Here is a 139,372-nt window from a genome sequence, read left to right on the forward strand (position 1 = left end):
TCTATATGAAAGATACAGGTTTTCTGCAGATGGCATCAGGTATCTATGCAGACTACTGGGTCCCAGGATTAAGCACCGCACTGCACGGAGCCATGCACTGAGTGTGGAGCAAATGGTTTGTGTGGCCTTGCGCTTTTTTGCTAGTGGAGCCTTCCTGTACTCAGTGGGGGATGCAGAACAGCTGAACAAGGCCACAATTTGCCGCACAATAAGGAGTGTGTGTCTGGCTATCAAAGCATTAGCAGATGTCTTCATCTCCTTCCCTGGCCACAGAAGACTCTGTGACATCAAAGAGGAGTTCTATAGGATTGCAGGTAAGAGGATCTACAAATTACAGGACAACTGTTAACACATAGTAGGATACTCATTACTTTGTGTGACAGGTTTCCCCAATGTCATTGGTGCAGTGGACTGCACACACATAAGGATAAAAGCCCCCTCAGGTGCCCATGAGGCCGATTTTGTGAATAGGAAATCCTTTCACAGCATTAATGTTCAGGTGAACATAACTTTTTGATATTGTCCATTGACGAACACTCTGCATTGCCAGTGATGTGCATTGATTGGTGTAATATTCCTCATCTTATGATTTCAGATGGTCTGCAATGCTGACTGTGTGATCAGCAATGTTGTGGCAAAATGGCCTGGCTCAGTCCATGACTCCAGAATCTTTCGGGCCTCTGAAATCTATCAGTGCCTATCACAAGGTAAGCCACACAACCCCTATTTATAACCATCATGGCTGTGTCAAGAATATCACTGTGTTTATGAGGTAGTAATGATGAGATTTTGTGTTGACAGGTGAATTCTCTGGTGTGTTGCTGGGAGACAGGGGGTATGGCTGCCAGCCTTTTCTCCTGACACTTTTCACAGACCCCCAGGAAGCACAGCAGGCCTACAACCATGCCCATGCCAGGACCAGGGCCAGAGTTGAAATGACCTTTGGCCTCCTGAAGGCACGCTTTCACTGCCTTCACAAATTAAGGGTCAGCCCTGTTAGGGCATGTGATATTACTGTGGCTTGTGCTGTCCTCCACAATGTGGCCTGCCTGAGGAAGGAGAGGGCCCCCAGAGTGCCACCAGCCATGGACTGGGACAATCCGGCAATCTTCCCTGATGACGACAGTGGTCGGCTGCTGAGGGACCAATATGTGTTGAATTATTTTAGTTAGTATGTGTGCTTTCAATTTTGGTTAAATATGTCCTGCGGTGGCAGAGGAATTGGGGTTTTTTTGGGTTAGTTTTTTGACGAATTTGGCCTCTTATGATGTTTGTGCGGTATACTGTGTGTAATACAAGGCTGCAGGGAGGCTACTGCATCCATTCATTTGTCTGTTCAGTTGATGTGTATGGATTTGTCCTGCATTTATTTTAGTGTGCAGACATGCAGGGTGTGTTATACACATTCAAAGGTCTGTATATGTATCATTTTGTATAATATGCTTAGATTCTGTGCTTTCCATCTTGTAGAGTCACTGTGACTTCAGTTTTGAAAGGAGCTGATGGTTTACCTGCTTTGTTTTGTCCTTATTCAATAAAGGAACATAATGTTACACATTGTGTTTTTATATTCATATGGAATGTGTATTTGTTTATATGACAGAGTACTAGGGCCACACTGAAGAAAAAGGATAAAGTCATAAATTTATGAGGCTGGTTCTTTCTGCAGAAAAGCTACATATTGTTTTTACAGTTTTGATACTTATGACAATGTGATACTTAATATTCTGGCACATCAGCATGTCTTTGTTTATGAAACCATACTGAAGTACAATTTCACGAAATGCCCCACATCTGTCATTTTAACAACTGTCCTCCTTTAAAACAACTGGTTACAATATTATGACTTGTGTTTTTTTCCCCTCTGTGGCCCTAATATTCTAGCATTTTATATATAGCCTTATAGTCTATGGGAAACTGTAAATTATCTAATGATAGCAACATCATCTAAAAATCATTTTTTATCCAAAATCATTGAAATTAATGATCACAAACGTTTAAATAACAGTGGGTCTAGTTATATGTGATAACAATGTATAGTGAGCAGTGAAATAACTATTGGTTTCCATTTGTGGTGACTGCTGACTGACATTAGGGATGAGATTAAATAGATCCTGGAATTTAGCCTGGTCTGGAGCAGGCTAGCTCCACAGAATAAATCTCCATGGTAATTTATACCATAACATATCCTCCTGCCCCCTATCCATCTTTAGTGCAACCGGATTACGGATCAATTGAGCCAGGATCACCAAGATATCCTGGCTTAATCCCTTATCCTAGTTTTGTGCAACAGGCCCCTGGAGTCACTTTTATTGTAAATAAGAATAGAATGTGTTTCTAAACACGTCCACATTAATATGGATGCTACCATGATTGCAGATAATCATGAATGAAATCGTGAATAATGATGAGTGAGTGTTTTCGGCATAAAAATCAGAAATATGACCAAAGTGCTGGAGTACAGAGCCAAAACAACAACAAAATGTGTCACTGTCCAAATACTTTTGGACCCAAATGTATATCAAATGACAGCGTTTTCACGAATTTGATTATTTACTCTTGAATCCCATAAAAAAAAGCAAGGTACATGATCCAGGAAGTAGGCAGGACTTTCACAGCGTGTTGCTATAAAACGAACTGACATAATGCTAATCCATAGCTTTTTTTTTATTTTTTACATAGAATCTCTTGATTCTGTGTCGCTTCTCAATGATGAAGCTTCTGATGTCTATTCAGATTGCTGGAGTGGGAGAACCTGCGCCCGCACTGTGCACAACTGAAGGGCTTCTCCCCAGTGTGGACGTTCTGGTGCACTTGGAGCTTGCTGGGGGACACAAAGCTCTTCTCACACAACATGCAGGCGAACGCCCGCTTCCTGGTGTGGATGGTCATGTGATGCTGTAAGTCGCTCTCGTGGATAAACTTTTTATGGCAGCTCGGGCAACCGTACGGTCGTTCTATGGTGCCAGGTCTAAAGTGTGAGGCGAAATTACTGGAGTGAGAGAAAGTTGTGGCGCTTGGTCTAAAATAGCCGTCAGGAAGTGAGGCAGGAACTGGTTGTTGAACTCCTCTTCCTGGTATTTCAGAGTGTCTATGGAAGCTTGCCAATGAAGACCAACTATCTTTGTTGGCCTCACTTGCATTTCCTGTGTCAAGATGAATGCCTGTATTTTTCTCTGTAGGATGGAAACCAGGTGCTACCAAAAGCGTTGTGTTGTCTCTCATCGATTTGGGGTGAATCATTGGTGCATTTCTGTTAAACCCTCCCACTCCCTGTTTATTTCCAGTCCCATTGTCCTGTGGTGTAGTAGTTGTAGCCACCTGACCCCACTCGAAACCTCTATCTACCTGCTGGCCAGTGGACACAGAGTCAATCACTATCACATGTTCTGATGAAGAATGGAATGACTTGGGGGAAAACCTGTGGTTTTCTAACCCTACACTTCTCATTTCTATGTCTGAGCTAGTCTGTGTTTCTGGGCCCACTGGGCCACTCCCTAGGTCCATTACTTTAGTGTGAGCAGCTGAGGCGCCATCATCATTCACTACTACCTCTCTCCACACCTGGTTTAAAGAATCTCTTAGGAGATTGAGGTCCCCGTTCATGTCACACTTTGTGTCCAGACTCTGTCTCTCTGCTTTGGGTTCAAATCCTGTGTGCTGTTGGGGTCCCTGGTTCACAGTCCCTGTTTCTGATTGGAGGAGGATGGCGTCAGATCCACTGACCTCCATAGCGGTGTTGTTGTAGTTGTTGTTGTAGATGTTGCCTCTGGGCTGGAAGGCGCAGTCCTCTGTGGTGGCTGCAGCCGGTTGGGTGGTTAGTTCTCTGCTGCCCTCCACTGTTCTAGCTGGGTGGCTGATCCTAGAGTCCTGGTCATCTGCTTCCCCCTCATCCTTGATGATCAGCAGGTCTGGTTCCCCTTCCTCTGTCTCTGCTGACTGCTGATGGGGTTAAGTGGGAGAGATGAGTGAGTGAGACAGAGCATACACTATCTACTGAATGGAGATATGGGCATGACATGGGATTTAGTGAAATTCATAGTAGTTGTCTTGTTGTTATTGTGTTATAATCTGTGGAGTAGTGGAGGGTAAACTCCACCTTCTGTATTTTGCTTAAACCATCATAAAATACATTGGCTAGAAGTAAATTAATCGACTAATACCAATATAATTAAGCAATAAGCCCTGAGGGGGTGTGGTATGTGGCCAATATACCACGGCTAATGGCTGTTCTTACCAAGACGCAATGCAGAGTGCCTGGACACAGCCCTTAGCCATACATCACAAACCCCTGAGGTGCGTTATTGCTATTATAAGTTACCAACTAGAGCAGTAAAAATAAATATGTTTTGTCATACCCGTGGTATACAAATTCATATACCAAGGCTGTCAGCCAATCAGCATTCAGGGCTCGAACCATCCAGTTTATAACTTAAGATATATCTTAAATGAACGCGTTTTCATGAATTTGATTATATAACTCTTGAATCCCATTCAAAAGCAGCGAGGGACATGATCCAGGAAGTAGGCAGTACTTTCAAAGCAGTCTTATTTGTCACATGCGTCGAATACAACGGGTGAAGACGTCACCTTGAAATGCTTACTTACGAGCCCTTCCCAATGATGAAGAATTTAAAATAATAATAATAATAATGTAAATACAAAACAAATAATAAAAATAGTGTATTGCTATAACCTAACTGACAAACCTAATCCATACTTTTTTCCCCATAGGAATCTCTTGCTACTGTGTCTAGGGCTGGCACAATTACCGTAGAACCCTGTAACCGATGGCTATGGATGAAGACCGTCATAACCGTTTTTATACAGTACCAGTCAAAAGTTTGGACAAACCCACTCATTCAAGGGCTTTTCTTTATTTTTTACTATTTTCTACATTGTAGAATAATAGTGAAGACATCAAAAGTATGAACTAACACCTATGGAATCATGTGGTATTTTTTTTTTTTTTACCAAATCAAAATATATTTGAGATCTGATATTTATCAAAAGTAGCCAACCTTTGCCTTGATGACAGCTTTGCACACTCTTGGCACTCTCTCTCTCTCTCATGAGGTAGTCACCTGGAATGCATTTCAATTGACAGGTGTGCCTTGTTAAAGGTTCATTTGTGGAATTTCTTTCCTTCTTAATGCGTTTGAGCCAATCATTGTGGTGGTATACAGAAGATAGCCCTATTTGGTAAAAGACCAAGTCCGTATTATGGCAAGAACAGCTCCAATAAGCAAAGAGAAACGACAGTCCATCATTACTTTAAGACATGAAGGTCAGTCAATCAGGAAAATGTCAAGAACTTTGAAAGTGCAGTCGCAAAAATGGAACGCCACAGCAAAGGAAGACCCAGAGGTACCTCTGCTGCAGAGGAGAAGTTCGTTAGAGTTACTAGCCTCAGAAATGCTTCAGAGTTCAAGTAACAGACATCTCAACATCAACTGTTCAGAGGAGACTGCGTGAATCAGACCTTCATGGTCGAATTTCTGCAAAGAAACCACTACTAAAGGACACCAATAATAAGACGACTCTTGCTTGGACGAGAAACATGAGCAATGGAAATTAGACGGATGGAAATCTGTCCTTTGGTCCGATGAGTCCAAATTTTATGATCTCCGCATGTGTGGTTCCCACAGTGAAGCATGGAGGAGGTGGTGTGATGGTGCTTTGCTGGTGACACAGTCTGTGATTTATTTAGAATTCAAAGCACACTTAACCAGCATGGCTACCACAGCATTTTGCAGCTATACGCCATCCCATCTGGCTTGCGCTTAGTGGGACTATCATTTGTTTTTCAACAGGACAATGACCTAACAAACCTCCAGGCTGTGTAAGGGACATTTGACCAAGAAGGAGAGTGATGGAGTGCTGAATCAGATGACCTGGCCCCCACAATCACCTGACCTCAACCCAATAAAGATGGTTTGGGGTGAGTTGGACTGCAGAGTGAAGGGAAAGCAGCCAACAAGTGTTCAGCATATGTGGGAACTCCTTCAAGACTGTTGAAAAAGCATTCCATGTGAAGCTGTTTGAGAGAATGACAAGTGTGCACAGCTGTCATCAAGGTGGCTACTTTGAAGAATCTCAAATAACATATTTTGATTTGTTGAACACGTTGATTACTACATGATTCCATGTGTATTATTTCATAGTTTTGATGTCTACACTATTATTCTACAATGTAGAAAATAGTAAAATAAAGAAAAACCCTTGAATGAGAAGATCTGTCCAAACTTTTGACTGGTACTGTATACAATAATGATATTTTTGGGGGGAAGCAACAGCTGACTGAAAATGGGAAGGCCGGGTATTTGTGTAGTTGAGTCCGTTTCTGCCATATAATTAGGAATTAGAACACAAGAATGGACATGAAAGGTCTTATAACAGTATAAAAGGTCAGCCATTTTGTTCAGGGAGTTTGTCAACCACGGTCAGCCAGTGTGCTGCGATATTTATTAGCTAGCCAGCCAGTTTAAGTTGAATGATATCCAATAATTGTTCAAATGAACTGCCAATATGCCAACATTCCATACAAACAGTGCAGTCAATCCACAGCCATACACTGGCTGAAAACAGCTGATGATAGATAGGTCTTATACAAGTTGTAAATGCAATAAGTACTGATATTGTATCATATTACAACACTCACAGCTTTCCAAGAAAACAAACCGTGAGACATTTATGGTCTGTTTATATATATTTTAGAGACTATTTATACAGAAAATGTGTATAAAACCTGTATAAACTGTATTTATAATTTCATGACAATATTTTAGGTTAACAATCATTATATTTCTGATATATCACGTCTTACTTTTATAATTCATAAAAGCAGAAAATGCATCACCTCTGCCTCTACTGCCATCCGTTCCAATTAGACCGGATTGGATTTCTCCCTGACCACAATGGCTGCCATTCTCACTCCATTCTAGAACTGAGTGTTTATGACATAGCCCCTCTAGTAATTTAATAGGATCTCTATGGTTTCTGCTGTAACATGGTCTCTCTGAAGTGATGAAACTTTGTTGCTCCTTGCTGAAACAAGTCAGGAGCTGAGGAGAAAATGTGAGTATTTTACAATTCAAACAGTTATAACCAATTACCGTCATCCAAAATTCCTTGACAGTCACAGCCCTATCTGTGTCAGTTCTCAATGATGAAGCTTCTGATGTCTTTTCAGATTGCTGGAGTGGGAGAACCTGCGCCCAAAATGTGCACAACTGAAGGGCTTCTCCACAACTGTGGACATTCTGGTGCATTTTGGAGATGGCTGGCGCACACAAAGCTCTTCTCACACAACGTGCAGGAGAATGATCGCTTTCTGGTGTGGATGGCCACATGCCGCCGCAAGTCACTCTTGGACAAACTTCCTATGGCAGTTCGGGCAACCTTAAGGTCGTTCTACATTGCCAGGTCTAATATCTGTGGCAAGATTACTTGAGTAAGAGGAAGTTGTGGAGCTTGGTCTAAAATGGCTGACAGGAAGTGAGGTATGAGCTAGTTGTTGAGCTCCTCTTCCTGGTATTTCAGAGTGTCAATGGAGGCTTAATAACTAGCTTTGTTGGCCTCGCCTACATTTCTTGTGTCAAGATGGGTGGCTGTATTTAAAGAGTCTCCTAAGGCGTCTGCATGCTTCCCAGTCGAAAACAGTTCGGTTGAGATCATGCATATATTAGGACAACATTATGTGACAATTTTGTCCGTTTTGGACTTCGGTGAGGTTTTTTTTCAGCCGTTTGAGCGGAAGTCTACGCCCCTACGTTGGTGATTGGTCAACAATAGGGATTCTTCAATAAAGTAATTGTTGTCATTCAAGAGAGACGACACGTTTTCATGCACATTTTTTCATTTAAAACTACTGCACCAAACATTTTAGTTAGATGTAAAATTGCAAATTGAAATGAAGATTTCTTGAGTTATCTTAGTTTCATTCAGACCATTTTGAGGAGGTATAGGCTGGCTACGGTGTTTATAAATGGACAAACAGTACAATTGCCGCATTTTTCTTGTTTTTTAAGCGAAGGTCTTTTAAGGGAGTATGCAAGCACACTCGTTCGGTTCGGCTAGGCACCAGCTGAACTGAAGCATGCTGATGAGGAGATTGAGGTCCCTGTTCATGTCACACTTTGTGTCCAGACTATGTCTCTCTGCTATGGAGTTCAAATTCCGTGTGTTGCTGGGGTCCCTGGTTCACAGTCCCTGTTTCTGATTGGAGGAGGACGGCATCAGATCCACTGACCTCCATAGCGGTGTTGTAGTTGTTGTTGCCTCTGGCGAAGGCGAAGTCCTCTGTGGTGGCTGCAGCCGGTTGGGTGGTTAGTTCTCTGCTGCCCTCCACTGTTCTAGCTGGGTGGCTGATCCTAGAGTCCTGGTCATCAGCTTCTCCCTCCACCTTGATGATCAGCAGGTCTGGTTGCCCTTCCTCTGTCTCTGCTGACTGCTGATGGGGTTAAGTGGGAGAGATGAGTGAGTGAGACAGAGCATACACTATCTACTGAATGGAGATATGGGCATGACATGGGATTTAGTGAAATTCATAGTAGTTGTCTTGTTGTTATTGTGTTATAATCAGTGGTGTAGTGGAGGGTAAACTCCAACTTCTGTATTTTACACATGCGTTTACAAACCTTTGGTGCAAAAATGCATTGAAAGTATAGGTGATAAGAGTTTACCCACCTATTTTTACCACTACATCACTAGTTATAATGTGCTGGTATATACACGTCTATTCAGACATAACCTCATCCCCAGGCGGAAGTGTCTGGTGTGCGAGACTAAAACAGACAAGTCTGTGACCGTTTGAAATCGTCTGTTAAAATTGGGACTTCACATACATCGGAAGTTCACATACACCTTAGCCAAATACATTTAACCTCAGTTTCACAATTCCTGACATTTAATCCAAGTAAAAATTCAGATCACCACTTAATTTTAAGAATGTTAAGGTTTACTTTGGGCACATCAGTCATCCAAAATTACAAACATTAACCAGTCTCCAAAACAGGTTAAATTCCCGACTGATGTCTTGAGTTGTTCAATATATCCACATAATTTCCCCTCCTCATGAAGCCATCTATTTTGTGAAGTGCACCAGTCCCTCCTGCAGCAAAGCACCCCCACAACATGCTGCTGCCACCCTGTGCTTCACGGTTGGGATGGTGTTCTTTGGTTGGCAAGCCTCCCCCTTTTTTCTCCTCCAAACATAACGATGGTCATTATGGCCAAACAGTTCTATTTTTGTTACATCAGACCAGAGATTATTTCTCCAAAAAGTATGATCTTTGTCCAATGTGCAGTTGCACTTTTCACACCAAAGTACGTTCATCTCTAGGAGACAGAACGCGTCTCCTTCCTGAGTGGTATGACGGCTGCATGGTCCCATGGTGTTTATACTTGCATACTATTGTTTGTACAGATGAACGTGGTACCTTCAGGCATTTAGAAATTGCTCCCAAGGATGAACCAGACTTGTGGAGGTCTACAAAAATGTTCTGAGGTCTTGGCTGATTTCTTTCGATTTTCCCATGATGTCAAGCAAAGAGGCACTGAGTTTGAAGGTAGGCCAGGTACACCTCCAATTGACTCAAATGATGTCAATTAGCCTATCAGAAGCTTCTAAAGCCATGACCTCAATTTTTTTAATTTTCCAAGCTGTTTAAAGGCACAGTCAACTTAGTGTATGTAAACTTCTGCCCCACTGGAATTGTGATACAGTGAATTATAAGTGAAATAATCTGTAAACAATTGTTGGAAAAATGACTTGTGTCATGCACAAAATAGATGTCCTAACCGACTTGCCAAAACTATAGTTTGTTAACAAGAAATTTGTGGAGTCGTTGAAAAACAAGTTTTAATGACTCCAACATAAGTGTATGTAAACTTCCGACTTCAACTGTACCTCATCACTTGTAGCATCCATATGCTTTGATGGAGAGACATCGTCTTGGTCCACGTCTATGGGCTGTCTGTCTCTTTGAATGCTGCTGTTCCCAAAACTCCTGTTGGAAAGTCTGGCTCTGCTTTGCCAAGTAGGTCCTGGAAATAAAGGAGAGGTTCATTTGACCCCATCCATCAATGGTGTTTTATAAAGAACAAAACAAGCATAATACGTTCATGACGTGTGTAATGTGTATATAGAGCTAGAGGGATCCTAGCTGTGTTGACAGTACAAAGTAAGCATGCTGGGCCCTAAATGTTTTGACATGACATAAATCATGGATGTTCACTGCTCAAAAAAATAAAGGGAACACTAAAATAACACATCCTAGATCTGAATTAATGAAATATTCTTATTAAATACTTTTTTCTTTACATAGTTGAATGTGCTGACAACAAAATCACACAAAAATTATCAATGGAAATCCAATTTATCAAACCGTGGAGGTCTGGATTTGGAGTCACACTCAAAATTAAAGTGGAAAACCACACTACAGGCTAATCCAACTTTGATGTAATGTCCTTAAAACAAGTCAAAATGAGGCTCAGTAGTGTGTGTGGCCTCCACGTGCCTGTATGACCTCCCTACAACGCCTGGGCATGCTCCTGATGAGGTGGCGGATGGTCTCCTGAGGGATCTCCTCCCAGACCTGGACTAAAGCATCCGCCAACTCCTGGACAGTCTGTGGTGCATCGTGGCGTTGGTGGATGGAGCGAGACATGATGTCCCAGATGTGCTAAATTTGATTCAGGTCTGGGGAACGGGCGGGCCAGACCATAGCATCAATGCCTTCCTCTTGCAGGAACTGCTGACACACTCCAGCCACATGAGGTCTAGCATTGTCTTGCATTAGGAGGAACCCAGGGCCAACCGCACCAGCATATGGTCTCACAAGGGGTCTGAGGATCTCATCTCGGTACCTAATGGCAGTCAGGCTACCTCTGACGAGCACATGGAGGGCTGTGCGGCCCCCCAAAGAAATGCCACCCCACACCATGACTGACCCACTGCCAAACCGGTCATGCTGGAGGATGTTGCAGGCAGCAGAACGTTCTCCACGGCGTCTCCAGACTGTCACGTCTGTCACATGTGCTCAGTGTGAACCTGCTTTCATCTGTGAAGAACACAGGGCGCCAGTGGCGAATTTGCCAATCTTGGTGTTCTCTGGCAAACGAAAAACGTCCTGCACGGGGTTGGGCTGTAAGCACAACCCCCACCTGTGGACATCGGGCCCTCATACCACCCTGGAGTCTGTTTCTGACCGTTTGAGCAGACACATGCACATTTGTGGCCTGCTGGAGGTCATTTTGCAGGGCTCTGGCAGTGCTCATCCTTGCACAAAGGCGGAGGTAGCGGTCCTGCTGCTGGGTTGTTGCCCTCCTACGGCCTCCTCCACATCTCCTGATGTACTCGCCTGTCTCCTGGTAGCGCCTCCATGCTCTGGACACTACGCTGACAGACACAGCAAACCTTCTTGCCATAGCTCGCATTGATGTTCCGTCCTGGATGAGCTGCACTACCTGAGCCACTTGTGTGGGTTGTAGACTCCGTCTCATGCTACCACTAGAGTGAAAGCACCGCCAGCATTCAAAAGTGACCAAAACATCAGCCAGGAAGCATAGGAACTGAGAAGTGGTCCCCACCTGCAGAACCACTCCTTTATTGGGGGTGTGTTGCTAATTGCCTATAATTTCCACCTGCTGTCTATTCCATTTGCACAACAGCATGTGAAATTTATTGTCAATCAATGTTGCTTCCTAAGTGGACAGTTTGATTTCACAGAAGTGTGATTGACTTGGAGTTACATTGTGTTGTTAAAGTGTTCCCTTTATTTTTTTGAGCAGTGTATTATGCTTGCTTTGAACTTTGTAAAACACAATTGATGGATGGGATCAATTGAAGATTCATGTAATTTAGTCTATGTGCACACTGTCAAATTCATCATCATCACCAACCTGTCGTTGCAGTCTCTCGATGGTTGTGTCTGTTTAGGAGGCGTATTCCATGAAAGCGATTTTGGACGGACCCCTCTGACAACTTTGTTCTCTCAGCTCGAAACCTCGCGATCTGAAGTTCCATCAATTTCATTTTCCTCCGGAGAAATTCGTTCTCCTTGTGGCTTTGGGACATCTCCATGTGTACAACCGCATAGCCATCGTCAACAACTTTGCAGATTTCGGTTACAGCCGCGTTGGCTAGCACCTCCATGATTGAGGCTATCTGCGCCTGGAACTCGACCACGGAACCCGACATTGTCCCCCGACGCTTTTGGCCCCTTTTCAATATAAAAACAGTCTTTATGTTTTCTATATTATGACGATATATAGTTGTCTAGCAAGCTATTCAAACAAATACAATAATATCAGAGACTGAACATCGATAGCTAGCTAGCTTTGTTTGTAACGTTAGCTTGCTGTTGAGATGATTTTTTTCCTGTTCCTCATCACTTTCATGTGATCATATGCGCCACCTACTGTACAGGAGTGCTCCACCACAACAATGTTGTAGCTATTATAAACATGATATTTGCTTTAAACAATATTTAAAAATTGTAAAAAGCATTACACTATTTGTGGTATTTCTATTATAAATAGTAAACAGTAAATATATCTTGTTGAGAGGCAAAGGGACATTTCAATTCTTAATTACTGTACTTTGGTTCACCACTGCATCAATATAAATTCATAAGGATGTTTAGACTGTTCACCTGTAATAACTCACACATTATTAAAACACTCTGGACCAAGCATCAAGCTAGTTGACCTAAATACACAACCACTACACACAGAGAGTAGTGTTAAATGTGGAATCCAATCAAACTCAAAAACACACAGACCCAGTTTTCATATGAAAACCCCAGAAGTGTGGAGTCATTCCACTTACAACTATGGTCAGGAGTTTTTCACTGGTCTGACCACAGGGAAAAAATCCTGGCCTTGTCAATCATTGCGCCAGGTGGAGTAGTGTGAAGTTGCCCCTAGAAGCTGATCTCGGGTCCGTTTTAGATTTTTTTTCCAACTAAATTAAAGTTAGGATTGGGGTTAGGATTCCTTTCCTTCGATCTGCCTGATTTCATTTGGATGTAATGTGAGAATATATATAGGTAGGGTCAATATATATTTAGGGTTAATCTACAGTCTATATGATCAATATACACTACCAGTCAAACTACATGATTCCATGTGTATTATTTCATAGTTTTGATGTCTTCACTATTATTCTACAATGTAGAAAATAGTAAAAATAAAGAAGAATCCTTGAATGAGTTGGTGTTCTAAAACTTTTGTCCGGTAGTGTATATATTTAGGGTCAATATTCAGGTAACTGCCAAAATAAAGGAAACACCAACATAAAGTGTCTTAATAGGGTTTTGGGCCGCCACGATCCAGAACAGCTTCAATGCACCTTGGCATAGATTCTACAAGTGTCTGGAACTCTATTGGAGCACTATTCTTCCACGATAAATTCCATTATTTTGGCGTTTTGTTGATGGTGGTGAAAAATGTTCTCTCAGGCGCCACCCCAGAATCTTCCATAAGTGCTCAATTGGGTTGAGATCTGGTGACTGAGACGGCCAAGGCATATGGTTTATATCGTTTTCATGGTCATCAAACCATTCAGTGACCACTTCTGCCCTGTGGATGGGGGCATTATCATCCTATGGTAGCATAGCCATGGTAGCCAAAATAATAGCCTGCCCAGCATTTTTATACAGGACCCTAAGCATGATGGCATGTTAATAGCTTAATTAAATCAGGAACCACACCGTTGTAGTAGCACCTGCTTTCAATATGCTTTGTATCACTCATTTACTCAAGTGTTTTTTTGGGAGTTACCTGTATATTTAAGATCAATCTCTATAGGGAAAATAAGCACCATGGAATTATTTGGAAAATATTATTTATTGATGGAATTATAGGAATGAATGAATAAACAGCAACAGCCATTGGTCAAATTGGTACAGAAGAACATAACTTTTTCAGTCTCACAGAGGAATTTCAGTATCTGCTATAACTTTAGTGTGACGCACACAGTATTATTAGAAGAACACAACCATGATCAACCTTAACAGTCAATGTGAGTGATGCTGTTGGCCTTAAAGAAGCCAAGAAAACGTAACAGTCTTTGTAGATAATGTAAATATGAACCACATTGTATTGTAGACGTATGAGACCAGGGCAAACATCCTGCAGACATACGACTATGTTAGAACCAATGACGTTTGAACTCATGATATTGCTATAACAGCTTTTTTTCAATAGGAATCTCTTGTTCCATGTCAGTTCTCAATGATGAAGCTTCTGATGTCTTTTCAGATTGCCAGAGTGGGAGAACCTGCGCCCGCACTGTGCACAACTGAAGGGCTTCTCCCCAGTGTGGACGTTCTGGTGCACTTGGAGCTTGCTAGGGGACACAAAGCTCTTCTCGCACAAGGTGCAGGCGTATCCCCGCTTTCTGGTGTGGATGACCACGTGCTGCTGCAAGTCGCTCTTGTGGACAAACGTCTTATGGCAGCTTGGGCAACCGTACGGTCGTTCTACGGTGCCAGGTGTAACGTCTGTGGCGAGATTACTGGAGTGAGAGGAAGTTGTTGCGCTCGGTCTAAAATGGCCAACAGGAAATGAGGAATGAGCTGGTTCTTGAGTTCCTCTTCCTGGTATTTCAGAGTGTCTATGGAGGCTTGCCAACGAGTGCCAACTAAATTTGTTGGCCTCACCTGCATTTCCTATGCCAAAATGCATGCCTGTATTTTTCTCTGTGTGCCGGAAGCTGGGTGAAACCAATTGCATAGTGTCTCTCATCGAATCGGGGTGTACGGGGCGAATCGTTGGTGCATTCCCCTCAAACACTCCCACTCCCTGCCTATTTCCAGTCCCATTGATATGTGGTTTAGTAGCTGTACCCACCTGACCCCACTCAAAATCTCTATCTACCTGCTGCCCACTGGATACAGAGTCAATCACTATCACATGTTCTGATGATGAATGGAACGACTTGGGGGAAAACCTGTGGTTTTCTAACCCTACACTTCTCATTTCTATGTCTGAGCTATTCTGTGTTTCTAGGCCCACTGGGCCACTCCCTAGGTCCATTACTTTAGTGTGAGCAGCAGAGGTGCCATCGTTAGTCGCTACTGCCTCTCTCCACACCTGGTTTAAAGAATCTCTTAGGAGATTGAAGTCCCCGTTCATGTCACACTTTGTGTCCAGACTCGGTCTCTCTGCTCTGGGTTCAAATCCTGTGTGCTGCTGAGGTCCCTGGTTCACATTCCCTGTTTCTGATTGGAGGAGGACGACATCAGATCCACTGACCTCCATAGCTGTGTGGATGTAGTTGTTGTTGCCTCTGGGGCCACTGGACTGGATGGTGATGTCCTCTGTTGTGGCTGCAGCAAGTTGGGTGGTTAGTTCTCTGCTGCCCTCCACTGTTCTGTCTGGGTGGCTGTTCCTAGAGTCCTGGTCATCTGCTTCTCCCTCCACCTTGATGATCAGCAGGTCTGGTTGCCCTTCCTCTGTCTCTCCTGACTGCTGATGGGGTTAAGTGGGAGAGATGAGTGAGTGAGACGGAGCATACACTATCTACTGATATGGACATGACAATCGATTTTGTGAAATGTATTGTGTTCTTATCAGTGGAGAACTGGAGGGTATACTTGTATTTTGCGGAAAAATCTTTAAAAGACTTTGGGTAACAGTAAATTTAATCCACTTATACAAATATAATTGTGCATATACACTATATATACAAAAGTATGTGGACACCCCTTCAAATTAGTGGATTTGGCTATTTCTGCCACACCCGTTGCTGACAGGTGTATAAAATCAAGGACACCGCCATGTAATCTCCAGAGACAAACATTCGCAGTAGAATGGCTTTACTGAAGAGCTCAGTGACTTTCAACGTGGCACCGTAATAGGATGCCACCTTTCCAACAAATCGGTTCATCAGTGGCCTCCTGAGTGGCGCAGTGTTCTAAGGCACTGCATCGCAGTGCTAGCTGTGCCACTAGAGATTCTGGGTTAGAGTCCAGGCTCTGTCACAGACGGCTGCAACCGGGAGACCCATGGGGCAGCGCACAATTGGCCCAGCACCGTCTGGATTACGGGAGGGTTTGGTGTACGGTGTTTCCTCCAACACATTGGTGCGGCTGGGTTGGTTGGGTTGTGTTTCAGAGGACGGCGGCTCACGACCTTTGCCTCTCCCGAGTCTGTAACTACCAATTGGGTAAAAAATGTTTACATGTTTTATTTCATTTTTCTATTTTAAATCAGTTTGTTTTAATTTATGCCCTGCTAGAGCTGCCCCGGTCAACTGCAAGTGCTGTTATGATTCTAGATGATTCTGTGTTTCCAAATTTGTGGCAACAGTTTGGGGAAGGACCTTTCCTGTTTCAGCATGACAATGTCCCCATGCACAAAGCGACGTCCATACAGAAATAGTTTGTCGAGATCGGCATGGATGAACTTGACTGGCCTGCAAAGAGCCCTGACCTCAACCCCATCGAACACCTTTGGGATGAATTGGAACGCCGACTTCGAGCCAAGCCTAATCACCCAACATCAGTGCCCGACTTCACTAATGCTCTTGTGGCTAAATGAAAGCAAGTCCCCGCAGCAATGTTCCAACATCTTATGGAAAGCCTTTCCAGAAGAGTGGAGGCTGTTATAGCAGCAAAGGGGGGACCAACTAAATATTAATGCCCATGATTTTGGAATGAGATGCTCGACGAGCAGGTGTCCACATACTTTTGGTAATGAGTGTATATTAAAAGACAGCGTTTATATGAATTTGATTTCATACCCTTGAATCCCATTTAAAAACAGCAAGGGACATGATCCAGGAAGTAGGCAGGACTTTCAAGTCACATGTGCCAAATACAATGGGTGTAGATTTGGGATATATTAAATCAGATCCACTTTAGCCGACATCCACATAGTGGTTATTTTGGCGTGTCGGAGGAAGAACTGCGTTAAGAGCTGTCAAATCCACAAGAAGCTCCTGGCATTATACCTAAAGCGTATATCGCCATTGGATGCACAGAGTTAGATTAAGAGAAATCCCATGCAGCCTAGTTTACAAGTTGGAACACTGGAATGTGAGATGTAATCCACACCTTGATTAGGCTGATAGAAATCCTCATTATTTTGTTTAACAGCCTACACTTTCACGTTCCGAACTTCTAACGCAAGTGGGGCGGATGTGGCTTTGTGACAATGATAGCAAGACCAGCTGCTCACCGATTTGACGGCTACAACTCCAACATCGTTCCACCTTGAACACGGCCAGGTTAACCAGCCAGGTTAACGCTTGATCTGATTGAATCCTGTCCTTTACTATGAAACATTTGCTTACGAGCCCTTCCCAACGACGCAGAGTAAAAATATATATTTAAAAAATACAAATATATATAAATACAAAAAAATAATACAAATAAATAAATGACAATAAAAATAATGTATTGCTATAACCTAACTGACATGAAGGTTATCCATAGATTGTTTTACATAGGAATCTCTTGCTACTGTGTCCTGGGATGGCACAATTACCGTACAACCCTGTAACAGATGGCTATGGATGAAGACCGTCATGAAAATGTAATAAACCATAAAAATAGTGTATTGCTATAACCTAACTGACAAACCTAATCCATACTTTTTTCCCCATAGGAATCTCTTGCTACTGTGTCCTGGGCTGGCACAATTACCGTAGAACCCTGTAACCGATGGCTATGGATGAAGACCGTCATGAAAAGTAAATGAACCGTCATAACCGCAAAAACATGTCAATTAACGTTTTTTTTGCGGATCGAACAGCTGACAGAAAACGGGACGGTCGGGCATTCGTGTGGCCGAGTCCGTTTCTGCCATAGAATTAGGAATTAGAACACAAGAATGGACATGAAAGGTCTTATAACAGTATTAAAGTCAGCCATTTTGTTCAGTGAGTTGGTCAGCCATGGTCAGCCAGTGTGCTGCGATAAGATATTGTGTAAAATAATACATTGAAGATTATCTGCACAGTATATTTATTAGCTAGCCAGCCAGTTTAGGTTGAATGATTTCCAGTAATTGTTCAAATGAACTGCCAATATGGCAACATTCCATACAAACAGTGCAGTCAATCCACAGCCATACACTGGCTGACATCAGTTGATGATAGATAGGTCTTATACAAGTTGTAAATGCAAAAGTACTGATATTGTATCATATTACAACACTCACAGCTTTCAAAGAAAACAAACAGTGAGACATTTATGGTCCGTTTAGATATAATATAGAGACTATTTATACAGAAAATGTGTATAAAACCTGTATAAACTGTATTTATAATTTTATGCCAATATTTTAGGTTAACAATCATTCTATTACACAATCTCTGATATCACATGCCTTACTTGAATTGTTCTGCATAAGTAAAACAGAGAAATACAGTACATGCAGTAGAGGTCAATGGAATTCGACCAAAACAATGGGAATGCCATTGAAACGTGTGGGTGAAAGATGCCGTAGAGGAAAGATCCTGAATCTCCTTGTTGCCGCCCAGCTAAATTAGCCTACATTTAGGCTATTGTTTATGTGTGTATTTCACACTATGTTGAGGTAAAAAATCAGAGTATAATGGTTGTATGGATGTCAACCCCAATATATGTTCATGTTATCTTCATCATTCAACTGCATTACAGTTAAAAACTACCACCAACGATTGCTCTGTGCTAGCGATGCTAACAGTTTATTCGAACGGGAGTTAGCATTTAGCAGTCACTTCTTCTAAATCTGAAAAGGGACTACTTCGAAATGTTATGCAGCGAAAACAGCCAAATATATCCAAATGGGACTTTAGTAACCACATTGTGGACCTGTTACAATACATCAATCATGACGGATTTGTATTTCATTTTTTTACCCCTTATTCTCCCCAGTTGGTAGTTACAGTCTTGTCCCATCGCTGCAACTCCTGTATGGACTAGGGAGAGGCGAAGGTCGAGAGCCGTGTGTGCTCCGAAACACGACACCGCCAAACCACACTGCTTCTTGTCACACTGCTCGCTTAACCTGGAAGCCAGACGCACTAATGTGGAGGTGCATTGCGCATGGCCCGCCACAGGAGTCGCTAGAGTGCGATGGGAAAAGGACAACCCGGCTGTCCCCTAACCCGGAAGACCCTGGGCCAAATGTCCCCTGCCTCATGGGTCTGGGATCGAACCAGAATCTGATGTGACACAGCTAGCACTGCGAAGCAGTGCCTTAGACTGCTGCTCCACTCTAGAAGCACAATCATGACGGATTTGTGAATATCCACTTTGTTAGTTAAGATTTGTTGAACTTGCGCCAATCTGGCATCCTTCTTCTATTCCCCGCGGTCTGCATTCCACTGACCTCTTTACCGCATCTATGAATCACCTCTGCCTCTACTGCCATTCATTCCAATTAGACTGGTTTGGATTTTTCCCTGTCTAAAATGGCTGACATTTTCACCCCACTCTAGAACTTTTGAGTGTTTATGACATAGCCCCTCTAGTAATTTAATAGGATCTCCATGGTTTCTGCTGTAACATGGACTCTCCAACATGATGAAACTTTGTTGCTCCTTGCTGAAATAATTCAGGAGCGGAGGAAAGAAGAAAATGTTTGTCTTTTGCAATTCAAACGGTTATAATGGTGACCAAGGTTATTAGGCTGATCAATTACCACCATCCAAAACTCCATGACGGTCACAGCCTTTGTCTCAATGATGAAGCTTCTGATGTCTTTTCAGATTGCTGGAGTGGGAGAACCTGCGCCCGCACTGTGCACAACTGAAGGGCTTCTCCCCAGTGTGGACGTTCAGGTGCATTTGGAGATGGCTGGCGCACACAAAGCTCTTCTCACACAAGGTGCAGGAGAATGATCGCTTTCTGGTGTGGATGGCCACATGCCGCCGCAAGTCACTCTCGTGGACAAACTTCTTATGGCATGTTGGGCAACCATACGGTCGTTCTATGGTGCCAGGTGTAATGTCTGTGGCAAGATTATTCGAGTGACAGGAAGTTGTGGTGCTTGGTCTAAAATGGCAGAAAGGAAGTGAGGCATGAGCTGGTTGTTGAGCTCCTCTTCCTGGTATTTCAGAGTGTCTATGGAAGCTTGCCAACGAACACCAACTATCTTTGTTGGCCTCACCTGCATTTCCTGTGTCAAGATGCATGCCTGTATTTATCTCTGAGGGCCGGAATCCGGGTGAAACCAATTGCATAGTGTTGTCTCTCATCGATTCGGGGTGAACGGGGCGAATCATTGGTGCGTTCCTCTCAAACACTCCCACTCCCTGCCTATTTCCAGTCCCATTGACCTGTTGTGTAGTAGCTGTACCCACCTGACGCCACTCTAAATCTCTATCTACCTGCTCGCCACTGGATACAGAGTCAATCACTATCACATTTTCTGATGAAGAATGGAACGACTTGGGGGAAAACCTGTGGTTTTCTAGCCCTACACTTCTCATTTCTATGTCTGAGCTAGTCTGTGTTTCTGGGCCCACTGGGCCACTCCCTAGGTCCATTACTTTAGTGTGAGCAGCAGAGGCGCCACCATCAGTCGCTACTACCTCTCTCCACACCTGGTTTAAAGAATCTCTTAGGAGATTGAGGTCCCTGTTCATGTCACACTTAGTGTCCAAACTCTGTCTCTCTGCTCTGGATTCAAATCCTGTGTGTTGCTGGGGTCCCTGGTTCACATTCCCTGTTTCTGATTGGAGGAGGACGGCGTCAGATCCACTGACCTCCATAGCGGTGTTGTAGTTGTTGTTGCCTCTAGGGCCACTGAGCTGGAAGGCGGGGTCCTCTGTGGTGGCTGCAGCCGGTTGGGTGGTTAGTTCTCTGCTGCCCTCCACTGTTCTAGCTGGGTGGCTGATCCTAGAGTCCTGGTCATCTGCTTCCCCCTCATCTTTGATGATTAGCAGGTCTGGTTCCCCTTCCTCTGTCTCTGCTGACTGCTGATGGGGTTAAGTGGGAGAGATGAGTGAGTGAGACGGAGCATACACTATCTACTGAATGGAGATATGGGCATGACATGGGATTTAGTGAAATTCATAGTAGTTGTCTTGTTGTTATTGTGTTATAATCAGTGGTGTAGTGGAGGGTAAACTCCACCGTCTGTATGTTACACATGCCTTAGGGATAGGGACTGTTACTTTACTCACCGCAAACGGCAATCACTTTTTACTTGCCTATTTTTTACCACTACATCACTAGTTATAATGTGCTGGTATATACACGTCTATTCAGGCATAACCTCATCCCCAGGCGGAAGGAAGTGTCTGGTGTCTGAGACTAAAACAGACATAAGTCTGTGACAGTCTAAAATCGTCTGTTAAAATTGGAACTTACCTCATCACTTGTAGCATCCATATGCTTTGATGGAGAGACATCCTCTTGGTCCACGTCTATGGGCTGTCTGTCTCTTTGAATGCTGCTGTTCCCAAAACTCCTGTTGGAAAGTCTGTTTCTGCTTTGCCAAGTAGGTCCTGGAAATAAAGGGGGAGGTTCATTTGACCCCATCCATCAATGGTGTTTTACAAAGTACCAAACAACGATTTAGCGATTTAGACTATCTGCACACTGTCACATTCATCATCACCACCAACCTGTCATTGCCTTCTCTCGATGGTTGTGTCTGTTTAGGAGGCGTATTCCATGGAAGCGATTGTGGACGGACCCCTCTGAAAGCTTTATTCTCTCAGCCCGAAACCTCGCGATCTGAAATTCCATCAATTTCAATTTCCTCCGGAGAAAGTCGTTGTCCTTGTGGCTTTGGGAAATCTCCAGATGTACAACAGCATAGCCATCGTCAACAATTTTGCAGATTTCGGCTACAGCCGCGTTGGCTAACACCTCCATGATTGAGGCTATCTGCGCCTGGAACTCGACCACGGAACCCGACATTGTCCCCCGACGCTTTTGGCCCCTTTTCAACGAAACAGTTTTTATGTTTTCTATGTTATGATAATTTACAGTTATCTAGCTAGCTATTAAAATAAAGAGAATCATATCAGAAACTACACATCGCTGGCTAGCTTTGTTTTTAGCTGGTGAGATTATGTTTCCTTTTGCTGGATGGTAGAGTTGAAAGTTGGACACCGCCACCTACTGTACAGGAGTGTTCCACAATAACAACAATGTTGTAGCTATGTAATAAACTACAGGTTCTCTGGCGTAAACCATGTTTCATGATAAAAACAGCAATAACAACAGTATGACTGACATTAAATAGATATTAATTCCATCCATCACATCTCTATAATTTTCTTGTAGCCGATCAGTCTAATAGTACATATATATTGTTGAGATGCAAATTTAAATTGTAATGATTAAATACCGTTCTTTGGTTTGCCACTGCACCAAAACATATTGAATCACATTTTTATTTCTCACATGCGCCCAATACAATCTTTCCGTGAAATGTTTACATGGAAGCAAATTCATAGGGATGTTTAAAATCTTCAGCCGTCATAATTTATACATTATCAATCCACTCAGTCCCATTAGCTATTTATGCTATTTATGCTATATTCAAATATTTTTCTCTTTAAACTGTTAGCAAGCGTTTACTTAAGAGTACATTCTCAGTGTGTTTTTTCAGTTAGTTTGGAGACAAGTATTAACCCTGAGTCTACTCTTCGATTTACTTTTATTGAAGGCATTGATTAATTCCTTTGAACGTCATATTGTATGATGATTGTGTATTTTTGTACTTGAACTAAATAGTAAATAATCATTGTTGAAGGAAAATGTGTGTGTTTGATTTAATTCACTGCTTTGTTATAAGTCAAAGAAGGCTGATTTGTAAAACATTTGATTCCTTTAAGTAGCAGCTACGATACAGTAGGTGGCAATGTTGAAACTAACATAAATATTGTGTGTTGCAACCTTTATTTTGGAAAAATATCGAGGAAGTAGCCGACAACCTTTTGTTTCCGGAACAAAAACAAACGAAATAGAGATGTGTTCGAAACATACCGCTTATCTATGGTGTGACGTCTCAGGACATTAACTGAACACTGCATTGCAAATGAGCTAGTAGGACTATAATACAAGTGTTTAACATATAAATAGTACCAATCCAAGGAAGGGCATGTCCAATACCGTTGTCTTTCATGCTCAGCTAGCCTCCATCATTGAGGTTTTGGCGAATGCAGCCGTTGCCGAAATCTGCAAACTTGTAGATGATGGCCATGCTGCTTTACGTTTGGAAATTTCCCATAGCCAGAAAGAAATTGATAACCTGCGGAGGAAGCTGGTTTTGACAAAATTCCAGAATTCTCGACGGAGCGCAGAGAGATTTGGAGCCCTGCGACGCACAGTTCACAGGCGAGTGGACCCGGATCATGTTGCCCGGGAGAGAGAGAGCTTCGTAGAAAAGGCAAAAAGCAGACTTGGATATTGTAGGTCTTTTTTAAACTAATTTTTAACATATTAAAAATGACGTGTAATGTAACGTTTATGAAGGGTTCTCTTTTCTGGTGCAGTGGAAAATCGTTTTGCCTACAGTGAAGGGGGCAAATGTATGCAGGATGTCACCAACCGGAGAGACGCAGGACGCACAGCGACAGACCAGGATGGGGCCATGCAGGTCAATTGTCATAGACAGGGTCAAATTGATTATTTGTGTTTTCATATTTCAAATGTTGGTGAGGATATATTCATAATAAAACATTTTCTGGTGAATACAAAAACACAGATGGCAGATATGCAAGAGGCACCTCATATCAAAATGGAAAATCTTGACACCAGCATAACCGAAGGTATTACACACTAGATTTCTGAAAACTTTTGGTATTGTTCAAGTCTATGCAATTTACACTTTATGTTGAGTAAAGCCTTCAATGTTTATTGCAGTATTTGATTAACTTCTTAGTCATTACCAATAACTAATAAATAAGGCAAAGAAGAATCCGTCTCCACTACAGGAAGCTGATGCTGTGCTTTACGTTGACTCATTTCAGAGATTGTCCAACCAGTCAGTGAGAGCAGTGAGAAGATCATTGTAGCAGAACCAGGTTCTTCATCATCTACTGAACCCACAGACCTTCTGGACCAGCAGGACAACAGACACAGAGCTCCAGACACCTCACTCAATATAGAACCTGAAAACCAGACGTTCCAGCATCCAGCGTCACAATACAGCAGAGCAAGACAGGACCATCAGGTTGCTGAGGGTGTGACCTGGGAAACTGACCATCAACCTATAGAATACAGCCTGTCCCATTGGACAGAGAACCAAGAGACTGACAACCCAACTGTGAATGCTCCTCACAATGCAGGGCCAGACTCCAAGAGGCTGTCTGAACATCCAGAGAGGAGAGGGGTGCCTGGTAACTCTGGGGTCTGCATGTCTGCTTCAGGCTCTCTGGACTGGGTGCCTGATGTGGTGATGGTGGACTCAGTTCCCATTAAAGTGGAGGCAGATATGAGTTCAGAATGGAGCATAACTGGCCAAGAGGTGGCATCTGGAGACATCTGTTCAGAAAGCAGGCAGCTTGTGGACAACAGAGGAAGAGGGGGAATGGAGTCTGGACAGACAAAGTGTCCCCCTGACACTCAACATGCAGAGCAAGGGACAACTGTAGGATCAAGGTCCAAGTTGCCAGATTTCAGTGGACTGTCCAACCGAAACAGATTTTCATCCCCAAGGGTTACCCTCCACCAGGTTCCCCAAAGAGGGAAGCCAGCCCCCTTCCCAAATTTCAACAGAGGCTCCACTTCTTCATCGAAAGGCATAGAAAAGCAGCCGCAACAGCTGATGTCTCACTCCACCCAGAGGCAGCTCCGGTGCAGCCTCTGTGGAAAGCCCTTCCCTCAGCCGGCATACCTAAGGAGGCACATGCGGGTCCATACGGGGGAGAAACCGTACGGCTGCAGCCACTGCACCAAGCGCTTCTCCCACAGCCACCAGCTGAAGATGCATGAGAGAGTCCACACAGGAGAGAAACCATTTCACTGTGTCTACTGTGGGAAGTGCTTCACCCAGTCCGGCCACATGAAGAGGCACCTCCTCGTCCACACTGGCGGCAGGCCACAGGACATTGTGCTGCCCTGAGTGTACCAAGGTGAAGTTTCCCCTAGGTACAGATCTAGAATCAGCTTCCTCTTCCCCAATCCTAACCTTAAGCATTAGTGGAAAAAAATATACTAAACTGACCGAAGATCAGCTTCTAGGGGTAACTTCACACTACTCCACCTGGCATAATGATAAGTAGGGCCAGTAGTTTTTCCTCACCATGTGATCAGACCAGGAAAAACTCCTCTCTAGTTGTAAGGGGACTGGCTCCACACTACTGGAGTTTTCATATGAACACTGGGTCCATGTGTTTTTAACAGTTTGGATTAGAGGTCGACCAATAATGATTTTTCAATACTGATACCGATTATTGGAGGCCAAAAAAAGCTGATACCGATGAATCGGACGATTTATATATATATATATATATATATATATATATATATGAAATAATGACAATTACAACAATACTGAATGAACAATGAACACTTTTATTTTAACTTAATATAATATTTCAATAAAATAAATGTAGTCTCTTATAAATAATGGACATGTTCAATTTGGATTAAATAATGCAAAAACAAGGTGTTGGAGAAGAAAGTAAAAGTGCAATATGTGCCATGTAAAAAAGCTAACGTTTAAGTTCCTTGCTCAGAACATGAGAACATATGAAAGCTGGTGGTTCCTTTTAACATGAGTCTTCAATATTCCCAGGTAAAAAGTATTAGGTTGTAGTTATTATAGGACTATTTCTCTCTATACCATTTGTATTTCATATACCTTTGACTATTGGATGTTGTAATAGGTACTTTAGTATTGCCAGCCTAATCTCGGGAGTTGATAGGCTTGAAGTCATAAACAGCGCAATGCTTAAAGCAAAGGGCTGTTTGAAAGAATGCTTACAAGCCTGCTGCTGCCTACCACCGCTCAGTCAGACTGCTCTATCAAATCATAGACTTAATTATAATATAATAACACACAGAAATATGACCCATAGGTCATTAATATGGTACAATCCAGAAACTATAATTTCTAAAACAAAACGTTTATTCTTTCAGTGAAATACGGGACCGTTCTGTATTTTATCTAACGGGTGGCATCCATAAGTCTAAATATTGCTGTTACATTGCACAACCTTCAATGTTATGTCATAATTACGTAAAATTCTGGCAAATTAGTTCGCAACGAGCCAGGTGGCCCAAACTGCTGCATATACCCTGACTCTGTTGCACAGAACGCAAGAGAAGTGACACAATGTCCCTAGTTAAAATAAATTCATGTTAGCAGGCAATATTAACTAAATATGCAGGTTTAAAAATATATACTTGTGTATTGATTTTAAGAAAGGCGTTGATGTTTATGTTTAGGTACACATTGGTGCAATCAATGACAGTGCTTTTTTCGCAAATGCGCTTGTTAAATCACCTGTTTAGCGAAGTAGGCTATGATTCAATGATAAATTAACAGGCACCGCATCGATTATATGCAACGCAGGACAAGCTAGATAAACTATTAATATCATCAACCATGTGTCGTTAACTAGGGATTATGTTAAGATTTATAGTTTTTTTATAAGATACTTTTCATGCTAGCTAGCACCTTACCTTGGCTCCTTGCTGCACTCGCATAACAGGTAGTCAGCCTGCCACAAAGTCTCCTCGTGGAGTGCAATGTAATCGGCCATGATCGGTGTGCAAAAATGCCGATTACCAATTGTTATGAAAACTTGAAATCGGCCCTAATGAATCGGCCATTCCAATTAATCGGTCGACCTCTAGTTTGGATAGTTACCACATTGAACACTACCCTCTGTGTGTAGTGGTTGTGTTTTCAGTTCAGCTGGCTTGATGCTTGGTCCAGAGTGGACTGATAATCCATAACTTATAACAGGTGAAGATTTTAAAAATCATTGGTGCAGTACAGTAATTTATTTGAATTGTATTAATTATTTATTTAACCAGGTGAGTTGACTGAGAATACATTGTGATTTACAGCAACGTCCTGGGGTAAATTACAATACATAGAACTAGTTAAAAGCCATAGTTAACACGCAGAAATATAAGCAAGCAAAGAAAGAAATTCAATAAAGATCGATCTCATAAGAATTCCAATTTCCTTTTGCTTCTCAACAATATTGATGTACTATAAGACTGATAGGCTACAAGAAAATGATAGAGATGTGATGGAATTAATATATATTTAGTGTCTGTCCTCATACAATAAATTAGGCTAATGTAATTGAATAATAATAATTGATTGGATTTATATAGTGCTTTTCTACCAACTGAGGTACTCAAAGTGCTTTACATAGTAAGGGAGAAACTCACCTCATCCACCTCCAAGGTGATGCACAGTGACCCTTTTTGTGCCAGAACGCTTACCAAACAGCAGCTAGAAAGGTGAGGAGTGATATATGCCATTTGGGGAGATGATTAGGTGGCCACGAGGGTATGAGGGCCAGATTAGGATTTTAGCCAGGACACCGGGGTGAACACGCCTACTCTTACGATAAGTGCCATGGGATTTTTAATGACCCCAGAGAGTCTGAACACCCGTTTAACATCCCATCCCGAAAGACAGCACCATTCGTAGGGCAATATCCCCTCTACTGCCCTGGGGATCTCCTTAGACCAGAGGGGGGTGCACTCTACTGGCTTTACATCACCACTGCCAGCAGCACCTGGTCTCCCATCCTGGAACCATCCCTGCTTAGCTTCAGAGGCAAACCAGCAATGGGATGCTGCTGGTATCAAGCTGAAGGCATGAATCAAATGGTTGTTTACTGAAACTCCCCAAGTCTTTCCAATCAATGTAATACATGTTAAACAATAGCCTGCCTTTCTGTGGTCAACTAGATGATAATTGTAAACACTGTTGTGATTTGAGACAAGCTTGGGGACTCGTCTTTAAAAATCGTAAATCCTATGTGAAATCCGTATTACATACCTGAACAATTGCTGTTCTTGAGTGGTAAAAATACCGTAAATCCTATGTGAATGCAGTTCTACACATCTAAACCATTGTTGTCATTGTGGAGCACTCCTCTACAGTAGGTGGCGGTGTTGTACTTTCAATTGAATTGCACGGTCCAGTTTATGATTACATTACTGTGAAGATGACGAAAAAAACAATCTCAACAGCTACTTACAAACAAAGCAAGCTAGCGATGTTTAGTTTGTGATATGCTTGTATAAATTTTACTAGCTAGATAAATAATTGTGAATTATCATAATATAGAAAAACAAAAATACTGTTACATTGAAAAGGGGCCAAAAGCGTCGGGGCACAATGTCGGGTTCCGTTGCCGATTTCCAGGCGCAGATAGCCTCGATCATGGAGGTGCTAGCCAACGCGGCTGTAGCCGAAATCTGCAAAGTTGTTGACGATGGTTATGCGGTTGTACATCTGGAGATGACTCAAAGCCACAAGGAGAACGAATTTCTCCGGAGGAAAATGAAATTGATGGAACTTCAGGTCGCCAGGTTTCGAGCAGAGAGAACAAAGTCTTCAGAGGGGTCCGTCCACAATCGCTTTCATGGAATACGCCTCCTAAACAGACACAACCATCGAGAAACTGCAACGACAGGTTGGTGATACAAAATTATACAGTGTGCACATACATTATGATCATTTTCAGTTTGACCCCATCCATCAATGGTGTTTCATAAAGTAGAAATCAAGCATAATACGGCTGTGATGTATGCATGTCAATACAGTTAGGGATGTATTATTGACATTAGCCCTATATGCGTTATGCATACATCCAGGATGTATACAGTTAGTGGCCAGTTTATTAGGTACATCCATCTAGTACCGGGTCAGACCCCCCTTTGCCTCCAGAACAGCCAGAATTCTCTGGTGCATGGAAACGTACCTCAATTAGTATCAAGGGACCTAACATATGCCAGGAATCATTCCCCACACCATTACACTACCGCCACAAGCCTGTACTGTTGACACCAGGCAGGATGGGCCATGGCCTCATGTTGCTTACGCCAAACCCTGCCTTTGCCTCAGAATGACGCAACAGGAACCTGGAATCGTTGGATTAGGCAATGCTTTTCCACTCCTCAATTGTCCAGCGTTGGTGATCGCGTGCCCACTGGAGCCGCTTCTGCTTGTTTTTAGTTGATAGGAGTGGAACCTGGTGTGGCCGTCTGCTGCAATAACCTATCCGTGACAAGGACCGCTGAGTTGTGCGTTCCCGAGATGCCGTTCTGTGCCATTATTTGCCTGTTTGTGGCCCACCTGCTAGCTTGCACGATTCTTTCCATTCTCCTTCGACCTCTCATCAACGAGCTGTTTTCACGCAGAGGACTGCCGCTAGCTGGATGTTTTTTGTTTCCCGCACCATTGTCGGTAAACTTTAGACAACTGTCGTGCGCGAAAAGCCCAGGACCAGCCGCTTATGAGATACTGGAACCGACACGCCTTGCACCAACAATCATACCACGCTCAAAGTTGCTTAGGTCATTTAGGTCGTTTTGCCCATTCTAACATTCAGTCGAACAGTAAATGAATCCCTCGATGCCTGTCTGCCTGCTTTATACAGCAAGTCACAGCCACCTGACTAGCTGTCTGTAGGAGCGAACCATTTTCGTGAACGGAGCGGTGTACATAGTAAACTAGCCACTGAGTGTATATTGTACTGTCAACACAGCTAGGATCCCTCTAGCTCTATACACACATTACACACGTCATGGACGTATTATGCTTGTTTTGTTCTTTATAAAACACCATTGATGGATGGGATCAAATGAACCCCCTTTATTTCCAGGACCTACTTGGCAAAGCAGAGCCAGACTTTCCAACAGGAGTTTTGGGAACAGCAGCATTCAAAGAGACAGACAGCCCATAGACGTGGACCAAGAGGATGTCTCTCCATCAAAGCATATGGATGCTACAAGTGATGAGGTAAGTTCCAATTTCATGCTGTCACAGAGTTATGTCTGTTTTAGTCTCGGACACCAGACACTTCCTTCCACCTGGGGATGAGGTTATGTCTGTATAGGCGTATATATACCAGCACATTATAACTAGTGATGTTTAAATTGAGTAAAGTAACAGTCCCTATACTTTCAATGCATTTTTGCACTAAAAGTTTGTAAAGGCATGTGTAACATACAGACGGTGGAGTTTACCCTCCACTACACCACTGATTATAAGACAATAACAACAAGGCAACTACTATGAATTTCACTAAATCCCATGTCATGCCCATATCTCCATTCAGTAGATAGTGTATGCTCTGTCTCACTCACTCATCTCTCCCGCTTAACCCCATCAGCAGTCAGCAGAGACAGAGGAAGGGGAACCAGACCTGCTGATCATCAAGGTGGAGGGAGAAGCAGATGACCAGGACTCTAGGATCAGCCACCCAGCTAGAACAGTGGAGGGCAGCAGAGAACTAACCACCCAACCGGCTGCAGCCACCACAGAGGACACCGCCTTCCAGTCCAGTGGCCCCAGAGACAACAACAACTACATCAACACCGGTATGGAGGTCAGTGGATCTGACGCCGTCCTCCTCCAGTCAGAAACAGGGAATGTGAACCAGGGACCCCAGCAACACACAGGATTTGAACCGAAAGCCGAGAGACTGAGTCTGGACACAAAGTGTGATATGGACGGGGACCTCACTCTCCTAAGAGATTCTTTAAACCAGGTGTGGAGAGAGGTAGTAGGGACGGATGATGGCGCCTCTGCTGCTCACACTAAAGTAATGGACCTAGGGAGTGGCCCAGTGGGCCCAGAAACACAGAATAGATCGGCCACAGAAATGAGAAGTATAGGGTTAGAAAACCACAGGTTTTCCCCCAAGTCATTCCATTCTTCATCAGAACATGTGATAGTGATTGACTCTGTATCCAGTGGGCAGCAGGTAGATAGAGATTTCGAGTGGTGTCAGGTGGGTACAGCTACTACACCACAGGACAATGGGACTGGAAATAAGCAGGGAGTGGGAGGGTTTAACAGAAACACACCAATGAATCACCACAATTCGATGAGAGACAACACAACGCAATTGGTTTCACCTGGCTTCCGGCCCTCAGAGATAAATACAGGCATGCATGTTGGCACAGGTGAGGCCAACAAAGATAGTTGGTGCTCATTGGCAAGCCTCCAGAGACACTCTGAAATACCAGGAAGAAGAGCTCAACAACCAGCTCATACCTCACTTCCTGATTGCCATTTTAGACCGAGCGCCACAACTTCCTCCCACTCGAGTAATCTCGCCACAGACGTTAGACCTGGTACCGTAGAACGACCGTATGGTTGCCCGAGCTGCAATAAGAAGTTTGTCCACGAGAGTGACTTGCGGCAGCACGCTGTCATCCACACCAGAAAGCGGCCGTTCGCCTGCACCTTGTGTGAGAAGAGATTTGTGTCCCGCGCCAAGCTCCAAATGCACCTAAACGTCCACACTGGGGAGAAGCCCTTCAGTTGTGCACATTGCGGACGCAGGTTCTCCCACTCCAGCAATCTGAAAAGACATCAGAAGCTTCATCATTGATAACTGACATTGAACAAGAGATTCCTATTGAAAAAAGCTGTTATAGAAATATCATGAGTTCAAACGTCATTGGTTCTAACATAGTCGTATGTCTGCAGGATGTTTGCCCTGGTCTCATACGTCTACAATACAACGTGGTTCATATTTACATTATCTACAAAGACTGTTACGTTTTCTTGGCTTCTTTAAGGCCAACAGCATCACTCACATTGACTGTTAAGGTTGATCATGGTTCAATATAGCTGCCTCAGACTAAAGTTATAGCAGCTACTGAAATTGTACTGTCCATATGTACCAATTTGACCAATGGCTATTGCTGTTTGTTTGTCAATTCCTATAATTCCATCAATAAATCATATTTTTCAAAGAATTCCGTGGTGCTTCTTGACTCAGTATAGTTTGACCCTGAATGTAGATTGACACTATATAGATTGACCACAGCTAGCACATAATGTTCTGAGAACCATATGTTTCTTAGATGGGAATTTCAGCGTAACGTTTCCAACAGGTTTCCTAAAACGTTCCATAAAAACCACAAGAAAACATTTAGTAACGTTCTAAGAATGTTATTTAAAAACATGCATTCCTTTCTTAGCATCAGCATAACTCTATCCTCTATCTGGTTAAGTGTGTTCAGATGTGTTGGCCGTTCCCACTTATTGGCCACAACAGATCTTAATAAGTGCTTGTTTCCTTTTGAAAGGGTTCTGTTTGAAAAGGCTAAAATTAATGGCTTTGTATAAGTAAAAAAATGAACATGGCGTGTTAGCTCCATCATGGTGGCACAGTGAACTAATTTCATGGATAGAGAACAGAAGATCATAGTTTAGAATCTCACTGATGCCGTGCCATAATAAATAAAAAAAAATGTGTTTGCATGTGTCCCATCTGTGCTTGGAGTTCAAAACATTTAACCCAAACTAAGCCAGCAGTGTTATGAAAGTCTTATTGAAACATTCTCAGAACGTTATTTAATTACCTTAAAAAAAACTAGGATTTCTGTTCTCAGAACGTTAATAAAACCTCCCAGTAAAACTTTCATGGAACCACAGTAAAACATTTTTAGAATCTCCCAGAACAAGCAAAATGTTCACTACTGTTTTTAGAACATTTAAAAGACATTAAGCTTTACCAGTCAGGAAACATATGACTTTGTTTCCAGAACCAATGGGAAACCAAAAACTTAGGTTCCTACAATTTCCAAAGAACCAATTGTGCTAGTTGGGTCTGATTCATGCAGTCTCCTCTGAACAGTTGATGTTGAGATGTGTCTGTTACTTGAACTCTGTGAAGCGTTTATTTGGGCTGCAATTTCTGAGGCTGGTAACTCTAACTTTAATGGGGTGGCAGGTAGCCTAGTGGTTAGAGTGTTGGTGACCGAAAGGTTGCAAGATCGAATACCCGAGCTGACAAGGTACAAATCTGTCGTTCTGCCCCTGAACAAGGCAGTTAATCCACGGTTCCTAGGCCGTCATTGAAAATAAGAATTTGTTCTTAAACTGACTTGCCTAGTTAAATAAAGGTTAAAAATGTAATAAATGTATCCCCTACAGCAGAGGTAACTCTGGGTCTTCCTTTCCTGTGGCGGTCATCATGAGAGCCAGTTTCATCATAGTGCTTGATGGTTTTTGCGACTGCACAGAAAGTAAAAAAGTTTTTGAAATGTTCCGGAATGACTGACCTTCATGCCTTAAAGTAATGATGGACTGTTGTTTCTCTTTGCTATTTTGATATGGACCTATTTGGTAAAATACAATCTCCTGTATACCAGCCCTACCTTGTCACAACACAACTGATTGGCTCAAATGCATTAAGAAGGAAATAAATTCCACAAATATACTTTTAACAAGGCACGCCTGTTAATTGAAATGCATACCAGGTGACATGAAGCTGGTTGAGAGAATGCCAAGAGTGTGCAAAGCTGTCATCAAGGCAAACAGTGGCTACTTTGAAGAATCTGAAATATACAATATATTTATAGACTTTTTTGGTTACTACATGATTCCATATGTGTTATTTCATAGTTATGTCTTCACTATTATTCTACAATGTAGAAAATAGTAAAAAATTAAGAAAATCCATTGAATGAGTAGGTCTGTCCAAACTTTTGACTGATTCTGAATATATACCCAATATAGATTGATCCTAAACATATTGTCCCTAAATTTACAGTATATGGACCCTAAATATAGATTGACCCTAAATATATATTGCCACTATATAGATTGGCCCTAAATATACAGTATATTGACCATAAATATAGGTTGACCCTATATAGCCATCAGGTAGAACAGAAAACCAGCAGGCTCCGGACCTCATAGGGTAAGATTTGAATACCCCTCCTATATTGATTGACCCTAAATATATATTGACCCTATATAGATTGACGCTAAATATACAGGTAACTACCAAAATAATGAAAACAAATTAGGGATACAAAGTATATTGAAAGAAGGTGCTTCCACACAGGTGTGGTTCCTGAGTTAATTCATCAATTATTATCCCATCATGCTTAGGGTCATGAATAAAAATGCTGGGTAGGCCATTATTTTGTCGACAAAGGCTATGCCCCATAGGATGACAATTCCCCCATCCATAGGGCATCAGTGGTCACTAAATGGTTTAATGGGCATGAAAACGATGTCAACCATATGCCATGACCGTCTTAGTCACCAGATCTCAATCCAATTGAACACTTTTTTGAAGTGTTTTCCACGACCATCAACAAAGCACAAAATGATGGAATTTCTCGTGGAAGATCGGCGTCACAGCCCTCTAATAGAGTTCCAGACACTTGTAGAATCTATGCCACGGTGCATTGAAGCAGTTCTGGCTCGTTGTGGCCCAACACCCTATTAAATCACTTTGTTGGTGTTTCCTTTATTTTGGTAGGTATCTATGTTCTCACCTCAAGCAGGAAAGGTCATTTTCCTTTCAAAAGTACAGGGAATTATCGATCAATCAAATGTACTTATAAAGCCCTTTTTTCATCAGCAGATGTCACAAAGTGCCTATATAGAAACCCAGCCTAAAACCCCAACGAGCACGCAATGCAGACGTAGAAGCACGGTGGCTAGGAAAAACTCCCTAGGAAGGCAGGAAAAACCTAGAGAGGAACCAGGCTCTGAGGGGTGGCCAGTCCTCTTGCTGTGCCCGGTGGAGATTATAGAGTACATGGTCATGAAGGCCAGATCGTTGTTAAAGATGTTCAAACATTCATAGATGACTAGCAGGGTCAAATAATAATCAGAGTGTCTATAGAGGTTGCAACAGGTCAGCACCTCAGTAAATGTCAGTTAGCTTTTCATAGCAAAGTATTCAAAGGTAGAGAGTAGAGACAGCAGGTGCGGTAGAGAGAGGTTTTGAGGAGAAAGAAATTTCAGATTTTCTGTGTCAATGAGTTAAGTCAGTACAACTATAATAGCCGAGTTATAATAGATGTGTTTGTTTGAGAGCTTTGTAGAGCTCATGCCCGTCAATTTAATTCCCCCCGCCTCTTTTTTAGGCCAAATCTGCTGTGGAAGAGGGAGATGGGGAGGGGGAATAGAGTCTGGACAGACAGAGAAGTGTCCCCCTGACACTCAAAATGCAGAGCAAGGGAGAACTGTAGGATCCAGGTCCAAGTCGCCCGATTTCAACAGATTGTCCACCCGAGTGTTACTTTCCACCAGGTTCCCCAAAGAGGGAAGCAAGCCCCGTTCCCGAATATCAACAGGGGCTCTACTACTTCATCGAAATGCATCCACAACAGCTAACGCCTTGCTCGGGCAAGAGGAAGCTCCAGTGCAACTTCATACTACTCCACCAGGTGTAATGATGGTCAGGGCCAGGAGTTTTTCCTCACCACATGACCAGAGCAGGGGAAAACTCCTGGCCCTAGTTGTAAGGGCTCCACACTACTGGGGGTTTCATATGAAAGCTTGAATCCATGTGTTTTTAACAGTTTAATTGGTTTCCCCATTGAATGCTTCCCTCTGTGTGTAGTGGTTGTGTTTTCAGTTCAACTGTCTTGATGCTTGGTCCAGAGTGGACTGATAATGTATACGTTATAACAAGTTAAGATTTTGAACATTCTTATGAAATTGTATCGTTTCCAGGGATGTACCAAAGAACAGCAATTAACAATTTATTTCCATTTTCTCTTTCGACAAGATATTGTAGATTGACAATCAGATTAATAGGCTGTAAAGATGTGGATTAAATTCATATCTAGGCTAGTCTGTCATACTGTTGTAAATCGTTTGTTGTTTATTTCTATTAGAAATACCCCAAATAGTGAAATTCTTTATTTAAAAAAAATAATGAAATATTGTTTTCACCAGAGAACATGTTGTTTATTACGTAGGTACAACATTGTTGTGCCGCACTCCTGTACAGTAGGTGGCGGTGTTCAACTTTAAATTCTACAGTCCACGTATGATTACATTACTGTGACGTGAGGAAATAAAATAAAACATCTCACCAGCTAGCTACAAACAAAGCTAGCTGCAAATTGACGTTAAATTTCTGTTATGATTATTTGTTTTAATAGATTGGTAGATAACTGTAGATCATCATAATATATAAAACGCAAATACTGTTACATTGAAAAGGGGCAAAAAGAGTCGGGGGACAATGTCGGGTTCCGTGGTCGAGTTCCAGGCGCAGATAGCCTCAATCATGGAGGTGTTAGCCAACGCGGCTGTAACCGAAATCTGCAAAGTTGTTGACGATGGCTATGCTGTTGTACATCTGAAAATGTCCCAAAGCCACAAGGAGAATGAATTTCTCCGGAGGAAAATGAAATTGATGGAACTTCAGATCACCAGATTTCGAGCGGAGAGAACAAAGTTTTCAGAGGGGTCCGTCCACAATCGCTTCCATGGAATACGCCTCCTAAACAGACACAACCATCGAGAGATTACAACAACAGGTTGGTGACGATGATGAATTTGACAGTGCACATAGTTTACATTACGTTAATCTTCAGTTTGACCCCATCCATCAATTGTGTTTTACAAAGTTTAAAGCAAGTATAATACTTCCATGATTTATGTAATGTCAAAACATTTAGGGCCCAGCTGTATTATTGACATTCCATATATGACGTATCATGCTTACTTTGTACTGTCAACACAGCTAGGATCCCTCTAGCTCTATACACACATTACATGCACTACCGTTCAGAAGTTCGGGGTCACTTAGAAATGTCCTTGTTTTTGAAAGAAAAGCACACTTTGTCCATTAAAATAACATAACATTGATCAGAAATACAGTGTAGACATTGTCAATGTTGTAAATTACTATTGTAGCTGGAAACTGCTGATTTAAAAAATATATCTAATTTATTATTGCATTTTCCAATTAAGAACATTTAAAACAAAAATTAAATCATTTACCAAACTGTTCAACCATGAGGGAGAGGGACCATTGTCAAATCTCTGAGCTAGACATCTAGACTGCAGTCCAATTGTACATTCTGAAATTGGGGAGGTTTAAGCCTCCTTGGCCGTAATCAAGGGTCAGTTTATCCAGGCCAACCCTTGGGGTTTTGCCGTGACAGATAAACCGTCTGGTCAGCTTGTCGAGAGAGAAAAAGAATGCTGTGGGCACAGGGATAGGGAAAGATTGAAACAAATATAGAAATCTGGGCAGGACATTCATTTGAATTACATTGATTCTACCCAGTAGAGTGAGAGGCAAGTCCATCCATTTACACAGGTCACCCTCCACCTTATGCAACAAGCTGGCCAGATTGAGTTTATAGAGGTTGTTCAGATTACCATCCACCATTATGCCCAAATATGTCAAGCCCATAGGCAACCATCTAAACGGTAACTGATGCTTGATGGTATAATGGTCAAAGACAGACAACGGTAAGATTTAACTTTTATCAAAATGGACCTTATATCCAGAGAAAGAACTATAACGCTGTAATATGTTCTGTAAGTGAGAGAGGGAATGTTCTGGCTTCGTTAGAAATAAGACAAGGTCATCCGCAAAGAGTGATAACTTATGGGTATGGGGGCCCACCTCAAAGCCATGTATTTCAGGGCACATTCTAATAGCCTCAGCCAATGATTCGATGGCGAGGGCGAAGAGGTGGGTGTAACTCCCTCCAGTAACCACGAGCACAACTGTTCCTTGATTTTAACTGGTGGCTTTATTCTGTAGTTTTAGTCAGAATTATCACCTTCCGTGAGAACTATAAAGTAAATGAAAATACAGTTAAGCACACTCTTACAACCTTCTTATCTTACGAGTGACTTATTAGCTTGGTATAACTCTGAAGTGCTGACATACATAAACAGTTTAGCCGGAGCTTTAACAGTATCAGATTAAACACATGAATAAAGGAAAAACACCTCATTGGCTGCTTATTACAGAAGGGAGGAAATCAAACTTCACACTTATTATTCCTGGCATGAATTCACACTTCATCCTTAATTATTATAGCGTTACCATCCTAACATACACACTACATCCTTAATTAGTATAGCATTACCATCCTAACATACACACTTCATCCTTAGTTATTATAACGTTACCATCCTAACATTCACACTTCATCCTTAGTTATTATAACGTTACCATCTTAACATACACACTTCAACCTTAATTATTATAGCGTTACCATCCTAACATACACACTTCAACCTTTACGAACTACACCCGATGACATGAAAACTTAGCTAACACAGCGCGGGATTGCCTTCCCTCCAAAGGTGTGTTGCTACAATAATGTTCCCCATTACAACAGTTATTAGCTACGTAGTTACAATGTCTATTTACAAACACGGTACCTAAAACACATTTTTCCAAGACGCGAAAGAGATATGGCCATTCAACCCTATCAGAGGCCTTTTCAGCGTCGAGGGACACTGCAACACTAGGGATTTTGTTTTTGTTAGCAAGGTGAATTATATCAAAAGAACCTTCTGACATTATTGGAGGACAATCTATTAATTTTGAAGCCAGTCTGATCTGGGTTGACCAACAGGGGAAGACATGACTCCAGTCTCCTAGATAGCATCTTGGTGACCAGTTTACAATCTGTGTTAAGGAGAGACTGGTCTATAGGAGGCGCACTTTAGCGGGTTTTTCCCTTTCTTGTGAATTACTGTAATCACTCTTTGAGAGAGAGACTCTGGAAAGCAGTTGTCCTCCCCTACTTTTTTAAGTTCCTCCATAAGGTAGGGGACCAACAGCTCCTTAAATTCTTTATAGAACTGGAGGGAAGCCATCCTCCCCAGGATATTTATTAGAAGGTAAGCATTTAATTGTTGACGGAGAAGGGGATGTGTCTACTTATCAAAATTGCAGTTCCTCTTCCTTTGGAGTTAAAAGAGGACTCAAAAACTTGTCATACCCATTCCCTCTTTAGTTTCACTGTCTGTAAGATGTGTTTCTTGTAAAAACACAAGGTCAGCCTTTCATTTCTTAAGTTATGTATAGACTCTCTTCCTCTTAATCGGGCTGTTAAGACCTTTTACATTGAATGTGACATATTTTAGTGGATTAAGCATAGGTTGGGTTTCAAATATATACCCGAATGGTAATCCCTGATATGTAAATAGTCAGGTAATGTTTCAGAAGAAATGTCTTTGTTTCTGGCCATTTTGAGCCTGTAAATCGAACCCACAAATTCTGATGCTCCAGATACTCAACTGGTCTAAAGAATTACAGTTTTATTGTTGCTTTAATCCTAGTAAAAATGTGGCGTCTTAGGTCAGTTAGGAACACCACTTTATTTTAAGAATGTGAAATGTCAGAATAATATTAGAGACAATGATTTATTTCAGCTTTTATTTATTTCATCACATTCCCAGTGGGCCAGAAGTTTACATACACTCAATTAGTATTTGCTAGCATTGCCTTTAAATGGTTTAACTTGAGTCAAACGTTTCCGGTAGCCTTCTACAAGCTTCCCACAATAAGTTGGGTGAATTTTGGCCCATTCCTTCTGACAGAGCTGGTGTAACTGAGTCAGGTTTGTAGGCCTCCTTGTTCGCACACACTTTTTCAGTTCTGCCCACAAATGTTCTATAGGATTGAGGTCAGGGCTTTGTGATGGCCACTCCAATACCTTGACTTTGTTGTCCTTAAGCCATTTTGCCACAACTTTGGAAGTATACTTGGGGTCATTGTCTATTTGGAAGACCCATCTGCGACCAAGCTTTAACTTCATGACTGATGTCTTGAGATGTTGCTTCAATATATCCACATCATTTTCTTTCCTCATGATGCCATCTATTTTGTGAAGTGCACCAGTCCATCCTGCAGCAAAGCACCCCCACAACATGATGCCACCCTCGTGCTTCACGGTTGGGATGGTGTTCTCCGGCTTGCAAGCTTCCCCCTTCTTCCTCCAAACAAAGCGATGGTCATTATGGCCAAACAGTTCTATTTTTGTTTCATCAGACCAGAGGACATTTCTCCAAAAAGTATGATCTTTGTCCCCATGTGCAGTTGCAAACCGGAGTCTGGCTTTTTTATGGCGGTTTTGGAGCTGTGGCTTCTTCCTTGCTGAGCGGCCTTTCAGGTTATGTCGATATAGGACTCGTTTTACTGTGGATATAGATACTTTTGTACCTGTTTCCTCCAGCATCTTCACAAGGTCCTTTGCTGTTGTTCTGGGATTGATTTGCACTTTTCGCACCAAAGAACTGTCACGCCCTGACCATAGTTTACTTTGTATTTTCTATGTTTTGATTGGTCAGGGTGTGATCTGAGTGGGTATTCTATGTTTCATGTCTTGTTTGTCTATTTCTATGTTCAGCCTGATATGGTTCTCAGTCAGAGGCAGGTGTTCGTCATTGTCTCTGATTGGGAACCATATTTAGGTAGCCTGGGTTTCACTGTGTGTTTGTGGGTGATTGTTCCTGTCCTTAGTGTTAGTTTGCACCAGTGTAGGCTGTTTCGGTTTTCATTACGTTTATTATTTTGCACTGTTTGTATTTAGACTCATGTTGCTATAGTCAATAAACATGGATCGTAATCTACACGCCGCATTTTGGTCCGACTCTCCTTCACATACAGAAAACCGTGACAGAATCACCCACCACAAAAGGACCAAGCAGCGTGTCAACAGGCAGGAGCAGCGCGAGGAGATGCGCAATAAGGATTTCTGGACATGGGAGGAAATCCTCGACGGGAGAGGACCCTGGGCTAAACCAGGGGAGTGTAGCCGCCCAAAGGTGCAGCGGGAGAAGAAACAACAGGAGCAGCCCAAAGAGGAGTGCAGTATGGAGTATACGACTTGGGAGGAGATCGACAGGTGGGCGGCCGACCCAGGGAGAGTGCCGGAGCCCGCCTGGGATTCGATGGAGCAGTGCGCGGAAGGATATAGGAGAATGGAGTTTGCGAAGCAAGCAAGGCGGCGCGGACGGAGGCCCCATAGTCAGCCCCAAAAATTTATTGGGGGGGGGCTCAGGGAGAGTGTGGCAGAGTCAGGAGCCAGACCTGAGCCAACTCTCCCTGTTTATCGTGAGGAGCCAAGGAGGAGAGCAGAACCAGAGCCGGTGTTGGAGGTGAGTGAAACAGAGACTGTGAAGGAGTTAATGGGGAAATTGGAGGAGAGAGAAATGAGGGAGTTGCTGTGTTGGTGCATTTTGCATAGAATTCGCCTGACGGAACGTGTCAGGGATTTGATGGCACCTGGGTTAGCGCTCCATACTCGTCCTGAGGTCCGTTTTAGTCGGCTGGTGAAGTTGGTTCCAGTCTCACGCATCAGGCCTCCTGTGCCCATCCCTAGCCTTGCACGTCCTGTGCCAGCACTATGCATCAGGCCTACAGTGCGCCTCGCCTGTTCAGCGCAGCCAGAGCCTCTCTCATCTCATGCGCTATCAGAGTCTCCCGACTGTTCAGCGCAGCCAGAGCCTTTCTACTCTCCTGCGCTGCCGGAGTCTCCCGCCTGTTCAGCGCAGCCAGAGCCTTTCTGCTCTCCTGCGCTGCCGGAATCTCCCGCCTGTTCAGCGCAGCCGGAGCCTCTCTCCTCTCCTGCGCTGTCGGAGTCTCCCGCCTGTTCAGCGCAGCCAGAACTGCCAGTCTGCATGAAGCAGCCCGAGCTGCCAGTCTGCAATGAGCTGCCAGTCTGCAAGGAGCTGCCAGTCTGCAAGGAGCTGTCAGTCTGCATGGAGCAGCCTGAGCTGTCAGTCTGCATGGAGCAGCCTGAGCTGTCCGTCTGCAAGGAGCAGCCAGAACTGTCAGTCTACATGAAGCAGCCCGAGCTGCCAGTCTGCAATGAGCTGCCAGTCTGCAAGGAGCTGCCAGTCTGCAAGGAGCTGCCAGTCTGCAAGGAGCTGCCAGTCTGCAAGGAGCTGCCAGTCTGCAAGGAGCTGCCAGTCTGCAAGGAGCTGCCAGCCTGCAAGGAGCTGCCAGCCTGCAAGGAGCTGCCAGTCTGCAAGGAGCCGCCAGAGCTGCCTGTCTGCAGGATGCCGCTAAAGCTGCCAGCCTGCAAGGAGCTGCCAGTCTGCAAGGAGCTGCCAGTCTGCAAGGAGCTGCCAGTCTGCAAGGAGCTGCCAGTCTGCAAGGAGCTGCCAGCCTGCAAGGAGCTGTCAGTCTGCATGAAGCAGCCTGAGCTGTCAGTCTGCATAGAGCAGCCTGAGCTGTCCGTCTGCATGAAGCAGCCCGAGCTGTCAGTTTGCAAGGAGCAGCCAGAGCTGTCAGTCTACATGAAGCAGCCAGAGCTGCCAGTCTGCAAGGAGCTGCCAGTCTGCAAGGAGCTGCCAGTCTGCAAGGAGCTGCCAGTCTGCAAGGAGCTGCCAGTCTGCAAGGAGCTGCCAGTCTGCAAAGAGCTGCCAGTCTGCAAGGAGCTGCCAGCCTGCAAGGAGCTGCCAGCCTGCAAGGAGCTGTCAGTCTGCATGGAGCTGCCAGTCAGCATGGAGCAGCCAGAGCTGCCAGTCAGCATTGAGCAGCCAGTCAGCATGGAGCAGCCAGATCTGCCGGTCGACCAGACTCTCCCAGATCTGCCGGTCGACCAGACTCTCCCAGATCTGCCGGTCGACCAGACTCTCCCAGATCTGCCGGTCGACCAGACTCTCCCAGATCTGCCGGTCGACCAGACTCTCCCAGATCTGCCGGTCGACCAGACTCTCCCAGATCTGCCGGTCGACCAGACTCTCCCAGATCTGCCGGTCGACCAGACTCTCCCAGATCTGCCGGTCGACCAGACTCTCCCAGAGCTGCCGGTCGACCAGACTCTTCCAGATCTGCGGGTCGACCAGACTCTTCCAGATCTGCCGGTCGACCAGACTCTTCCAGATCTGCCGGTCGACCAGACTCTTCCAGATCTGCCGGTCGACCAGACTCTTCCAGATCTGCCAGTCGACCAGACTCTTCCAGATCTGCCAATCGTCCAGACTCTTCCAGATCTGCCAGTCGTCCAGACTCTTCCAGATCCGCCAGTCGACCAGATTCTCCCAGATCCGCCAGTCGACCAGATTCTCCCAGATCCGCCAGTCGACCAGATTCTTCCAGATCTGCTAGTCGACCAGGATCTGCTGAAACCGCCAGCCAGCCAGGTTCTGGTAGTTTCTACTACCTGCCTGGGCTTCTTCTCAGTGCTGGGCTTCTTCTCAGTGCTGAGCTACCCATCTGTCCCGAGTTACCTCTGTCCCGAGCTGTCCCTCTGTCCCATGTTATCATTGTGGTGGGTAACCTATTTAGGGACGTTTAGGAGGGGGATTAAAACTGTCATGGAGTGGGGGCCACGTCCAGTGCCAGAGCCGCCACCGCGGACAGATGCCCACCCAGACCCTCCCCTATAGGTTCAGGTTTTGCGGCCGGAGTCCGCACCTTGGGGGGGGGGGTACTGTCACGCCCTGACCATAGTTTACTTTGTATTTTCTATGTTTTGATTGGTCAGGGTGTGATCTGAGTGGGTATTCTATGTTTCATGTCTTGTTTGTCTATTTCTATGTTCAGCCTGATATGGTTCTCAGTCAGAGGCAGGTGTTCGTCATTGTCTCTGATTGGGAACCATATTTAGGTAGCCTGGGTTTCACTGTGTGTTTGTGGGTGATTGTTCCTGTCCTTAGTGTTAGTTTGCACCAGTGTAGGCTGTTTCGGTTTTCATTACGTTTATTATTTTGCACTGTTTGTATTTAGACTCATGTTGCTATAGTCAATAAACATGGATCGTAATCTACACGCCGCATTTTGGTCCGACTCTCCTTCACATACAGAAAACCGTGACAAGAACGTTCATCTCAAGGAGACAGAATGAGTCTCCTTCCTGAGCGGTATGACGGCTGCGTGGTCCCATGGTGTTTATACTTGTGTACTATTGCTTGTGCAGATGAACGTTCTACCTTCAGGCATTTGGCATTTGCTCCCAAGGATGAACCAGACTTGTGGAAGTCTACAATTGTTTTTCTGAGGTCTTGGCTGATTTATTTTGATTTTCCCATTATGTCAAGCAAAGAGGCACTGAGTTTGAAGGTATGCCTTGAAATACATCTACAGGTCCACCTCCAATTGACTCAAATGATGTCAATTAGCCTATCAGTAGCTTCTAAAGCCATGACATAATTTTCTGAAATTTTCCAAGCTGTTTAAAGGCAAAGTCAACTTAGTGTATGTACACTTCTGACCCACTGGAATTGTGATACAGTGAATTATAAGTGAAATAATCTGTCTGTTAACAATTGTTGGAAAAATTACTTGTGTCATGCACAAAGTAGATGTCCTAACCAACTTGCCAAAACTATAGTTTGCAAACAAGAAATTTGTGGAGTGGTTGAAAATTTGTTTTAATGACTCCAACCTATGTGTATGTAAACTTCAGACTTCAGCTGTAATTGCAAAAGGGTTTTCTAATGATAATTTAGCCTTTTAAAATCATAAACTTGGATTAGCTAACACAACTTGCCATTGGAACACAGGAGTGATGGTTGCTGATAATGGGCCTCTGTACACCTATGTAGATATTCCATAAACAATCTGCCATTTCCAGCTACAATATTCATTTACAACATTAACAATGTCTACACTGTATTTCTGATCAATTTGATGTTATTTTAATAGACAAAACATTTGCTTTTCTTTCAAAAACAAGACATTTCTGAGTGACCCCAAACCTTTGAACAGTAGTGTACATCATGAAGGTATTACTGTATGTTTGCTTTGTACTTCGTAAAACAACATTGATGGGGTCAAATTAACCTCCCCATTATTTCCAGGACCTACTTGGCAAAGCAGAAACAGACTTTCCAACAGGAGTTTTGGGAACAGCAGCATTCAAAGAGACAGACAGCCCATAGACGTGGACCAAGACGATGTCTCTCCATCAAAGCATATGGATGCTACAAATGATGAGGTAAGTTCCAATTTCATGCTGTCACAGAGTTATGTCTGTTTTAGTCTCGGACACCAGACACTTCCTTCCACCTGGGGATGAGGTTATGTCTGAATAGACGTGTATGTCAGCACATTATAACTAGTGATGTAGTGGTAAAAAAATATGGATGGTAAACGATGATCGCCGTACACAGTGATTAAAGCAACACTCCCTATACTTTCAATGCATTTTTGTGTAAAATCATGTGTAAAATACAAAAAGGGGAGTTTACCCTCCACTACACCACTGATTATAACACAATAACAACAAGACAACTACAATGAATTTCACTAAATCCCATGTCATGCCCATATCTCCATTCAGTAGATAGTGTATGCTCTGTCTCACTCACTCATCGCTCCCACTTAACCCCATCAGCAGTCAGCAGAGACAGAGGAAGGGCAACCAGACCTGCTGATCATCAAGGATGAGGGGGAAGCAGATGACCAGGACTGTAGGATCAGCCACCCAGACAGAACAGTGGAGGGCAGCAGAGAGCCAACCACCCAACCGGCAGCAGACCCTGCCTTCCAGCCCAGAGGCAACAACATCAACACAGCTATGGAGGTCAGTGGATCTGATGTCGTCCTCCTCCAGTCAGAAACAGGGAATGTGAACCAGGGACCCCAGCAACACACATGATTTGAACCCAGAGCAGAGAGACAGAGTCTGGACACAAAGTGTGATATGAACGGGGGCCTCAATCTCCTAAGAGGTTCTTTAAACCAGGTGTGGAGAGAGGTAGTAGTGTCTGATGATGGCGCCTCTGCTGCTCACACTAAAGTAATGGACCTAGGGAGTGGCTCAGTGGGCCCAGAAACACAGACTAGCTCAGACATAGAAATGAGAAGTATAGGGTTAGAAAACCACAGGTTTTCCCCCAAGTCATTCCATTCTTCATCAGAACATGTGATAGTGATTGACTCTGTATCCAGTGGACAGCAGGTAGATAGAGATTTTGAGTGGGGTCAGGTGAGCTAACGTGTGCTAATGTTATTAGCATGATAGTTGTAAGTAACAGCGAACTTTCCAGGACATAGACATGTCTTATATGGGCAGAAAGCTTAAATTCTTGTTAATCTAACTGCACTGTCCAATTTACAGTAGCTTTCACAGTGAAAAAAAGACTTAAAAACTCGGCAACTGGTTTGATACATTCACCTCTGAAGGTAAATAATGTACTTACATTCAGTAATCTTGCTCTGATTTGTCATCATGAAGGTCCCAGAGATAAAATGTAGCATAGTTTTGTTTGATAAGAATACAGTTTTATATTCAAATGTGGGGACTGGGTTCTACAGTTTGAAGCCTTGCTGTCTCTGGCTCCACACCCACCCCAACCGGCCTTCTAGATGTTTGAAGTTAGTGTATATGCTAATGATCCATCATGTATGACATTCCTGGTAGTGTGTAAACAAAACATTTTTATGACCATATAGTTTTTGTATGTTCTCTATAGTTATGTACTTGAAAATGTATCAATTGACCAATTCGGCACATTTGGGCAGACTTGATACAAAATATTGTCCGGTATTGTAATGCTTCACTGGATCAATCTGAAACTTTGCACACACACTGCTTCCATCTAGGGAACAAAATCTAAATTGCGCCAAAACTAAAAAATATGATATTATGGCCTTTCTCTTGCATTTCAAAGATGATGGAACAAAATAATACATAGAAAACACATGTTTTTTTGTTTGTATTATTTTTTACCAGATCTAATGTGTTATATTCTCCTATATTCATTTCACATTTACACAAACTTCAAAGTGTTTCCTTTCAAATGGTATCAAGTATATGCATATCTTTGCATCAGGTCCTGAGCTCCAGGCAGTTAGATTTGGGTATGTCATTTTAGACGAACATTTTAAAAAGGGCCAGATCCTTAAGAGTTTTAAGATCCAGTGCATTCAGACGGTATTCAGACCCCTTTCCTTTTTCCATTTTGTTACGTTACTCCCTTATTCTAAAATTGAATAAATAGTTTTCCCCCCTCATCAATCTACACACAATAATACCCCATAATGACAAAGCGAAAACAGGTTTTTAGAATTTTTGCAAATGTAATACAAATGAAAAAACAAAATAGCTTGTTTACGTACAGTTGAAGTTGGAAGTTTACATACACCTTATCCAAATACATTTAAACTCAGTTTTTCACTATTCCTGACATTTAATCATATAAAAAAAATCCCTGTTTTACGTCAGTTAGGATCACCACTTTATTTTAGTTATGTGAAATGTCAGAATAATTGTAGAGAGAATGATTTCTTTCAGCTTTTATTTCTTTCATAACATTCCCAGTTGGTCAAAAGTTTACATACACTCAATTAGTATTTGGTAGCATTGCCTTTAAATTGTTTAACTTGGGTCAAATGTTTTGGGTAGCCGTCCACAAGCTTCCCACAATTAGTTGGGTGAATTTTGACCCATTCCTCCTGACAGAGCTGGTGTAACTGAGTCAGGTTTGTAGTCCTCCTTGTTCGCACACGCTTTTTCAGTTCTGCCCACAAATTTTCTATGGGATTGAGGTCAGGGCTTTGTGATGGCCATTTCAATAACTTGACTTTGTTGTCCTTAAGCCATATTGCCAGAACTTTGGAAGTATGCTTGGGGTCATTGTCCATTTAGAAGGCCCATTTGGGACCAAGCTTTAACTTCATGACTGATGTCTTAAGATGTTGCTTCAATATATTTCACCTAATTTTCTTTCCTCATGATGCCATCTATTTTGTGAAGTGCACTAGTCCCTAATGCAGCAAAGCACCCCTACAACATGATGCTGCCACCCCCGTGCTTCACGGTTGGGATGGTGTTCTTCGGCTTGCAAGCCTCCCCTGTTTTCCTCCAAACATAACGATGGTCATTATTGCCAAACAGTTCTATTTTTGTTTAATCAGAACAGAGGACATTTCTCCAGAAATAACGATCTTTGTCCCCATGTGCAGTTGCGAACCGTAGTCTGGCTTTTTTATGGCGCTTTTGGAGCTGTGGTTTCTTCCTTGGTGAGCGGCCGTTCAGGTTATGTCGATATAGGACTCGTTTTACTGTGGATATAGATATAGTTTCCTCCGGCATCTTCACAAGGTCCTTTGCTGTTGTTCTGGGATTGATTTGCACTATTCGCACCAAAGTATGTTCATCTCTAAGAGACAGAACGTGTCTCCTTCCTGAGCGGTATGATGCCTGCGTGGTCCCATGGTGTTAATACTTGCATACTTTTGCTTGTACAGATGAACGTTGTACCTTCAGGCATTTGGAAATTGCTCCCAAGGATGAACCAGACTTGTGGAGGTATAGAATTTGTTTTCTGAGGTCTTGGCTGATTTCTTTTTGATTTTTCCCATGATGTCAAGCAAAGAGGCTCTGAGTTTGAAGGTAGGCCTTGAAATACATCTACAGGTACACCTCCAATTGACTCAAATGATGTCAATTAGCCTATCAGAAGCTTCTAAAGCCATGACATCATTTTCTTTAATTTTCCAAGCTGTTTAAAGGCACAGCCAACTTAGTGTATGTAAACTTCTGACCCACTGGATTTGTGATACACTGAATTATAAGTGAAATAATCTGTCTGTAAACAATTGTTGGATAAATTACTTGTGTCATGCACAACACAGATTTTACCGACTTGCCGAAACTATAGTTTGCTAACAAGAAATTTGTGGAGTGGTTGAAAAACTAGTTTTAATGACTCCAACCTATGTGTATGTAAACTTCCGACTTCAACTGTAAGTATTCAGACCCTTTGCTATGAGACTCGAAATTGAGCTCTGGTGCTTCCTGTTTCTATTGATCATCCTTGAGATGTTTCTACAACTTGATTGGAGTCCACCTGGGGTAAATTAAATTGATTGGACTTGATTTGTTAAGACACACACCTGCCTATATAAGGTCCCACAGTTGACAGTGCATGTTAGATCAAAAACCAAGCCATGAAGTCGAAGGATTTGTCTGTAGAGCTCCGAGATAGGATTGTATCAAGGCACAGATCTGGGGAAGGGTACCAAAACATTTCTGAAGCCTTGAATGTCCCCAAGAACACAGTGGCCTCCATCGTTCTTAAATGGAAGAAGTTTGGAACCACCAAAACTCTTCCTAAATCTGGCCAGCCGGCCAAACTGAGCAATCGGGGGAGAAAGGCCTTGGTCAGGGAGGTGACCAACAACCTGATGTTCCTCTTTGGAGATGGGAGAACCTTGCAGAAGGACAACCATCTCTGCAGCACTCCACCAATCAGGCCTTTATGATAGAGTGACCAGACGGAAGCCTCTCCTCAGTAAAAGGCACATGACAGCCTGCTTGGAGTTTGCCAAAAGGCACCTAAAGGACTCTCAGAACACAATAACCAATATTCTCTGGTCTGATGAAACCAAGATTGAACTCTATGGACTTTATGCCAAGCGTCACGTCTGGAGGAAACCTGGCACCATCCCTACGATGAAACATAGTGGTGGCAGCATCATGCTGTGGGGATGTTTTTCAGCGGCACTGGGGAGACTAGTCAGGATTGAGGGAAAGATGAACGGAGCAAAGTACAGATAGATCCTTGATGAAAACCTGCCCCAGAGCGCTCAGGACCACAGACTGGGGCGAAGGTTCACCTTCCAACAGGACAACTACCCTAAGCACACAGCCAAGACAACACAGGAGTGTCTTCGGGACAAGTCTCTGAATGTCCTTGAGTGGCACAGTCAGAGCCCAGACTTGAACCCACATAAGCGGATCTGCAGAGAAGAATGGAAGAAACTCCCCAAATACAGGTGTGCCAAGCTTGTAGCATCATACCCAAGAAGACTCAATGCTGTGATTGCTGGTAAAGGTGCTTCAACAAAGTACTGAGTAAAGGGTCTGAATACTTATGTGAATGTGATATCAGTTCTTTTTTTTTGTTGCAAAATGTCTGAAGAACCTGCTTTTGCTTTGTTATTATGGGGTATTGTGTGTAGATTGATGAGGAGACTGAATATCCACGGGGTAACCATGGTAACAGTCTGATGTTTAGGCATGTAGAAAGCATATGCTCTGTTTCACTCACTCATCTCTCTCACTTAACCCCAGCAGACAGAGGAAGGTCAACCAGACCTGCTGATCATCAAGGTGGAGGGAGAAGCAGATGACCAGGACTCTAGGATCAGCCACCCAGCTAGAACAGTGGAGGGCAGCAGAGAACTAACCACCCAACCGGCAGCAGCCACCACAGAGGACTCCGCCTTCCAGCTCAGTGGCCCCAGAGGCAACAACAACTACAACACCGCTATGGAGGTCAGTGGATCTGACGTCGTCCTTGGCTTTTCCCCCAAGTCATACCATTCCTCATCAGAACATGTGATAGTGATTGACTCTGTATCCAGTGGGCAGCAGGTAGATAGAGATTTTGAGTGGGGTCAGGTGGGTACATCTACTACACCACAGGTCAATGGGTCTGGAAATAAGCAGGGAGTGGGAGTGTTTAACAGAAACGCACCATCGATTCACCCTGTACACCACAAATCAATGAGAGACAACACTATGCAGTTGGTTTCACCCGGATTCCGTCCCACAGAGATAAATACAAGCACCCGTCTTGACGCAGGAAATACAGGTGAGGCCAATAAAGCTAGTTTGCGCTCATTGGCAAGCCTCCATAGACACTCTGAAATACCAGGAAGAGGAGCTCAACAACCAGCTCATACCTCATTTCCTGTTGGCCATTTTAGACCAAGCGCCACAACTTCCTCTCACTCAAGTAATCTTGCTAATCACATTAGACCTGGCACCATAGAACGGCCGTACGGTTGCCCGAGCTGCCATAAGAAGTTTGTTCACGAGAGTGACTTGCGGCAGCACGTCGTCATCCACAACAGAAAGCGGGTGTTCGCCTGCACCTTGTGTGAGAAGAGCTTTGTGTCCCCCAGCAAGCTCCAAGTGCACCAGAACGTCCACACTGGGGAGAAGCCCTTCAGTTGTGCACAGTGTGGGCGCAGGTTCTCCCAATCCAGCAATCTGAATAGACATCAGAAGCTTCATCATTGAAAACTGACACAGAAGCAAGAGATTCCTATTGTTGGGTTCTGAGAATATGAAATATACTTATTCATATCACAGAGGGGGAGAGGGTAATGTATAACAGTTACATTATGTCAGGATATGTCACAGAGGGGGAGAGGGTAATGTATAACGTTTACATTATGTCAGGATATGTTATTGTTAGCCATCAGGGATCCTATGGGAGGGGTCCTCTGGGAGGAGAAGAGACACAGTCTGGTACCAGGCACCATGACAGCCGTGAGTTGGGCAGGGAAGCGATCACATGTGGCAGGCATTGATAAGGGGAGAGAGCTTTGCATTAGGCATCAAGGGGGCTGAGGTCATCACTTCGTATTCCTGTCGAACCTTAACAGATGTCAGGGTTGGAGACAAGGAGGAGTGCATCTAAACTGGAGTATATAAACTTGTTGGTGGAAACATGTTTTGTCTGAATGCAGCTGTATTGATCCTCTGGGAGAATAAACTTGGTTCAGCTTTCATAGTGTCTGTTGAGTTGTTTACTCTGAGAATTACAACCTAACACTATTGAAAAAAACTGTTATAGCAATATCATGAGTTCAAATGTCATTGGTTCTAACATAGTCGTATGTCTGCAGGATGTTTGCCCTGGTCTCATACGTCTACAATACAACGTGGTTCATATTTACATTATCTACAAAGACTGTTACGTTTTCTTGGCTTCTTTAAGGCCAACAGCATCACTCACATTGACTGTTAAGGTTGATCATGGTTGTGTTCTTCTAATAATACTGTGTGCGTCACACTAAAGTTATAGCAGATACTGAAATTCTACTGTGAGACTGAAAAAGTTATGTTCTTCTGTAACAATTTGACCAATGGCTGTTGCTGTTTATTCATTAAATCCAATAATTCCATCAATAAATAATATTTTTCAAAGAATTCCATGGTGCTTCTTGACCCTAAATACGCCTATTGATGTCACCTGTTAAATCCACTTCAATCAGTGTAGATGAAGGGGAGGAGGCAGGCTAAATAAGTTGTTTTTTAGCATTGAGACAATTGAGACATGGATTGTGTTTGTGTGTCATCCAGAGAGTGAATTGGCACGACATAAACCGGACCCATCTGTTACTCTCTGGCCGTCCGGCCGACTGGTCCTATCTGGCCAGCCGGCTGGTCCTATCTGGCTGTCCGGCCGACTGGTCCTATCTGGCCGACTGGTCCTATCTGGCCAGCCGACTGGTCCTATCTGTCCAGCTCATCAGGCCTGTGTCAGGAATAGAGCGAGAGAGCCAGAGGAGGGGAGAAAGTTGGGAAGGAGAGAGGGTGATGTCAAAGTAGATAGGGCTGACAGACTAACATCCCACTGGGCCCTGACTGACTTCTAGTTTTGATTAACATTTGGTTCAGTTAATTAACATGAAATCAACCAAAAAAAGTCACCATGTCATTGGATTTAGGTTGAAAGTTTGGTGAAAAAAAGACTAAATGCTTACGTTGATGACTTTCTGTCAGATGTGTGCGTACTGGTAGAGAAGTCAGGTGCAGGAGAGCAGAGATTTGTGAAACAGGCGCACACTTTATTTAGATATAGGACCAGTCGGCCAGACAGATATTGGACCGGTCGGCCAGACAGGTATTGGACCGGTCGGCCAGACAGTTATTGGACCGGTCGGCCAGACAGGTATTGGACCGGTCGTCCGGACAGATATTGGACCGGTCGGCCGTACAGGTGGCGGTGGGGTTATGTTGTGGGCAGGCATAAGCTACAGACAACGAACACAATTGCATTTTAACGATGACTATTTCAATGCACAGAGATACCGTGACGAGATCCTAAGGCCCATTGTAGTGCCATTCATCCGCCACCCATCAACTCATGTTTTAGCATAAAGCACGGCCCCATGTTGCAAGTAACTGTACACAATTATTGGAAGCTAAAAATGTTCTTCCATGGCCTGCATAGTGCATACTCACCATGTCACCCATTCAGCAAGTTTGGGATGCTCGGGATCAACAGTGTGTTCCAGTTCCCGCCAATATCCAGCAACACCGCCATTGAAGCAGAGTGGGACAACATTCCACAGGCTACAATCAACAGCCTAATCTACTCTATGCAAAGGATATGTGTCGCGCTGCATGAGGCACATGGTGGTCAGACCAGATACTGAAGGGTTTTCTGATCCACGCCTTTACCTTATTTTTTTAAGGTATCTGAACAACAGATGCATGTCTGTGTTCCCAGTCATGTGAAATCCATAGATTAGGGCCTAATTTAAGTATCTTAATTGACTGATTTACTCATATGAAATTGTTGATTGTTGCGTTTATATTTTTGTTCAGTATAGATTGATCCTATATAGATTGGCCCTATATAGATTGACCCTAAATATATATTGACCCTAAATATACACTCACCGCCCAGTTTATTAGGTACACCACCCCGATCAAGAAAATTGAATGCTCCTACAGACAGTGAATCAGGCAAAGCAGGCAGACAGGCATCGAGGCAATGTTACTGTTCAATTAAACGTTAGAATGGGCAAAAGGAGTGAACTAAGCGACTTTGAGCGTGGTATGATCGTTGATGTCAGGCACACCATCGTTGATGCCAGGTCCAGTATCTCAGAAATGTCCGACCTTTTCACACACGACAGTGTGTAGGGTTTCCCGAGGCTGGAGTGACAAGACAAAAAACTGAGTTACAGAGTAAGGGAAAACTTTAGGGTTGAGGTTCAAGGTGCGAGTTGTCCATTGAAATCTGGCAACTTGGACCTCAACCCTACAGTTCTCCCTCGCTCTGTGTTTTGAGTGTCAGGAGAGGACACTTTTCATCCCAAAGGATTACTCTCCAACAGGTTCCCCAAAGACATGGAAAACGTTAACCATTAGTGGAAAAAACAACTAAAACTGACCCAAGATCAGCATCTAGGGACAACTTAACACTGCTCCACCTGTGACATAATGAAAGGCAGGTGCAGGAGTTTTTCCTCACCACGTGACCAGACCAGGGAACACCTCCTGGCCCTAGATTTAAGGGGAATGGCTCGGCTTCACACTAGTGGGGTTTTCATATGAAAACTAGGTCTATGTGTTTTGAACCGTTTGAATGGTTTCCACATTGAACACTACCCTCTCTGTGTAGTGGTAGTGTTTTCAGTTCAACTGTCTTGATGCTTGGTCCAGAGTGGACTGATAATGTATAAGTTATGACAAGTAAATATTTTAAACATCCTTATGAATGTGTATAGGTGAACAGTAATTAAAAAATCATTTCCATTTGCCTGTCAACAATATACTTTAGATTTACTATCAGATTGATAGGCTGTAAAGATGTTGATGGAATTCATATATATGAATAGCAGGCTAGTCTGTCATACTGTTGTAATTTACTTTTCTTTCAAGTCAATTAACTGTTTGTCGTTTATTTCTATTAGAAATACCAGAAATAGTTAAATGCTTTATTTTAGAAAAATCATGAAATATTGTTTACACCAGAAAACATGTTTATTATGGAGCTCCAACATTGTTGTTATTGTGGAGCACTCCTATACAGTAGGTGGCGGTGTCCAACTTTCAAGTCCAGCATATGATTACATTACTGTGATGAGGAACAGGAAAAATCATCTCACCAGCGAGCTACAAACAAAGCTAGCTAGCTATCCATGTTTAGTTTCTGATATTATTGTATTTGTTTGAATAGCTTGCTAGATACTCATAATATAGAAAACACAAAGACTGTTTTCATATTGAAAAGGGACCAAAAGCGTCGGGGGACAATGTCGGGTTCCGTGGTCGAGTTCCAGGCGCAGATAGCCTCAATCATGGAGGTGCTAGCCAACGCGGCTGTAGCCGAAATCTGCAAAGTTGTTGACGATGGCTATGCGGTTGTACACCTGAAGATGTCCCAAAGCCACAAGGAGAACGAATTTCTCCGGAGGAAAATGAAATTGATGGAACTTCAGATCACCAGATTTCGAGCAGATAGAACAAAGTCTTCAGAGGGGTCCGTCCACAATCGCTTCCATGGAATACGCCTCCTAAACAGACACAACCATCGTGAGACGGCAACGACAGGTTGGTGATGATGATGCATTTGACACTGTGCACGTATTTTAAATTAAATTACAGATTACCGACCATTTCGAATCCCACCGCACCTTCTCCGCTATGCAATCTGGTTTCCGAGCCACGCTCAAAGTCCTAAACGACATTATAACCGCAATCGATAAGAAACAATACTGTGCAGCCGTATTCATCGACCTGGCCAAAGCTTTCGACTCTGTCAATCACCACATTCTTATTGGCAGACAACAGCCTTGGTTTCTCAAATGATTGCATCGTCTGGTTCACCAACTACTTCTCTGATAGAGTTCAGTGTGTCAAATCGGAGGGCCTGTTGTCCGGGTCCTCTGACAGTCTCTATGGGGGTGCAGGGTTCAATTCTCGGGCTGACTCTCTTCTCTGTATACATCAATGATGTCACTCATTCTGCTGGTGATTCTCTGATCCACCTCTACACAGACGACACCATTCTGTATACTTCTGGCCCCTCCTTGGACACTGTATTAACTAAACTACAGATGAGCTTCAATGCCATACAACTCTCCTTCCTTGACCTCCAACTGCTCTTAAATGCAAGTAAAACTAAATGCATGCTGTTCAACCGATCGCTGCCCGCATCTGCCTGTCCGTCCAGCATCACTACTCTGGACGGTTCTGACTTAGAATATGTGGACAACTACAAATACCTAGGCGTCTGGTTAGACTGTAAACTCTCCTTCCAGTCTCACATTAAACATCTCCAATCCAAAAAATAAATCTAGAATCGGCTTCCTATTTCGCAACAAAGCATCCCTCACTCATGCTGCCAAACATACCCTCGTAAAACTGACCATCCTACCGATCCTCGACTTCGGCTACATCATTTACAAAATAGCCTCCAACACTCTACTCAAAAAATTGGATGCAGTCTATCACAGTGCCATCCGTTTTGTCACCAAAGCCCCATATACAACCCACCACTGCGACTTGTACACTTTCGTTGGCTGGCCCTCGCTTCATACTCGTCAGCTAACCCACTGGCTCCAGGTCATCTACAAGACCCTGCTAGGTAAAGTCCCCCCTTATCTCAGCTCACTGGTCACCATAGCAGCACCCACCTGTAGCACGCGCTCCAGCAGGTATGTCTCACTGGTCATCCCCCCCAAAGCCAATTCTTATTTTGACCGCCTTCCAGTTCTCTGCTGCCAATGACTGGAACGAACTGCAAAAATCGCTGAAGCTTTAAGCACCAGCTGTCAGAGCAGCTCACAGATCACTAAACCTGTACATAGCCCATCTGTAAATAGCCCATCCACTAACCTCATCCCCATGCTGTATTTATTTATTTATCTTGCTCCTTTGCACCCCAGTATCTCTACTTGCACATTCATCTTCTGCACATTCTACCATTCCAGTGTCTAATTGCTATATTGTAATTACTTCGCCACCATGGTCTATTTATTGCCTTACCTCCCTTGTCCTACCTCATTAGCACTCACTGTATACATACTTTTTCTACTGTATTATTGACTGTATGTTTGTTAATTCCATTTGTATCTCAGTGTTGTTTGTGTCAAACTGCTTAGCTTTATCTTGGCCAGGTCGCAGTTGCAAATGAGAACTTGTTCTCAACTAGCCTACCTGGTTAAATAAAGGTGAAATAAATAAAAAATTAAATTAAACATGAATCTTCAATTTGACCCCATCCATCAATTGTGTTTTACAAAGTTCAAAGCTAGTATAATACAGCCATGATTTATGTACTGTCAATACAGTTCGGCCTAGATGTAATTATTGAGATCCACCTCAAGAGGCTGAAGAAATTTGGCTTGGCCCCAAAGACCTTCATAAACCTACAGATGCACCATTGAGAGCATCCTTCCGGACTGTATCACCACCTGGTACTGCTATTGCACCGTCTGCAACCGCAGGGCTCTCTAGAGGGTGGTGCGGTTAGCCCAACGTATTTCCGGGGGCACCCTTGCCAGGACATCTACAGCACAGGTGTCACAGGAAGGCCAAGAAGAATATCAAGGACCTCAGCCAGCTGAGCCTGTTCACTCACTACCATCTAGAAGGTGGAGACTTTACAGGTGCATCAAAGCAGGGAACGAGAGACTGAAAAACTGCTTTTATCTCCAGGCCATCAGACTGTCCCCACTAGACTGCCTCCGCCCAGTACCCTGCCCTGAACTTAGTCACTTTAACCACTAGGCTACGCTGCCGCCCCTAGTCATTGTTACTAGCCCGGCTACCACCCAATACTCTACCCTGCACCTTAGTGACTGCTGCCCTAGTCATTAAACACTGGTCACTTTAATAATGTTTACATACTGTTTTACCCACTTTATATGGATGTAATGTATTCTAGTTAAGGCTCATCCTATATAACTACTACTGTACCTACCTTTTCTACTCATATACTGTCTATACCATCATATACATATAGATTTATTCCGGACTCTGACCTTGGTCGTTCTGATATTTCTTAATTCCTTTTTATTTTTTGGATGTGTCTGTATTGTTTTGTATTGTTAGGTATTACTGCCCTGATGGAGCTAGAAACACAAGCATTTCACTGTGTTACAGTAGGTATTACTGCCCTGATGGAGCTAGAAACATAAGCATTTCACTGTTACAGTAGGTATTACTGCCCTGATGGAGCTAGAAACACAAGCATTTCACTGTTACAGTAGGTATTACTGCCCTGATGGAGCTAGAAACACAAGCATTTCACTGTTACAGTAGGTATTACTGCCCTGATGGAGCTAGAAACACAAGCATTTCACTGTTACAGTAGGTATTACTGCCCTGATGGAGCTAGAAACACAAGCATTTCACTGTTACAGTAGGTATTACTGCCCTGATGGAGCTAGAAACACAAGCATTTCACTGTGTTACAGTAGGTATTACTGCCCTGATGGAGCTAGAAACACAAGCATTTCACTGTTACAGTAGGTATTACTACCCTGATGGAGCTAGAAACATAAGCATTTCACTGTTACAGTAGGTATTACTGCCCTGATGGAGCTAGAAACACAAGCATTTCACTGTTACAGTAGGTATTACTGCCCTGATGGAGCTAGAAACACAAGCATTTCACTGTTACAGTAGGTATTACTGCCCTGATGGAGCTAGAAACACAAGCATTTCACTGTGTTACAGTAGGTATTACTGCCCTGATGGAGCTAGAAACACAAGCATTTCACTGTTACAGTAGGTATTACTGCCCTGATGGAGCTAGAAACACAAGCATTTCACTGTTACAGTAGGTATTACTGCCCTGATGGAGCTAGAAACACAAGCATTTCACTGTGTTACAGTAGGTATTACTGCCCTGATGGAGCTAGAAACACAAGCATTTCACTGTGTTACAGTAGGTATTACTGCCCTGATGGAGCTAGAAACATAGGCATTTCACTGTGTTACAGTAGGTATTACTGCCCTGATGGAGCTAGAAACACAAGCATTTCACTGTTACAGTAGGTATTACAGCCCTGATGGAGCTAGACACACAAGCATTTCACTGTGTTACAGTAGGAATTACTGCCCTGATGGAGCTAGAAACACAAGCATTTCACTGTCTTACAGTAGGTATTACTGCCCTGATGGAGCTAGACACACAAGCATTTCACTGTGTTACAGTAGGTATTACTGCCCTGATGGAGCTAGAAACAAGCATTTCACTGTGTTACAGTAGGTATTACTGCCCTGATGGAGCTAGACACACAAGCATTTCACTGTGTTACAGTAGGTATTACTGCCCTGATGGAGCTAGAAACAAGCATTTCACTGTGTTACAGTAGGTATTACTACCCTGATGGAGCTAGAAACATAAGCATTTCGCTGTGTTACAGTAGGTATTACTGCCCTGATGGAGCTAGAAACACAAGCATTTCACTGTGTTACAGTAGGTATTACTGCCCTGATGGAGCTAGAAACGCAAGCATTTCACTGTGTTACAGTAGGTATTACTGCCCTGATGGAGCTAGAAACACAAGCATTTCACTGTGTTACAGTAGGTATTACTGCCCTGATGGAGCTAGAAACAAGCATTTCACTGTGTTACAGTAGGTATTACTGCCCTGATGGAGCTAGAAACACAAGCATTTCACTGTGTTACAGTAGGTATTACTGCCCTGATGGAGCTAGACACACAAGCATTTCACTGTGTTACAGTAGGTATTACTGCCCTGATGGAGCTAGAAACACAAGCATTTCACTGTGTTACAGTAGGTATTACTGCCCTGATGAAGCTAGAAACACAAGCATTTCACTGTGTTACAGTAGGTATTACTACCCTGATGGAGCTAGAAACATAAGCATTTCACTGTTACAGTAGGTATTACAGCCCTGATGGAGCTAGACACACAAGCATTTCACTGTGTTACAGTAGGAATTACTGCCCTGATGGAGCTAGAAACACAAGCATTTCACTGTCTTACAGTAGGTATTACTGCCCTGATGGAGCTAGACACACAAGCATTTCACTGTGTTACAGTAGGTATTACTGCCCTGATGGAGCTAGAAACAAGCATTTCACTGTGTTACAGTAGGTATTACTGCCCTGATGGAGCTAGACACACAAGCATTTCACTGTGTTACAGTAGGTATTACTGCCCTGATGGAGCTAGAAACAAGCATTTCACTGTGTTACAGTAGGTATTACTGCCCTGATGGAGCTAGAAACACAAGCATTTCACTGTGTTACAGTAGGTATTACTGCCCTGATGGAGCTAGACACACAAGCATTTCACTGTGTTACAGTAGGTATTACTGCCCTGATGGAGCTAGAAACACAAGCATTTCACTGTGTTACAGTAGGTATTACTGCCCTGATGAAGCTAGAAACACAAGCATTTCACTGTGTTACAGTAGGTATTACTGCCCTGATGGAGCTAGAAACATAAGCATTTCACTGTTACAGTAGGTATTACAGCCCTGATGGAGCTAGACACACAAGCATTTCACTGTGTTACAGTAGGAATTACTGCCCTGATGGAGCTAGAAACACAAGCATTTCACTGTCTTACAGTAGGTATTACTGCCCTGATGGAGCTAGACACACAAGCATTTCACTGTGTTACAGTAGGTATTACTGCCCTGATGGAGCTAGAAACAAGCATTTCACTGTGTTACAGTAGGTATTACTGCCCTGATGGAGCTAGACACACAAGCATTTCACTGTGTTACAGTAGGTATTACTGCCCTGATGGAGCTAGAAACAAGCATTTCACTGTGTTACAGTAGGTATTACTACCCTGATGGAGCTAGAAACATAAGCATTTCGCTGTGTTACAGTAGGTATTACTGCCCTGATGGAGCTAGAAACACAAGCATTTCACTGTGTTACAGTAGGTATTACTGCCCTGATGGAGCTAGAAACGCAAGCATTTCACTGTGTTACAGTAGGTATTACTGCCCTGATGGAGCTAGAAACACAAGCATTTCACTGTGTTACAGTAGGTATTACTGCCCTGATGGAGCTAGAAACAAGCATTTCACTGTGTTACAGTAGGTATTACTGCCCTGATGGAGCTAGAAACACAAGCATTTCACTGTGTTACAGTAGGTATTACTGCCCTGATGGAGCTAGACACACAAGCATTTCACTGTGTTACAGTAGGTATTACTGCCCTGATGGAGCTAGAAACACAAGCATTTCACTGTGTTACAGTAGGTATTACTGCCCTGATGAAGCTAGAAACACAAGCATTTCACTGTGTTACAGTAGGTATTACTGCCCTGATGGAGCTAGAAACATAAGCATTTCACTGTGTTACAGTAGGTATTACTGCCCTGATGGAGCTAGAAACACAAGCATTTCACTGTGTTACAGTAGGTATTACTGCCCTGATGGAGCTAGAAACGCAAGCATTTCACTGTGTTACAGTAGGTATTACTACCCTGATGGAGCTAGAAACACAAGCATTTCACTGTGTTACAGTAGGTATTACTGCCCTGATGGAGCTAGAAACAAGCATTTCACTGTGTTACAGTAGGTATTACTGCCCTGATGGAGCTAGAAACACAAGCATTTCACTGTGTTACAGTAGGTATTACTGCCCTGATGGAGCTAGACACACAAGCATTTCACTGTGTTACAGTAGGTATTACTGCTCTGATGGAGCTAGAAACACAAGCATTTCACTGTGTTACAGTAGGTATTACTGCCCTGATGGAGCTAGACACACAAGCATTTCACTGTGTTACAGTAGGTATTACTGCCCTGATGGAGCTAGAAACACAAGCATTTCACTGTGTTACAGTAGGTATTACTGCCCTGATGAAGCTAGAAACACAAGCATTTCACTGTGTTACAGTAGGTATTACTGCCCTGATGGAGCTAGAAACATAAGCATTTCACTGTGTTACAGTAGGTATTACTGCCCTGATGGAGCTAGAAACACAAGCATTTCACTGTGTTACAGTAGGTATTACTGCCCTGATGGAGCTAGAAACGCAAGCATTTCACTGTGTTACAGTAGGTATTACTGCCCTGATGGAGCTAGAAACACAAGCATTTCACTGTGTTACAGTAGGTATTACTGCCCTGATGGAGCTAGAAACAAGCATTTCACTGTGTTACAGTAGGTATTACTGCCCTGATGGAGCTAGAAACACAAGCATTTCACTGTGTTACAGTAGGTATTACTGCCCTGATGGAGCTAGACACACAAGCATTTCACTGTGTTACAGTAGGTATTACTGCTCTGATGGTGCTAGAAACACAAGCATTTCACTGTGTTACAGTAGGTATTACTACCCTGATGAAGCTAGAAACACAAGCATTTCACTGTGTTACAGTAGGTATTACTGCCCTGATGGAGCTAGAAACATAAGCATTTCACTGTGTTACAGTAGGTATTACTGCCCTGATGGAGCTAGAAACACAAGCATTTCACTGTTACAGTAGGTATTACTACCCTGATGAAGCTAGAAACACAAGCATTTCACTGTTACAGTAGGTATTACTGCCCTGATGAAGCTAGAAACGCAAGCATTTCGCTACACCTGTGATAACATCTGTAAAATATGTGTACTTGACATGACCAATAAAATAAGATTTGAGGATGTATCATGCTTTCATTGTACTGTCAACACAGCTAGGATTCTTCTAGCTCTACAGACACATAACATACATCATGAACATATGTTTGCTTGGTACTTTGTAAAACAACATTGATGGATGGGGTCAAATTAACCTCCCCATTTATTTCCAGGACCTACTTGGCAAAGCAGAGCCAGACTTTCCAACAGGAGTTTTGGGAACAGCAGCATTCAAAGAGACAGACAGCCCATAGACGTGGACCAAGACGATGTCTCTCCATCAAAGCATATGGATGCTACAAGTGATGAGGTAAGTTCCAATTTTAACAGCCGATTTTAGACTGTCACAGACTTATATCTGTTTTAGTCTCGGACACCAGACACTTCCTTCCGCCTGGGGATGAGGTTATGTCTGAATAGACATATATATACCAGCACATTATAACTAGTGATGTAGTGGTTAAAAATATGGATGGTAAACGATGATCGCCGTACACAGTGATTAAAGCAACACTCCCTATACTTTCAATGCATTTTTGTGCCAAAGGGTTGTAAAGGCATGTGTAACATACAGAAGGTGGAGTTTACCCTCCACTACACCACAGATTATAAGACAATAACAACAAGACAACTACTATGAATTTCACTAAATCCCATGTCATGCCCATATCTCCATTCAGTAGATAGTGTATGCTCTCTCACTCACTCATCTCTCCCACTTAACCCCATCAGCAGTCAGCAGAGACAGAGGAAGGGGAACCAGACCTGCTGATCATCAAGGTGGAGGGAGAAGCAGGTGACCAGGACTGTAGGTTCAGCCACCCAGCTAGAACAGTGGAGGGCAGCAGAGAACTAACCACCCAACCGGCTGCAGCCACCACAGAGGACCCCGCCTTCCAGTCCAGTGGCCCCAAAGGCAACAACAACAACTACAACAACACCGCTATGGAGGTCAGTGGATCTGACGCCGTCCTCCTCCAATCAGAAACAGGGAATGTGAACCAGGGACCCCAGCAACACACAGGATTTGAACCCAAAGCAGAGAGACAGAGTCTGGACACAAAGTGTGACATGAACGGGGACTTCAATCTCCTAAGAGGTTCTTTAAACCAGGTGTGGAGAGAGGTAGTAGTGACTGATGATGGCTCCTCTGCTGCTCACACTAAAGTAATGGACCTAGGGAGTGGCCCAGTGGGCCCAGAAACACAGACTAGCTCGGCCACAGATATGAGCAGTGTATCTAGTGGCCAGCAGGTAGATAGAGGTTTCGAGTGGGGTCAGGTGAGTACAGCTACTACACCACAGGACAATGGGACTGGAAATAAGCAGGGAGTGGGAGGGTTTAACAGAAACACACCAATGAATCACCACGATTCGATGAGAGACAACACAACGCAATTGGTTTCACCTGGCTTCCGGCCCTCAGAGATAAATACAGGCATTCATCTTGGCACAGGTGAGGCCAACAAAGATAGTTGGTGCTCATTGGCAAACCTCCAGAGACACTCTGAAATACCAGGAAGAGGAGTTCAACAACCAGCTCATACCTCACTTCCTGTCAGCCATTTTAGACCAAGTGCCACAACTTCCTGTCATTTGAGTAATCTTGCCACAGATGTTAGACCTGGCACCGTAGAACGACAGTACGGTTTCCCGAGCTGCCATAAGAAGTTTGTCCACGAGAGTGACTTGCAGCAGCACGCTGTCATCCACACTAGAAAGCGGGGGTTCGCCTGCAACTTCTGTGAGAAGAGCTTTGAGGGCGCCAGCCATCTCCAAATGCACCTAAACGTCCACACTGGCGAGAAGCCCTTCAGTTGTGCACATTGCGGACGCAGGTTCTCCCACACCAGCAATCTGAAAAGACATCAGAAGCTTCATCATTGATAACTGACATGGAACAAGAGATTCCTATTGAAAAAAAGCTGTTATAGAAATAGCATGAGTTCAAACGTCATTGGTTCTAACGTAGTCGTATGTCTGCAGGATGTTTGCCCTGGTCTCATACGTCTACAATACAATGTGGTTCATATTGACATTATCTACAAAGACTGTTACATTTTCTTGGCTTCTTTAAAGGCCAACAGCATCACTCACATTGACTGTTAAGGTTGATCATGGTTGTGTTCTACTAATAATACTGTGTGCGTCACACTAAAGTTATAGCAGATACTGAAATTCTACTGTGAGACTGAAAAACTGTCTGTTCTTCTGTAACAATTTCACCAATGGCTGTAGCTGTTTATTCATTAAATCCAATAATTCCCTCAATAAATAATATTTTTCAAATAATTTCATGTTGCTTCTTGACTCTAAATATATATTCTCACATTGACCCTAAATATATTGTAAGGAAAGGACATTTTTCTTTCAAAATTACAAGTGAATTATTGAGGTCCAGTTTTAGTTTCATATGTTTTGAGAAGCTTTAGATGTTCTGTGTCCATGAGTTGAGTCAGTAAATTAACAACTTAATTCAAGCCATTAGATCAATATTATAGCCTAGTAATATCTGAGTTATAATAGACCTGCATTTGTTTGAGAGCTTTGTAGAGCTCGTGTCTGTCTACTTAATTCCTCCCTCCTCTTTTCAGGCCAAATCTACTGTGGAAGGGGAGAGAGACCTCCAGCCATGGAAGAAAGAAGAGGGTCTGAGGGAGATGCCAGGTAATGATTTATGGGTTGCTGTAATGAAAAATGACATACTGATTGACAACCTCATTGTTTTATTTGACTGCATATGACCATCATGCTTTTGTTGTCTCTTCAGGTACTGATAGTGGCCACAGAATGACAGACCCAAACACACCGACCTCTCTAGACACGGACCAAACAGAGCTCACTCAGCAGCTCAGAACCAAACACAGCATAGTGACTGTCAACAGATCAGACACTGTTTTCAAGTCAGACCCGGAGCCTGAGAGCCTGAGCCAGGTGTTCCAACTCACAGGTCCAGGACCTGTTGCTAAACAGCAGTGCAGCCTAAACCGCGAGAGAACAACCGATCTGCCTGTAAACTCCCATAAGCGAAGAGGCAGTGATACAGAGAATGATCGGCCGTCTTGTTCTAGTTATGTTGCCAAGACAGTCTCAGGAAGCCCCTCACCTCTCACAAAGCTGAACCCTATTCCCCCACTTCCTCAGATGGTGAGGAGTGAACACGAGTATTCCCAGGTCGATTCAGAAGTCATGTCGGAGGTCATAGTTATCGACCCCCTTCCTGTTGACGATGGGGATGGCACGCCCTCGTCCTGGAGACAAGGTGACATCATGGAACACGGGCATCATCAAGGAGGACATAGTGAAGCAGATGCCATGCTTCTCGGAGGACATTCGAGTAACGCTTATCATCATCTTCATCATCCTCACCCAGGTGTCCAGCCAGCAGCGAGACAGAACTCACCTGACAATCACTTCTACACCATCGGCTTGGACGGCGCATTCAACAACCGCCTCAGCACCTTTCAGAACCCCGCAACCACCGCCACTCCATACGCCACGGGAACCGAGGAGCTGCAGTACCCCACCTGGGTAGATTTCCCTGGGAGCGCCCCCGACACCCACCTGGGCGACGTGACTGGGACTCATCAGGACAGAGGGTCTAGGGAGGAGGGGGCGAGGTCCTACAGGTGCACCTTCTGTGAGAGGGAGTACCCTCACCTGTGCCAGCTCAAGATGCACCAGAGGGTTCACACAGGGGAGAAACCGTACGAGTGCGCCCTGTGTGGGAAGCAGTTCAGCCAGCTGTGCAGCCTGAAGCGGCACCAGAGAGTACACACAGGGGAGAAACCTTTCAGATGCGCTCAATGCGGGAAACAGTTCTCTCATTCCAGCAATTTAAAAGTGCATCAGAGCGTCCATACGGGTGAGAAACTCTTCCACTGCACCCAGTGTGGGAAGAACTTCTCCTTTCTGAGCAATCTGATAAGACACCAGACAGTTCACGCACAGAAATTATAGGTTGTGTTGTGATTTGGGATTGTGTTTTCTGAATTGATTGTAAATTGTATGTGTATGATTGCTCTGGCTTAAAGGTTGTTACCTGTGTATTTCTCCCGTTTGTTATTTTGTATTCTGGAGCCTTTTGTAAAAATGTTATAAAAAGAAGTGACACTAAATGTTTGACTGCAGATTATTATATTGGTTCATGTTGGTTATTTTTGTCTAAAATGTTCAACTTATTGTATAAATTCCTACAGTATTTGTGACGCAAAGTGTTGAAAATAATCAGGCAAAACTAAGATTTTGTCACAATCAACATGCTTGTGTTAAAGTTCAAAAGAAATAAAGCAACTCATGGGAAATTTGAAAAAGGTATTGTCTTTGAGAATGAGAGTAATACATTTAGCTTTATCTCAGCAAATACATCTCTGTGATCTCAGTGTTTACGGTAAACTGTCTCCGGAAGTAGATTGTTTAACCACATAAGGGTTTTACTCGGGAAAGTTTGTTTGCTAGCTAAATAATAACAAAGATGTCCAACTTCGTCGTTTTTCGTGCGCGTGTAGATTCCGTTAGGGAAACTTTTAACGGCAACAGTCGTACGAGCAGTGTGTCAAATAATGGAAGAATTCCTCTGAATTTGGCTCTACTGTTTGAACCATTTTGGCAATAAACTATTATGACCCCATTCCTGAAATATGGACATATCTTCGGTTCCCCTCAATGACGATCACATGGTGTGTTAGAAGGGAGTGACACAAAAAAAGTGTCTCCCATAAGTAAACATTGCCCCGTCACAGCCCTTCTAAGCACAGCCTTTCCACTCCCTATTTAATCTTGCTCTTATGACTGACTGGGTTAGAACCAGGTCTCCTGCATATCACAATAATGTGTTAGTCCACTTAACTAAAGCCCATAGGGATTAGTTCAGGAAGCTAACACAAGTCTCCAGCAAGGTTACTCATCAAAAGAGAGTGGTTCATCGAACCACCTCGGTTAAATTTCACTCCCCTTTGACCTCATACTCAGAGATCACGGCACCAATATAACTGATTGGAGTTCAAATCAGGTCTCCTGCACAAGACCACTTTCTGTGGAAAACAGAAACCGAATGATCTGTGCAACCCATTTAATGAGAATGCAACAGACGTGGTTCGGTGATCAATGCATGTGATGAGCAACCTGGCTGAAGACGTGTTAAGTTTAACCCAGGGCTCCGCTTTTGTGACAAGTCACTTATCACAAAAGCGTGGTCATCAAACCACCTGTTAGACTTCACCCTCATTTGACCTCCTCCTTGAAGACTCATCCAAGTCACAGGACCAATGCCTAGGAGGCTTTAGCTCACAGGCTAACACAGTCTTAACCCATTGTCAGGTTGACCTTATAAGGACTACCCTTGCCGGAGAATTGAAACGGACGTCTAACAATAACTAACACGTTTAACACAAACATACACGTGAAACTAACAACACTTGCGCAATTAAAGGGCTTTTTTAATAGCACGGTGGTTGGAATGCTTCAGGAGGGCAGTGGGTTCGGCAGTGGGTTCGAGGCAGAAGTCTTGAGGTTGAGTCTCCATATGAGCTGAATCGGGGGAAGCTGTACTCGCTAAACAAGCAGCGTGACGTCCTTTACAACGGTGCCACTGGACTCTACAGTTGTGCTGGTTCAACCACTGGGGGCGCTGTGGAGACAGTTAAGGTGGTGAATGTAGCAGATGAGGATCTGTGAAACTTATTCAGCAGGCCGAAGCGTCGTCCTTGTGCAATAGAAGGACTTTTCCAATAGTGCATGAGCTGTAACCCTTCAGGAGGGCGGTCAAGTGTGTTAGCGAGGCCGAGGTCCTGAGTTCTAGTCTCGGTATGAGCTGAATCACAGGCACACGGCACCCACTCCAATTTGCCTAGCGCTCCAACAGATCTGCGGAAGATGCCATTTCCATCGCTTTTCACACAGCCCTAACACATCTGGACAAGAGGAACACCTATGTGAGAATGCTGTTTATTGACAACAGTTTAGCATTAAACACTATTGTTCTCTCTAAGCTTGGCACTAAGCTCAGAGCCCTTGGTCTGGACACCACCCTCAAACTGGATCTTGGACTTCCTGACGGGCAGACCACAAGGTGTGAGGATTGGCAACAACACCTCCTCCACACTGACACAACACAGGGGCCCCCCAGGGGTGTGTCCTCAGCCCTCTGCTGTCGTCCCTGTTCAGCCACGACTGCGTGGATTTGCACGACACTAACACAGTCATCAAATTTGCTGACGACACCACAGTTGTAGACCTGATAACCAACAACGACGAGTCAGCCTATAGGAAGGAGGTAAGTGAACTGGCATTGTTGTGTTATCACAACAACCTCTCCTTCAACTTCAGCAAAAAAAGTTGACTGTTGACTTCAGGAAGCAAAGGAGGGAACATACCCCAATCCACATCAATGGGATTGCAGAAGAGAGAGTCAACCGTTTTGAGTTCCTCTGCGTCCACATCACTGAGAACTTGTCATGGACCAACACCACCACCACTATTGTCAAGGCGGCTGAAGAAATTCGTCATGCCACTACAAATACTACCGCTGCACAATCGAAAGCGTCCTGACCAGTTGCATCACTGCCTGGTACGGGAATGTCTCCGTCCATGACCGCAAGGCCCTCCAGCGAGTGGTGAAGAAGGCCCAGTACAACACTGGGACCGAGCTTCCACCCATCAAAGACATCTACTGGAAACGGTGCCTGAGGAAGGCCCGCAGCATCATCAAGGACCACACACCCCAGTCACAAGCTGTTCACTTCCTTACCGTTGGGCAGACGGTATCGGAGCACGAGGTCTGATACCAACAAGCTCAAGAGACAGTTTCTGTCCACAAGCCATCAGACTGCTTGAACACTTGAACTGGACCGACCACCTGCTCTGATTCTCCACACGTTAGTACACATGTACCCACACAGATAAACACACCCACACTGCGTGTACAACACATTACATGATGAACACCTACTCTTTCCATGACATAGACTGACCAGGTGAATCCAGATGAAAGCTATGATCCCTTCTTAATGTCACTTATTAAATCCACTTCAATCAGGAGACAGGTTAAAGAATGATTTTTTAGCCTTGAGACAATTGAGACATGGACTGGGTATGTGTGCCATTCAGAGGGTGAATGGGCAAGACACAATATTTAAGTGCCTTTGAACGTGGTATGGTAGTAGGTGCCAGGCACACCGGTTTGTGTCAAGACCTGCAATGATGCTGGGATTTTCACGCTCAACAGTTTCCTGTGTAACCACTCCCTCTTCCAATTAGGGCTAATTGAAAAGCTGTTCAAAAGAGGACATTGTATTCCATTTTTTGTACTCCCTGACGAAGGCCATGCAGCCGAAACACATCGGTTTTAAAAAACTTTGTTTCTATTGAACATGCCATACTAATAAAGGCATTTTAATCAATTATATGAAGAGCGCCTTGGTCCTCCTTTCTTTTTGAGTTTCCTGTGTGTATCAAGAATAGTCCACCACCCAAAGGACATCCAGCCAACTTGACACAGCTGTGGGAAGCCTTGGAGTCAACATGGGCCAGCATCCTTATTGAACGCTTACAACACCTTGTGGAGTCCATGGCCCGACCAATTGAGGCTGTTCTAATGGCAAGGGGGGTGCGCAACTCAATATTAGCCAGTCGTTCTTAATGTTTTGTACACTCAGTGTAAACACAATACATTTTGCCCCAACTGTATAAGTCTATTATATTAATGTTAATCTGTATGGAGAATCAAAAACAACGAGTGAGTGGTTTCAAATCTGATATTATGAAAGTAGGAAGGTGATGTTCTAGGTGAGATAAATCTACAGGTACTGTTAATACCTCCAGAAGATGAGGTTTCCCTAGACCATAGTACCTCTGGGGATTCTGGGATTAAAGAAGAGGTGAGTGAGTAGCTTGGTTTCTAGAGCAGAGCTATTCAACCGGGGGGCCACACCCCCTAGGGGTATTAAAAAATATATATTTAAAATGTTTTTATAAATATCGCTAGCAACAAAATATATACTTACAGCAGAAAAGAGAATGTCTAATGATGTCAACTTTATTTCTACCTAATATTGAGCAAATTACACTCACTGGAGCTAATTACACTCACTGGAGTATCTGACACAGGCGTTAAGAAAGCCCCAGTCAATAGTCCCCCAGTCAGTCATCTCCCATCAATAGTCCCCCAGTCAATAGTCCCCCAGTCAATAGTCCCCCAGTCAATAGTCCCCCAGTCAATAGTCTCCCAGTCAATAGTCCCCCAGTCAATAGTCCCCCAGTCAATAGCCCCCCAGTCAATAGTCCCCCAGTCAATAGCCCCCCAGTCAATAGCCCCCCAGTCAATAGTCCCCCAGTCAATAGTCCCCCAGTCAGTCATCTCCCATCAATAGTCCCCCAGTCAATAGTCCCCCAGTCAATAGTCCCCCAGTCAATAGTCCCCCAGTCAATAGTCTCCCAGTCAATAGTCCCCCAGTCAATAGTCCCCCAGTCAATAGCCCCCCAGTCAATAGTCCCCCAGTCAATAGCCCCCCAGTCAATAGCCCCCCAGTCAATAGTCCCCCAGTCAATAGCCCTGCAGTCAATAGCCCCGCAGTCAATAGCCCCCCCAGTCAATAGCCCCCCCAGTCAATAGCCCCCCAGTCAATAGCCCCCCCAGTCAATAGCCCCCCAGTCAATAGCCCCGCAGTCAGTCATCCACCAGTCAATAGCCCCCCAGTCAGACATCCCCCAGTCAATAGCCCCCCAGTCAATAGCCCCCCCAGTCAATAGCCCCCAGTCAATAGCCCCCCAGTCAATAGCCCCGCAGTCAATAGCCCCGCAGTCAATAGCCCCGCAGTCAATAGCCCCCCAGTCAGTCATCCACCAGTCAATAGCCCCCCAGTCATTCATCCACCAGTCAATAGTCCCCAGTCAATAGCCCCCCAGTCAATAGTCTCCCAGTCAATAGTCCCCCAGTCAGTCATCCACCAGTCAATAGCCCCCCAGTCAGTCATCCACCAGTCAATAGCCCCCCCAGTCAATAGCCCCCCAGTCAATAGCCCCCCAGTCAATAGCCCCCCAGTCAATAGCCCCCCAGTCAATAGCCCCGCAGTCAGTCATCCACCAGTCAATAGCCCCCCAGTCAGTCATCCCCCAGTCAATAGCCCCCCAGTCAATAGCCCCCCCAGTCAATAGCCCCCCAGTCAATAGCCCCGCAGTCAATAGCCCCGCAGTCAATAGCCCCCCAGTCAGTCATCCCCCAGTCAATAGCCCCCCAGTCAGTCATCCACCAGTCAATAGCCCCCCAGTCAATAGCCCCCCCAGTCAATAGCCCCCCAGTCAATAGCCCCCCAGTCAATAGCCCCCCAGTCAATAGCCCCCCAGTCAGTCATCCCCCAGTCAATAGCCCCCCAGTCAGTCATCCACCAGTCAATAGCCCCCCAGTCAATAGCCCCCCAGTCAATAGCCCCCCAGTCAATAGCCCCCCAGTCAATAGCCCCGCAGTCAATAGTCCCCCAGTCAGTCATCCCCCAGTCAATAGTCCCCCAGTCAATAGTCCCCCAGTCAGTCGTCCCCCAGTCACTAGTCCCCCAGTCAGTCATCCCCCAGTCAATAGTCCCCCAGTCAGTCATCCCCCAGTCAATAGTCCCCCAGTCAATAGTCCCCCAGTCAGTCATCCACCAGTCAATAGGCCAACAGTGAGGCAAGTGCTGCTGGTAAGCTTTCTTGACTTCATTTTTGCCAACACACGGCTAACCTTTGTTTAACCAGCTAAACAGCAGCTCTTAGTGAAAATGTGTTAGGAGTTACCGGTCTAGCTTATAGGCTATGTTAGAGTTCCTCTTCCAATTATAATGTGGCAAGGTCAAAATTCTTTAAAAATTACATTTATTTTAAAATGTTGATAACTTCTCCCTGCCATTCTCCTGATCGCCTGGGCGGGGATCCCTGGGCAAGGAAAGGTTGAAGACTTCAGGTCTACAGTGATGATGCACATCCTAACCTGTCAAACCTGCTCAAAACAGTCAGAATGGAAAGGAAAAAAACAGAGAGAACTCTGATTGAATTGATTGGGTTGAAATTCAATTCATTACAAATCTGGGACTCAAAAACCAGCATATGGTTTCCGAGGCTGAATATGATGAAGAAGGTAAAGGGGTATGAAGATAGTTCTATAAACCCAACCACTGACAGCCTACCATTCCAGTCAGCACTCTCTCTACCTGCACCAGCTAGGTCACCATGTCCATTTACAGTGCCAGGACTGTGTTGGTGTCCGTGAAACTGTCGCTTTGCTCTTCTGCCATGTCGATGTCCAGAAAAGAGGTCACCGTTGCGCTCTTCCCTGAACCTTCCTCCTCTTTCCTGCGTTCATGTAAGAGAAGAGCCGAGAAACGAGCTCTCAACCACCAACAGGATTTGCTCACCCAGGCACCTGTCCAGAGCTTCCTGAATTCTTAAATGCTGTTCTTTGGTGCACCACTGCACAAATACAAATTCATGAGGATGTTTAAAATCTTCACCTGTAATAACTTATACATTATCAATCCACTCAGGACCAAGCATTAAGCTAGCTGAACTGAAAACACAACCACTACACACAGAGGGTCGTGTTCAATGTGGAAAACATCCAAACTGTTAAAAACACATGGACCCAGTGTTCATATGAAAACCCCAGTAGTGTGGAGCCATTCCCCTTACAACTAGGGCCAGGAGTTTTTCCTTGGTCTTGTCATGTGGTGAGGAAAAACTCCTGGCACTGCCTATCATTACGCCGGGTGGAGAAGTGTGAAGTTGCCCCTAGATGCTGATGTTGGGTAAGTTTAGCATCTTTTTCCACAAGTGGTGAAGGTTAGGATTGGGGAAGAGGAAGCTGATCCTAGATCTGTATCTAGTCGGAACTTCACCTTGGAACACTCAGGGCAGCACAACGTCCTGTGGCCTGCCACCAGTGTGGACGAGGAGGTGCTTCTTCATGTGGCCAGACTGGGTGAAGCACTTCCCACAGTAGATGCAATTAAATGGTTTCTCTCCGGTGTGGACCCTCTCATGCATCTTCAGCTGGTGGCTGTGGGAGAAGCGCTTGGTGCAGTGGCTGCAGCCGTACGGTTTCTCCCCCGTATGGACCCGCATGTGCCTCCGCAGGTGCGCCGGCTGGGGGAAGGGCTTTCCACAGAGGCTGCACCGGAGCTGACTCTTGGACGAGTGAGACGTCAGCTGTTGTTGCTGCTTTTCTATGCCTTTCGATGAAGAAGTGGTACTTATGGTGAAATCAGGAAGGAAGCCCCTCAGGAAGGGGGCTGGCTTCCCTCTTTGGGGAACCTGGAGGAGAGTAATACTTGGGGATGAAAAGCTGTTTAGGGAGGACAGTCTGTTGAAATCTGACATCTTGGACCTTGATCCTACAGTTGTCCCTTGCTCTGCATGTTGAGTGTCAGGGGGACACTTTGTCTGTCCAGACTCCATTCCCCCTCTTCCTCTGTTGTCCACAAGCTGCCTGCTTTCTGAACAAACCTCTCCAGATGTCGCCTCTTGGCCAATTATGCTCCATTCTGAACTCATATCTACCTCCACTTTAATGGGAACTGAGTCCACCATCACCACATCAGGCACCCAGTCCAGAGAGCCTGAAGCAGACATGCAGACCCCAGAGTTACCAGGCACCCCTCTCCTCTCTGGATGTCCAGACAGCCTCTTGGAGTCTGGCCCTGCATTGTGAGGAGCATTCACAGTTGGGCTGTCAGTCTCTTGGTTCTCTGTCCATTGGGACAGGCTGTATTCTATGGGTTGATGGTCAGTTTCCCAGGTCACACCCTCAGCAACCTGATGGTCCTGTCTTGCTCTGTTGTATTGTGACGCTGGATGCTGGAACGTCTGGTTTTCAGGTTCTATATTGAGTGAGGTGTCTGGAGCTCTGTGTCTGTTGCCCTGCTGGTCCAGAAGGTCTGTGGGTTCAGTAGAGGATGAAGAACCTGGTTCTGCTACAATGATCTTCTCACTGCTCTCACTGACTGGTTGGACAATCTCTGAAATGTGTCAAAGTAAAGCACAGCATCAGCTTCCTGTAGTGGAGACTGATTCTTCTTTGCCTTATTTAATAGTTATGGGTTATGACTAAGAAGGTAATAAAATACTGCAATACACACTTAAGTCTTTACTTAACATGAAGTGTAAACTGCATAGATTTGATAGGTTGCACAAAAATACCTTCCGTTCTACTGGTGTCAAGGTTCTCCATTTTGATAAGAGGTGCCTCTCGCATATCTGCCATCTGTTTTGTATTCATCCGGAACATTTTATTAGAAACATATCCCCAAAACCATTTGAAATATGAGAAAACAAATCATATATTTGACCATGTCTATGACAACTGACCTGCATGCTCCCATCCTGGTCTGTCGCTGTGCGTCCTGAATCTCTCCAGTTGGTGACATCCTGCGTTAAGTTGCCCCTTTCACTGTCGGCAAAACAATTCTCCACTGCACCAGAAAACACAAACCCTTATAAACGTTACATATTCTACATGACCCATTATTTTGAAAGTGTTGAAATATGTTTGTTAACTACAATATCCAATATATTCTACATGACCATTATTTTTAAAGTGTTGAAATATGGTTTAAAAGAACTACAATATCTAAGTCTGTCTGATGACTTTCCTACTAAGCTCCCTCTTGCTCGGGCAACACGAATGGTGTCGCGCCAGTGAACTGTGCGTCGCAGGGCTCCGAATTTCTCTGTGCCCTGTTGAGAACTCTGGTATTTTGTCAAAAGCAGCTTCTTCCGCAGGTTATCGATTTCTTTTTGACTATGGGAAATTTCCAAACGTAAGGCAGCATGGCCATCATCTACAAGTTTGCAGATTTCGGCAACGGCTGCATTCGCCAAAACCTCAATGATGGAGGCTAGCTGAGCATGAAAGACGACGGTATCGGTCATGTTCTTGGCACTATGTCTAATTTAAACACTTATGTTATAGTCATTTGCATTGCAGTGTTCAATCAACGTCCTCAAAGTTCACACGGTATGCTTCAAACGTAAATATATTTTTATCTGTGGAGCTAGACACAATAAGGATTTTCCACAACAGTGGAATTTGCTGTTCGCCTTCAAAATAAATGTCCGCAATTGGAAGTAATTCAAATGGTGACAAATATTGTAATCATGACATATTTGGACTAGATAATGCTTAAGATGAAATAGCTAGTTAATTTGATATAAAAAAAGTGACTCTGTTTAAATCGCACTGTGGATGTATTATACTTTAGAATTGCATTAGGGGCGAACTCATAAGTTTGGACACCTACCCATTAAGGGTTTTTCTTTATTCTTACTATTTTCTACATGGTAGAATAATAGTTTAGACAATAAATATATGAAATAACACATGGAATCATGTAATAACCCAAAAAGTGTTCAATCTAAACATATTTTATATTTGAGATTCTTTCAAGTAGCCACCCTTTGCCTTGACAGCTTTGCACACTCTTGGCATTCTCTCAACCAGCTTCATAAGACATTTCCAACAGTCTTGAAGGAGTTCCCACATATGCTGAGCACTTGTTGGATGCTTTTCCTTCACTCTGCAGTCCAACTCATCCCCAACCATCTCAATTGGGTTGAGGTTGGGTGATTGTGGAGGCCAGGTCATCTGATGCAGCACTTCATCACTCTCCTTGGTCAAATACCCCTTACATAGCCTGGAGGTGTGTTTTGGGTCATTGTCCTGTTAAAAAAAATGATAGTCCCACTAAACACAAACTAGATGGGATGAAGTACCACTGCAGAATGCTGGTGTAGCCATGCTGGTTAAGTGTGCCTTGAATTCTAAATAAAATCACTGACTGTCACCAGACCCACAGTGGGAACCACACCAACACAATCTCCCATTTGGATTCCTTAGAGCAAAGGACATATTTCCACCGGTCTAATGTCCAATGCTTGTGTTTCTTGGCCCAAGCAAGTCTCTTCTTCTCATTGGTGTCCTTTAGCAGTGGTTTCTTTGCAGCAATTCGACCATGAAGGCCTGATTCATGCAGTCTCCTCTGAACAGTTGATGTTGAGATGTGTCTGTTACTTGAACTCTGTGAAGCATTTATTTGGGCTGCAATCTGAGGTGCAGTTAACTAATGAACTTATTCTCTGCAGCAGAGGTACGTCTGGGTCTTCCTTTCCTGTGGCTGTCTTCATGAGAGCCAGTTTCATCATAGCGTTTGATGGTTTTACGACTACACTTGAAGAAACTTCCAAAATTCTTGAAATTTTCCGGATTAACTGACCTTCATGTCTTAAAGTAACGATGGACTATCATCTCTCCTTGCTTATTTGAGCTTTGCTTGCCATAATATGGACTTGGTCTTTACCAAATAGTCTTCTAATAATCTTCTGTATACCACCCCTACCATGTCACAACACCACTGATTGGATCAAATGCATTAAGGAAAGAAATTCCACAAATGGACTTTTAACAAGGCAAACCTGTTAGTTGAAAGGCATTCCAGGTGACTACCTTGTGAAGCTGTCAAGGCAAAGCATGGCTACTTTGAAGAATCTAAAATATATTTCTGATTTGTTTTAACACTTTTTTGGTTAATACATGACTCCGTATGTGTTATTTCATAGTATGTCTTCACCATTACTCTACAACTCAGAGAAGAGTAAAACATAAAGAACCCTTGACTGAGTAGGTGTGTCCAAACTTGACAGGTACTGTTCATATTGCAATGGGGTATTAGCCTACTTAGAGCTTAATGTGGCTCATTTCAGTCCCACAATATGCGCTACAATGCTAATATATGTGTAAACTCGTCAGAATTGTAATCTGTTGGTGTCACTTAGTAGGCTGATAACCCATTTCATGGACCCAAGATGAATAGGTAAGGCTGTACAGTGCATATAAGTATGCCCCCAATGCAATTCTAGTCTAATACATCCACAATGGGATTAACTGTTTTTTGTTCTTATCAAAATAACAATTCTCTTTTGTTGAATTTATATAACATTCCAACCTATTATTACATGTTTATTTTATTGTGCGCTGAATTAGTTTCATACACCTGTTTTATTATTCTGTTTTTATTGTAATGTATACAGGGCTTTCTTATAAAAGAGAGTTGTGACTCTCAATAATAACTTGTTTAGCATTATCTAGTCAAAATAATGGGTGCATTCGTAAATGACCTCCAGTGTGTCAAAGTGCGCTCTGAGCCGTTTTCAAATTCAGTGTAGTCAGATCGTTCATTCGTAAATGACCTCCAGTGTGTCAAAGTGCGCTCTGAGCCGTTTTCAAATTCAGTGTTGTCAGATCGTTCATTTGTAAATTCAGAGTGTTTCTTTCTGGCCGAGGAGTGGGGTTGATCCGAGCTTTCTGACCTCACAACTGCAGTCAAGCACAGAAGCAAACTGGCTAAAGTTGGCTAGTTTGCTAGCTACTTCCAGACACAAATGAGAAACCACCTCACTCTGACCATTTTACTAACCCGAGCAGAGCTAGTTAGGCTGTTTTCATGTTATCTAGAGCATTAGTGACTAACAGTGCTGCTAGCAACAATTGAATAATGGTTTTTGTCAACCTTTACTGACACCCGTCATATTCAACTAGTGTTGCGTGTTAGTAGCCTCAGTTATTCTGTGCTCTGGCATACTCGAACGAGAGTGTTCTGAAATCAGAGTAGATAGCCAGAGTGAATTTACATACGCACCCAAGGAATCCACTTGTATCAGTTTGAAGTCAGTCAAATGGGAGCTTTTATTTTGAAGACAACCCGTAAATTCCACTATTGTGGCTAGTCCTTATTGTGGCTAGCTTCTCGCAGGTTCTCTTTTTTGTTTATTTTTGTTCCGGAAACAAAAAAATGTCTTCTACTTAGTGGATCGTTTTTCAAAATAAAGGTGAGATTTCAAAATAAAGATTGGTTACACGCAACTTATGTTAGTTCCAACATTGCTACCTGCTGCTGTATCATATTGTAGCGACTGAAAGGAATCAAATGTTACAAAAATCAGCCTTTTGACTTTCAATGAAGTTAATTAAAACAAACACTTTGTCCTCCAAATATGATTATTTTACTATTTGGTTCACGTAGAAAAATACAGAATCAGCATACAACCTGAATTTAAAGGGAATAAATACATTCCTTCAATTTAAAGTAAATCAATTGAATAGTAGGCTAGGGTTAGTAGTCTGAAAACTAACCGAAGCACCACACTCAGAATGCATTCTAACGCTGACCAATGTAACAGTATAAATATTTAAATATCTGGCTATAGAATGGCTAAATAGCCAATGGGATTTCTTATTGTCCTGGGTAATAGCTAAACATTGCCTTTTGTTTTTACAATAAATTACAATTGTAAATACAAATAAACATTTGTAATAATAACAACATTGGTAATATGGGTGTAGGTAGCGCAGCAAGCATGTGGTGAGCATATAATGGTTCATGTTGTCCTTCACAGTAACCTGTAACCACAATGTACTGGCTTCTCCTCCTTTCAGTAACGACTGGGGTTCAGGAAACACAGAACAGAATAGATTATCAGACACAAACCAGAATGGAATACATGGAATATGAATGCACAAGTAAAGAATCTTAGGTCTATGGGACACAGACACTGAGGTGTCTGTGTGCAGTCTTGACATACAATGATATTTGTAAGATTTTGGGGGAAACACATGGTTCATGAAATTCTGAATAAATGAAAAACAATTGCCTTGACTTTTTTCCACTTTGTTAGGTTACAGCCTTATTCAAATATTGATTATTCACCCCCCCTCAATCTACACACAATACCCCATAATGACAAAACCAAAACAGGTTTTTAGAAATGTTTCTAATTTATAAAAATGTAAACTGAAATAAGTATTCAGACCCTTTACTCAGCACTTGATTGAAGCACCTTCACCACATCCTCAAGTCTTCTTGGGTATGACATTAGAAGCTTGGCACACCTGTATTTGGGGAGTTTCTCCCATTCTTCTCTGCAAATCCTCTCAAGCGCTGTCAGGTTGGATGAGGAGCGTGGCTACTCAGCTGATTTCAGGCCTCTTCAGAGATGTTCGATTGGGTTCAAGAACGGGCTCTGGCTGGGCCACTCAAGGACATTGAGATGTATCCTGAAGCCACTCCTGCGTTGTCTTGGCTGTGTGCTTACGGTCATTGTCCGGTTGGAAGGTGAACCTTCGCCCTCAGTCTGAGGTCCTGAGGACTCTGGAGACAGTTTTCATCAAGGACCGCTCTGTACTTTGCTCCCTCCATTCATCTTTGCCTCGATCCTGACTAGTTTCCCTGTCTCTGCTGCTGAAAAACATCCTCACAGCATGATGCTGCCACCAAAATGCTTCACTGTAGTGATGGTGCCAGGTTTCCTCCAAATGTGACACTTGGCATTCAGGCCAAAGAGTTCAATCTTGGTTTCATCAGACCAGAGAATCTTGTTTCTCATGGTCTGAGTGACTTTAGGTGCCTTTTGGCAAACTCCAAGCGCACTGTCATGCGCCTTTTACTGAGGAGTAGCTTCGATCTGGCCACTCTACCATAAAGGCCTGACTGGTGGAGTACTGCAGAGATAGTTGTCCTTCTGGGAGGTTCTCCCATCTCCACAGAGGAACTGTAGAGCTCTGTCAGAGTGACCATTGGGTTCTTGGTCATCTCCCATGATTGCGCAGTTTTTTTTTTCTTCACACCTTTATTTAACCAGGTAGGCAAGTTGAGAACAAGTTCTCATTTACAATTGCGACCTGGCAATTTGGTTTGGTCGGGCGCCTGCTCTAGGAAGAGTCTTGGTGGTTCCAAACTTCTTCCGTTTAAGAATGATCGAGGCCACTGTGTTCTTGGGGACCTTCAATGCTGCAGAAATGTTTTGGTACCATTCCTCAGATCTGTGCCTCGACACAATCCTGTCTCTGAGATCTACGGACAATTCCTTCAACCTCATGGCTTGGTTTTTGCTCTGACATGCACTGTCAACTGTGGGGCCTATAAATAGACAGGTGTGTGCCTTTCCAAATCATGTCTAATCAATTGAATTTACCACAGGTGAACTCCAATTAAGTAGTAGAAACATCAAGGATGATCAATGGAAACAAGATGGACCTGAGCTCAATTTCGGGTCTCATAGCAAAGGGTCTGAATACTTATTTATTTTGATTAAATACGCAAACATTTGTAAAAACCTGTTTTTTTGCTTTGTTATTATGAGATATTGTGTGTAGATTGCTGAGGACATTTTTATATTTAATCCATTTTAGAATAAGGTTGTAACCTAACAAAATGTAGAAAAAGTCTATAGGGGTCTGAATACCTTCCGAAGGCACTGTATGTCATCGTGGTTACAAACCTTCCCTGTGGAGAATGTCCTGATTTGTTTTATTTGTCAAGATGGTGTGTAGTAAGGTTCTGCAGTCCAGAGACAGGTTCCAGGAGCCTGTCTTCCAATCCACACGCAACACATTCCGGAGGATCCACACCAGTGACTCCAGAAGCTGCAAGCAAGTGAATCAATTCAATGCTTTCAGTGTTTTAGTTGCCTATATCGATTAAGTGTTTGTCATTGGTCCCTAAAGCAGTTATGTTTTATATATAAATATATAAAAAGAGGATAGGTAGTCACTAGGTAGGCTACATGTCAAACATTTATGGGCGATTCCTCACAAAATTATTATTTAGGGGATTTTCACTCAATTTAATCCATGGAAGGGTTCTTTGGAGGAAGTATTGTTGACATACATCTTAAAAAAAAAAAAAAAGTTATTGTTGGAATATTTGTGATATTTTGCTTACCCAGGACTCCTGCAAGACTCCATATTATGTAATTTGTCGGTGCATACCAAAGATCCAGAGTGGGATCTCTGCTGCTTTTATGATGACATTTTTAAGTATTTCCAAGAGCGTGAATGTGAAATTGGATTCAAAATGGTCGCCCTCTGCTAGTGATTTGCAGGATGTGCAATGATGGACGTAAAAGGAGGGCTGTGATTGGTTACATACATTGCCAATTTATCTGTATAAAATGGGACATAAATGTAAAACTACCACAACTTTGATTTTCCTGTAAAGTACGTTTGACAATAATTGTAAAAAAATAAGCCCAACAAAAAAAAATAGTATACTTTGAATTAGGGATGTGACAACTGGACAATTTTGCTCAATGTTTAAATGGCCATTTTTTATATAGTTTTTCCGTTAAAACGATAAGAAAAAAATATATAAAATAACACGTTCATTTACAATGCAGAATAATGGTCCTATTAACTATGTATGACCGCCAGGGCCAGCAAATGAAGTTATATATACAGCCACCCTTTACAGACGTAGAACGCAGCTACAGATAGTTCCAATTGATAACTTTTCAGACTATAAAAAAAAAGTGCCGCATCAGGTCTGTCTGTACCTTTTCAGCCAGTATAATTCTGCTCCGGTGTAAAATGTACTGTATTTTTTTCCCCAGACAACAATAAACATCGCTGATTTTTCTTTTTTTATGGTATGGTAGCTAGATGCGTTTTATTTCTACAACATGTCTCGGTAAATTACGGTATTTAACAAACGTTAGTCAGTTTTTTTAGGAGAGTGGACTGCGCGCAGGCAGCAATTATTTGATTGATAGTTCTGGTTGCATAGTGATGGATCTTAGTCCTGCTTCAGAAGCGGCATAATGGCATTCCTTTACAGACAAATAAAATATCCATTCATATCACCAGATAAGGTTTCGTGTCGGTATTTTAAAAACCATAGTGTAATACCTACCCTAACAGACAGAGAAACAAACATGCAGTAGCCGACGGGATTTGAAGGGGTCACATTCCATTATGTCTGAAAAGCGTAATCGATGCAGGCTACCGGAAGTCTACTAAAATTTCATATGAGACAAAAAGTTCGAGTAGACTACCTCGTACCAGCAAGACTGACTGTAAAAATCGGTGCCATGAATTGGCTAGGATATTCTTCACGCAACAGACCAAAGACTGAACACACACTAACTAGCATCATTAGCGAAGAGACAGGCAGGCCAGCGTGAACGAGAGAAGCAGAAGGCAGAAGCGTGCTCTGTTTTGGTAATCTGCATCTTGCAATGTCTTCTTGTCTTACAAATTCGCCTCTTCCTCTCTGGTTTTATTTGAATTACACAACTGCCCCTGGCCTTTATAGCCTATTGGCTATAAACATGGGAAATAATGCACTATATATACACACAAAGGTATGTGGTCACCCCTTCAAATGATTGGATTTGGCTATTTCAGCCACACCCTTGTATACAATCTCCATAGGCACAGTTGCAAAAGAATGGCCTTACTGAAGGGCTCAGTGACTTTCAATGTGGCACCATCATAGAATGGCACCTTTCCAACAAGTCAGTTCATCACATATCTGCCCTGCTCAACTCTTAAGTGCAGTTATTGTGAAGTGGAAACCATCTAGGAGCAACAATGGCTGTGAAGTGGGAGGCCCCACAAGCTCACAGAACAGGACCGCCGAGTGCTGAAGCGTGTAAAAAGAATGTCAAAAATGTGTTATTGCAATCAAAATACTACTCATATAACAGAGCAAGCAGTAAAGTTGAATATGACACCAAATGTTGCTTTGTAACACCTACAACTGAAATATTTACTCTTAAAGGAGGCCTGGTAAGGCCAAAATGTCACTATTTTTTGTATTTATTTTATTTAGCTAGGCAGGTCAGTTAAGAACAAATTCTTATTCACAATGACGGTGAGGCAAAAGACCTCGTGCGGGGACGTGGGCTGGGATTAAAAATTGTAAATATATATATATATATATATATATATATGTATATATAACACATAAATATAAGAAAAAACATTGCGACAAGAGACAACATAAAGAGAGACCTAAGGCAACAACATAGCAACAAATATTCCAACTTCAATTAAATACTTTTCAACTATGCTTTAAGTTAAATGTCAAATATATCCCAACAATCCTTCCTCCAAAGGAACATTCTACAGATTGCATTTCATGAAAAAAAAAAGTGTTCTAGTTTTGTGAGGAATCATCCTTATATAAGTATATGTATTAAATGAATGGTCATCTAAACGTTGTTTTCAGTAGAATCATGTATGGAGAATCCAAAACAAAGTGAGCGGTTTCAAATGCTGATATTAGGAAAGGAAAGTGATTTTCTGGTTGTTCTATGTAAGATAAATCTACAGGAGCTGTACTTACCTCCAGGAGATGAAGTTTCCCCAGAACATGATAACTGTGGGGATTCTGGGAATAAATGAGAGATGAGTGAGTAGCTTGGGTCTAGAATGCTGGTGCACATCCTAACCTGTCTAGCCTGCTCAAAACAGTCAGAATGGAAAGGAATAAACCAGAGAGAATTCTGATTGAATTGAATGGGTTCTAATTCTATTCATTCTAATTCTGGGACTCAAAATCTCATTGCAACTGTGAATAGAAAAGTGTTTTCCGAGGCAGAATGTGATGGGAAGGGTAGAGGGGGATCAATACGGCTTTACTGAACTCTCTACAAATCCAACCATGTTAAACCCTGTATCACAAACATTGGCAGCTTACCATTCCAGTCAGCACTCTCTCTCCTTGCAACTGCTGGGTCGCCAGGTCCTTTTCCAGACCCAGGAGTGTTCTGGCATCTGGGAACCCTGCGCCTCCCTCCTCCTCCCCGGCTCTGTTCTTCCAAGTAAAAACGAGCAACGAGCTCTCGACCACCAACAGACCTCGCTCGCCTAGGCACCTGTCCAGTGCTTCCTGAACTCGTAACTGCTGTTTGATATGAATACTATTGGTAACAAATTCATAAGGATGTAGCCTAGCAGTAGGTAGCCTAGCAGTTAAGAGCTTTGAGTCAGTAACCGAAAAGTCACAGGTTGGAATTGCGAAGCCAACCAAGCTGAAAAATCTGTTGATGTGGCTTGAGCAATGTACTTAACTCTTATTGCACTTGTAAGTTGCTATGGATAAGAGTGTCTGCTAACTGACTAAAATGTGATGTTTAAAATCTTCACCTTTAATAATATACATTATCAGTTCACTCTGGACCAAGTATCAAGCCAGCTGAACTGAAAACACAACCACTACACACAACGTTCAATGTGGTATCTATGCAAACTGTTAAAAACACATGGACCCAGTGTTCATATGAAAACCCCAGTAGTGTGGAGCCATTCCCCTTACAACTAGGGTGGAAGACCAGTTTTTCTCTGGTCTGGTCACGTGGTGTAGAAAAACTCCCCTCAGGGCAGCCCAACGTCCTGTGGCCTGCCACCAGTGTGGACAAGGAGATGCTTCTTCATGTGGCCAGACTGGGTGAAGCACTTCCCACAGTAGACACATTGAAACGGTTTCTCTCCGGTGTGCACCCTCTCATGCATCTTCAGCTGGTGGCTGTGGGAGAAGCGCTTGGTGCAGTGGCTGCAGCCGTACGGTTTCTCACCTGTATGGACCCGCATGTGACTCCGCAGGTTCGCCGGCTGGTGGAAGAGCTTTCCGCAGAGGCTGCACCGGAGCTGCCTCTGGGTGGAGTGAGACGTCAGCTGTTGTGGCTGCTTTTCTATGACTTTCAATGAAGAAGTGGAGCCTCTGAAATTCAGGAAGGGTGCTGGCTTCCTTCTTTGGGGAACCTGGTGGAGAGTAACCCTTGGGGATGAAAAGCTGTTTTTGGTGGACAGTCCATTGAAATCCGGCATCTTGGACCTTGATCCTACAGTTGTCCCTTGCTCTGCATGTTGAGTGTCAGGGGGACACTTTGTCTGTCCAGACTCCATTCCCCCTCTTCCTCTGTTGTCCACAAGCTGTCTGCTTTCTGAACAGATGTCTCCAGATGTCAACTCTTGGCCAGTTATGCTCCATTCTGAACTCATATCTGCCTCCACTTTAATGGGAACTGAGTCCACCAGCACCACATCAGGCAGCCAGTCCAGAGAGCCCAAAGCAGACATGTAGACCCCAGAGTTACCAGGCACCCCTCTCCTCTCTGGATGTTCAGACAGCCTTTTGGAGTCTGGCCCTAAATTGTGAGGAGCATTCACAGTTGGGTTGTCAGTCTCTTGGTTCTCTGTCCATTGGGACAGGCTGTATTCTATGGGTTGATGGTCAGTTTCCCAGGTCACACTCTCAGCAACCTGATGGTCCTGTCTTGCTCTGTTGTATTGTGACGCTGGATGCTGGAACGTCTGGTTTTCAGGTTCTATATTGAGTGAGGTGTCTGGAGCTCTGTGTCTGTTGCCCTGCTGGTCCAGAAGGTCTGTGGGTTCAGTAGAGGATGAAGAACCTGGTTCTGCCACAATGATCTTCTCACTGCTCTCACTGACTGGTTGGACAATCTCTGAAATGTGTCAACGTAAAGCACAGCATCAGCTTCCTGTAGTGGAGACTGATTCTTCTTTGCCTTATTTAATAGTTATGGCTTATGACTAAGACGTTTATCAAATACTGCAATAAAGGCTTTACTCAACAAAGTGTAAATTGGATAGATTTAATAAAATACCTTCTGTTCTGCTGGTGTGAAAGTTCTCCATTTTGATAAGAGGTGCCTCTTGCATTTCTGCCGTCTGTGTTTTGTATACACCAGGAACATTTTATTAGAAAAATATCCCAACATTTTAAATATGAGAAGAAAACGATTAGGGACATTCCGCCACCCAACATATTTTCAGATGGGCCATTAAACAGGTGTCATGTCTCTCTTTGGTCACTAAAGATCCCATGGCACTTATCGTAGAGTAGGGGTCCTGGCTAAATTCCCAATCTGGCCCTCATACCATCATGGCCACCTAATCATCCCCAGTTTACAAGTGGTTCATTCATTCTCCCTCCTCTCCCTTGTAACTATTCCGCAGGTCCTTGCTGTGAATGAAAATGTGTTCAGTCAATTTACCTGGTAAAATAAAAATCCCATCACCACTTGAATTATGCAAACATAAATGATCAATTTTACTGTGTCTATGTCAACTGACCTGCATGCCCCCATCCTGGTCTATCCCTGTGAGTCCTGCGTCTCTCCAGTTGGTGACGTCCTGCATAAAGTTACCTCCATCGCTGTCGTCAAGACGATTTTCCACTGCACCAGAAAAGAGAACCCTCCACAACCGTTATGTTATACATTACCAATTATTTTAACGTGTTTAAATAAGGTTAAAAAACAAACAATATCCATCTCTACCTGTTGACTTTCCTACGAAGCTCCCTCTTCCCCGAACAATATGACCGCTGTCAACGCGCCTGTGAACTGTGCGTCGCAGGGGTCCAAATCTTTCTGCGCTTCGTCGAGAATTCTGGAATTTTGTCAAAACCAGCTTCCTCCGCAGGTTATCGATTTCTTTCTGACTATGGGAAATTTCCAAACGTAAAGCAGCATGGCCATCATCTACAAGTTTGCAGATTTCGGTAACGGCTGCATTCGCCAAAACCTCAATGATGGAGGCTAGCTGAGCATGAAAGGCGACGGTATCGTACATGTCCTTTATGTTAAACACTTATGTTAAAGTAATTTGCATTTGGGTATTCAGTCAACGTCATGAGACGACACAGCTCACACCATATAGCGTATACTTCACACACATCTCGTTTGTTACGCTACTTCCTGGATCTTTTTTTAGAATAAGGGTTGGCTTTTCAAAATAAAATGATGGTTACACACACGATATATGTTGGTTCGAACTTCCAACATTGCCACCTTCTGCTGTATCACATTGTATCCGCCACTGAAAGGAATCAAATGTTGTTTTATCAGCCTTCATTGACTTTCAATTAAGTGAATCAAAAAAATACTGACCTCCAAAAATAATGATTAAGTACACAAATACAGAATGCGCATACAACCTGAATTTAAAAGGAATAAATATATTCCTTCAGTTAAAAATAAGTCAATCAAGAGAGAAAGCTAAGGGTTAGTAGTCTCAAAACTAACTGAAGCACCGCACTGAGAATGCATTCTAATTCTGAACAATATAACAGTAGAAATATTTAAATATCAGAATATAGAATGAATAAATAGCTAATAGGATTTCAGAGAGTCCTGAGTAATGGATAAACAACTACACTGAACAAAAATATAAATGCTGAATGTAAAGTGTTGGTCCCATGTTTCATGAGCTGAAATAAAAGATCCCAGAAATGTTCCATAAGCACAATTTTTCTTTTTTTTAAAGGTATGTTAACCACAAATGCATATCTGTATTCCCAGCTGTGAAATCCATAGATTAGGTCCTAAAGCATTTATTTCAGTTGACTGTGAATAAATGCAGTTATATGAACTGTAACTCAGTAAAATATTATAAATTGTTGCATTCATATATTTTTTTTCAGTGTAAATAACATTTAGGAGATTTGATTTTACAATAAATGACACTAAATACAAAAACACTTAACTAGATGGTAACTTCACATGAAGTAATGTTGTGGGGCTTGCTTTAGCTTTTAAAGTATTTTTGTGGTAGTGGAAGCTCAAGTTTCACTTTACTATTTAAAGCAAATAGTACAATCAATTAAAATGTAGTAAAACAAATTGGTCTGATTACTTTGATAGACTACTATATAAACCTGATTTCTTTGGATTGTGGGGCAGTTAGATCACAAAAATGTCTAAACTACAGTAGTTGAGTGAAAACTGGAAGAAGAAAGCTTTGTCTATCTTCTGTCAGACAATGGTAACAAAAGGCTGGATCATGTGGACAACACTCGAAGGAAAGCAAAGCAACTCAATCATCCATGCTCGGGTTTCAGATAAATAAATGCATGATTTACTTTTGTAAAACATTCAGTGTAAATCAAGTTAGATTTTTGTTGAATGATGATATAATGATCAAACAGTACAACGAATTGTAGGAAACTCACAAGTCTGCTGTTCAAAGTCAGAAACTCAAATATTATGTTGGACTTGTCTTGTTGGCAATATGCCGTGCATCTTTAGCCAGATGCCCTGCCGTTTTCCCTGCTGCATATCCAGTCATTCATTCAAGCTTTGCTAACATGCTTGTTTCTGGTTGTGATCTGTTGTATAATGCAGTCTTGTTGAAGCGAGAGAAAATATATCATGGTTCTGCAACTTTTTTCCTTTCTGAATATGAAGACTTGCCGTTGTGGTGGAAGGGAGAAACTCAAAAGGAATTAGAAACAATTAGGCTATTATTTGGGGAGGAAATGACACATCTAGTGTTGACAGATCTTTAAAAGTATTTTAGTGGTAGTTGAACTATGTATAATAGGTTTGTATGTAGACCTACTGAAAGCTAGCTGTAGTTGTATCTAATAAATAAACTATTTAGGCTAACAGTGATCACCATTTCAGCTTGAATAGCAGTGACGTAGAGGACGACATCATACACTAAGTTTCTGTCTAACCTATTGGGAAAGTGTTTAGAAGTTTGAATGAAAAGAAAAGCAGAAATACATTACATTTTAGGCCGAGCCCTACCCATGCCGGTGACGTTCAGGCCCTACCAGCGCCCGATTGCTCAACACAGTAACTTTTTGTTAGTATCAATAGCTGATCTCGGTCTGTCCCTTGCTTCCTGCGCTGCACCATGCGCTCCTCTGCCTGAGTATCTATAGAATTGTCTCCATAGGCGGCTCAATGATGAGACATGAGAGCTGACGTTAGTTAGCTACTTTTGGTCACTAAACTCCGACAAAGAGCTGTAGCTTTTGATTGATGTGCTAATTTATATATTTGTAGTTGATACCAGTTCAATATTTTGAATTTAGAATAGCCTGAACATGTGAAAGCTGGTTTGGTGTCCCTAGGTTGAACGGTGCAGTTATTTTATGCAAATCTGTAGTTGATAAAGATCTTAATGAGTGAAGTTAGGATAGCCTTCATGTTTTAAAGTTGGTCATGTAGCAAGACCATTTTGAATAGCTACCTCTGTATTCCTATGGTCTCATTCAAACCCCATGTTCATTTCTACCAATTGTATGTGTATATATAGTATCAAATCTTTTGACAAGCAATCTAAGTAGGGCCCGTCTGAACATATCAATGTTGGTTTGGAGTTGATCATTTAAATGGTTAAAGAGGAGATACTGTAAATGTAGATTATTTAAAAAATGTTACCATTCTAGTACATGGCACTTTCTTGCCATTGGAATGCATTGGTATCCATAGCAACGGCTTCGTTTGGGCCTCTCAACGACGAGACATGAGAGCTGTTAGCTAACTTCATTTAGCTGCTTTTCGTCACTCTAAACTCAGACAAACCGCTGTAACTTTTGATTGGTAGTAGATAATTATGTTCCGATTCCAGATTTGAATATCAGAGAAGTAGACCTCAATGTCATACCCTCTAGGTTTTTATTTAAAGTGCTGGAAATGTGGTCAAAGTTGCAGATTTGTGTCAAAAGTTGCATTATTCACCATGAATGGATGTTGGAAGTCTGGGAGTTGATGTTACAAAAGGACCTTTACAATGTTGAATAAAAACTATAGAAGTAAATAAGGGACAAAAAGCTTAGCAGTTTAAAAAGTACAAAAGCTATAAAAAGTTGTACGCAAGCACATTGGTCCTGACCGCTCTGCACGTTTAAAGTTTGAATGGCGTTTCTAGCTTAATAATAATAATATAAAGTATGACACATTTAAAGTGGGGTCTCGCGCTTCGCAAACCGCACTAATAATTACATTGGTAATAGGGGTGTATGCAGTGCAGCAATCATACAGCAAGAATATAATGGTTTATGTCGTCATTCACAGGAAGCTGTAACCACAATGTACTGGATTCTACTTTCAGATACTACTGGGGCTCAGGATTTTCCTGGCTATCAAGACTCTTTGCTCTGGCCAAATCCTACACCACTCCCTCGGATGTCAGGTTCTTGAGAGCAATGAGTCCAGATCGGAGTACCTCACCGACGTTTCACTGAATGCTAGCACATTTTGGGCCATCTGATTGGTCCAGAAACCGATTGGGTTGGGCCAGAGTCAGAAAACGCGTGATTAAAGCTATGGTTCTAAAATTCGTCATTGGCATGGACACTTTTAATTGGTTAGAGACGATGCAATTACTGATTACTTTATTTTGTACAACACCCATAGTGCCCCTTATCACCACAAACAACTTCAATGATAGCAGTCTCAGACTAAAGTATGTCGTGAACGACAGAGCAGCTGAATGATTTAGTGAGAGTCATCAGGCTAGCTCGGGATCGAGTCTTCTTCATAACTTATACATTATCTATCCACTCTGGACCAAGCATCAAGCCAGTACACTGAAAACATTACCACTACACACCGGAACTGTTTAATGTAGAAACCAATCAAACTGTTAAAAACACATCGACTCCGTTCTCATATGAAAACCCACGAGTGTGGAGCCCTTACAACTAGGACCAGGAGTTTTCCCCCAGTCTGGTCACATTCTGAGGAAAAACTACTGGCCCTGCATTTCATAACGCCTGGTAGAGTAGTGTTAAATTGCCCCTAGACACTGATGTTGGGTCAGTTTAGCATTTCTTTCTACTAATGGTAAAGGTTAAGATTGTGGGAGAGGAAGCTGATCCTAGATCTCTACCAAGGGGACACTTCACCCTGGAACACTCAGGGCAGCCCAATATCCTGTGGCCTGCCACCAGTGTGGACGAGGAGGTGCTTCTTCATGTTGCCGGACTGGGTGAAGGACTTCCCGCAGTAGACACATTGAAACGGTTTCTCTCCGGTGTGCACCCTCTCATGCATCTTCAGCTGGTGGCTGTGGGAGAAGCGCTTGGTGCAGTGGCTGCAGCCGTACGGTTTCTCACCCGTATGGACCCGCATATGACTCCGCAGGTGCGCCGGCTGGTGGAAGGGCTTTCCACAGAGGCTGCACCGGAGCTGTCTCTTGGGCGAGTGAGACGTCAGCTGTTGTGGCTGCTTTTCTATGCCTTTCGATGAAGAAGTGGAGCCTCTGTTGAAATTTGGGAAGTGGGCTGGCTTCCCTCTTTGGGGAACCTGGTGGAGAGTAACCCTTGGGGATGAAAATCTGTTTCGGGTGGACAGTCCATTGAAATCTGACATCTTGGACCTTGATCCTACAGTTGTCCCTTGCTCTGCATGTTGAATGTCAGGGGGACACGTTGTCTGTCCAGACTCCATTCCCCCTCTTCCTCTGTTGTCCACAAGCTGTCTGCTTTCTGAACAGACCTCTCCAGATGTCACCTCTTGGCCAGTTATGCTCCATTCTGAACTCATATCTGCCTCCACTTTAATGGGAACTGAGTCCACCATCACCACATCAGGCAGCCAGTCCAGAGAGCCTGAAGCAGACATGCTGACCCCTGAGTTACCTGGCGCCCCTCTCCTCTCTGGATGTCCAGACAGCCTCTTGGAGTCTGGCCCTGCATTGTGAGGAGCATTCACAGTTGGGCTGTCAGTCTCTTGGTTCTCTGTCCATTGGGACAGGCTGTATTCTATGGGTTGATGGTCAGTTTCCCAGGTCACCCCCTCAGCAACCTGATGGTCCTGTCTTGCTCTGCTGTATTGTGACGCTGGATGCTGGAACGTCTGGTTTTCAGGTTCTATATTGAGTGAGGTGTCTGGAGCTCTGTGTCTGTTGCCCTGCTGGTCCAGAAGGTCTGTGGGTTCAGTAGATGATGAAGAACCTGGTTCTGCTACAATGATCTTCACACTGCTCTCACTGACTGGTTGGACAATCTCTGAAATGGGGAAAAGTAAAGCACAGCATCAGCTTCCTGTAGTGGAGACTGATTCTTCTTTGCCTTATTAGCTATGGGTTATGACTAAGAAGTTAATCAAATACTGCAATAAACATTGAAGGATTGGTCAAGCAACAAAGTGTAAAGTGCATAGATTAAATAAGTTTAACAAAAATACCTTCTGTTCTGCTGGTGCCATGGTTCTCCATTTTGATAAGAGGTGCCTCCTGCATATCTGCCATCTGTGTTTTGTAGTCATCAGGAACATTTTATTATAAAAATATTCCCAACGCCATTAGAAATATGGGAAAATAAAATACATTTGACCATGTCTATGACAACTGACCTGCATACCCCAATCCCGGTCTGTTGCTGTGCGTCCGGAGTCTCTCCAGTTGGCTACATTCTGCGTAAAGTTGCTCCCTTCACTGTCGGCAAAACAATTCTGCACTGCACCAGAAAAGAACAACGCTCAAACGTCATATATTTCACATGACCCATTAATGTTAACGTTTTTGAAATAAGTTTAAAACCTACAATATCCAAGTCTGTCTGTTGGCTTTTCTACGAAGCTCTCTCTTGCCCTTGCCCGGGTAAAAGTATCGGTGTCCACGCGTTTGTGAACTGTGCGTCGCAGGACTCCCAATTTATCTGCGTTCCGTCGAGAATTCTGGAATTTTGTCAAAAGCAGCTTCCTCCGCAGGTTGTCGATTTCTTTCTGGCTATGGGAAATTTCCAACCGTAAGGCAGCATGGCCGTCATCTACAAGTTTGCAGATTTCGGCAACGGCTGCATTTGCCAAAACCTCAATGATGGAGGCTAGCTGAGCATGAAAGGCTACAGTATCGGACATCTCATTGGCTCTATGTTAAACGCTTATGTTATAATAATTTGCATTGTTCAGTCAACGTCTTAAGACTTAACTGTTTACAACATAAACTGTACGCTTCTTCACACAACTCTTCTTGTTCCGGAAACAAGATGTCACCTACTTCCTGGATCGTATTTCAAATTAAAGGTTGATTACACACGACTTATGTTAGTTCCAACATTGCTACCGGTTGCTGTATCATATTGTAGCTGCTACTGAATGGAATATTATTCGATTTTTTAAAATCAGCCTTCTTTGACTTTCATTGAAGTAGTGAATTTAATCAAACACACACTTTGTCCTCCAAAAATTATTATTTTACTATTTAGTTCTACACAAAAAACAGAATAGGCATACAACCTAAAACGAATAAGTTCCCGGCGGTTAAAACTTAGTAAATCAAAGAATAGGCTACGGGTTAACTGACGCACACAATGAGAATGCACTCTAATTCTAAACAATGTAACAGTAGAAAAATATATTTTAAATGTAATACACAATACAGTACCAGTCAATAGTTTGGACCCATCTACTCATTCCAGGGGTTTTCTTTATTTTTGTTTTACTATTTTCTACGTTGTAGAATAATAGTGAAGACATCAAAACTATGAAATAACACATATGGAATCATGTAGTAACCAAAAAAGTGTTAAACAAAAAAATATATATATTTTAGATTTTACATTCTTAAAGCCACCCTTTGCTTTGGCAGCTTTGCACACTCTTCGGCATTCTCTTAACCAGCTTCTTGAGGAATGCTTTTCCAACCGTCTTGAAGGAGTTCCCACATATGCTGGGTACTTGTTGGCTGCTTTTCCTTCACTCTGAGGTCCAACTCATCCCAAACCATCTCAATTGGGTTGTGGAGGCCAGGTCATCTGATGCAGCACTCTATCACCATCCTTCTTCATCAAATAGCCCTCACACAGCCTGGAGGTGTGTTGGGTATCGCTGCAGAATGCTGTGGTAGCCATGCTGGTTAAGTGTGCCTTGAATTCTAAATAAATCACAGTGTCACCAGCAAAGCACCCCCACACCATCACACTTCCTTCTCCATGCTTCACAGTGGGAACCACACATGCGGCGATCATCCGTTTACCTACTCTGCATCTCACAAAAAAATCTCACATTTGGACTCATCAGAGCAAAGCAGACTTCCCCCCCAATCTAATGTCCATTGCTCGTGTTTCTTGGCCCAAGCAAGTCTCTTCTTCTCATTGGTGTCCTTTAGTAGTGTCTTCTTTTCAGCAATTCGACCATGAAGGCCTGATTCTGTCTCCTCTGAACAGTTGATGTTGAGATGTTTCGAACTCTGAAGCATTTATTCTGGGCTGCAATCTGAGGTGCAGTTAACTCTAATGAACTTATCCTCTGCAGCAGAGGTAACTCTGGGTCTTCCTTTCCTGTGGCGGTCCTCATGAGAGCCAGTTTCATCATAGCGCTTGATGGTTTTTGCGACTGCACTTGAAGAAACTTTCAAAGTATTTTTTTTAACCTTTATTTAACTAGGCAAGTCAGTTAAAAACAAAGTCTTATTTACAATGACAGCCTACCCCGGCCAAACCCTTACCCAGAATACGCTGGGCCAATTGTGAGCAGCCCTATGGGACTCCCAATCACGGCCGGTTGTGACACAGCCTGGAATCCAACCAGAGTCTGTAGTGACACCTCTAGCACTGAGACACAGTGCCTAAGACCGCTGCGTCACTCTGGAGCCCACTTGGGAATGAGTAGGTGTGTCCAAACTTTTGACTGGTACTGTATATAAATAGCCAAAGGGATTTCTGATAGTCTTGAGTCATAGCTAAACACCTAAATAACATGTTGTCCTTCACAGTGACCTGTAACCACAATGTCCTGGCTTCTCCTTTCAGTAACTACTTGGGTTCAGGATCAGATCTCTGGAAAAGAAACACAGAACAGGACAAAAGATTGTCAGACAAACCAGAATGGAAGACATGGAATATGAATGCACAAGTAAAGAATCTTAAGTCTATGGGACACAGACCCCTTTTGAGGTGTTTGCACACAGTGTTGACATACAATGATGTTTGCAAGACTGTAACAACCAATCACAGAATGAGATTCAAGACGTTCCTTTATCTGGAAAGATTTTGGGGGGAATCATGGTTCATGAAACTGTCCTCAGAGCACTCCATGATATTGAATGAATGAATAAAAAAAGTCCATGTTTCCCATAGGCTTTTTCAGATTTAAGGAATTATCAATACTAACCTTCCCTGTGGAGTACTTCCTGAAAACCTAATTTGTCAGCATTGTATTGAAGGTTCGGCAGACCAGAGACAGGTTCCAGTTGCCTCACTTCCCCTCCACACACCACAGGATTGTTTATTGAGATATATAAATAACTCAGCAATAAAAGAAACATCCCTTTCTCAGGACCCTGTCTTTCAAAGATAATTCGTAAAAATCCAAATAACTTCATAGATCTTCATTGTAAAGGGTTTAAACACCGTTTCCCATGCTTGTTCAATGAACGATAAACAATTAATGAACATGCACCTGTGGAAAGGTCATTAAGACACTACCAGCTTACAGACGGTAGGCAATTAAGGTCACAGTTATTTAAACTTAGGACACTAGAGGCCTTTCTACTTACTCTGAAAAACACCAAAAGAAAGATATCCAGGGTCCCTGCTCAACTTTGTGAACGTGCCTTAAGCATGCTGCAAGGAGGCATGAGGACTGCAGATGTGGCCAGGGCAATCAATTGCAATGTCCGTACTGTGAGACGCCTAAGACAGCGCTACAGGGAGACAGGGCGGACAGCTGATCGTCCTCGCAGTGGTAGATCACATGTAACAACACCTGCACAGGATCGGTACATCCGAACATCACACCTGCGGGACAGGTACAGGATGGCAACAACAACTGCCCGAGTTACACCAGGAACGCACAATCCCTCCATCAGTGCTCAGACTGTTCGCAATAGGCTGAGAGAGGCTGGACTGAGGGCTTGTAGGCCTGTTGTAAGGCAGGTCCTCACCAGACATCACCGGCAAACAACGTTGCCTATGGGCACAAACCCATCGTCGCTGGACCAGACAGGACTGGCAAAAAAAATGCTCTTCACTGACGATTTGCGGTTTTGTCTGACATGGGGTGATGGTCGAAATTCGCATTTATCGTTGAAGGAATGAGCGTTACACCGAGGCCTGTACTCTGGAGCAGGGTCAATTTGGATGTGGAGGGTTTGTCATGGTCTGGGGAGGTGTGTCACAGCATCATCGGACTGAGCTTGTTGTCATTGCAGGCAATCTCAACGCTGTGCGTTACAGGGAAGACATCCTCCTCCCTCATGTGGTACCCTTCCTGCAGGCTCATCCTGACATGACCCTCCAGCATGACAATGCCACCAGCCATACTGCTCATTCTGTGCATGATTTCCTGCAAGACACGAATGTCAGTGTTCTGCCATGGCCAGCGAAGAGCCCGGATCCCAATCCCATTGAGCACGTCTGGGACCTGTTGGATCGGAGGGTGAGGGCTAGGGCCATTCCCCCCCAGAATTGTCCAGGAACTTGCAGGTGCCTTGGTGGAAGAGTGGGTAACATCTCACAGCACGAACTAGCAAATCGGGTGCAGTCCATGAGGAGGAGATGCACTGCAGTAGTTAGTGCAGCTGGTGGCCACACCAGATACTGACTGTTGCTTTTGATTTTGACCCCCCTTTATTCAGGGACACATTATTCCATTTCTGTTAGTCACATGTCTGTGGAACTTGTTCAGTTTATGTCTCAGTTGTTGAATCTTATGTTCATACAAATATTTAAACATGTTAAGATTGCTGAAAAAGCAGTTGACACTGAGAGGACGTTTCTTTTTTTGCTGAGGAGATATATATATATATATATATATTTAACAGTGTCTTAAAGCAAAATTTAGAAATAACTAACTATAGTTAAAATTTGACATTACCCAGGACTCCTGTAAGACTCCATATTGTTTCATCTGTAGGTGCTACATGCCAATACATGGTGTCATATGAAGCTAAATTGCTCGCTCTGTCATATGTATTTTGATTTCAATAACATTTCTTACATACATTTCGGAATATAGAAAAATATCAACATGAAGTGAAAAGATCCCACTTTTGATTTGGCAAATTTTTCAATATATTATTGGACATAATACACTATGGGCATATCAAAGATACAGAGTGGAATCTCTGCTACTTTTAGAGTAATAAACACATTTTTAAGCATTACCAACAGAGTGAATGTGAAAATGGATTCAAAATAGTCTCCTCTGCTGTTGATTTGCAGGATGTGCAATGACACTTAAAAGGAGGGCTGTGATTGGTTACATTGTTAACTATGCCAAAGTATTTCTGTAAAAGAAGCCATAACTTTAAAGCTAGCAGAACTTTGAATTGAATTGTACATTATGTTTGACAATGTTCGTAAAAAAAAAAAACATATACTTTTAATATTCATTTATAAATATTCATTAATTAATGGAAGAAATGTGTTATTGCAATCAAAATTTTCCTAGGCAGAATATGATGGGAAGGGTATCAAGATGGCTTTATCGAACTCTAGAAATCCAACCATGTTAAACCCTGTATAAACGACAAATATTGACAGCTTACCATTCCAGTCAGCACTCTCTCTCTCCTTGTAACTGCTGGGACGCCAGGTTCGTTTCCAGGGCAAGGTGTGTGCTGGCGTCTGGGAACCCAGCGCCTTCCTCCTCCTCATCCCTGCGTCCAAGTACGAACAGAGACGAGCAACAAACTCTCAACCACCAACAGGCCTTGCTCGCCCAGGCACCTGTCCAGTGCTTCCAGAACTCTGTTCACAATGATATGAAATCTATCTACATCGTTACAGTCTATCAGTCTGATAGGGAATCTGTCTTATTGACAGGTTAATGGAAATGTAGTCTTAATTATTGTACTTTGGTTCCCCACTGCACAAATACAAATTCATAAGGATGTAGCCAAGCGGTTAAGAGTGTTGAGCCAATAACTGAAAGGTCGCAGGTTGGAATCACCTAGCCGACAAGCTGAAAAATCTGTCAACGTGCCCTTGAGCACAGCACTTAACCCTAAATGCTCTTGTAAGTCGCTATGGATAAGAGCGTCTGCTAACGGACTAAAATACGTTTAAAATCTTCACCTGTAATAAATTATACATTATCAATCCACGCTGGACCAAGCATCAAGCCAGTTGACCTGAAAACACGACCACTATACAGAGGGAAGCGTTCAATGAGGAAACCATTCAAAGTGAAAAACACATGGACCCAGTATTCATATATAAACCACAGTAGTGTTGAGACATTCCATTTACAACTAGGGCCAGGAGTTTTTCCCTGGCCTGGTCACGTGGTGAGGAAAAACTCCAGGCCCTGCCTATCATTACACTGGGAGGAGTAGTGTGAAGTTGCCCTTAGATGCTGATGTTGGGTCAGTTTAAAGAATACAAAAAATCCACTAATGGTCAAGGTTAGGATTGTGGGAGAGGAAGCTGATCCTAGATCTGTATCTAGTCTGAACTATAGCCAGGAACACTTAGGGCAGCACAACGTCCTGTGGCCTGCCGCCAGTGTGGACGAGGAGGTGCTTCTTCATGTGACAGGACTGGGTGAAGCACTTCCCACAGTAGACACATTGAAACGGTTTCTCTCCGGTGTGGACCCTCTCATGCCTCTTCAACTGGTGGCTGTGGGAGAAGCGCTTGGTGCAGTGGCTGCAGCCGTACGGTTTCTCCCCCGTATGGACCCGCATGTGCCTGCTTAGGTACGCCTGGGGGAATGGCTTTCCGCAGAGGCTGCACCGGAGATATCTCTTGCTGGAGTGAGACGTCAGCTGTTGTTGCTGCTTTTCTATGCCTTTCGATGAAGAAGTGGAGCCTCTGTTGAAATTCGGGAAGGGTGCTGGCTTCCCTCTTTGGGGAACCTGGTGGAGAGTAACCCTTGGGGATGAAAAGCTGTTTCGGTTGGACAGTCCATTGATATCTGGAAACTTGGACCTTGGTCCTACAGTTCTCCCTTGCTCTACATGTTGAGTGTCAGGGGGACATGTTGTCTGTCCAAACTCCATTCCCCCTCTTCCTCTGTTGTCCACAAGCTGCCTGCTGTCTGAACAAACCTCTCCAGATGTCACCTCTTGGCCAGTTATGCTCCATTCTGAACTCATATCTGCCTCCACTTTAATGGGAACTGAGTCCACCATCACCACATCAGGCAGCCAGTCCAGAGAGCCTGAAGCAGACATGCAGACCCCAGAGTTACCTGGCGCCCCTCTCCTCTCTGGATGTCCAGACAGCCTCTTGGAGTCTGGCCCTGCATTGTGAGGAGCATTCACAGTTGGGTTGTCAGTCTCTTGGTTCTCTGTCCATTGGGACAGGCTGTATTCTATGGGTTGATGGTCAGTTTCCCAGGTCACACCCTCAGCAACCTGATGGTCCTGTCTTGCTCTGCTGTATTGTGATGCTGGATGCTGGAACGTCTGGTTTTCAGGTTCTATATTGAGTGAGGTGTCTGGAGCTCTGTGTCTGTTGCCCTGCTGGTCCAGATGGTCTGTGGTTTCAGTAGATGATGAAGAACCTGGTTCTGCCACAATGATCTTCTCACTGCTCTCACTGACTGGTTGGACAATCTCTGAAATGGGGAAAAGTAAAGCACAGCATCAGCTTCCTGTAGTGGAGACTGATTCTTCTTTGCCTTATTTAATAGTTATGAGTTATGACCAAGAAGTTAATAAAATACTGAAATAAACATGGACAGCTTTACTTAACATGTAAATTGCATAGGGTTGGATTAGTTTCAACAACAACAAATACCTTCTATTGTACTGGTGTCAAGGTTCTCCATTTTGACACAAGTTTCCTCTTGCATATCTGCCATCTGTGTTTTGTATTCATCAGAAACCTTTAATTAATAACATATCCACAACAGCACTTGAAATATGATAACAATAATACATTTGACCATGTCTATGACAACTGACCTGCATGCCCCCATTATGGTCTGTCGCTGTGCGTCCAGCGTCTTTCCAGGTAGTGACATCCTGCATGAAGTTGCCCTCTTCAATGTCGTCAAAACGATTCTTCACTGCACCAAACAAGAGAAACCCTCGTAAACGTTATAGATTCTACATTACCAACCATTTTTTTTAAAGTGTTTAAATAAGGTAAAAAACCTACAATATCCAAGTCTGCCTGTCGACTTCACTACAAAGCTCCCTCTTCCCCGGGCAACATGATTTGTGTCCACGTGCCTGTGAACTGTGCGTCGCAGGGCTCCAAATCTCTCTGAGCTCCGTCGAGAAGTCTGACATTTTGTCAAAACCAGCTTCCTCCGCAAGTTCTCAATTTCTTTCTGGCTATGGGAAATTTCCAAACGTAAAGCAGCATGGCCGTCATCTACAAGTTTGCAGATTTCGGCAACGGCTGCATTCGCCAATACCTCGACGATGGAGGCTAGCTGAGCATGAAATGCGACAGTATCGGACATGTCCTTAGCACTATGTTTATGTTAAACACTTATGTTATAGCAATTTGCATTGCAGTGTAAAGTCAACGTCTTCAGACTACACAGTTCACACCATAGAGCATTGAACACAATTGTAGTTGTTTTTGTTCTGCTACTTCCTGGATCGTTCTTCAAAATAAAAAAAGTTTGCTTTTCAAAATAAAGGTTGGTTACACACACACACACACACACACACACACACACACGATTTACCTTAGTTCAAACTTCCAACATTGCCACCTGCTGCTGTATCATATTGTTGCTGCTATTAAAAGGAATCAAATTGTTAAAAAAATATAATTTGCCTTTCAATTAAGTGATTACAAATATAACAAGCACAGGTTGTCCTTCAACAATTTTACTAATAAGTTAAAGTAAAAAAAATACAGACTCAGCATACAACCCGAATTTAAAAGGAATAAATGTATTCCTTCAGTTAACAATGAGTCAATCAAGAGAGAAAGCTAAGGGTTAGTAGCCTCCAAACTAATTGAAGCACCACACTGAGAATGCATTCTAATTCTGAACAATGTAACAGTAGAAATAAAAATCTGAATTGGACGTGTAACGGATGTGAAACGGCTAAAAATCTGAATATATATATATATATATATATATATATATATTTTTTTTTAAATATAAATTACAAAACTGTATAAAGAAATGACTAACTAGATGGTAACTTTACATGAAGTAAAGTTCTGGGGCTTGCTTTAGCTCCTCAAAGTGGAAGAAGTTGAACCAGTTTTACTTTACTATTTACAGCAAAGCATTGACTTTAAATAGTGCATTCGGAAAGTATTCAGACCCCTTGACTTTTATCACATTCTGTTACTTTACAGCCTTATTCTACAATGGATTAAATAGTCTACAATGGATTAAATAGAAAAAAACAGGTTTTTAGAAAATGTTGCAAAAAAATTTATGAATAAAACTGAAATATGACATTTACATAAGTATTCAGACCATCACTCAGTACTTTATTGAAGCACCTATGGCAGTGATAATAGCTTCGAGTCTTCTTGGGTATGACGCTACAAGCTTGGCACACCTGTATTTGGAGAGTTTCTCCCATTCTTCTCTCCAGATCCTCTCAAGCTCTGTCAGGTTGGATGGGGAGCGTCACTGCACAGCTATTTTCAAGTCTCTTCAGAGATCGATCGGGTTCAAGTCCGGGCTCTGGCAGGGCCACTCAAGGACATTCAGAGACTGGTCCCATAGCCACTCCTGCGTTGTCTTGGCTGTGTGCTTAGAGTCATTGTCCTGTTGGAAGCTGAACCTTCACCCTCAGTCTGAGGTCCTGAGCGCTCTGGAGACGGTTTTCATCAAGGTCCTCTGTACTTTGCTCCATTCAGCTTTCCCTCGATCCAGACTAGTCTCCCAGTCCCTGCCACTGAAAAACTTCTCCACAGCATGATGCTGCCACCACCATGCTTCACCGTAGGGAGTGTGCCAGGTTTCCTCCAGACGTGACACTTGGCATTCAGGACGAGAGAGTTCAATCTTGGTTTCATCAGACCAGATAATCTTGTTTCTCGTGGTCAGAGTCCTTTAGGTGCCTTTTGGTTAACTCCAAGCGGGCTGTCATGTGCATTTTACTGAGAAGTGGCTTCTGTCCACTGTACCCTAAAGACCTGATTGGTGGAGTGCTGCAGAGAAGGTTGTTCTTCTGGAAGTACTCCCATCTCCACAGAGGAACTCTAGAGCTCTGTTAGAGTGACCATCCGGCTCTTGGTCACCTCCCTGACCAAGGCCCTTCTCCTCCGATTGCTCAGTTTTGCCGGGCGACCAAGAAGAAGAGTCTCGGTGGTTCTAAACTATTTCAATTTAAGTATGATGGGGGTCACTGTGTTCTTGTGGACCTTCACAGTGCTGCAGACATTTTTTGGTACCTTTCCCCAGATCTGTGCCTCGACACAATTCCTTCAACCTCATGGCTTGGTTTTTGCTCTGACATGCACTGTCAACTGTGGGACCTTATAGACAGGTGTGTGCCTTTCCAAATCATGTCCAATCAATTGAATTTACCACAGGTGGACTACAATCAAGTTGTGGAAACATCTCGAGGATCAATGGAAACAGGGTGCAACTGAGCTCAATTTCTAGTCTCATAGCAAAGGGCCTGATTACTTATGTAAATAAGGTATTTTTTAAATTTGTTATACATTTGCAAACATTTCTAAAAGCCTGTTTTCACTTTGTCATTATAGTGTAGTGTGTAGATAGAAAAAAATAATTATTTTATCAATTTTAAAATAAGGCTGTAACGTAACATAATGTGGAGAAGGGGAAGGGGTCTGAATTCTGAATGCTCTGTAGTCAAAGTTATATTAGGTAAAACAATTGGTCTGATTACTTTGACAGACTACTATATCAACCTTATTGCTTTGGATTATAGGGCAGTAAGATCACAATGTCTAAACTACAGTTGAGTGTGAAAACTAAAAGAAGAAAGACATAGATCTGTCAGACGATGGTAATAAAAGGCTGGATTATGTAGACAACACTCGTAGGAAAGCAAAGCAACTCAATCCATGCTGGGGGTTTTAGATAAATAGATGCATTTGGTAAAAATGTCAATAAAGTTTGATTTTAGTTTAATGATGATGTAATGATCAAACAGTACAGAGTATTCATAGGTCTGTTGTTCAAAGTGAGATAGAAAATACTTTCTGAATATGAAGGCTTGCTGTTGTGGTGGAAGGGAGGAACTCATAAGGAATTAGAAACATTTAGGCTATTATTTGGGGAGGGAAATATGATGGTCCATCTAGTGATGCCATCTTTTTAAAAGTATTTTAGTGGTAGTTGAACTATTTGAATGAAAAGAAAAGCAGAGGCATGACATTTTTAGACCGATTCCTAACCATGCTGGTGACGCTCAGGCCCTACCCTACCGTAGCCCGATTTCTCAACACATTAGAAACACAGTAACTTCCTCAATTAGTATCAATAGCTAATCTCGGTTTGTCCCTTGCTTCCTGCACTGCCCCATGCTCTCCTCTGCACGTGTGAGTACCCATAGCAACAGCTACATTTGGGCTGCTCAATGACGAGACAAGAGAGCTGTTAGCTAGCTACATTTCGCCACTCTAAACTCCGACAACAGCCGTACGCTTTTATGGATATGCTAATTTATGCACATTTGTAGTTGTAGTTTTTAAATATTTTTTTAGTTAGGATGGCCTCAACATGTGAAAATTGGTTTGGTGTCTGTCTCTAACTTGGAACAGTTCAATAGTTACTTTTACAGAGAATTTTATGCAAATGTAGTTATAGTCTATCCGTTTTAAATCATTTTAAGGTAGGATAGCCCGAATGTTTTAAAGTTTGGTCTTGTAGCTTAATGGGCCAAGGTGCCAGACCGTTTTGAATATCTACCTCTGTATTCCTATAGTTCTCATCCAAACCCATATTCATTTATGAAACATTTTATTGGTTATAGTTTTAAAAAGTATATACAGTACCAGTCAAAAGTTTGGACAAACCCACTCATTCAAGGGTTTTTCTTTATTTTTTACTATTTTTTACATTGTAGAATAACAGTGAAGACATCAAAACTATGAATGAACATATGGAATCATGTAGTAATTAAAAAAGAGTTAATATAAAATATAAAATTAATTTTCTTCAAAGCAGCCACTCTTTGCCTTGATGACAGCTTTCTCAGGATGGTACGGAAGGTTCCGCTACCAGAGACAGGTTCCAGCAGCCTCTCTTCCCGTCCACACGCAGCACATCCCAGAAGATCCACACCAGCGACTCCAGAGGAAGCTGCAAAGAAAGTTAATTCAGTGGTTTCCATATTGTATCTGTATATAGATCAGGTGCTAGTCCGGAACAATCAGTTTGGCCGCTAAGCAGTGGTATGTATGTATGTGATTATATATATATATAGAGAGAGAGAGAGAGAGGAGAGAGGGAGAGAGAGAAGTCACCTAAGCTGCATGTCCAAGTCTAGAAGACATTTATATTAATCTATTATATGAATTTTCATCACAAAAAAAATCATTAGCATCATGTATGGATAATCAAAAACAATGAGTGAACGGTTTCAAATCTGATATTATGAAAGTAGGAAGGTGATGTTCTGCCTGTTCTAGGTTAGATAAACCAACAGGTACTGTTACTTACCTCCAGGAGATGAGGTTTCCCCAGACCATGGTACCTCTGGGGATTCTGGGAATAAAGAAGAGGTGAGTGAGTAGCTTGGTTCGAGAGTACTGGTGCACATCCTAACTGGTTTAGCTTACTCGAAACACATCAGGATGGAAAAGAAAAAATCAAGAGAGAATTCTGATTGAATGGATTCTAATTCTATTCATTCTAATTCTGGGACTCAAAAACAAATTGCCACTTTGAATAGGTTTTCCTAGGCTGAATATTATGGAAAGTGTAAAGTGATGTCAAGATAGTTCTATAAAGCCGCCGATAAATCTAACCATAATAAACCCTCTATAAAGTCAACCATTGACAGCCTACCATTCCAGGTCAGCACTCTCGCCTTGCACCTGCTGGGTCGCCAGATCTGTTTCAAGGGCCAGGAGTGTACTGGCACCCAGGGAACCTGTGGCTCTTCTCTTCTGCCATGTCGATGTCCAGAAAGTGACAGTCATCGTCACACTCTTCCCTGCACCCTCCTTCTCCCTATGTCCAGGTACGAGATGAGCCGAGCAATGCGTTCTCGACCACCAACAGGCCTAGCTCACCCAGACACCTGTCCAGAGCTTCCTGAATTGTTAATTGCTGTTATTTGGTTTACCACTGCACCAATACAAATTCATAAGGATGTTTAAAATCTTCACCTGTAATAACTTATACATTATCAATCCACTCCGGACCAAGCATCAAAACAGCTGACCTGAAAACACTACCACTACACACCGAGGGTAGTGTTCAATGTGGTAACTATACAAACTGTTAAAAACACAAAGACCCAGTATGCATATTAAAACACAGTAGTGTTGAGCCATTCCCCTTACAACTAGGGCCAGGAGTTTCTCCCTGGTCTGGTCACGTGGTGAGGAAAAACTCCTGGCCTTGCCTATAATTACACCAGGCGGAATAGTGTGAAGTTGCCCCTACACACTGATCTTGGGTCAGTTTTAGATGTTTTCCTACTAATGGTTAAGGTTAGGATTGGAGAAGAGGAAGCTGATCCTAGATCTGTACCAAGGGGAAATTTCACCCTGGAACACTCAGGGCAGCACAATGTCCTGTGGCCTGCCACCAGTGTGGACGAGGAGGTGCCTCTTCATGTGACTAGACTGGGTGAAGCACTTCCCGCAGTAGACACAGTGAAATGGTTTCTCTCCGGTGTGCACCCTCTCATGCATCTTCAGCTGGTGCCTGTGGGAGAAGCGCTTGGTGCAGTGGCTGCAGCCGTACGGTTTCTCACCCGTATGGACCCGCATATGACTCCGCAGTTGCGCCGGCTGAGGGAAGGGTTTTCCGCAGAGGCTGCACCGGAGTTGCCTCTTGGGCGAGTGAGATGTTAGCTGTTGCGCCTGCTTTTCTTTGCCTTTCGATGAAAAATTGTAGCCTCTGTTGAAATTCAGGAAGGGGGCTGGCTTCCCTCTTTGGGGAACCTGGAGGAGAGTAACACTTGGGGATGAAAAGCTGTTTAGGGAGGACAGTCTGTTGAAATCTGACATCTTGGACCTTGATCCTACAGTTGTCCCTTGCTCTGTGTTTTGAGTGTCTTGGGGACACTTTGTCTGTCCAGACTCCATTCCCCCTCTTCCTCTGTTGTCCACAAGTTGCCTACCGTCTGAACAGACCTCTCCAGATGTCGCCTCTTGGCCAGTTATGCTCCATTCTGAACTCATATCTGCCTCCACTTTAATGGGAACTGAGTCCACCAGCACCACATCAGGTACCCAGTCCAGAGAGCCCAAAGCAGACATGCTGACCCCTGAGTTACCTGGCGCCCCTCTTCTCTCTGGATGTCCAGACAGCCTCTTGGAGTCTGGCCCAGAATTGTGAGGAGCATTCACAGTTGGGCTGTCAGTCTCTTGGTTCTCTGTCCAATGGGACAGGCTGTATTCTATGGGTTGATGGTCAGTTTCCCAGGTCACACCCTCAGCAACCTGATGGTCCTGTCTTGCTCTGTTGTATTGTGACGCTGGATGCTGGAACATCTGGTTTTCAGGTTCAATATTGAGTGAGGTGTCTGGAGCTCTGTGTCTGTTGCCCTGCTGGTCCAGAAGGTCTGTGGTTTCAGTAGATGACGAAGCACCTGGTTCTGCCACAATGATCTTCTCACTGCTCTCACTGACCAGTTGGACAATCTCTGAAATGGGTCAACATAAAGCACAGCATCAGCTTCCTGTAGTGAAGATGGATTATTTTTTGCCTTATTTATTAGTTATGGCTTATGACTAAGAAGTGTATCAAATACTGCAATAAAGGCTGTACTCAACAATGTGTAAATGTCATAGATTTGATTAGTTGCATAAAATGACCTTCTGTTCTGCTTGAGCCAAGGTTCTCCATTTTGATAAGAGGTGACTCTGGCATATCTGCCATCTGTTTTGTATTCATCAGAAACATTTGATTAGAAAAATATCCCCGACACCATTTGAAATGAGAAAACAAATCATCAATTTGACAGTGTCTATGACAACTGACCTGCATGCTCCCATCCTGGTCTGTCGCTGTGCGTCTTGCGTCTTTCCAGTTCGTGACATCCTTTGTGAAGTTGTCCCCTTCACTGTTGGAAAAACGATTCTCCACTGTACCAGAAAAAATAAACCATCATAAACGTTATATATTCTACATTACAAATTATTTTGAACGTGTTTCAATAAGGTAAAAAACCTACAATATCCATGTCTGCCTGATGACTTTCCAACGAAGCTCGCTCTTGCTCGGGCAACAAGATCGGTGTCGCGCCTGTGAACTGTGCGTCGCAGGGCTCCGAATTTCTCTGTGCCCCGTTGAGAACTCTGGTATTTTGTCAAAAGCAGCTTCCTCCGCAGGTTATCAATTTCTTTCTGGCTATGGGAAATTTCCATACGTAAGGCAGCATGGCCATCATCTACAAGTTTACAGATTTCGGCAACGGCTGCATTCGCCAAAACCTCAATTATTGAAGCTAGCTGAGCATGAAAGGCGACGCTATCGCACATGTCCTTGGAACTATGTAAATATTAAACAATGATGTTATAGTAATTTGCAGTATTCAGTCAATGTTTTGAGAATTCAAAGTTCACAATGTAGACGGTATACTACACACACAGAAATTAATTCCGGAAACAAAACTAGGGCTACTTCCTGAATTGTTTTTCAAAATAAAAGGTTGGTTTTTAAAATAACAAATTGGTTACACACACGACTTGTTAGTTCTACCTTTCAACGTTGCCATCCGCTGCTTTATCATGTTGTTGGTGCTACTAAAATGAATCGAATGTTTTGAAAATCCGCCTTCCTTGTCCTCCAAAAATTATTTCACAATTAAGTTCAAATACAAAAATATAGAATCCGCAAACAACCTGAAGTTAAAGAGAATAAATATATTTCTTCAGTTAAAAATAAGTAAATAAAAGAGTAGGCTCAGGCTTACTCCGCACTGAGAAAGCACAAAAAAAATGTAATCTGTAAATATAATGGATAAATAGCCAATGGGATTCCTAGCTAACAACATTTCATTTTTTGTTTTTACAAATTAGAATATTGTAAATGAAAAAAAACATTGGTAACTTTACATTAAGTAAAGTTGTGGGGCTTGCTTTAGCTCTAAAATTATTTTTTGGTAGTGGAAGTAGTATAAAAAGTTAACTATTTATATAGTCATAGTTAATAAATGTTTTAAATCATATCAAGTTACAATGGCCTGAACATGTCAAAGTTGGTTTGGTCTATCTTGAACGTTTTAAGAGTTTACTGTTGGTGAGTTATTTTATGCTAATTTTTGCAAATGTATATAGTTATAGTCAATAACAGTTTAAAATATTTTTAAATTAGGATAGCCTGAACATTTTAATGTTGGTCTGGTAGTTTAATTGGCCAAGGAGCAAGACCGTTTTAAATAGCTACCTCTATATTCCTATGGTTCTCAATCAAAGCGATGTTAATTTATGCAAATTGTAAATGGTTATGGTTAAAAAAGTATATATATATAGCGGGGCAAAAAAGTATTTAGTCAGACACCAATTGTGCAAGTTCTCCCACTTAAAAAGATGAGAGGCCTGTAATTTTCATCATAGGTACACTTCAACTATGACAGACAAAATGAGAAGGAAAAAAAATCCAGAAAATCACATTGTTGGATATTTAATGAATTTATTTGCAAATTATGGTGGAAAATAAGTATTTGGTCAATAACAAAAGTTTCTCAATAGTTTGTTATATACCCTTTGTTGGCAATGACAGAGGTCAAACGTTTTCTGTAAGTCTTCACAAGGTTTTCACACACTGTTGCTGGTATTTTGGCCCATTCCTCCATGCAGATCTCCTCTAGAGCAGTGATGTTTTGGGGCTGTTGCTGGGCAACAAGGACTTTCAACTCCCTCCAAAGATTTTCTATGGGGTTGAGATCTGGAGACTGGCTAGGCCACTCCAGGACCTTGAAATGCTTCTTACGAAGCCACTCCTTCCTTGCCCGGGCGGTGTGTTTGGGATCATTGTCATGCTGAAAGACCCAGCCACGTTTAATCTTCAATGCCCTTGCAGATGGAAGGAGGTTTTCACTCAAAATCTCACGATACATGGCCCCACTCATTCTTTCCTTTACACAGATCAGTCGTCCTGGTCCCTTTGCAGAAAAACAGCCCCAAAGCATGATGTTTCCACCCCCATGCTTCATAGTAGGTATGGTGTTCTTTGGATGCAACTCAGCATTCTTTGTCCTCCAAACACGACGAGTTGAGTTTTTACCAAAAAGTTATATTTTGTTTCATCTGACCATATGACATTCTCCCAATCTTCTTCTGGATCATCCAAATGCTCTCTAGCAAACTTCAGACGGGCCTGGATATGTACTGGCTTAAGCAGGGGGACACGTCTGGCACTGCAGGATTTGAGTCCCTGGTGGCGTAGTGTGTTACTGATGGTAGGCTTTGTTACTTTGGTCCCAGCTCTCTGCAGGTCATTCACTAGATCCCCCCCCAGTGTGGTTCTGGGATTTTTTCTCACCGTTCTTGTGATCATTTTGACCCCATGGGGTGAGATCTTGCATGGAGCCCCAGATCGATGGAGATTATCAGTGGTCTTGTATATCTTCCATTTCCTAATAATTGCTCTCACAGTTGATTTCTTCAAACCAAGCTGCTTACCTATTGCAGATTCAGTCTTCCCAGGCTGGTGCAGGTCTACAATTTTGTTTCTGGTGTCCTTTAACAGCTCTTTGGTCTTGGCCATAGTGGAGTTTGGAGTGTGACAGTTTGAGGTTGTGGACAGGTGTCTTTTATACTGATAACATGTTCAAACAGGTGCCATTAATACAGGTAACGAGTGGAGGACAGAGGAGCCTCTTAAATAATTTACATGTCTGTGAGAGCCAGAAATCTTGCTTGTTTGTAGGTGACCAAATACTTATTTCCACCATAATTTGCAAATAAATTCATTAAAAATCCTACAATGTGATTTTCTGGATTTTTTTCTCATTTTGTCTGTCATAGTTGAAGTGTACCTATGATGAAAATTACAGGCCTCTCTAATTTTTTTAAGTGGGAGAACTTGCACAATTGGTGGCTGACTAAATGCTTTTTTGCCCCACTGTATATAAGAATAAAAACATATTTTGACAAGCAATCTAAGTATGGTCAGACCGAACCTGTCAACATTGGTTTGGAGTTGATAGCTTAAAATGGTGAAATAGGAAGTCTAAACAAAAAAAACATTTTTTTTTGTCCATTCTAGTCTATGGCCCATTTTTCTGCAATTGAAATGCATTGGTATCCATAGCAACAACGCCGTTTGGGCTGCTGAAGGATGAGACAAACAGCTGTATCTTTTGATTGGTAGTAGATCATTATGTTCTGATTCCAGATTTAAATACCAGAGAAGTAGACCTCAATGTCATACCCTCTAGCTTTTTATCTAAAGTGCTGGAAATGTGGTCAAAGTTGCCGATTTGTGTCAAAAGCTGCATTGTTTACCATGAATGGACGTTGGAAGTCTGGGAGTTGATGTCACAATGGGACCTTTACAATGTTGAATAAAAACTAAGAAAGTGAATAAAGGCCTAAAAGCTTAGTAGTTTAAAAAGTACAAAAGGGGCCTGGCCTCGCTGCACATTTAAAGTTTGAATGACGTTTCTATCTTAATTAAAAGGTGTAAGAGTAGCCTTCCAAATAATAATAATATGAAGTATGACAGAGATTTAAAGTGGGGTCTCTTGCATCACAAGCCCCCTTTCAAAATCACATTGGTAATAGGGCTGTATGCAGCGCAGCGATTATGTGATGGTTTATATCGTCATTTAAAGTACCCTGCAACCACAAAATACTGTCTTCACCTACTCTCAGATACTACTGGTGCTCAGGGTTTTCCTGGCTATCAAGGCTACTTGCTCCTGCCAAACCCTACGCCACGCCCACGGATGTCAGTTTTTCTCCGCAATGAGTCTGGATCTGAGTACCTCTCCAAACATTCACCACCGAATGCAAACGCATCTGGGTCTGTCTGATTGGTCCAGAAACCGATGGGTTGGGCCAGAGCCAGAACACACTGGATTAAAACTGCGGTTAGAACATATTTTATTGGCTTGAATAATCTGATTGATTAAAGACGATCCAATCGCTGATAACTTTATTTTGTACACCACCCCTAGTGCCCCTCATCACCACAAACAACTTCAATGATGGCAGTCTCAGACTAAAGTATGTGATGAACGACAGAGCAGCTGAAGAATTTAGTGAGTCCTCAGGCTAGCTCAGGATCAGATCTCTGTAAAATGAACAAATTATCAGACAAGCCAGAATAGAAATAATGGAATACGAATGCACAAGTAAAAAATATAAAACCTATGGGACACAGACACTTATGAGGTGTTTGTGCGCAATGTTGACATACAATAATGTTTGTAACAATGTAACAACCAATATTTTAATGAGATTTGCGACCAAAACTATTTTTTGGGGAAAGGTATGGTATAAATAATGAAATTCTCCTCAGAGCACTGCATGACATTGAATCGATGAGTTACTATCCCCAAAAATTGCTTGTGTCCCATAATATTTTATACTAACTTTCACTATGGAGTACTTACTAATGATTTCATTTCTCAGGATGGTGTAGAAGGTTCCAAAGACCAGAGAGCCTCTCTTCCTGTCCACATGCAGCACATCCTGGAAGATCCACTCCCTAAGCAGTGGTGTTAAATATATAAAAAATAATAGTAAAGCTACATTTTAAACTGTAGAGTATAAACTCAGCAAAAAAAGAAACGTCCTCTCACTGTCAACTGTGTTTTCAGCACATGTTTAAATATTTGAATGAACATAAGATTCAACAACTGAGACATAAACTGAACAAGTTCCACAGACATGTGACTAACAGAAATTGAATAATGTGTCCTTGAAAAAAAGTAACAGTCAGTATCAGGTGTGGCCACCAGCTGCATTAAGTACTGCAGTGCATCTCCTCCTCATGGACTGCACCAGATTTGCCAGTTCTTGCTATGAGATGTTACCCCACTCTTCCACCAAGGCACCTTCAAGGGAAATGGCCCTAGCCCTCACCCTCCGATCCAACAGGTCCCAGACCTGCTCAATTGGATTGAGATCTGGGCTCTTCGCTGGCCATGCAGAACACTGATATTCCTGTCTTGCAGGAAATCACACACAGAATGAGCAGTATGGCTGGTGGAATTGTCATGCTGGAGGGTCATGTTAGGATGAGCCTGCAGGAAGGGTACCACATGAGGGAGGAGGTCTTCCCTGTAACGCACAGAGTTGAGATTGCCTGCAATGACAACAAGCTCAGTCCGATGATGTGACACACCGCCCCAGACCATGACGGATCCTCCACCTCCAAATCGATCCCACTCCAGAGAACAGGCCTCGGTGTAACGCTCATTCCTTCGACGATAAACGCAAATCCGACCATCACCCCTGGTGAGACAAAACCGCTACTCGTCAGTGAAGAGCACTTTTTGCCAGTCCTGTCTGGTCCAGCAACGGTGGGTTTGTGCCCATAGGCGACATTGTTGCCGGTGATGTCTGGTGAGGACCTGCCTTACAACAGGCCTACAAGCCCTCAGTCCAGCCTCTCTCAGCCTATTGCGACCAGTCTGAGCACTGGTGGAGGGATTGTGCGTTCCTGGTGTAACTCGGGCAGTTGTTGTTGCCATACTGTACCTGTCCCGCAGGTGTGATGTTCGGATGTACCAATCCTGTGCAGGTGTTGTTACACGTGGTCTACCAATGCGAGGATGATCAGCTGTCCGCCCTGTAGCGTTGTCTTAAGCATCTCACAGTACGGACATTGCAATTTATTGCCCTGGCCACATCTGCAGTCCTCATGCCTCCTTACAGCATGCCTAAGGCACGTTCACGCAGATGAGCATGGACCCTGGGCGTCTTTTTTTGTGTGTTTTTCAGAGTCAGTAGAAATGAATAAATCATAGAGAATTCTGTTTGAATGGGTTCTATGAATTCTAATTTTGGGACTCAGAAACTCATTGCAACTGGCATGTGAATAGACAAGTGTTTTTCTAGGCAGCATTTGATGTAAATGATAGATAGTTCAATAAAGCCCTCTATAAAATCAACAATATTAAATCCAACCACCTACCATTCCAGTCAGCACTCTCCCTCCTTGTACCTGCTGGGTCGCCCGGTCCATTTCCCGGGGCCAGGGGTGCACTGGCATCTGGGAACCTGTTGCTGTGCTCTTGTTTTTATTTTACCTTAATTTAACTAGGCAAGTCAGTTAAGAACAAATTCTTATTTTCAATGATGGCCTAGGAACAGTGGGGGCAGGGGCAGAATGACAGATTTGTACCTTGTCAGCTCAGGGATTTGAACTTGCAACCTTTTGGTTACTAGTCCAACTCTCTAACCACTAGGACACTAGGCTACCCTGCTGCCCCAGGGTCCTGGGTCCATGTCTATGTTCAGAAAGAGGTCATCGTTGTGCTATTCTATGCACCTTCCTCCTCTTTCCTGCATCCAGGTAAGAGAGGAGCCAAGCAACGAGCTCTCAATCACCAACAGGCTTCGCTCACCCAGGCATCTGTCCAGAGCTTCCTGAATTCTTAATTGCTGTTCTTTGGTTCACCACTGCACCAATACAAATTCATGAGGATGTTTAAAATCCTCCTTATACATTATCAATGACTCAGGGCTCCCGAGTTGCACAGCGGTCTAAGGCACTGCATCTCAGTGCTAGAGGCATCACTACAGACCCTGGTTCGATTCCAGACTGTGTCACAACCGGCCGTGATTGAGAGTCCCATAGGGCGGTGCACAATTGGCCCAGCGTCGTTAGGGTTTGGCCGGAGTAGGCCATCATTGTAAAAAATAATTTGTTCTTAACTGACTTGCCTAGTTAAATAAAGGTTAAATTAATCAAATCGACTCTGGATCAAGCCAGCTGAACTAAATACACAACCATTACACACAAAGGGTAGTGTTCAATGTGGAAACCATCCAAACTGTTAAAAACACAGACCTTGAACGAGATGGAGCTCGAGTAATTGACAAATCTTAATCTGACCTCCACTTCAAGTTAATAAACCCGATTAGCTTCAGTCGAATACACCATGGCGGCTACAAAAAGGCGACATTACATGTGGCATTTTCACACGTGCTCGAACAATAGCCACAAAAAAAGCCTCCAAGAAACAGCTTGCTTCACAAAAAGCTAGCACCATTAGCCAGGATCATGAGGACCTGTCCCTTCCCGAGGCCTTACTGCCAACCTCATCCTCTATTGAAGAAATTATTTGAGCTGAGATCCCAATGTACAGAACTCAACATCAAACTAGATGGCATTAACTTTCAGCTCAGTGCAATAGGGGGCAAAGTGACAACCCTGGAAAATGCCCTGCCTGCCATCAATAACAAGATAGCCCTCAATGTGGGGTGCCTGGATGAGGCAGAGAGGGAGATTCCTATCCATTGAAAACTCACTGGCAGATGCTATGGAAACAATAACCTCTGCTAAAAAGAAAATGTAGCATCTGGAAAATAAAACAGAGGAGTGCATTTAAACCGGAATAACTGTCTTTTATTAAACATGGCCGAAAAAGAAAACAGCCACAGATCCGCTACCTGCAAGACTGACTCCCTGAGTGGCTCCACCTATCCCCCGACAGGCCCATAGAACTGAAGAGAGCTCACCGAGCACGGAGGTCTCCACCAGCAGCCGCCGCGCCCAACCACCATACACTTCCTGAGATTCATCAACAAGGAACGAGTGCTACAGGTATCGAAAATCCACGCCATCACAGTGGGGGAAAGCCAAACTCACCTTGCTCCAGGACCTTTCAGCTGGAACACGCCAAAAGCACCTAGAGTTGAACAAACCTTAACTGACCGAGGCATTTTCAGGGGATGCAAATACCCAAACGAGTTCAGGATTCGTCACCAAGGAGCCCTGCGACACTTCAGAACTCATGATTACTGAACAGAAATACTACGAGTATAGCAATTGGCCTAGCAGATTGTTTGCATACCAATTAAAAAGAGCAGCCAGTGTACAATCATGGCCATCCGAACAGCAGATGACAAGGTCACATATGATCCAAATAAGATATAGGTCACTTTTCATGATTTGTACTGAAAAAATATACAGATGCAGAACTCCATTAATTTCTAGAGAATCTCGCTACCAAACTATCAGAGACAGACCAAGAAGATCTCAACTCCCCCCTCACCCACGAGGAGGTCCGCGAGACAATCATCTCCATGACACCTAACAAGTTCCCAGGCCCAGACGCATTTCCCAGGGTTCTACAAAGCTTTTTGGCCCCAGTTTAGCCCTATTTTCATGCCAATGCTGGATGATCTTTGCAAACATGGAGCTCTCCCAGACTATGTACACAGCCCGTATTACAGTGTTGCTTAAAATAGACAAGGACCGTCTCTCCTGCTCATCCCGTTGGACTTCGACTACTAAATAATGACCAAATTGCTTGCCAAAAAACTAAACACTCTTCTTCCCAAAATAATAAAACTGGATTCATTTGCGGCAGGTAATGTTCTGATAACATTCGCCGTCTTTTTGATATTATAGACCAAGTAAATGCACAGAAGACCCCTGTCCTGGTGGATGGAGTGGACCGATCTGTTCTCAGTCTGGCCTCAAACCTTATGGCATTTCGATGAGAATATAGGGTCTTCATTCATTGAATGATGTCTACTAATGGTCTGAACTCTGACAGATTCTCTTTGGGACGTGGTACAGACATGAACGCTCGCTGTCCGATCTGCTCTACTTGTTGGGGGCGGAGTTGATGAGGAGAAATCCAAGTATTATGGGTGTCTACATAGCCAACGCTGAGAAATCTCTCCCATTTTAGACATAATTGCTCAGTAAGGCAAGTTTTCAGGATATAAGATACATTTGAACAAATCCAATGTTTTCTCTCTCAATATTCCTGACTGGCGCAGCGGTCTAAGGCACTGCATCTCAGTGCAAGAGGCGTCACTATAGTACCTGGTTTGAATCCAGGCTGTATCACATCTGGCCGTGATTGGGAGTCCCATAGTGCGGTGCACAATTGGAGGAGCAAGAATGATCTCCGAACCTGGACTAGTTTAGTCGTCAAAATCAATGTGATCCATATGAACATCCTCCCTAGACAGAACTATTTATTTCAGATGCTCCCATGCTATCTCCCAGTTTCTTTTTTCAAAACAACTAACCAAAGCATCACCAAATTTATATGGGGCAATAAAAAACCTAGGATCAAGTTCTCCACTCTGTTGAAACCTGAATCTAAGGGTGGTCTTGCCCTTCCCTGCCTTCAATTGTACTACTTGTCTGCCCAAATTCACAACATGTTAACATGGATCACAAACAGACAAGACTATGTGGATTCAGACAGAGGCCCAATTGCCTTGAAGCTTAATTATATTCACTAATAACTTTAGTGAAATGGGCAGGTAGCCTAGTGGGGCAGGTATGGTAAGGTAAGGTAAGCCTAGTGGTTGGAGCGTTGGAGCGTTGGGCCAGTAACCAGAAGGTTTCTAGATTGAATCCCCGAGCTGACAAGATAAAAAAATCTGTCGTTCTGCGCCTGAACAAGGCAGTTAAACCTACTGTTCCCCGGTAGGCCGTCATTGTAAATAAGAATTTGTTCTTAACTGACTTGCCTAATTAAATAAAGGTTCACAAAATAAAAGCCTAAACTTGTGATTTATGACACCCTACTATGGACTTCAAGAAATGCCTTGGCATTTCCTCCCAAATATGCTCTCACACGCGTATAGTATGCAACCCAGACTTGACAAAAGCCCTGAGTGATGCCAACGTTCAACTTTGGCATACTCTAGGGTTCAGGACCTTTTCAGACCGGTTTCATCAGAACACAACCTCACTGAAATACTCTCAAGAACTCTGCAGTGAATTCAATGTGCTAAGATCCAATTTAAATATCTTCAAATTAGACACGTAATTTCGTCATGTCACTTCCAAGAGAAGGTTTAGAGCTCAGCTCAATGAAGTTGAGACCCTTCTTGCTACAGCACAATCCATCAAAGGCAAAATCTCCTATATCTTTAGACTCCCATCTGAGAATGTGGGCTCTTCCTTTACTCCTTTGAAAATAATCTGGGAAAAGGACCTTTGTCTGACTATCAGTGATGAGTTATGGACGGATGTTTGCGACAGGGTATACTGCTCCTCTACTAATATAAAAATGAAATAATCTATTTATTTTTTTTAAATGTTGTACAAATTGTATTACACCACAGTGAGACTCCATAGAACGAATACAGACATTTCTCCTGATTGTAAAAGACGTACATCTGAAAGCAGTGGAGGCTGCTGAGGGGAGGACGATTTGTAACAACTGGAATGGAGTAAATGGCACACAGAAAACATGTGTTTGATACCATTCCACCAATTCTGCTCCAGCCATTACCACGAGCCCGTCGTCCCCAATTAAGGTGCCACCAACCTCCTGTGTCTGAAAGTGGATCTTACATGCATGCATTTTGGCATTGCGGGGAGACGGACAGATTTTGGCAATCTATACATACTGCTGCATAGAAAATATTAGATGTAGTTTGATATGACCCCGTGGCCATCTTCTTAATGCTTAGCAGGACTTTGTTCTTGATCTAAACAGAGAAAATGTGTTTATGACTATCACATACTTTGCTAAAAAAAATGTATTCTACCAAGGTGAGCTTCTAATTCCTGTCCTACATTTAAAATGTGGATTGACCAGATTGTTGACTTTCTTCCTCTTGAAAAGCTCACTTGTGACCCACTACTCAACTATATTTAAAATTGGACAGAAATGTGTGTATATACATGCTGTAAAAACAAGTTATTTGCTCGTTGTCTCAGTTAAAGCTGGAAATAGCTAACACATAGTGCTGCTGCAAATGTGTTGTTAGTTTATTTTTTATTTCTGCCACATCTGTGAATGTGGATTGTTTTGTTTGTTGATTGAAAAACAAAACGTAAATACCTCCAATAAAACAATACAGAAACACACGGACCCAGTCTTCATATGAAAACGTAGTGTGGAGCCATTCCCCTTACAACTAGGGACAGGAATTATTCCCTGGTCTGGTCACATGGTGAGGGAAAACTCCTGGCCCTGCCTATCATTATTGTGAAGTTGCCCCTAGATGCTGATCTTGGGGCAGTTCTGCATTTTTTTAGGACACATGTTTAAGGTTAGGATTGGGGAGAGGAAACTGATCCAAGATCTGTACCTAGGGGAAACTTCACCCTGGAACACTCAGGGCAGCACAATGTCCTGTGGCCTGCCACCAGTGTGGACAAGGAGATGCTTCTTCATGTGGCCAGACTGGGTGAAGCACTTCCCACAGTAGACACATTGAAACGGTTTCTCTCCGGTGTGGACCCTCTCATGCATCTTCAGCTGGTGGCTGTGGGAGAAGCGCTTGGTACAGTGGCTGCAGCCGTACGGTTTCTCCCCTGTATGGACCCGCATGTGCCTCTGCAGGTGCGCCGGCTTGGGGAATGGCTTTCCGCAGAGGCTGCACCGGAGCTGCCTCTGGCTGGAGTGAGACGTCAGCTGTTGTGGCTGCTTTTCTATGCCTTTCGATGAAGAAGTGGAGCCTCTGTTGAAATTCGGGAAGTTGACTGGCTTCCTTCTTTGGGGAACCTGGTGGAGAGTAACCCTTGGGGATGAAAAGCTGTTTTTGGTGGACAGTCCATTGAAATCCGGCATCTTGGACCTTGATCCTACAGTTGTCCCTTGCTCTGCATGTTGAGTGTCAGGGGGACACTTTGTCTGTCCAGACTCCATTCCCCCTCTTCCTCTGTTGTCCACAAGCTGCCTGCTTTCTGAACAAACCTCTCCAGATGTCGCCTCTTGGCCAGTTATGCTCCATTCTGAACTCATATCTACCTCCACTTTAATGGGAACTGAGTCCACCATCACCACATCAGGCACCCAGTCCAGAGAGCCCAAAGCAGACATGTAGACCCCAGAGTTACCAGGCACCCCTCTCCTCTCTGGATGTTCAGACAGCCTTTTGGAGTCTGGCCCTAGATTATGAGGAGCATTCACAGTTGAGTTGTCAGTCTCTTGGTTCTCTGTCCAATGGGACAGGCTGTATTCTATAGGTTGATGGTCAGTGTCCCAGGTCACACCCTCAGCAACCTGATGGTCCTGTCTTGCTCTGCTGTATTGTGACGCTGGATGCTGGAACATCTGGTTTTCAGGTTCTATATTGAGTGAGGTGTTTGGAGCTCTGTGTCTGTTGCCCTGCTGGTCCAGAAGGTCTGTAGGTTCAGTAGATGATGAAGAACCTGGTTCTGGCACAATGATCTTCTCACTGCTCTCACTGACCAGTTGGACAATCTCTGAAATGAGTCAACATAAAGCACAGCATCAGCTTCCTGTAGTGGAGACTGATTCTTCTTTGCCTTATTTATTAGTTATGAATAAGGACTAAGAAGTTAATCAAATACTGCAATAAACATTGAAGGCTTTACTCAACATAAAGTGTATATTGTATGGACTTGATAAGTTGAACAAAAATACCTTCCGGGCTGCTGGTGCCAAGGTTCTCCATTTTGATAAGAGGCATCTCTTGCATATCTGCCATCTGTTTTGTATTCATCAGAAACAATTTATTAGAAAAACTCCCCCACCACCATTTGAAATATGAAAAAAAAACTAATACATTTGGGCGTGTGTATGACAACTGACCGGCATGCCCACATCCTTGTCTGTCGCTGTGCGTCCTGCGTCTCTCCAGTTGGTGGCATCCTGCGTAAAATTTCTCCCTTTACGCTCGGCACAGCGATTCTCCACTGCACCAGAAAAGAGAAACCCTCAAACGTTATATATTATACATTACCCATTATTTTTTTACGTTTTCAAAGATGGTAAAAAAAAACAATATCCAAGTATGCCTGTTGACTTTCCTTGGAAGCTCCCTCTTGCCCGGCTAACAAGATCTGTGTCCCGCCTGCTGACAGTGTGTCGGAGGGCTCCGAATTTCTCTGCGCTTCGTCGAGAATTCTGGAATTTTGTCAAAAGCAGCTTCCTCCGCAGGTTATCGATTTCTTTCTGGCTATGGGAAATTTCCAAACGTAAAGCAGCATGGCCGTCATCTACAAGTTTGCAGATTTCGGCAACGGCTGCATTCGCCAAAACCTCGACGATGGAGGCTAGCTGAGCGTTAAAGGCGACTGTATCGTACATGTCCTTAGCACTATGTTTATGTTAAACACTTATGTTATAGTAATTTGAAACTAAGTGCTCAGTCAACGTCTTGAGACTACACAATTAAGGCCATAGACGTTAGACTATTTTTTATAAACAAACATTTTTCGGCTACTTCCTGGATAATTTCTCCGAAATAAAGGCTGGCTTTTCAAAATAAAGGTTGCTTACACATACGACTTATGTTCCAACATTGCCACCTGCTGCTGAATCATATTGTATGTTGCTCCTGCTAAAAAGCAATCAAATGTTTTAAAAACCAGCCTGTTGTGAATTAAATCAAAACACACACCGTCATCCAAAAATGATTTTACTATTTAGTTCAAGTACAAAAATACAAAATCAGAATACAACTGAATTATAAAGGAATAAATACATTCCTTCAATTAAAAGTAATTTAATTGAGTAGGCTAAGGGTTAGTAGTCTCCAAACTAACTGAAGCACCACACTGAGAATGCACTCTAACTCTGAACAATGTAACAGTAGAAATATATACAAAATCTGAATATAGAATGAATAAATAGCCAATGGGATTTCAGATAGTCCTCAGCGATAGCAAAACAACTAGATAACATTTTGCTTTTTGTTTTTACAATAAATGAGAACGTTGTAAATAAAAAAAATAAAAAACATTGGTAGTAATAACATTGGTAATAGGTGTGTATGCAGTGAGCATATTAGCACATTATGTCATTCACAGTAACCTGTAAGCACAATGTACTGGCTTCTCCTCCTTTCAGTAACTACTGGGGTTCAGGATCAGATCTCTAAAAGAAACACAGAACAGATTGTCAGACACATTCCTTTATCTGGAAACACATGGTACATGAAACTGTCCTCAGAACAAACACTGCATGACATTGAATGAACAAATATATATTTTTTGCCTGTTTACCATATGCTTTTTTTTAGACGCATGTTGTTGTCGATACTAACCTTCCCCGTGGAGTACTTCCTGATGATTTCATTTGTCAGGATGGCATTGAAGGTTCTGCAGACCAGAGACAGGTTCCAGTAGCCTCTCTTTCCATCCACACGCAGTACGTCCCGGAAGATCCACACCAGCGACTCAAGAGGAAGCTGCAAGAAAGTGCATCATTTCAATGGTTCCAGTGTTTTAGCTGCCTATTTTGGTTAAGTGTTTGTTGTTGAACATTCGGTGCCTAAAGCAGTGGAGTTGTATATAAAAGAGGCCAGGAAAGTCACTAGGTAGGCTACATGTCAAACTCCAGATGGTATTTATGGGTGATTCCTCACAAAACTAGAAACAAAAATTGTGATTTGGGGGATTTTCACTCAATTTAATCAATATTGGTGTCCTTTGGAGGAAGGATTGTTGACATTTGTATCTTAAATCATATTTAAGAACCCTTCTATAGATTACATTGTGAATATCCCCCAAATCACTGTCTTTTTTTGGTTCTAGTTTCGTGAGGAATCATCATAACATAAGTATGTTTATTATATGAATGGTAATCCAATCGTTATTTTCAGTTGAATCCTGTATGGAGTATCAAAAACAAAGAGTCAGCGGTTTGGCTAACTGGGCTGAATCTGAATTGTGTCCCACCCACCAACCCCTCTTTTACGCTACTGCTACTCTCTGTTCATCATATATGCATAGTCACTTTAACCATATCTACATGTACATACTACCTCAATCAGCCTGACTAACCGGTGTCTGTATGTAGCCTCTCTACTTTTATAGCCTCGCTACTGTATATAGCCTGTCTTTTTACTGTTGTTTTATTTCTTTACCTACCTATTGTTCACCTAATACCTTTTTTGCACTATTTGTTAGAGCCTGTAAGTAAGCATTTCACTGTAATACCTGTTGTATTCGGCGCACGTGACAAATAAACTTTGATTTAAATCTGATATTAGGAAAGAAGGAAAGTGATTCTGGTTGTTCTATGTGAGATAAATCTACAGGTACTGTACTTACCTCCAGGAGATGAGGTTTCCCCAGACCATGGTACCTCTGAGGATTCTGGGAATAAAGAAGAAGTTAGTGAATAGTTAGGTTCTAGAGTACTGATCTCTGAGTTGTATTGAATCAGTGAGATAATCAGACATTGTCTTTTCATTTGGCCTACCTCTCTCTCCCCTACCCTCTATAAGCCCAACCATATTAAACCCAACCATTGACAGTTTACCATTCCAGTCAGCACTCTCTCTCCTTGCAACTGCTGGGTCGCCAGGTCCGTTTCCTGGGCCAGTAGTGCGCCGGCGTCCGGGAACCTGACGCTTTGTTCTTCTTCCATGTCGATGTCCGGAAAGAGGTCATCGTCCCGCTCTTCCCTCCGCCTTCCTCTTTCCTGCGTCCTAGTATAAGTGTAGCCGGGCAACGAGCTCTCGACCACCAACAGGCCTTGTTCGCCCAGGCACCGGTCGAAAGCTTCCTGGAAGGCCGACGCCGTCACGTTCACCTTGTGTTTCCTCTTCATGTGGTTCTTGAAATTCTTCTTGTTCAGCCTGATTCCGCAGAGATCGCACTGGACCTTGGTGGCACGGCACCAGGGTGGCACGGCCATCTTGGATTCGGCCAGGTATCTCCTCAGGGCCTCCTCGTTCTCTGCAGCGACGTACTCTTTGTGGTGTTTCCTCTTCATGTGAACCTTGAAGTTCTTCTTGTTTAGGATGATGCCGCAGTGGTCACACTGAGTCTGTACAGGAACTGCGTCCCTTTGGGAAGGTCTTGGCGGTCTCTCGGTCTCAATCTGCGGCGTCGGAGGGCAGCTGTACACTTCGGGCGAGGAGGATTCCGAATCCTGGCGTGTGACCGGATTGTGACTGGCAGAAGCATCTGGTTTTTCCATTGGAGGTGTGTCTGTGTTTAGAGTTTGAAGAGCGACTGGTAAGCTCGGAGGGGTGGCAGGTCTGGAGCTGGAAGGGACAGCAGGTATAGATGTGAGAGGCAGGACAGGTGTGGATGTTGCATGGGCGAGAGGTCTCTGGGCTGGAGAGGGATGTTGCTGGAGGGGCGGAGCAACAGATGGAGATTGAGCTTGGACACGGGCAGGTGTGGATGTTGCATGGGCGAGAAGTCTCTGGGCTGGAGAGGGATGTTGCTGGAGGGGCGGAGCAACAGATTGAGCTGGGACACGGGCAGGTCCTTGAGTCCCGTTCCGCTTTCTGCAAGCTCTGAAATGTTCAATAAACAACGCTTTTCTGCAGAGTACATGGTCACAATAGCTGCAGTGGTAGTGAGGGTAGTCTCTGCACGTCAGTTTGCAGTTGTAGACGATGTACTCTGACAGAAAAGGGTGACAATAAAACAATCAGTATAAAAAAAATAATGTTAGATAGTGACTTTAAAAAGTCAAGTGTACAAGGACATTAGCACATACAACATGGCATTCACACAACTCAATTGAACAACTACAAAGCATTACTGAGTACAAGGAAATCGTTATTTTCTGACACTGCGGTTTCCAAAGTTCCCCTCACCGTCATTCTGAACTGCACTTTTCAGGTGGCTCTGGATGTGTGGGATGATCCGGTGTAACTCGTTGGGTTTGAACGCAGACGGTCGGCAGAAGGGGCAGTGGTAGAGGGAGCAGCACGTGGTGCACGGTTGTATCTTGGGAGTTTCACCAACTCGGAAACTGGTAATATGTTGCTGTGGAAAAACAAAGACAATAATGAATAGTCAATAATAAAGGGAAAATGGTCCGAAAATCCAGACGCAAATTCTACATGGTCCCAAATTGGGGACCAATAGTTCAGCAACATGCAGATACAAAATGTTTTGTATAGAAATGACAATTCTTTGTTTCCTACATTAATACATCAGAAAGCCATGTCCTGTCTACTCTACAAAAACATTATCAGAAGTATGTGGACATCTGTTCGTCCCCTTTGCTGTTATAACAGACTTTCCACTAGAAAAACAGCCCCAGACCATTATTCCTCTTCCACCGTTATTTTCTGACACAGTTCATACTACACATTGGGGCAGGCAGATTCTTCCTTTGGACTGCCAGATGGTGAAGTGTGATTCATCACTCCAGAGAACGAGTTTCCACTGCTCCAGAGTCCAATGGCGGCGAGCTTTACACCACTCCAGCCGGCACTTGGCACTGTGCATGATGATCTTAGGCTTGTGTGTGGCTGCTCTGCCATGGAAGCCCATTTCATGAAGCTTCTGACGAACAGTTATTGTGCTGACGTTGCTTCCAGAGGCAGTTGGTACTCGGTAGTGAGTGTTGCAACCGAGGACAGACGATTTTTACACTCTACGCGCTTCAGCACTCGGCGGTCCCCTTCTGTGAGCTTGTGTGGACTACGACTTCGCAGCTGAGCCATTGTTGCTCCTAGACTTTTCCACTTCACAATAACAGCACTGACAGTTGATCGGTGCAGCTCTAGCAGGGCAAAAATTTGACAAACTGACTTCCTGGAAAGGTGGCATCCTATGATGGTGCCATGTTGAAAGTCAATGAGCTCTTCAGTAAGGCCATTATACTGCCAATGTTTGTCTATGGAGATTGCATGGCTGTGTGCTCGATTTTATACACCTGTCAACAACGGTGTCGCTGAAATAGCCGAATCCACTAATTTGAAGGGGTGTCCACATACTTTTGTATATATAGTATATTTCTATCCACAAAAATGTTATTTACTATGTGTACAGTTTCTTACCTTTCTGGGTATGTCACTGGAACTGACTATGGGGTCAGGGGTCATTGCGGGGGGCCCAGTGTTCTCATTGGAACTGACTATGGGGCCAGGGGTCAGTGTGAGGGGCCCAGCCTCATCAGTTGGTGCTGTGGATACCTCTTTCCACAGAGCGTGCTGATTGCCATTGACACCGTCCACCTCAAGAGTGTTAACTGGAAAAGAGAGAGTGAGAGGTCAACTTGACCAATTCTTGGCAAATCATTAGCTCAAAGGCTGACAACAGGCATTTAGAAAAAATCGGTAGCCTACCTTCGTCTTCGTCCGCATCATCGGCATTCGCCGCGGGTGAATCGCCCGACGAACTGTTGATTATTGGTGAGTCGCCGGTGACAGGCGTCAGCCCTTTGCCACTCACCGACTTGTACCTCGACTCCGCCAGGCTGAGTTGCTTCTCTAGCAATAGGATTTGCTCCTTGCTTTGAGAGACTTCTACACGTAACGCTCCACAGCAATCGTCCACTAACTTGCAAATCTCGGTCACAGCAGCTGAGGCTAGTATGCCCATGACAGAGCTTATCCGTTGATGCAAAACACGCGTTACCGACATTTTAAACACTTGTTTTTGTGAAACCTGGTCACAACTACTGATAGCTATGACGATTCAAAATAATTCAAAACGTCTAATAAACGATTTTGTCCCCAGCTTGTTCACGAAGTAGTAATATTTGTAAGAATACCTGGATTGTTGTCAATGCGCCGCCATCTTTAATAACTGTGTCTTTGCGCACGCATCCGATCAGCGTTCAGAAAGTTTAGACAGAAAGCTAGAAAGCGCCACCTACCGCGTGGAGACTAGAATGTGCATTATCCAGAGTCAAATCTTTGAGCACTAAATATTATTTTGGGTCATCTCTGACGACAGCTTGCTAGAGAGGAAAAACGAATGAATTATTCCTATGGTTTGCAGAATCATTGTTTAACATTGAGTAAATCAATGTTTTTTTTAATGGTTATTGGTTATCATGTTATCATGTTATCATGTTATAAACTGAGCACTGGAGTAATCTTAACCCCAGACAAACTATATGGAGGTTGTATTAGTCTCAAGATCTTGTGCAAAGTAAAATTATTAATTTCCAGTACATCATATATGTTTATTGCTTTTACCACAGATATAGAATGACCAAGACAACGTGATCTGCTGCACCACCGAGAGCACTGGTTGCATCACTGCCTGGTATGGCAACTGCTCGGCCTCTGACCGCAAGGCACTACAGAGGGTAGTGCGTACAACCCAGTACATCACTGGGGTTAAGTTTCCTGCCATCCAGGACCTCTATAACAGGTGGTGTCAGAGGAAGGCCCTAAAAATTGCCAAAGACTCCAGACACCCTAGTCATAGACAGTTCTCTCTGCTACCGCACGGCAAGCAGTACCGGAGCACCAAGTCTAGGTCCAAAAGGCTTCTTAACAGCTTCTACCCACAAGCCATACGACTGCTGGACAGCTAATCAAAAGGCTTCTTAACAGCTTCTACCCACAAGCCACTGCTGAACAGCTAATCAAAAGGCTACCTGGACTATTTGTATTGACCCCCTGCCACTCCCACCCCTTTTACGCTGCTGCTACTCTCTGTTATTATCTACGCATAGTCACTTTACCTACATGTACATATTATCTTAAACGCGTGTTACCTTAATTACCTTGACTAACCTGTGCCCCCCCCACACATTGACTCTGTACCGGTGCACCCTGTATATAGCCTCGCTACTGTTATTTTATTGTTGCCCTTTCATTATTATAGATTTATTTTTTTACTTCAGTTTATTTTAGTAAATACAATTATTTTTCCTAACTACGTTGTTGGTTAAGGAAGCGTTTCACCGTAAGGTGTTGTATTTGGCACATGTGACAAATACAATTTGATTTGTCAGCGACGTTCTTGACCGTTGCCTATTGGAAACCCTCTTATCCAAATAAGGCCGTTAGAACATTCTGTGCCAAATGTCCCATCCAAACACACCTCTATCCACACCCTTCACTCGATTTAACAGAGCCTTAGCCAAGCCAAAGACAGGCTCAATAAAGACTCAATAAATACATTGAAGATTTTCCAGACTTTCAGTCATCTCAAACCTTTTCTCATCCCATTCTATGCTGTCAACAAAAAGCACCATATCCATGTTGTTATATTGCCCCTTTTCAGAGCCAGAGATTATCGTAGACAATACTGCCATCTTCCAGAAAGTACTAGCCTATGCAATGTCATAAAGTACTTAAAAAAATGTTTATTACAGGACAACAATACAGGTTGAGGTACATAAAATGGGCAATTACATTTGAAATTGCATCACATTTAGCCCGTTGGCGAACACATAAAGTCACTTACAGTCAGTAGTAAACAAAGCCAATGTTGAAAGCGGTTTGAAAGGGTGTCAAGCAATTAGCAATATCTTGTTGACTAACAGCGATAGTTGTGCACGCAGATGAATGGGTATTGTGTGCCACATCCGAGGTTCCTCCAGCCCTGGCCCACTACAAAAAGACAAACAAAAATCTTAGTAATTTTATCTGGCATATTTTAACACGTCATACAGTTCTGGGACCAGGCTACCTGTCATTACTTTTCAGGTAATATCATACTAATGTGAGTGTTCCGGATTTACATTTACTATGTTAAGTCTAGTCCATGAGACCAGGCTGAACATCTTTAAGTTCATGTCTTACCAGCAGATTGCAGGTACATGCAGGAGTTGCTGGTTGCGGTGCTCTGGCTGTACCAATTGGTGTAATACATTCCTGAGCGGTCGATCCACATCCAATATCCCTGAGTAAACAAAGAGTCATAAGTCTTAGCTACAGCTTGTGAGAGCAAAATTGCAAGATTATGTTGTAATAGTTTTATTGCATCAAATGGTTGTTTTTTGCAACCGAATAGAGGGTTCTTATAACTCTATTGTGAACAGAAAGTGGGACACTGGGAGATAACACTGACAGGAGATTTATGATGTCTTTTGGGTGATAAAACCTAAAGAGATAAGGTTTTATCCATAGCATGAGTTAATGTTTCTGTTCTATATGGCACCTGGTAGAGATGACCCCAGGGCCAGACCTGGTCTCTTCACAAAGATAACTGTTTTTACAGTTTTTCCTGTTCTTGGGGGGGAAGCTCCAGGACCGAGAATTGTTTCTGGTCAGGTCACTATGTCGAAAAACTCACTATGTGAAAAACTCACTATGTCGGGCAACCCTTTCTCTCACCTGGAGGTAGAATCCACCGATCCAGGCGGTGGCTCTGTTGGCTGTTCTGGTTATCTGTTGCAGGTAACGATATTCGGGGGAGGAGCTGGCGGAGGCCAGGCTGGCGCCCAGTTCATTGCAATGTTCCTGAAAGAAGAGCGGGGAGGTGAGGGGTGAGACACAATGGTTCCTAATTGCACTTTTTTTATTGCATTTTAAATGTAGCCTTTAGGCCTATTCAAATCCAGATACGTCTTATTCGAAAGACAGAACCTATAGAATAGGCTAAACATATTCTGTCAAACCTTGAAAGACTTATTTGCACTGTTTATTGATTTGCACTAATATAGGTTATTTTCGTAGGCTACTTATTTAATTTTGGCTGCTATATTTATGTTATTATCTTATTTAGTACTTGTACAGTTCGATAGGCAAAATGCATGTCCTAAAGCCTATTCGTTTTTAGCATAAGCCAATGTTATTTTTGTAAAAAAGTGTTATGAAGTATGTTATAAATATCGATTTGTTTTCTCTGATTGTATTTAGGATCTTTACAGTTATGTAGGCAAAAGGCATATAGCCTAATGATAATTATCGACCTATTCGTTTTTAGTCGAAGCCAATTCAGTGTTATAAAGAATATTATAGGCTAAATAATACATCGTTTTATCTGATTATTGTTGACTTTATATATAAATACACAATATTTAAGTTATTGAAAATAAAGTTGTTCGTGAGACAACTCCGACAGACTTATCATGTATTTTTTGTTCCTGCTATTGATGCTGCGAGTGTTTATACCCGATTGCCCGTTGCGCAATTCAAGGACAAGCATAAACACTTTCGACAATATTATCCAAAATATTAGATTATACGTTTAATTTGTCAAAGAAACGTTTAGGCTACTGCAACTTTTATGGACAGCAGTCTATGTGTAGGCTTATAATATTGGCTAAGAAAGGAATTTTCCGATGGCACAATTTATTTTGCCAACACTTTAGTCAAGCAGCCTAAACACACGTAGACCTACAAGGTTTGTATAAACTTCCTATTCGATTAGTCTATCTTGCAATTGTTTGTTCTATATTTCATTATTACTATAGCTACTGCGTTTAATCTAGGCTATTAGCAAACAACTTTCTGAGATGGAACTCCGTTAGGCCTATAGACTAAATTCATTCGATAGTTGATCATGAAAGAGTAGGTTATTCCTAGGCTAACAAGTCACATTCAAATCGAATGGGGATTGGGGAGAAAAAGGGGAAATTAAGATTAGCCTAAAAGGCCCATGGCCTCGCGACATTGGAGAGGAGAGGGGAAAAACACCTTTAGGCCTATCTGACATTTTGCGCTGCTTTAGTGCTCACCGCTCTTTATACTCTACGTTGTTCTCTTTAATTATGTTAATAGTCTATATACATACAAACGCACAGTCATTTTGAAAAAGCATACTTTGCTATTATAGTAGGCCTACACAATGTAGCTTATCTACATTGCTATGTTTTAATTTATGAAGCCCTTTTACGAAAAGTCCCACTGTACCTAACGTCCTTACTAAACCTTACACATACGAGTTACCACACCCGGTCTCTGGATGGCGAACTCTGGAAATGCCTTTGGTCTCCACTGAGTTAGGCAAATCATCTTCAAAATGTTCTTAAATTTGATATTCTGGTGTCTCTAGGGCAATTCAGAAAGCTGATTGAGAACCTTATTACTGATGAATGTGTTTGTTTTTTTGTTTTTATTGAACCTTTTTAAACTAGACAAGTCAGTTAAGAACAAATTCTTATTTACAATGACGGCCTTGTTCAGGGGCAGAACGACAGATTTGTATCTTGTCAGCTCGATCAACGCTCTAACCACTAAACTACCTGTCGCCCCGCCCCGTGTTTTTCCTTTTGCTTGCATTTTGTATTTCTATTTTGATGTGTGTATTTTCTGTAATTTATGTAATTCAGGGCTCATCTATAAAAGGGACCTCGGTCTCAGTATGACTCAATGATCAAATTAAGGTTAAATATAATAAAATAGTTATTAATTTATGTAAAGCTTTTAGACGCTTTAAATAGGCCTATATTAAATTGAGAAGTGCATGAATTACCTCAGCGTTGAACCAGGACCGAGGAGTGTTCACAAACATGTAACACTTGGACTGGTAGCTGAGCCATCCGTCAGGGCAGAACCTGCGTGCCGCTGTGAACACGCAGATAAAATACAACAATTATTTGACATCGTAATACTGTTGATATTGACAGGAGTATGAACTTTGATCTCATAATATAAAACATGAAAGTACATTTAGTCATACTGGTGTTTTTTTCCCTCCCTGCTAAAAGAAAACCAAAAAAAACACTAGTCTTTCGTTGCGTGACCATGCATTGCACGATGTACAAAAAGTCCGCAATCGTAGAACCAGTAAAGGTGATAGTTGTTAATTTACATAATACATCAAAAAAAGTTTTAAACAAACCTTTAGGTGCCGCAGCCACCTCTTCAACAGCCTCAGTCTGTACATCCTCTTCTGGAAAAGCACAAACAATAAAACAGTCCTCGATATTACTATTTAGCCACCAGCAAATCACTATGTCAAGGAGTTATATATACTATATAAATATGTTTGTTTTCACGGGTATATTTTATAGGTGACAGGTCGTTAAAATCATTGTTTCGTACCTATGTGAAGTCTGACAAAACAGAATGCCTCAAATATAATTTATCAGCAAATGAGGCACATAATACACAACACAATCTCACACTCACTTCGTGCAAATATGTACAAACAGTATTTGCAGCAGATTTCAATGTGAAGTAATTGTAATTGATCAGGAAATAAGGTGATGCTGAAATGAGGTGATGCTCCACAATAGACATTGATGCTCCTGCTTGATTAAAGCCTATAGAGAAGAACTGACCTGGGGCGTCACTCAGCTTCTCCTCTGCTGCAGGAGCCTCAACCTCAACAGCCTCCTCTGCAGAAACACGGAACAAGGAAATAAATTTGACTTTCATTCAACTGGGAATTGGGAGAAATATTGATTCAGTGCTCCATTACTGCTCTCAGTACAAACATAACTAGAGCTACAAACCTGAGGCACTTTTTGGCTCTTCTACCGCCACAGCATCGCTCTCCACAGGAACTTAAAGGGGAAAACACAACTATTGTCATTATTCAGTAACAATGAAATACCCTGTGCTGTATTAGTGACATTGTTGAGTATTTGGCTGACTTACCTGCTGCTGCCCTAGCAGAGAGGGCGACACAAAGTAGTGCAAAGATGATCAGAACCTTCATGGTGGTGATGATGGTGGTGCTGCTTGTCTGGATGAAAAGGGAGAGAACGTGTTGGAGAATCAACTAGAGAGAGTGATACACAGTCATTTCAGACTATCACTAGACAAGAGTATTTCCCTACAGAAGTCAACCTTAAAAATGTAGCTAAAAGTTAATCACCACCATAGTAAATACATACATTAAATTAAGAAAGGGTGAGAAAATAAGACAAGTTGACACTCGGGAACAGACACTATAGGACTCTTACCTGTTGTAGTAGGTAAATCAGTGTTGTTCTCCTCAGATACTCTTCCTCATGTAGGCCAGTGATGGAGTGATGAGTGGAGATTTCTCCATTGTTTATGTACTGTTCTGTCCAGCATGATTTCACTGACGCACGTGCTGTGAATTACGAAACAGCATTGGACTTTGACGGTTTATGATTCTGTATTTATACTTCAGATGAAAAATCCCATGCTAGGAATTCAAATATAGCATTTTCAAGGTCAGCAGAACATGGCCAGCCCCTGTTTGAAGGTGTGTTCCTGTAAAAGATTGCAAAATAACACAAATATCCTTATTGTGATCGTGTATGGAACTTTGCCAAGGAAGTCATGTTAATTATTTCCCGACCATAAACCATTTCCTTTTCATCCAAGGAGTGGGTCAGACATGAAAGGATTTAGTTTGACTTCAATTAAATACAAAATTAAAGCAATGTCATCCATGTCAATATAATATCAATATCATATTATACATTTTATATATACTAAATGGCTTTGTGTACATACTTCAGATCTGATTTCGAATTCAAATACAGCATTTATCAAGGACAAGGACAAGAATGTGTGTTCCAGTAAGTGATGATAAAACCATAATTGTGATAAGGAAATTGTAAACATGGAAAATCAATACGGACATGGATTGATTCAATTTACAATACGTTTTTCTCAGCACTATTGACCTTGAGATAACGTAGGGGTATGTTCATTTAGTTATAATCACTTTATTGTTATTTTGCAGCGATTTGTCTAACATTTCCAGTCTCTCCAACTTAAAGCTGCAATCACCAGTTGAAACAATAACAAATCCTGCCCTGTTCCTGTAAAAAAGCTGAGGGATGGGGTTGTAAAAATGTTACCACTCGGAAATGCACCTTCCATCGATCACAATGATAGTTTTAGCCATGTTTTGAGGCTATATAGTGTTTGTTTATACTTACTTTATTTACACTCATTGAAGTAAAACAAGCTTATATTTTGGATTATGACGGGCTACGACAGTTGACCTAAACTCATCATTTATGAGTTATATTCTTCAAGAATCAATGGGTACATAGCATTAACTTATTAGTCCAAAAATGGATGTAGCAACAGCAGATTGCCTCTTCAATGTATGTTTGTATATCGGAGGGACAAACGCAGTAGACCAATTTCCATCCTGTATGGAATGTCATTATCTTATTTCTTGAAAAGACAATCCACATTTACAATAAATCTTTACTGACAACATGACATAATAGATGACAACAGCCTAAGTCAAAAATGTTTTTGTCGTGCCCTTTTCACGACTGTCTTGGTGTGTTTGGATCATGACAGATCGTTGGTGATGTGGACACCAACAGTAGACTAAATTAAGTGGGGGAAAAATACCAAATGATTAGGGTGATGCACATGGGCTACTAACATCTTACTACACAACATACACTTACTAGTCTAATGTCCATTGCAATAGACTAGCATCTTTTCCAAGCTGCTTCACAATGCAGAAACAGAAGATAGGCTCCTGCTCATATGAGGCGTTCCGGCTCGCAGAAGCCAAGGCTACTTACGAGACAGGCAGCTGGTGGCACCTTAATTGGGGAGGACGAGCTCACAGTAATGGCTGGAAACACATGGTCTCCATGGGTTTGATACCATTCCAGTCACCACATATTGATGATACGTTTAAGTTAGTCTGAAACATAATATTTTTTTCATGTCCGACTCACTCCTTGGATGACATCAAGTCAGTTAAGGAAGCAGTTTATGGACAGCAAAGAATTAAAGGTGATCTCCAGGGCACCGTTCCAGACATGATCACAATAAGGACATTGTTTTTATTTTACCACCGCTTACTGGAACACAGTAAATTACATTGATAAAGGCTGTATTTTAATTCCTAATCTGGCAGCCTGGTCTCAAAGACTAGACGTAACATAGTAAACCCAAATTAGAATGATATGTTACATTTGACCGAATTAGTATGATATGTTACATTTGTATGGTTACATAAGACAGAAGGTTACTTCAGGCAAAAACGAAAGAAGGGTGGTTGGTCAAAAAATAAAGTAGGGTGGTTGGTCGGGGTGGATGAGTGGGCATTTAACATGAATGTCTAGCAACCCAAAGGATGTGTGTTTTTGCCCGCTTTGAGGACAATACAGTGCCACTGACACGGCCCGCAACCAAAACATGCGGACTCTCCTTCACTGCAGCCGAGGTGAGTAAAACATTTAAACGTGTTAACCCTCGCAAGGCTGCAGGCCCAGACGGCATCCCCAGCCGCGCCCTCAGAGCATACGCAGACCAGCTGGCTGGTGTGTTGACGGACATATTCAATCGATCCCTTTCCCAGTCTGCTGTTCCCACATGCTTCAAGAGGGCCACCATTGTTCCTGTTCCCAAGAAAGCTAAGGTAACTGAGCTAAACGACTACCGCCCCGTAGCACTCACTTCCGTCATCATGAAGTGCTTTGAGAGACTAGTCAAAGACCATATCACCTCCACCCTACCTGACACCCTAGACCCACTCCAATTTGCTTACCGCCCAAATAGGTCCACAGACGATGCAATCTCAACCACCCTGCACACTGCCCTAACCCATCTGGACAAGAGGGATACCTATGTGAGAATGCTGTTCATCGACCACAGCTCAGCATTTAACACCATAGTACCCTCCAAACTCGTCATCAAGCTCGAGACCCTGGGTCTCGACCCCGCCATGTGCAACTGGGTACTGGACTTCCTGACGGGCCGCCCCCAGGTGGTGAGGGTAGGTAACAACATCTCCACCCCGCTGATCCTCAACACTGGGGCCCCACAAGGGTGCGTTCTGAGCCCTCTTCTGTACTCCCTGTTCACCCACGACTGCGTGGCCACGCACGCCTCCAACTCAATCATCAAGTTTGCGGACGACACAACAGTGGTAGGCTTGATTACCAACAACGACGAGACGGCCTACAGGGAGGAGGTGAGGGCCCTCGGAGTGTGGTGTTAGGAAAATAACCTCACACTCAACGTCAACAAAACTAAGGAGATGATTGTGGACTTCAGGAAACAGCAGAGGGAACACCCCCATATCCACATCGATGGAACAGTAGTGGAGAGGGTAGTAAGTTTTAAGTTCCTCGGCGTACACATCACAGACAAACTGAATTGGTCCACCCACACAGACAGCATCGTGAAGAAGGCGCAGCAACGCCTCTTCAACCTCAGGAGGCTGAAGAAATTTGGCTTGTCACCAAAAGCACTCACAAACTTCTACAGATGCACAATCGAGAGCATCCTGTCGGGCTGTATCACAGCCTGGTACGGCAACTGCTCCGCCCACAACCGTAAGGCTCTCCAGAGGGTAGTGAGGTCTGCACAATGCATCACCGGGGGCAAACTACCTGCCCTCCAGGACACCTACACCACCCGATGTCACAGGAAGGCCATAAAGATCATCAAGGACAACAACCACCCGAGCCACTGCCTGTTCACCCCGCTATCATCCAGAAGGCGAGGTCAGTACAGGTGCATCAAAGCTGGGACCGAGAGACCGAAAAACAGCTTCTATCTCAAGGCCATCAGACTGTTAAACAGCCACCACTAACATTGAGTGGCTGCTGCCAACACACTGACTCAACTCCAGCCACTTTAATAATGGGAATTGATGTGAAATATATCACTAGCCCCTTTAAACAATGCTACTTAATATAATGTTTACATACCCTACATTATTTATCTCATATGTATACGTATATACTGTACTCTATATCATCTACTGCATCTTTATGTAATACATGTATCACTAGCCACTTTAAACTATGCCACTTTGTTTACATACTCATCTCATATGTTTATACTGTACTCGATACCATCTACTGCATCTTGCCTATGCCGCTCTGTACCATCACTCATTCATATATCTTTATGTACATATTCTTTATCCCTATACACTTGTGTGTATAAGGTAGTAGTTTTGGAATTGTTAGCTAGATTACTCGTTGGTTATTACTGCATTGTCGGAACTAGAAGCACAAGCATTTCGCTACACTCGCATTAACATCTGCTAACCATGTGTATGTGACAAATAAAATGTGATTTGATTTGATTTGAAATCGTATCATGGACAACTTTACCATTTGCGCTAATTAGCAAATATTTACTACTTTTTAGCTACGGAGCAACTACTTAGCATGTTAGCTAACCCTTCCCCTAAACTTAAGCTTTTAACCTAACTCCTAACCCCTAACATGACTAACGTTAGCAACCTAGCTAACATTAGCAACCTAGCTAAACTGAGCCACTTAACTAACATTAGCCACAAAAAATTGGAATTCGTAACATATATGTTTTGCAAATTCATAACTTTGTACGAATTGCAATTTGTAACATATCAGACACATTTTTATTCATACCATACAATATGAAACGGATGATGGACATCCACAAATTGAAACGAAACGTAACATACCATACTAACGGCAGTGTCCTGGATTTACTTTTACTATGTTATGTCATCTGAAGTATAAACACAAAGCCATAAAGTGTCAAAGTTCAACGCTGTTTCGTCATTCACGGCAAGTGCATAAGTGAAAGTTTGCGGGACACAACAGTATATAAAGAGAGCACGAATCTCCACTCATCATTCCATCACTGGCCTACCTGTGGAAGAGTACCTGAAGAAAACAGTGATTTACCTACTACAAAAGGTAAGTCCTACAGCATCTATTGCCTAGTGTCGGACTCATTCAACATGGCTTATTTTCTCTCCCTTTCTCCGTTTAGATGTATGTATTTACTGTGGTGATGAAGAACTTTCAGCTATATTTTTAAGGTTGTCTTCTGTAGGGAAATATGATTGTGTATCATTCTCTCTAGTTGATTCTCCAACACGTTCTCTCCCTTTTCATCCAGACAAGCAGCACCACCATCATCACCACCATGAAGGTTCTGATCATCTTTGCACTACTTTGTGTCGCCCTCTCTGCTAGGGCAGCAGCAGGTAAGTCAGCCAAATACTCAACAATGTCACTAATACAGCACAGGGTAATTAATTGTTACTGAATAATGACAATAGTTGTGTTTTCCCCTTTAAGTTCCTGTGGAGAGCGATGCTGTGGCGGTAGAAGAGCCAAAAAGTGCCCCAGGTTTGTAGCTCTAATTATGTTTGTACTGAGAGCAGTAATTGAGCACTGAATCAATATTTCTCCCAATTCCCAGTTGAATGAAAGTCAAATTGATTTCCTTGTTCCATGTTTCTGCAGAGGAGGCTGTTGAGGTTGAGGCTCCTGCAGCAGAGGAGAAGCTGAGTGATGCCCCAGGTCAGTTCTTCTCTATAGGCTTTAATCAAGCAAGAGCATCAATGTCTATGGTGGAGCATCACCTCATTTGAGCATCACATCATTTCCTGATCAATAACAATTTCTTCACATTGGTACAAAACAAACGAATTAAACTACAGGCCATGTATAAAATATTAGCTATGAAAATACATATATTGAATCTCATTGTCTGTGATTTGCTGGTGGCTTTCAAAGTGATATTCTTGTCTTATTATGTGTTTAGGTGTCTTTTCAGAAGATGAGAATGAGGCAGTTGAGGTGGCTGCAGCAGCACCTAAAGATAAAGGTAGGGACTCTCCATGATGAATGATGTTAAGTTAACCATCACTGGTTCTACTATTGATGCCTGTGTATACCGTGCAATGCATGATCACAATGAAATAATGTTTTGATTTCCCATCAGCAGGGAGGGAAAAATCACCAGCATGACTAAATAAACATTCATGTTTTACATTATGAGATCAAAAGTTTTACTTTGGAAAGTTCATACTCTTGACAATATCAACTCCTTGTATTGCGATGTCAAACCATTGTTGTATTTTATTTTCGTCTTCACAGCGGCACGCAGGTTCTGCCCTGACGGATGGTTCAGCTACCAGTCCAAGTGTTACATGTTTGTGAACACTCCTCGGTCCTGGTTCGGAGCCGAGGTAACGCACTTCTCAATGTAATATATTTAGTGTCTAAAATCTTGACCTGAATATGTTACTATGACTGCAAATTGTTCACTTTCAAAAAATGTGCGTTTGTGTCTGTATACTGTAATGTCACTATGAGGGAGCGCAACACTTTTGTTCATGTGCAGGCCTACTGTGTGAGTGTGTGCACGTGTCTCACCCCTCACCTCCCCTGCTCTTCTTTCAGGAACATTGCAATGAACTGGGCGCCAGCCTGGCCTCTGCCAGCTCCTCCCCCGAGTATCGTTACCTGCAACAGATAACCAGAACAGCCAACAGAGCCACCGCCTGGATAGGTGGATTCTACCTCCAGGTGAGAGAAAGGGTTGCCCTGAAAACCTCCGCCATCTAAGCATACGTAGCGCCCCAAGTTTTTCTGACAGTGACCGGTCAAGAAACAGTTCCGGGCCCTAGAGTTTTCCCTCAGAGCACATGGCCGGGAAACACTCTGAGCCTTGTGTTTAAATAGCTTCTGATATTTGAATCATGCAGCTAGGTATGATATCAGATCTGTTAGTGGTAAGGGACAGTAGTGCAGCTAAGTCTTATGACTCTTTGTTTTCTCAGGGAACTTGGATGTGGATCGACCGCTCAGGAATGTATTACACCAACTGGTACAGCCAGAGCACCGCAACCAGCAACCCCTGCATGTACCTGCAATCTGCTGGTAAGACATGAACCTAAAGATGTAGCATAGTCCCAGAACTAAGCCGATCAAATGACCGACATTACTTTTTTTTGTGTCATTTTTCCTTTGGTAGTGGGCCAGGGGTGGAGGAACTGCGGATGTGGCGGACAATTACCATTCATCTGCGTGCACAACTATCGCTGTTAGTCAACATTGCGAAGATACTGTTAATTGCTTGACACCTTTTCTAACCGCTTTCAATGTGGGCTGTTTACTGACTGTAAATGACTAGTGTTCGCCAAAGGGCTAAATGTGATGCGATTTCAAATGTAATTTCCCATTTATGTATCTCAACCGTTTTTGTTTTCCAGTAATAAACATTTTTTAAAGTACTATGACATTGTATAGGCTGGTACTTTCTGAAAGATGGCAGTATTGTCTAAGACCGGTACATTTGCTTTTTAATTCTACGCATATAAAATAGATCAGTATAAAGGATTTGAGACGAGGACAAAAAGGCTGGAGGGTCCTCAATTTATTAAGCCTCAATTTACCCATTTGTCGAGATCTGTCTTGGGCTTGACATCTTTATACTGTACATGGCAGAAAAGTGAGCCGTAAAATAACCTAATCTCAAAATATGGTGGGGAAACTAACTTTAGAATTCATAGAAGATAAAACGGCACCTTTTTATAAGTTGTTCTACTCAAACAAAGCGTTTTACAATGAACGTAGGCCATACACAATCTGGAGAAAGTGCAACTAGTTATTGTCATTAAAACAATATTTATTTTCACGAAAACAAAGTGACAGGTGACAACTTGTTAAACTCAAATTCTGATGTACATTTCTGGTTGTCATTGAAATGACTATTATCATGAATAAATGTCACAGAAAAAACATACATCTCAAGGTTAAATTTATCTACGTCTTGTAATAACTTAACTCATGTCAAATGTTCACCCGTTCGTTTCTGCTGGCTTCTTGTGACGGTGATAGCGCACCAGCCACTAATGAAAATGAGGAATGTGTAGGCCTATACCGCCACCTACTGGGCTCCATTGGCATAAACGACCAAGAGCAAAGGGAGTTGATTGAACTACTGTAGTAGGCTGGCTACACCTATAAAATGAAATAAATCGGGGTTCTACTGTAATCAGTATAATTTACTAACCAAATAAAAGTAACTCTGGGGTTCTACTGTAATCAGTATAATTTACTAACCAAATAAAAGTAACTCTGGGAACTCACATCTGTCCAATCCCCCGGCCAATGTTATCTGATCAGATTTCGGCAATCAAATTGTTTTAAATGGGGCGACAGGTGGGTTCTTGGAGCAGCAGGTAGCCTAGTGGTTAAAGGGCTGGGCCAGAAACTGTAAAGGTTGCTCGATCGAATCCCTGACCTGACAAGATACGTATCTGTCATTCCGCCCCTAAACAAGACAGTTAACCCACTGTTCTAGGCTGTAATTATAAATAATACTTTGTCCTTAACGGTCTTGCCTAGTTAAAACAAATGGCTAATGAATAGAATGGGTTAATTAACTTGAATGGGAATGCCATTCTATTTATATGCGTTTAATTCGATCAGATAACTTTAAAAAAAACTCGGCCTAAGCATTCAACATATGGTATATTTTTGTGGAGGGGGTAATTGTCTAAGGCAGTTG

General features: G+C 42.9%; 12 protein-coding genes and 1 long non-coding RNA gene across 26 annotated transcripts; 3 read left to right on the forward strand and 10 right to left on the reverse strand.

Moving 5' to 3' along the window:
- Positions 1 to 2,534: 2,534 nt before the first annotated feature.
- Positions 2,535 to 22,911, reverse strand: LOC110534752 (uncharacterized). 6 transcript variants are annotated; one of them, XR_016483937.1, is made up of 4 exons: positions 11,905 to 14,859; positions 9,911 to 10,047; positions 7,116 to 8,452; positions 2,535 to 3,942 (listed from the first exon to the last, which is right to left on the reverse strand). XR_016483937.1 is itself a non-coding variant. In XM_090187879.1 (4 exons), the coding sequence occupies exons 1-4, from the start codon at positions 21,864 to 21,866 to the stop codon at positions 2,707 to 2,709; spliced, it is 1,872 nt and encodes a 623-aa protein (XP_090044005.1). In that variant the 5' UTR covers positions 21,867 to 22,023; the 3' UTR covers positions 2,535 to 2,706. The 6 variants fall into 6 exon arrangements, 5 of the variants coding, with proteins under 5 accessions (XP_090044005.1, XP_090044006.1, XP_090044004.1 ...); XM_090187879.1 differs by lacking the exon at positions 11,905 to 14,859 and adding an exon at positions 21,569 to 22,023 and having other exon boundaries at positions 8,252 to 8,452; XM_090187880.1 differs by having other exon boundaries at positions 8,252 to 8,449.
- Positions 22,883 to 27,086, forward strand: LOC110534805 (uncharacterized). Its single transcript, XM_036933910.2, has 4 exons — positions 22,883 to 23,365; positions 23,450 to 23,553; positions 23,662 to 23,725; positions 23,927 to 27,086. Exons 1-4 carry the CDS (start codon positions 23,056 to 23,058, stop codon positions 25,018 to 25,020), a joined length of 1,572 nt encoding a protein of 523 aa, XP_036789805.2. The 5' UTR covers positions 22,883 to 23,055; the 3' UTR covers positions 25,021 to 27,086.
- A 985-nt stretch (positions 27,087 to 28,071) lies between these two features.
- LOC110534746 (uncharacterized) lies at positions 28,072 to 66,214 on the forward strand. Of its 5 annotated transcripts, XM_090187876.1 has the most exons (8): positions 28,072 to 28,567; positions 29,759 to 29,895; positions 30,269 to 30,484; positions 45,192 to 45,380; positions 49,878 to 50,081; positions 62,634 to 62,852; positions 64,496 to 64,568; positions 64,672 to 66,214. In XM_090187876.1, the coding sequence occupies exons 1-8, from the start codon at positions 28,270 to 28,272 to the stop codon at positions 65,859 to 65,861; spliced, it is 2,526 nt and encodes an 841-aa protein (XP_090044002.1). In that variant the 5' UTR covers positions 28,072 to 28,269; the 3' UTR covers positions 65,862 to 66,214. The 5 variants fall into 5 exon arrangements, with proteins under 5 accessions (XP_090044002.1, XP_090044001.1, XP_090043999.1 ...); XM_090187872.1 differs by lacking the exons at positions 28,072 to 28,567; positions 29,759 to 29,895; positions 30,269 to 30,484; positions 45,192 to 45,380; positions 49,878 to 50,081 and adding exons at positions 36,110 to 36,407; positions 62,075 to 62,211; XM_090187871.1 differs by lacking the exons at positions 28,072 to 28,567; positions 29,759 to 29,895; positions 30,269 to 30,484; positions 45,192 to 45,380; positions 49,878 to 50,081 and adding exons at positions 54,386 to 54,884; positions 62,075 to 62,211.
- LOC149980200 (uncharacterized) lies at positions 35,808 to 37,076 on the reverse strand. Its single transcript, XR_016483938.1, has 2 exons — positions 36,874 to 37,076; positions 35,808 to 36,370 (listed from the first exon to the last, which is right to left on the reverse strand). It is a non-coding gene; the product is annotated as an uncharacterized LOC149980200 (long non-coding RNA).
- A 5,516-nt stretch (positions 66,215 to 71,730) lies between the features above and the next one.
- On the reverse strand, positions 71,731 to 77,061 carry LOC110497283 (uncharacterized). 2 transcript variants are annotated; one of them, XM_090187889.1, is made up of 3 exons: positions 74,235 to 77,061; positions 74,067 to 74,130; positions 71,731 to 73,885 (listed from the first exon to the last, which is right to left on the reverse strand). In XM_090187889.1, the coding sequence occupies exons 1-3, from the start codon at positions 74,238 to 74,240 to the stop codon at positions 72,777 to 72,779; spliced, it is 1,179 nt and encodes a 392-aa protein (XP_090044015.1). In that variant the 5' UTR covers positions 74,241 to 77,061; the 3' UTR covers positions 71,731 to 72,776. The 2 variants fall into 2 exon arrangements, with proteins under 2 accessions (XP_090044015.1, XP_090044014.1); XM_090187888.1 differs by lacking the exon at positions 74,235 to 77,061 and having other exon boundaries at positions 74,067 to 74,145.
- An 840-nt stretch (positions 77,062 to 77,901) lies between these two features.
- Positions 77,902 to 86,423, reverse strand: LOC110534762 (uncharacterized). Of its 2 annotated transcripts, none has more exons than XM_036953937.2 (7): positions 86,004 to 86,423; positions 85,798 to 85,901; positions 85,329 to 85,392; positions 83,399 to 85,166; positions 83,045 to 83,089; positions 80,199 to 80,343; positions 77,902 to 78,363 (listed from the first exon to the last, which is right to left on the reverse strand). In XM_036953937.2, exons 1-4 carry the CDS (start codon positions 86,296 to 86,298, stop codon positions 84,076 to 84,078), a joined length of 1,554 nt encoding a protein of 517 aa, XP_036809832.2. In that variant the 5' UTR covers positions 86,299 to 86,423; the 3' UTR covers positions 77,902 to 78,363; positions 80,199 to 80,343; positions 83,045 to 83,089; positions 83,399 to 84,075. The 2 variants fall into 2 exon arrangements, with proteins under 2 accessions (XP_036809832.2, XP_090044013.1); XM_090187887.1 differs by having other exon boundaries at positions 85,798 to 85,921; positions 86,004 to 86,415.
- Positions 86,424 to 89,836: 3,413 nt separating this feature from the next.
- LOC110534760 (uncharacterized) lies at positions 89,837 to 98,964 on the reverse strand. Of its 2 annotated transcripts, XM_090187886.1 has the most exons (5): positions 96,952 to 98,964; positions 94,152 to 94,240; positions 91,815 to 91,918; positions 91,647 to 91,710; positions 89,837 to 91,468 (listed from the first exon to the last, which is right to left on the reverse strand). In XM_090187886.1, the coding sequence occupies exons 3-5, from the start codon at positions 91,818 to 91,820 to the stop codon at positions 90,375 to 90,377; spliced, it is 1,164 nt and encodes a 387-aa protein (XP_090044012.1). In that variant the 5' UTR covers positions 91,821 to 91,918; positions 94,152 to 94,240; positions 96,952 to 98,964; the 3' UTR covers positions 89,837 to 90,374. The 2 variants fall into 2 exon arrangements, with proteins under 2 accessions (XP_090044012.1, XP_036809829.2); XM_036953934.2 differs by lacking the exons at positions 94,152 to 94,240; positions 96,952 to 98,964 and adding an exon at positions 92,006 to 92,465.
- LOC110497279 (uncharacterized) lies at positions 97,565 to 99,988 on the reverse strand. Its single transcript, XM_036933920.2, has 4 exons — positions 99,512 to 99,988; positions 99,316 to 99,419; positions 99,149 to 99,212; positions 97,565 to 98,966 (listed from the first exon to the last, which is right to left on the reverse strand). The coding sequence occupies exons 1-4, from the start codon at positions 99,819 to 99,821 to the stop codon at positions 97,876 to 97,878; spliced, it is 1,569 nt and encodes a 522-aa protein (XP_036789815.2). The 5' UTR covers positions 99,822 to 99,988; the 3' UTR covers positions 97,565 to 97,875.
- A 3,325-nt stretch (positions 99,989 to 103,313) lies between these two features.
- Positions 103,314 to 107,097, reverse strand: LOC110534758 (uncharacterized). The gene is made up of 6 exons (XM_036933921.2): positions 106,663 to 107,097; positions 106,470 to 106,573; positions 106,304 to 106,367; positions 104,322 to 106,131; positions 103,974 to 104,018; positions 103,314 to 103,613 (listed from the first exon to the last, which is right to left on the reverse strand). Exons 1-4 carry the CDS (start codon positions 106,967 to 106,969, stop codon positions 105,038 to 105,040), a joined length of 1,569 nt encoding a protein of 522 aa, XP_036789816.2. The 5' UTR covers positions 106,970 to 107,097; the 3' UTR covers positions 103,314 to 103,613; positions 103,974 to 104,018; positions 104,322 to 105,037.
- Positions 107,098 to 117,346: 10,249 nt separating this feature from the next.
- On the reverse strand, positions 117,347 to 119,964 carry LOC110534797 (uncharacterized). 2 transcript variants are annotated; one of them, XM_090187892.1, is made up of 3 exons: positions 119,149 to 119,964; positions 118,981 to 119,044; positions 117,347 to 118,799 (listed from the first exon to the last, which is right to left on the reverse strand). In XM_090187892.1, exons 1-3 carry the CDS (start codon positions 119,152 to 119,154, stop codon positions 117,706 to 117,708), a joined length of 1,164 nt encoding a protein of 387 aa, XP_090044018.1. In that variant the 5' UTR covers positions 119,155 to 119,964; the 3' UTR covers positions 117,347 to 117,705. The 2 variants fall into 2 exon arrangements, with proteins under 2 accessions (XP_090044018.1, XP_090044017.1); XM_090187891.1 differs by lacking the exon at positions 119,149 to 119,964 and having other exon boundaries at positions 118,981 to 119,059.
- LOC110534751 (uncharacterized) lies at positions 119,964 to 125,109 on the reverse strand. Its single transcript, XM_036933918.2, has 7 exons — positions 124,601 to 125,109; positions 124,313 to 124,503; positions 123,119 to 123,290; positions 121,825 to 122,921; positions 121,614 to 121,658; positions 120,605 to 120,748; positions 119,964 to 120,435 (listed from the first exon to the last, which is right to left on the reverse strand). The coding sequence occupies exons 1-7, from the start codon at positions 124,896 to 124,898 to the stop codon at positions 120,412 to 120,414; spliced, it is 1,971 nt and encodes a 656-aa protein (XP_036789813.2). The 5' UTR covers positions 124,899 to 125,109; the 3' UTR covers positions 119,964 to 120,411.
- Positions 125,110 to 126,559: 1,450 nt separating this feature from the next.
- Positions 126,560 to 131,229, reverse strand: LOC110533208 (ladderlectin-like). The gene is made up of 9 exons (XM_036934588.2): positions 131,074 to 131,229; positions 130,766 to 130,853; positions 130,621 to 130,671; positions 130,447 to 130,503; positions 130,005 to 130,055; positions 129,636 to 129,727; positions 127,553 to 127,678; positions 127,019 to 127,118; positions 126,560 to 126,826 (listed from the first exon to the last, which is right to left on the reverse strand). Exons 2-9 carry the CDS (start codon positions 130,824 to 130,826, stop codon positions 126,753 to 126,755), a joined length of 612 nt encoding a protein of 203 aa, XP_036790483.2. The 5' UTR covers positions 130,827 to 130,853; positions 131,074 to 131,229; the 3' UTR covers positions 126,560 to 126,752.
- A 4,448-nt stretch (positions 131,230 to 135,677) lies between these two features.
- Positions 135,678 to 138,092, forward strand: LOC110534790 (ladderlectin-like). The gene is made up of 9 exons (XM_021619740.3): positions 135,678 to 135,762; positions 135,968 to 136,055; positions 136,150 to 136,200; positions 136,318 to 136,374; positions 136,619 to 136,681; positions 136,954 to 137,045; positions 137,260 to 137,385; positions 137,640 to 137,739; positions 137,834 to 138,092. Exons 2-9 carry the CDS (start codon positions 135,995 to 135,997, stop codon positions 137,905 to 137,907), a joined length of 624 nt encoding a protein of 207 aa, XP_021475415.2. The 5' UTR covers positions 135,678 to 135,762; positions 135,968 to 135,994; the 3' UTR covers positions 137,908 to 138,092.
- The last annotated feature ends 1,280 nt before the right edge of the window (positions 138,093 to 139,372 follow it).

The sequence above is a fragment of the Oncorhynchus mykiss genome, chromosome 10, assembly GCF_057628025.1.
Source record: "Oncorhynchus mykiss isolate SJ-2025 chromosome 10, ASM5762802v1, whole genome shotgun sequence".
NCBI lineage: Eukaryota > Metazoa > Chordata > Actinopteri > Salmoniformes > Salmonidae > Oncorhynchus > Oncorhynchus mykiss.

Excerpts from the sequence above, each read along its gene's own strand:
- LOC110534790 (XM_021619740.3), top strand. The coding sequence starts at position 135,995 with ATGAAGGTTCTGATCATCTTTGCACTACTTTGTGTCGCCCTCTCTGCT. Across the intron at positions 136,375-136,618 it reads GAAGCTGAGTGATGCCCCAG|GTGTCTTTTCAGAAGATGAG; the intron begins GTCAGTTCTTCT and ends TTATGTGTTTAG. Across the intron at positions 137,046-137,259 it reads GGTCCTGGTTCGGAGCCGAG|GAACATTGCAATGAACTGGG; the intron begins GTAACGCACTTC and ends CTCTTCTTTCAG.
- LOC110534751 (XM_036933918.2), bottom strand. The coding sequence starts at position 124,898 with ATGTCGGTAACGCGTGTTTTGCATCAACGGATAAGCTCTGTCATGGGC. Across the intron at positions 124,504-124,600 it reads TGATGCGGACGAAGACGAAG|TTAACACTCTTGAGGTGGAC; the intron begins GTAGGCTACCGA and ends TCTCTTTTCCAG. Across the intron at positions 120,436-120,604 it reads GGAAGTACTCCACGGGGAAG|AGATCTGATCCTGAACCCCA; the intron begins GTTAGTATCGAC and ends TGTTTCTTTTAG.
- LOC110534752 (XM_090187877.1), bottom strand. The coding sequence starts at position 21,866 with ATGTCGGGTTCCGTGGTCGAGTTCCAGGCGCAGATAGCCTCAATCATG. Across the intron at positions 20,918-21,311 it reads TGGATGCTACAAGTGATGAG|CAGTCAGCAGAGACAGAGGA; the intron begins GTAAGTTCCAAT and ends TAACCCCATCAG. Across the intron at positions 15,478-20,704 it reads ACTACAACACCGCTATGGAG|CAGTCAGGAGAGACAGAGGA; the intron begins GTCAGTGGATCT and ends TAACCCCATCAG.
- LOC110497283 (XM_090187888.1), bottom strand. The coding sequence starts at position 74,145 with ATGAATACAAAACAGATGGCAGATATGCGAGAGGCACCTCTTATCAAA. Across the intron at positions 73,886-74,066 it reads TGACACCAGTAGAACGGAAG|AGATTGTCCAACCAGTCAGT; the intron begins GTATTTTTGTGC and ends GACACATTTCAG.
- LOC110534760 (XM_036953934.2), bottom strand. The coding sequence starts at position 92,321 with ATGTCCGATACTGTAGCCTTTCATGCTCAGCTAGCCTCCATCATTGAG. Across the intron at positions 91,919-92,005 it reads AACAGACAGACTTGGATATT|TGCAGAATTGTTTTGCCGAC; the intron begins GTAGGTTTTAAA and ends TTTCTGGTGCAG. Across the intron at positions 91,711-91,814 it reads ACCGGGATTGGGGTATGCAG|ATGGCAGATATGCAGGAGGC; the intron begins GTCAGTTGTCAT and ends TACAAAACACAG.
- LOC110534762 (XM_036953937.2), bottom strand. The coding sequence starts at position 86,298 with ATGTACGATACCGTCGCCTTTCATGCTCAGCTAGCCTCCATCATTGAG. Across the intron at positions 85,902-86,003 it reads CTTCGTAGGAAAGTCAACAG|TGGAAAATCGTCTTGACGAC; the intron begins GTAGAGATGGAT and ends TTTCTGGTGCAG. Across the intron at positions 85,167-85,328 it reads TCACACCAGCAGAACAGAAG|AGATTGTCCAACCAGTCAGT; the intron begins GTATTTTATTAA and ends GACACATTTCAG.
- LOC110497279 (XM_036933920.2), bottom strand. The coding sequence starts at position 99,821 with ATGTCCGATACTGTCGCATTTCATGCTCAGCTAGCCTCCATCGTCGAG. Across the intron at positions 99,420-99,511 it reads GACAGGCAGACTTGGATATT|TGAAGAATCGTTTTGACGAC; the intron begins GTAGGTTTTTTA and ends TGTTTGGTGCAG. Across the intron at positions 98,967-99,148 it reads TGACACCAGTACAATAGAAG|AGATTGTCCAACCAGTCAGT; the intron begins GTATTTGTTGTT and ends TCCCCATTTCAG.
- LOC110534758 (XM_036933921.2), bottom strand. The coding sequence starts at position 106,969 with ATGTGCGATAGCGTCGCCTTTCATGCTCAGCTAGCTTCAATAATTGAG. Across the intron at positions 106,574-106,662 it reads ATCAGGCAGACATGGATATT|TGGAGAATCGTTTTTCCAAC; the intron begins GTAGGTTTTTTA and ends TTTCTGGTACAG. Across the intron at positions 106,132-106,303 it reads TGGCTCAAGCAGAACAGAAG|AGATTGTCCAACTGGTCAGT; the intron begins GTCATTTTATGC and ends GACCCATTTCAG.
- LOC110533208 (XM_036934588.2), bottom strand. The coding sequence starts at position 130,826 with ATGAAGGTTCTGATCATCTTTGCACTACTTTGTGTCGCCCTCTCTGCT. Across the intron at positions 130,056-130,446 it reads GAAGCTGAGTGACGCCCCAG|AAGAGGATGTACAGACTGAG; the intron begins GTCAGTTCTTCT and ends GTGCTTTTCCAG. Across the intron at positions 127,119-127,552 it reads TCGGTGGATTCTACCTCCAG|GGATATTGGATGTGGATCGA; the intron begins GTGAGAGAAAGG and ends TTGTTTACTCAG.
- LOC110534797 (XM_090187891.1), bottom strand. The coding sequence starts at position 119,059 with ATGAATACAAAACAGATGGCAGATATGCAAGAGATGCCTCTTATCAAA. Across the intron at positions 118,800-118,980 it reads TGGCACCAGCAGCCCGGAAG|AGATTGTCCAACTGGTCAGT; the intron begins GTATTTTTGTTC and ends GACTCATTTCAG.
- LOC110534805 (XM_036933910.2), top strand. The coding sequence starts at position 23,056 with ATGTCCAATACCGTTGTCTTTCATGCTCAGCTAGCCTCCATCATTGAG. Across the intron at positions 23,366-23,449 it reads AAAAAGCAGACTTGGATATT|TGGAAAATCGTTTTGCCTAC; the intron begins GTAGGTCTTTTT and ends TTTCTGGTGCAG. Across the intron at positions 23,554-23,661 it reads ACCAGGATGGGGCCATGCAG|ATGGCAGATATGCAAGAGGC; the intron begins GTCAATTGTCAT and ends ACAAAAACACAG.
- LOC110534746 (XM_090187876.1), top strand. The coding sequence starts at position 28,270 with ATGTCGGGTTCCGTTGCCGATTTCCAGGCGCAGATAGCCTCGATCATG. Across the intron at positions 28,568-29,758 it reads TCGAGAAACTGCAACGACAG|GACCTACTTGGCAAAGCAGA; the intron begins GTTGGTGATACA and ends CTTTATTTCCAG. Across the intron at positions 29,896-30,268 it reads TGGATGCTACAAGTGATGAG|CAGTCAGCAGAGACAGAGGA; the intron begins GTAAGTTCCAAT and ends TAACCCCATCAG.